The 144,179-nt window shown below is 45.1% G+C and overlaps 2 protein-coding genes across 5 annotated transcripts in view; one reads left to right on the forward strand and one right to left on the reverse strand.

The window, feature by feature from the left end:
* The window catches only part of LOC121288808 (interferon-induced protein 44-like), an 18,220-nt gene extending 10,852 nt beyond the window's left edge, over nucleotides 1-7,368 (forward strand). For all 4 annotated transcript variants that reach the window (XM_041207548.1, XM_041207549.1, XM_041207544.1 and 1 more), the window contains 2 exons: nucleotides 2,842-2,942; nucleotides 6,347-7,368. In XM_041207548.1, coding sequence (XP_041063482.1) covers nucleotides 2,842-2,942; nucleotides 6,347-6,526 — 281 coding nt within the window. In that variant the 3' untranslated portion in view covers nucleotides 6,527-7,368. The remainder of the gene's footprint in view (nucleotides 1-2,841; nucleotides 2,943-6,346) is intronic.
* A 4,603-nt stretch (nucleotides 7,369-11,971) lies between these two features.
* On the reverse strand, nucleotides 11,972-114,780 carry LOC121288980 (vitellogenin-like). The gene is made up of 38 exons (XM_041207842.1): nucleotides 114,737-114,780; nucleotides 114,101-114,111; nucleotides 113,842-113,993; nucleotides 95,107-95,358; nucleotides 94,024-94,185; nucleotides 89,373-89,521; nucleotides 88,075-88,228; nucleotides 81,569-81,726; nucleotides 79,147-79,312; nucleotides 74,513-74,638; nucleotides 72,232-72,450; nucleotides 69,915-70,132; nucleotides 69,730-69,827; nucleotides 63,721-63,845; nucleotides 59,379-59,447; nucleotides 57,255-57,407; nucleotides 54,163-54,340; nucleotides 52,235-52,325; nucleotides 51,900-52,142; nucleotides 50,185-50,329; nucleotides 49,887-50,106; nucleotides 47,515-47,690; nucleotides 43,449-43,499; nucleotides 42,770-43,016; nucleotides 38,926-40,008; nucleotides 36,688-36,722; nucleotides 36,174-36,341; nucleotides 34,402-34,492; nucleotides 31,635-31,831; nucleotides 25,672-25,814; nucleotides 25,391-25,576; nucleotides 23,995-24,233; nucleotides 22,720-22,897; nucleotides 22,538-22,632; nucleotides 20,705-20,776; nucleotides 19,826-20,008; nucleotides 12,924-13,085; nucleotides 11,972-12,093 (listed from the first exon to the last, which is right to left on the reverse strand). Exons 1-38 carry the CDS (start codon nucleotides 114,778-114,780, stop codon nucleotides 11,972-11,974), a joined length of 6,561 nt encoding a protein of 2,186 aa, XP_041063776.1.
* Nucleotides 114,781-144,179: the final 29,399 nt, after the last annotated feature.

Here is a 144,179-nt window from a genome sequence, read left to right on the forward strand (position 1 = left end):
ATGTACACCTAGCAGCACCAGCTTTAGTCTCCAAGATCCAAAGTTGCTGAAGTCTGAAATTTCTGGCACCAGACAAGGTGGGTTTCCAGCTGGGGATGGATCCAGATGGAGCCTGCTTTCATCTGGATTTTGCCTAATTTTCAGGGGAGCTTCATATTTCAGTTGGGAGAGGGTTAAGGGCGAATTTTTCACTCATCACTCTTCATTCCAACGCCCCCCCCCACCCCGCCCCAACCCACTGACCACCCCAGCCCCCTGCCATCAGCAGGATATTTCTGAAGAAGTTCCTGGGAAAGTCTCTCTTGTAGATATCCTGAAGAGCCTAACTGGAATGGACAGAGTAAAGATTAGAGCAAAGTAATCAACCTCACAGGGGATCAATTAGGTTAGTCACAATTATGTGAAGTCACAGTGGTTCCTCTGGGAGCGACAGCTTTTTCATTCCAACACTTATCTTTAGCCGCAATGGGCCGAGGGGAATCTCAAGCAGAGAAGTTGAGTTAACTGATTTTCTATTGACTTCAACTGAAAAGAAAATCGGTTGGTGTGGTTACCAATTGTCCATTGCCCATTTTGCACTCCCGTCCTTTATGCTTCAACATACAGTATAACTTGTATTAGCTCAAGAATGATTATCTGCTTTCCTTATTATTCACTGGAATAATTCACTGCTCACTATGACTCTCTCGTCTCAGATAACAAAACAATAGAAACCTCACAGCCAATGAACCATATTTAGTGAAGTTTCCGTTAGGCTTTTTTGTTCTTTTAGGATAGTGTGTCACTGGCATTTATTGCCCATCCCTAATTGCCCTTGAAAAGCTGGTGGTGAGACCCTTCTTGAACCACTGCACTCTGCGTGGTGTAGAAACACCCACAGTGCTATTAGGAAGGGAGCTCCAGGATTTTGACTCAGTGACAGTGAAGGAATGGTGATATATTTCCAAGTCAGGATGGTGTGTGCCTTGGAGGGGAACTTGCAGATGGTGGTGTTCCCATGCATCTGCTGCCCTTGTCCTTCTGGGTGTTAGAGACCATGAGTTTGGAAAGTGCTGTGGAGGGAGCCTTGGTGAGTTGCTGTAGTGCATTCTGTTGATGGTACACACTGCTGCCTCTGAACGTTGGTGGTGGATGGAGCAGATGGTTAAGGTGATGGATGGCGTGCTGATCAAAAAGGCTGCTTTATCCTGGATGGTGTTGAGTTTCTTGAGTAATATTGGAGTTGCACTCATTCAGGCTACTGGAGAGTATTCTATCACATTCCTGAGTTGTGCCTTGTAGAAATAGGGTAGCCAATCTTTACACAGCAAGATCCCACAAACAACCATGAGATAATTGACAGGATAATGGATAATCTGTTTTAGTGATGTTGTTTGAGGTATAAATGTTGAGCAGAACACTGGGGAGAACCCCTCTGCCTTTCTTCAACCCACACAGTGGAAAACTAATCTTACAATCCAATGTAAATGGAATTTAATTTAAACCATTTGTATTGGAAATGTCTTCACTGTAATTTCCAAATTTTGATATTAATAATTATCTAACAATTTACATTTCATATATGGTGGAAGTCCCTCCATTTAGTCACATTTTTTAATGTTCCATGGGATGTGGGGTCACTGGCAAGGCCAGCACTTGTTGCCCTTGCAAAGGGCAGGGTAGTTAAGAGTCAACCATATTGCTGTGGGTCTGGAGTCACATGTAGGCTAGACCAGATAAGGATTTCAAATTTCCTTCCATGAAGGACAAAAATGAATCAGATGTGTTTTTACAACAATTGATGATAGTTACCATGACTGAGACTTGCTTTGTATTGAAGATTTATTAATTAATTATGGTGGGATTTGAACTCATGTCCCCAGAGTATTAGCTCTAGATTATTAGTTTAGTGGTATTACCGCTACACCACTATCTCCCCCATAAATGATTGTTGTACTGGACATAGAAAGAATTGAGAGCTTGCATACTTGTGGTGCTTTTCATATGAAAGACAATATATAGACTCTAAATTATGTAGAATTATTGAAAAGGTTTTTTCGTGAATTTTAAAATGCATTACAGTCTGTATATTGTCAAAGGTATCATGTTTTGGCTGATACATTTATCTGAGGCCCCATCTGTAAAAAAACCCCATAGCACCAAGTAAAGGGAAGGAGTTCTCCACTATCCTGGCCAATATTTTTCACACAACCCATGTGACAAACAACTTATGTGGTCATTATCCCGTTGCTATCTGTGGGAGCTTCCTGATTTTAAATAGGTTGCCACATTTGCCTACACAACAATAGGGACTGAACTTCAAAATTAATTCATTAACTGTCAGGCATTTTGGGATTTCCTAAGGAGATGTGAGATATTACATAAATGCAATTACTTTCTGCTTACTTTTAAACTAAGGACAATATCATAAGAGGTCTGTTTCACATCTTACATCCAGTGCGCATCTGACACCTTTCAGGCAGAGCAGTTTATCACACTTGCTTATCTCTCTGTCATAATTTAGAAAAAAAATTAAAAATCATAAGTAAGTCACTTATTTGCTGTTGGTTTCTTCTGACCCTGGGGAGGAGTTGTTTATGGATGAGCAGCTGCGAACCTTCAAAAGACATGTTCGACCAATAGCAGTGGGTCTCTACTTGACACGAAGATATGCTTATGAAGTGCAGTTATTCTCTTCCCATTGTGGAACTGTGCGTTATCAGATCCCATCTCTTTAATGCCACAAAATAGATTTCAATGTGCATTCCGTGATATAGTACTGCTGTCCTTATCCTCTGAGCTGTTGTGAGCAATCCCAATGGCAGATATACTAATAAAAAATTGATTTCTTTCATTACATAGACATACCGCAGATTGTTTTGTTAACCAAAGTGGATAAAGAGTGCTCCCTGGTTTGGAAGAATGTGGAAAATGTCTATGGGAGTGATCTCATTGAAAAACAGGTGCGTGTACCACGGTATAGCCAATTGTGGCGGCTTCATCACTCACAATGCGCGCTTGCTAATAAGGGGCAGAGAGCACAAATTTGTTCAAGGCATATCGCGTCTGACTAATCTAATTGTGTTCTTTAAAGAAGACAGTGTTGTTGATGTACATATGGACACAAGGCATTTGCTGAATTACCTCACAGTCGACTTATTCAGAAAATAGAAGCAGGTGGTATTAAAGAAATGGTGGGAGCTTGGGTACAAAATTAGCTAAGGGTTAGGTGGCAGAAAGTAGTGCTGAATGGCTGCTTTCCTGTCTGAAGAAAAGTGTGCAGTGGGGTCCCTCAGGCATTAGAATTAGGACTCGGCTATGAGGAGTACACTTTTGAAGTTTGCAGATGATACAAAACGTGGCAAAGTGCTAAATAGTGAGCAGGACAATAACAAACTTCAAGAGGGCAGAGACAGACTGGTGAATGGGCAGACGGGTGGCAGATTCAGTTTACTGCAGACGAATGTGAGGTGAGCACTTTGTGAGAAACAACATGGAGAGGCAGCATGATCTAAATAGTATTATTTTGAGGGGGTTGCAAGAACAGAGGGACCTGAAAATTGTTGAAGGTGGCAGGGGAAATAAGGTGGTTAAGAAAGCAAATGGGATATGTAGCTTTATAAATTGAATAGAAAAATCAGGAAACTGTGCTAAACTGTGGTTTTGAATATCTGTGAATTCTCCAGTAAGCTTTCTCTGTTCTAGGGAGAACAATCCCAGATTCTTCAAACTTTCCGCATAACTGATGTTCTTCATCCCTGATATTGTTGTAGGGTGGCTGAGCTAACTATTAATGATAGAGTTGATCAGCAGACACTTCTTGGGTGGAAACATTAAGTTTATTTACAATATACTCAGCAGCAACTACATGTGTGCTTTCAACTCCAACTCTATCTCTACACCGACGGCTGAGGTAGCCTGTGCTACTCTCCTATTGGTTACTGTGGATCATGTGATCTTCCTTAACCAGTATTATTCTTAAAGGTACATTACACACTAAATAAAACCATAATTGCTACATTCTGGGAAACCTCCTTTGTACTGTCCCCAAGGCCTTGACATCCTTCCTGTACAAATATACAAAACTCTGGTTGGGCCTCAGCTAGGGTCTTGTGTCCATCCTTGGGCACACCTTAGGAAGGATGTCAAGGCCTTGGAGACAGTACAGTACAGAGGAGGTTTCCCAGGATGATATCTGTAGTAATTATGGTTTTATTTAGTGTGTAATGTAACTTTAAGAATAATACTGGTTAAGCTGTAGTAACCAATAGGAGAGCAGCGCAGGCTACCTCAGCAGTCAGTGTAGAGATGGAGTTGGAGTTGAAAGCACACGTGTAGTTGCTGCTGAGTATATTGTAAATAAACCTACTGTTTCCACCCAAGAAGTGTCTGCAGATCAACTGTATCATTAATAGAGTATCAACTCAGCCACCCTACAACAATATCAGGGATGAAGAACATCAGTTATGCAGAATAGTTGGAGAATCTGGGATTGTCCTCCCTAAAACAGAGGAAGCTTACTGGAAACTTCCCAGATACTCAAAACCACAATGGGTTTTGATGGAGCAAATAGGGAGAAACCATTTCCTCTGGCAAACAGGTTCATAACCTGAGATCATAGATTTAAAATAATTGGCAAAATAACAAAGAAGGGAACTAAGGAGAAATTTCTTCATGTAAGGATTGCTAAGATCTGGAACACACCATCCGAAGGATGGTGAGATCAGATTCCAAGGGAGCTTGCAAAAGGCAGTTGGATATGTACTTGAAGGGGGCTAATTTGCAGGGTTGTTGGGAAAAAGCTGGGGTGTGTCTCAAAACAGATGAGGAGAAATTACTTCACTCAAAGGATTGTGAATACTTGGAATTCTCTACCCCAGAGGGTTGTGGATGCTCCATTGTTGAATATATTTAAAGCTGGGATAGACCGAATTTTGGTCTCCCAGGGAATTAAGGGATATGGGGAGCTGGTGGGAAAATGGAGTTGGAGCCCAAGATCAGCTATGATCATATTGAATAGCGGAGCACTCTCGAAGGGCCAAATGGCCTACTCCTGCTCCTATTTCTTGTGTTGTTGTGAACAGGTATGATGCACTGAATGACCTCTTTCTGTGCTGTAATATTCTCTAATTCTTTGATGGTTCAAGGTGTTCACGGCACTTTAACTAAAACTTGAGCCTTTATTTGTTGCAAGTGGCAGCATATGAGCCTTGAAGAAGGTCAATTAATGGCTAACATCTGGGATGAAGGCTTTGATAACAGTGAACAGATTTTGTATCTCTTGGAGATGAGCAGGCCAATGGGTGATCTGATTGAGCTGTTTAAAACAATGAAGGTAATTGAAAAGGACTATAAGGAACGGCTCTTCCCTGCGGTGAATGAACAAAAACAAGGATCCAGTAGTTTGGAATTAGAACTTGAGTGGTTAAGATATAATGCACACAGGGCTACATTATTCCAGGAAAGCATAGACGTGGAGCACAGGAGGAGTTTCTGGATTGCACTCTGCAGAATGTGGTTACTCAAGAAGCAGCTCTGGTTCAGGTCACATGAATAATAGGCTGGACTTAATGATGGTGGCAGGGATCCCACTGCTATGGCTGAAGGTTTCGATAGTGAACCTGATTCAGTGGATGCGGATCCCTGGCCGCATATTGTTAGTGCAGCAGCAGAGGCTGCCTTCCCAATTAAGGACCGTCAACTGACCCCAAGAGTTGCCGGCCAACCAGAGGGCTGACAGCTTAGTAGTGCCATTGGGAACAGTGACCATGTGTGGGGCCGCACCTGGAGGATGAGGGCGCTTTGGGCAAGCCCCGTCGTGGGGAGCGGGTGCGGGAAGCGCTGTTGGAAAGTCATGCCATTACTGCAAGGTGGGCATTGCCAATGTGGGCCAAATAAGTGTCTGGAAATTAGGGCTTCCCCCCCCAACCCTGGAGCCCATCAGGGACTGTCAGGGCTTACCTGGTGGGCTTCCGTATGGCAGAGGGCACACCGAGTGCTGGCAAAATGCCAGTGGTTGGGGTGGGTGGGGGGTGAGTCGAGGCCCTTAATTGGCTGCCGGCAAGATGGCTTGGTGGAGGAAAGATGATGGGCACACCACCTGTGGTGACCATGGAGGGAGAGCACGACAATGGAAGGATTGATCTAGCAAAGAGCCAACATGGATAAGGTCGGCTGAATGGCCTCCTCCTGTACTCTAAGGGAGATAGTTAAATGCTTGGGAAGTCTGGTAATTATGGGATGTGGAGAAAATGTGGATAATGTGATTAAATGGATATTGAACTGCCCTGGGTAAGGATGGGCTCGATGAGGCAAATGTCTTATTCCTTATAATATCTCCATAATAATTTAAATTTCTTTTTCCTAGGTGTTGGAAGTTGAGAAGCAACTCAGTATTCCAGTTACATGCATAATTCCAGTGAAAAATTATTGGTCAAGTCATGATCTAGATTGTGCTACAGATATTTTAATACTGTCTGCACTGCAGCAAATGTTACGATATGCAGATAGTTTTTTGGAGAACCTTGGTAATTCATCTCCAGCGTAGTAGATATGTTTCTAACTGCTCTGTCCCATTTTTCCTCTGATAGTAACTCAATAGTTTCCCCTCGAGTCGGAGTGAACTAAAAAACTTGTTAACAATCTTTTCCACTTGCATCTCTGCCTTCTCACAGTCTTCACTGAATCACAGAATTTTAATGGCACAGAAGGAAGTCATTCAGCCCATCGGGTTTGTACTGGTTCTCCAAATAATTATTATGACCTAGTGCCATTGTCCTGCTTTTCCCTGTACCCCTGCACATTGTTTCTATTCAAACAATCATCCAATACCCTCTTGAATGCCTCGATTGAACTTGCCTCCACCACACTTCCAGGCAGTGCATTCCAGACCCGAACATCCTGTTGTGTGCAGAATTATTTAATTAAATGTAAATTAGAGAGATACTATGGTTGATAGTGTAAGGAAAGAGTTCATCAGACTGCTGTAATGTCTGTTAATGTTGGACCCCTGCTGATTTCTCCCTACATTGTAGTAAGTTTAGCATTTGACAAAGATCAATAAGGAAGTATAGGCATTTTGATCCACTGAACTGTTGAATTAAGACTGACCTTAAAGCAATGGTCAGTTTAAGATCTAGTTAAAAGACACTGAGCGGAATCTTTTGTTCTGGAGGAGAAGTTTGGCGGTAGGAACAGAAGTGAGCAACACTCCCACTTGGGGGCAGGATGGCTTTTCTCATGTGATTAATTGGTGGTCAGTGCGTTAAATTTTCATGCAAGAGCAGCACAGCAAATTCTGCTGTGGGGTCAGGCAGGATGTCGACACTCATGCCACTTCCTGCTCTGCTGGACCTGTTTTGTCCATTTCTGTGACCACCTCACTGACCCCCCCCCCCCCCCCCCCCCCCCCCCCCCAACCACCATAAGGCCATCCGCTACCCAGCCATGACTCTTGTCCTGCCACACCCTATCGCAACCCCATCTCACTGTGACTGTTCCCTCCGCTGCCCAGTACCTTCAGTTCAATCCCCAGGACCCCAGCCTAGACAGCACCATCCCCGCCTTTTAGGATCATCTCTTTCCCACCATCCCTGCCCGGAAACCCTCCCCCCAACCCATTTGCAGGAACATATCCTCTATTAGCTACCCAGTCTCATCCTCCAAGGGACCAACATTCACTTTAGCTACTCTCTTTCCTTTTATATACTTGTAGAAGCTTTTGCTATCCATTTTTACATTTTGCACTAGTTTTCTTTCATAATTTACTTTTGCTCTTTTTATTATTTTTTTAGTGACCCTTTGTTGATCTTCAAAAGTTTCCCAATCCTCCAGCCTGCCACTGATCTTTGCAATTTGGTATGCCTTAGTTTTTGCCTTTATGTTATCTTTAACTTCCTTGCTTAACCATGGATGCTTTTGCCCCCTCTTACCAGCTTTCTTCCTCATTGGGATATATTTTACTTGGAAGAAATTGAATATCTCATAAAATTGCTTTTTATGTGGTATGTAACTGATAAATGTGTGGATTATTGTTTAGATATTATTTGTCTTTTAATAAATTCACTACATTCCTATCATCAATTTATTATGAAGATGTTTAGACCTTGGTGATTATACCTCAGAGAATTTAGGAGTGCCACCCATTTCACAAGTATATTCAGACCATCCAGGAGCTTATTAGTAGATTGGTTACCATGGCAGCCAGATACAAATATTTTTTAAGGAAGAAAATCTCCCATCTTTATCCATTCTGGTCTATATATGACTCCTTTTCCCATACCACCTCATAACTATCCTGTGAGTGGCGTAGCAAGCCACTCAGTTGTATCAAATCACTAGGGGTTCAGGAAGAAGGCTCACCACCACCTTTTCAGGGCAACTAAGGATGGGCAAGAAGTTATGGATACAGTGCCATAGGATTATGTCACTGGATAAATAATTCAGAGGCCCTGGAGACATGAGTTCAAATCTCATTGTGCCAGTTGGGATCTACAAATAAATCTGGAATAAAAAGCTAGTTTCAATAATAGTGACCATGAACCTAGAGAATTGTCATTAAAAACCCATCTGGTTCATGAATGTCTTTTAGGGAAGGAAATCTGTGACCCTTACCTGACCTGGTCTCCGTGAGATTTTTTTACTGCCATGTGGTTGATTTTTAACTTCCCTCCGGTGGCTGGGAACCCACTTAGTTATATCAAAACCGTTTTGAAGTCCACATGTGCTGAAAAAGGCAGCTCAACATCACCTTCTTGAGCAATCGGAATGCTGGTCTTCCCAGAGGTGCCTGTTAGGGGTTTGGAAATGCAAAGCTTTACTGACCAACTGGCTTGCCATAGACATGTGACTCTGCCTAGAGGCACTCTGCTTCTGGAGACAGACAATAAAGGCTCTCACTGAGTACACACTGAAAAAGTACAGCTGTCCTCACCAGGAAACATGGTGTACAGAAGTGAAGAAAAAATAGATTTTTGACCCCTACAAAAGGGGCAGAGGAGACACTGAGAACCCAGGAACACAGAAAGGTTCAAATCTGCAAAACAGTTGTTCAAAAGAACAAAGGAAAGCAGAGCAAGGCTGAAAGGCTGTGGGTGAGACAGCTCAGAAAGACACACAGAAAAGTACAAATCTGCAAAAGAGGCTAATGGAAAAAGGACCCCAGAGAGAGGGAGACAATACTCAAGTAAACTGCAAGATGGTTGCCAACCACATCACTGCAACTAAATGCATGAGCCAAAGGAAAATGTTCACATCAGATCTGAACTGGAAGAATTGAAGGGCAAGATTCCAGCTGAGTCTATACCTTTGAAAACGTGCGCCAAACTGAAATCTTCAATGAACCAAGCTGGGCAAGATCTGACCAAACAAATTTCAGGGCCAACACAAAGGTACCAGGAGGAAAGAGTGACCCAAAATTCCACAGTTGGCAACTCAAAGTGGGAGTTGGAAAAATCTCAACCAGACATGCAGGTGCAACCACAGACATGGGCGCCCAATGAGCAAAGCTGTTCCTTCACAGCAATCAGGCAGTCAAGAAGAAGGGAATCTCACCAGTTGTACTGAGTATAGAACTACCATCAATCCCAGAGGTCCACGGGTCCCCAACAACAGGAATGGAACACCAACAGTCACCAAGGCAACAAGTGCCAGGGAAATGACACTCCCCGGACAGGCGAACAGCCAATCTCAACACGCACATTTTCTATTCAGAGACCTGTGGCCAGAGCGGGCATACAGGACATCACAACAGACCTCCATGACATCCAAAAGGTGCTGGAGGGTTGCAGTCCTCCTACCTTTGGGGGCCATGTCTTCTTTGTTGCAGTCCTGGGCTGGAGGCACTGAGCACGGCTGGGCTTTAAATATGGTGCCTGTGGCAGGTTTAGGACGATACAGCGTGAAAACCCGCCATTGCAGCCAGCGGGTGAAACATCATTTTACCTTCCCGCTACTGCATTTAGGGCACAATTGTCCCAGATTTGCACTACTTGTGCAATGCATGTGCAGAGACTGAATAGTAGGCCAAACAATTGTCAGTGCATGAGAGCAGTGGATTTATAGTAGGTATCTTGGGCAACTCACAATCACACAAATTTGTGTATGCAAATGTATCTACTGTTCGATGGGAAAAAAAGGGGATGTTTTAGCTTTTTTTTTATATGAAGAGGGGATGTTTGGGTTTTGAAAATGCAATGCTGTACTGACTAAAGGGCTTGCCATAGTCATGTGACTCTGCCATGAGGCACTCTGTCTCTGGAGGCAGTCATCTTAAGATCAGTTCAATAAAGGCTCTACCTGAGAACACACTGAAGAAGCACAGCTGCCCTCATACATGAAACATTGCCCACATCCCATGAATGAATAAATAAAATGGTTGCTCTTATTTATTAGCATATTAGCAGCTAAAATGCATTTCCATGAAATAATAGAGTATGAGCACTCAGTGTGTCGTTCTGAAGTTCTTATCCCTGGTATTTTGGGGGAAATGTTAATCTGTTTCTAATAATGAGGAAATACAATTGCTGGTTCTGAGAACGGAACATCCATTTCCTGAGAGAAAGATCACCTCACAACAGCACACAGGTGGCGATGTTAGAGGTTTGTCATCCTCCCCATCTGAGTTCCTTCTGTGCACTGCAACCAGGAGGTTCTGAAAAAAGAGATTTGAAAAATTGCCCTCCTGACTCTTAGCTCATGTCAACCTACTCCCATCTGCTCTGGTTCAGGCTATGCGTCTTGCCTCTATTTAGGTTGTAAGTGCACACTTTATATTGGTAAACAGAAGCTCTAAGAGAGCAACTGAAACATTGTAGGCACTCAGCAGGTCAGACAGCACCTTGTGGGGAGAGAAACATGAGCCTGGACAATTCTGGCCCCAACTTGGCAGAGGGATGCGCGCAGAGCTCGCCCTCTCTGCAGCCGTTGCTGTATCTCCCTGTCGTGTTGCTGATCCAGAGGCAGTACCACTCCTACCCCACCCCCCCCCAGCCTCTGTGTTCACCTATTGCTTTGCCATCCATGTGAGGGTGTGGTAACAGTCTCTGGAAAATGTACCAAAACATCCCCAAAAACACTCCAGAGGTACCTTCTGACACTTTACAATAGAAAAGGTTCCATCATTTTTGTTTTTAACCTGCAGTGAGGGCACTCAGTCCTTTAAATAACGTGACTTCAGGGCCCATCATGTTGCTTCAAGCTTCCTTTTTGAGGAGTGGACAATGGAGGCATTGCCAGAACTTACATTGTCCAATTTTGGTATCTTGGCATCACATCAGCTGGCTAGGCTGTGCGATCCCAGGATAATGGCAATGCAAGGCATTCGGGCACACACAGGCACCGGAGCTCCATGCATCCATATCAACTCAGATGCTGCCCAGGCCCCACAGGAAGTGACCCATAGATGCTTGGGCCTGGGGAAGCCAGGTAACCCTGCAAAGTGTGGCTGGAATTGGTGCTATGTAAGTTAACTTATTGCCTATTAATTCCTCGGCATGTACAGGGGTGGGTAAGTTTCACCCTGGGTTCATTGAATATCCACACCCGTATACCAGAATGTCCCCTCATTAGCTCAGGAACACCCAGCACTGTCACCTCATCTAACAGCACAGACCAGACCCTTCTGATATGTATAACTAAGGCATAAGTATGGTCTCTTCCTACTGAGCTGTTAAGCAAACTGCGTGAAGCATGAATACTTCAGCATTTATCTAACTCAGCACTTCATTCTGCAAACAAAGCTATTTTTTTAATGATTACCGTTTATTTTGTGCAACGTACAAATTGTATGCTGAATGATAAGTTAATATGCCTGCTAAAAGCTGATTTATTGAGCACAATAAATGACAGTTCAGTGCATCTAAAACAAATTCATTTCAGAAGTTGTTGAATGTGGCATTATATCATTACGTCATTTTCGCTTTAATTGCAGCAGTACTCCAGGTATTTAGCCATAGGCCTTTGTCTCAAATAGACATGTATTCCAGTTATTTGCTTAATTGCATTCAGAAGGACATGAACAGGCAGTGTGGGCTTCAACAGTGCCTGTCAAGTCTTCACTCTTCTGACCAAAGTTGGCAGATATCAGCTGTTCATCGCTAGGATTCGCGTGAGAATCTGCAAAATATTAAACCACGTTTAGTTTGGCCTGGGGGAAAGCTACCCAGTGTGTTATAATGGACTGCTGTTAATAAGACAAGGAACATCTTGCACAGGTATAGCTTGTTGTCACGTCTCTCAGAAGTGTTCCAAAGCACTTCCCGTTTATTTAGTTATTAATGAGGAATGTTGGTCAGGATACATGGAGAACTCCCTGCTTTTTTTCAAGGAATGACAACACATCTGATTAAACCACATAGAATAGGTGGAAGGGACCTTGCATTACCATTCAGAGTACCTTCAACAATGCAGTAATTCACCAATGTTGCTCCAGAACATTGGCCTTGGTTAAAGATGCTCAAATCCTGGAAAGGGAATTGAACCTCGAACCCTCTGATTCAGAGGGAGGAGTACTACCAGCTGAGTCAGCTGACACAAAACTATTTACTTTTTTAGAAGATGCAAATAAATTGCTCAATATTGCCCACGGACACATGATGAATACAGCCTTATTTTGGTTTGGAGTGCTCTAGAACAGCTCTAGATAAGGTGCTTATATAAATGAAAACTTTTCCTCTGCTCCAGAAAATGGGGCTATGTTAACAAAGTGCATTAGAAGGGAATAGGAAGTACACTTGAAGAGAAATAATTTGCAAGGCTATGAAGAAAAATCAGGGGGTAGTGGGTCTAATTGGATGGCTCGAGTCAGCACAGGCACAATAGGCCAAACAGTTTCCTCCTGTGCCATCTGATTCTATTCTATAATGGCTACGATTTCATGTTGGTTCACCACAACAGAATAATGGAGTCTGGATAACAAAGCTATGTAAACAAACTGCGAACCATACCAGCTGGAAGACAGTGGAAGCCGTAGACAACTGGGGCTGTTTTCACCGGTGAACATATAGCTTGACAGCGTAAAACCGGGTCAACAGTGTAGCATTTAGATTCCTGTCCATGTATGTTAACTGTGTTGTCTAGTCTCAAGGTTGTTTTCATCAGTTTACAAGCTGAAAATAGGGTAAAACAAGAGTTAGGTATATACCACAGTTATTATAGTCAATATACGAACATACAAAATAGGAGCAGAAGTAGGCTATTCGGCCCCTCGAGCCTGCTCCACCATTCAATAAAATCATGGCTGATGTGTTTATGTTTCGACTTCCACATTCCCATCTACCCCCAATAACCTTTAATTCCCTTGCCTAACAAGAATCTATCTACCTCTGCCTTAAAAATATTCAATGACTCTGTCTCCACCACCTTCTGAGGCAGAGAATTCCAAAGTCGCATAACTGCCTGAGAGAAAAAAATTCTCCTCATCTCTGTCCTCTAAGGGCAACCCCTAATTTTAAAACAGTGCCCCTTAGTTCTGGGCTCACCCACAAGAGGAAACATCCTTTCCATGTCCGCCTTGTCAAAGCCGTTCAGGATCTTGTACACTTCAATCAAGTTGCCCCTCATTCTTCTAAACTCCAGTGGAAACAAGTCCAGCCTGTCTAACCTTTCCACATAAGAAACCCATTCATTCCAGGTATCCACAGGCTGTTTCTGTTGTCTGTGAGGCCTAAGTTTTCTATTTAACTGATCTTGGTTGGCAGGACCAGGAATTTGGGCTGGAGATATTTTGCTAGCTGCCCAGGGCCTGTTGACACTTCCGGAACTTCCCATATTTGGATGAGATGTATTCAAATGAGATGTCAATGATGGTACATTAGCATGACATTGCTCTGCAATAAGAGGCAAGAGGGCAGCCAGAGCATTCTGGGTATTCTGCGTTGCTAAGGGAGTGGGGATGAGAGTTTAAATAGGGCAGTCTTGCCTCATGTGATCAGTTGCAGTCAACAAGATAAGAATTGCAGAATAATACTAAATCTTTTGGGCAGCTCCGGAAGGTGCTAACTGTGCCATTCTCTAACAGGTGTTTTCCTGCCCTCCCCTATCTACATTATCCAAGCAGCTTTAGATAGAGTTAGAAGACCCAGCCACAAGATTCAAATTAAGCCATCTCCTGGTTCACTGATACCAGGCCAAAGATCTCCAAGGCTTTGGGAAACATCAGCCTGGGAGGTGCTGCTGTAAATAGAATTTGGACAGACTGAATTCCTTGGGCAATGGACAGAACAGTGGAAAGCTCCTCTTAATTCAGCAGCAAACCTAGAAATGACTGACAGAAATATTAAAGGGGACTGCTTAATACTTTGCTTTGACACCACATTGTGCACTATTTTAGTGGAGGCATTTAAACCAAACAAATCAATGCTGGCATTAAAATTATAGACGACGATTAGATGGTTGTCCATTAATTTCTAGGCCTAACTCCCACACTGGATGCCAGAAGCCAACCTGTGAACCTGAAGTGGTTCAGCCTGCAACTCAGCATGTCGTACAGACCGGGAGGGCTCTAGTTCCAATTTCTTGCTTGCGCTGACTTCGTAACTAGGTGGGTGCTATCACTGAGCTCAACCTCACCCTCCCATCTCAGGTAAAGAGGTGGAATAGTCCGCTTTTCCTAATTCCTGATTGCAATCCAGTGACTCCAGTAGGGAGGGAGTCATTGCTCAAGGTCTGAATTGGGCTTTGCTCTGTTGTCCCTACGTCTCCGCCATCACTTCCAGCATGCACCATCAAGGATCACACATCCCAATAGGCATGACACCAGAGGGAGACTAACACCATAATAGTGTTGAACACAAACAGGAGCAAGAGTAGGCAATTCAGCCCAGCGAGGCTGCTCTGTCATTCAACAAGATCATGCCTGATCTGATTGTGGCCTTAACTGCACTTTCCTGTCTGTCCCCCATAAGCCTCAACTCCATTGTCGATCAAAAACCTGTTTAAATCAGCCTTGAATATGTTCAATGACACAGCCTTCACTGCTCTCTGGGGTAGAGAATTCTAAAGATTAATGATCCTCTGAGAGAAGAAATCCCTGCTCATCTCCATTTTAAATGGGTGACCCCTTATTTTGAAACAACGCCCTCTAGTTATAGATTCCTGCAAAGGAGGAAACATCCTCTCAGCATCTACCCTGACAAACCTCCTCAGAATCTTATACATTTCAATATCATCACCTCTTATTCTTCTAAATTCCAATGAGTATAAGTCCGACCTGCTCAACCTTTGCTCATAAGACAGCCCCTTCATTCCAGGAATCAGCCTAATGAACTTTCTCTATACTGCCTCCTTCCGTAAGGAAGGTACTGTATGGCAGTACCCTAGGTACAGTCTGAAATACTTAATCAGGATGGGGGCAAAAAAACTTTCAATGTCACAACAGGCATTGGTAGATCTGGAGACATTGCTCATTCTGCAGGACACTTCCTGCAATGGCCAGGACTATATCCTGCACACAAGAAGCAGGACAAATCCAACACAGCCAATTACCGCCCCATCAGTCTACTCTCGATCATCAGTAAAGTAATGGAAGAGGTCAACAACGGTGCTATCAAGCAGCACTTGCTTAGCAATAAACTGCTCACTGATGCCCAGTTTGAGTTACGCCAGGGCCTTTCAGCTCCTGACCTCATTTCAGCCTTGGTTCAAACATGGACAAAAGAGCTGAACTCCCAGGGTGAGGTGAGAATGACTGCCCTTGACATCAAGACAGCATTTGACAGAGTGTGGCTTCAAGGAGTCCTAGCAAAACTAGAGTTAATGGGAATTAGGGGGAAAACTCTCCGCTGGTTGGAGTCGTACCTAGCACAAAGGAAGATGGTTGTGGATGTTGGAAGTCAATCATCTTAGCTGCAGGACATCACTGCAGGAGTTCCTCAGGGTAGTGTCCTCAGCCCAACCATCTTCAGCTGCTTCATCAGTGACCTTCCGTCCATCATAAGGTCAAAAGTGGGGATGTTCGCGATTGCATAATGCTCAGCACCATTAATGACTCCTCAGATACTGAAGCAGTCCATGTCCAAATGCAGCAAGACCTGGACAATATCCAGGCTTGGGCTGACAAGTGGCAAGTAACATTCACACTACACAAGTGCCAGGCAATGACCATCTCCAACAAGAGAGAATCCACCTATCATTCCTTGATGTTCAATGGCATTAACATCACTGAAACCTCCACTATCAACATCCTGGGGTTACCATTTACCAGAAACTGAACTGAACTAGCCATATAAATACTGTGGTTACAAGAGAGGTCAGAGGCTTGGAATCATGTGATGAGTAACTCACTTCCTGACTCCCCAAAGCCTGTCCACCATCTACAAGGCACAAGGCAGGAGTGTGATGGAATACTCCCCACTTGCCTGGATGAGTGCAGCTCCCAAAACACTCAAGAAGCCTGACACCATCCAGGACAAAGCAGCCCACTTGATTGGCACCACATCCACAAACATTCACTCCCTCCACCACTGGCACATAGTAACAGCAGTGTGTACCATCTACAAGATGCACTGCAGTAATTCACCAAGGCTCCTTAGACAGTGGCCAGGATTTTCCCCTTGGCGATTTGGGGGCGGGTCCCGCTTGCCAAGGGGAAAATGACACGGGATGATATCAGGAGGAACCCCCGACGTCATCCCGTCCATTTACATGTTCAGGAAGGCGGGCAGATAGCGAAATCAGCTCTCCGTCCGCTGACCTGTCAACAGCCAATTAAAGCCATTGACAGGCTAATTAACCTTGTTAAAGACCCTGCCCGTCCAAGCTTAAGGCTGGCGGGCAGGCCAGGAGCTCCAGCGGGCTCCAGATTATTCATGAAACTTAATCCACTGGCGGGATGAAGTTTCATGTCCGTTTTTTAAAAAATTTAATAAACTTTACGTGTTTCTTATTAACATGTCCCATCTCGTGTGATATTGTCACATGAGGGGGACATTTTAATAATTTTAATATTTTTCTATTTTTTCACCTGTCAGTTAACTCCCTGAGGCAGGACCTTGCCTGAGGGAGCAGTGTGCGCATGCGTGAAAGAGCGCAGTTTGACAGATGGGGAATCCCTCCACCCCCCACACAGGGAGCGCATAGCATTTCCTGTCGGGAAGGCCGGCCCCGTTTCGGTGGCTGCCCACCTGCCACCGAGCCAGTGGGGCCCACCCACCATCCGCGGGCAAAATTCTGCCCAGCATCTTCCAAACCCAGAACCATTATCATCTAGAAGGACAAGGGCAGCAGGTAGATGGGAACACCACCACCTGGAAGTTCCTCTCCAAGTCACTCACCATCCTGACTTGGAAATATATCACCGTTCCTTCACTTTCGCTGGGTCAAAATCCTGGAAGTCCCTCCCTAACAGCACGGTGGGTGTACCTACACCACATGGGCTGCAGCGGTTCAAGAAGGCAGCTCACCACGAGCTTCTCGAGGGCAGCTAGGGATGGGCAATAAATCCTGGCCCAGTCAGCGAAGCCCACATCCCATGAATGAATTTTTAAAAAAATAAATGGAGAAAGACTGCAGAAGGGCTGCAGCACAGAGGGATTTGGGAGTCTTGTGCATGAGTTCCAAAAAGCTAACATACAAGTTCAGCAGGTAATAGGGAAGGCAAATGGAATGTTGTCCATTATTGCAAAGGGAATGGAGTATAAAAATAGGCAAAACAAAAACAGAATTACCTGGAAAAACTCAGCAGGTCTGGCAGCATCGGCGGAGAAGAAAAGAGTTGACGTTTCGAGTCCTCATGACTCTTCAACAGAATTTTGATATATTTCACCCCTTTCTTGGACTCACTCAAGTTCTGTCGAAGGGTCATGAGGACTCGAAACGTCAACTCTTTTCTTCTCTGCCGATGCTGCCAGACCTGCTGAGTTTTTCCAGGTAATTCTGATTTTGTTTTGTTCTTTTGTTCTGTTGTTTGTGACATCTTTTGATGATCTGCTTCTATTACTGCTTGTTTGTCCCTACAACCACACCAACCCCCTCCACTTCTCTCTCTCTCCCCCCACCCAAACCACCCCCCCGCCACACACACCTTAAACCAGCTTATATTTCACCCCTTTCTTGGACTCACTCAAGTTCTGTCGAAGGGTCATGAGGACTCGAAATGTCAACTCTTTTCTTCTCCGCCGATGCTGCCAGACCTGCTGAGTTTTTCCAGGTAATTCTGTTTTTGTTTTGGATTTCCAGCATCCGCAGTTTTTTTTGTTTTTATAAAAATAGGCAAGACTTGCTAAAACTGTACAGGGCACTAGTTAGACCACACCTAGAATATTGTGAACAGCTTTGGTCCCCTTATCTAAGGAAAGATATACTGGCATTGAATGTAGTCCAGAGAAGGTTCACTAGGTTGATCGCAGGGATGGAGGGATTTTCTTATTAGGAGAGGTTCAGTAGGTTGGGCCTGTACTCATTGGAGTTAAGAATGAGAGGTGAACTTATTGAAATATATAAGATTTTTAGGGGTCTTGACAGGGTAGATGCTGCGAGGTTGTTTCCCCTTGTGGGAGAGTCTAGGACCAGAGGGCATAATCTCAGAGTAAGGGGTTTAAAACAGAGATGAGGAAGAATTTCTTCTCTCAGAGGGTAGTAAATCTGTGGAATTCTTTAGAGGCTGGGTTGTTAAGTATATTCGAGGCCAAGATAGACAGACTTTTAATCAGTAAGGGAATCTAGGGTTATGGGGAAAGGCAGGAAAGTGCAGTTGAGGATGATCAGATTAACCATGATCTCATTGAATGGCGGAGCAGACTTGATGGGCTGAATGGTCTACATCTGCTCCTACATCTTATGGTTTTATGGTCAATTCTTCCCAACCAAAGTGAACAACTCACATTTTTCCACACTTTACTCCATCTGCCTATCCACCTAGCTACATCCCTCTGCAGACTCTGGCTGGGATTTTCTGGCTCTGCTGGGGCAAGTTTCCTCTTGGTAGATGTGGCAAGCCATTCAAATCCCCGTCACCTTCAGTGGGACTGGAAGATCCCGCAGGCAGGAGGGGCCAGAAAATCCCGCCCTCTGTGTCTTCCTCACAACTTGCTTTCCCATCTATATCTTTGTGTCATCAGCAAATTTGGCTACAATACACTCTGTTCCTTCATCCAAGCCATTAATATAGATCATCAATAGCTGAGGCCCCAGCATTGATCCCTGCAGCACCCCACTAGTTACAGCTTTCCTCATTTGTCCTGACTCTCTGTTTCCTGCCAGTTAGCCAATCCTTTATCCATGCTAATGTATCAACCCCAACACCATGAACTCTTGCGTAGTAACCTTTTATGTGGCAATCTATCGAATGACTTCTATAAATCCAAATACACTGCATCTACTGATTCCCCTCTATCCATCCTACTTGTTACATCTTCAAAGTACTTCAGTAAATTCATCAAACATGGTTCCTCTTTCATGAAACCATGTTGACTCTGCTCATTGTATTTTTATTTTTAAATGTCCTGCTACCACTTCCTTACGAATGGATTTTGGCATTTTCCCAATGACAGATGTTGGGCTAACTCATCCATAGTTTTCTTCTTTCTGTGTCCCTCCTTTCTTGGATAATGGTGCTATATTTGCAGTTTTCCAATTGCTGGGACCTTTCCAGGATCTAGGGAATTTTGAAAGCTTACAGCTAATGCATCCGCTATCTGTGCAGCCACTTTGGGTGAAAGCTTCGAGGAAAATTATAAAGTCAAAAGGTGAAAGCCTTTTTAAAGAAGGAAATCACATGCAGGCATGTTGGTCCGAATTATTCAAAAAGGGTCTGCTAGTAAGTATTTGGGAAACTTCTACCAGGTTGGCATCTGAAAGATCTCAGAATGCTTGAATTCCTACTTGAAGACTCTGGAATGTATTCCTTTACCATCTGTACAGTTTTCCCCTGGCAGTAACCACGAGTGTGCAAATTTGAGAATTTCATTGGTGCTGCGTTTATTTGGTTGTGGATACTCAGTGCTCCTCTGGGAATCACTTCGCCCGCATAATCCGCAAGTAGTCTCAGCCATCCATGGTAGCACGGTAACCTGGATTAGGGAGACAGAGAAAAGTTCAGCTCAATGCAATGACAATATGATCCTCCATTCAAGGCCACTCAAGTTGCTATGAAAAGGGTGATTTTAATTCTCCCTGCCCAGTAGGAGTTAAGGTCACTCTGTTCTATTTACTGCTCCATTTCTGCTCTGGAGCAGCTAATCTGCCTGACCCGACTCAGGCAGGAGTCTATGATGGAATGTAAGGACAAAAAGACAAAAGGAAAGACTTTAATTTAACCTCAGGACATTCCAAACCACTTTACAACTAATGAAGAACTTCTGAAGTATAGTCATTGTTGTGTTGCATGGAATGCGGTCACCAATTTGTGCACGGCATGTTCCCACAAAAAACAACCATGTTAAGCATCTGCAAAGGAACATAGATCGTAATGTTGGTTGAGGGATGAATGTTGGTCAGTGGGGAACTAACTGCCCCGCTGTTCTTCAAATAGTGCATGGAACCTTACATCTGAGATGTCAGGTGGGCCCTCAGTTTCCTGAGTTATCCAAAAGGCAGCACCTTTGACAGTGTAGTGCTTCCTTCGTATTGCACTGAAGTGTCAACCCAGATTAGGCACTCTCTGGTGTTTTGTAATAAGATTCCTGTGGAGCTCAGGAATTTTTAATTTTTAAAACTAAGGTTTTTCTTTATCTGAAAAGAAGATAACAGCAGGGAATGTTAAGCACCTTGATCTCTTTGCCATCGAAGCAGAGCTTTTCAAGGCCGAGTCCTGGTGCTTTTATCCTCACCCCATTTTCACTTCTCTCGATGACCAAGGATTCTGTAACAGTCAAGGTCAGCGTTAGACAAAGTCAGACACAAGTCGGTCAGAGTGCGATGTGAGTTTCAGTAGCTGCTTCCAGTTAGAGACAAATCAGCATGAGCCCTGAATTTGCGAAAGAGAATTTAATTCAAAATTAAGTTTGACATGTGGACACTGAACATGAACATACGAACGCGCAAATTGGAAGCAGGATTAGGCCACTCGGCCCCTCAAGCCTTTGCCGCCATTCAATAAGATCATGGCTGATTTAAGTAATGCAATTACTGGAAGTCACAACGAGCACATTGCAAAACTGAAAGCCAATTCAGAAGCAGTTAGACAAAAACATTTAATTATTCAAATATTGGGTCATACTTCTGTGGTTTACTGTAAAACTAGCTTAAGGTATATTCTACCATTGCAGAACTTTAAGTGATGGGACAGTGGTTGGCGAGTTGAAGAAAGTGAGCTCCCTGTAGGGATGAAGCCTTGCCTGGGGACGTTGTCAAAGGCAGGCTTTTTTTTGCCCCCGCCTTTTCTGAAACCAGGGAAAGATTCCTCGGAATGCAGGTGCCCTGATGTGCCTTGGCCAAGTGCAAATTCCTCACATTCGAATGCAGATGAGGGAACTTCACTGTCAACATGGACGAGGCAGTCATTGCCTAAACCAATGGAGCCATCAGGGGAACCCTCAGCCCACACGTTTAACCTAAATTCCACTTAAAGTCAAACAGCAACCATTATAACGGCTTGTGGGAATGGTATAGGTGGCTCTAATCACAATCTTACTATTCAAACAGGCACTTTCCTGTGATTGCCATTGTCTATGTTAGATTAGCTGGATGCAGGTGATGTAGAAGGATCTGGCCTATTAGGAAGCAGCCCATCTTGATTCCAACCCATTCAATTAAACAGACTGTAAATCGGGAGTCCTCCCTAACACAGGACACAATCCATCCTGTCTGATTTCCCTTTCCAACACATCCTAGGGAGGATCTGCCCATTGAGTTTTAGTTGAAGGCCCTTCTGAATTGCTCTTCAGCAGTTTATACCTGTCTCGTCTTGTCTTGCAATCATCAGCCATTGAAATAATGCTCACCAATGACAACTCCACTTGCTATCTTTTAAGGGTTACCACTCACACAGCCAGACAGTGAAGGATTGAACTGAAGCCTAGTCTTCATACACTTACAACTGTTATTTACAGAGACAAATATTACATATCATGCACCTTCAGACCAACACCAACCTCTCTTTCACCCTGTTCCTTTATACATAGATATGAACACAATGAGCGCCCGCCACCAGAATACAATTAATCCCAAAGCGATATATAATTAACACTAATCTTTCCTCAGAACTCAGTCCTTACAGTCAGTTGGTAGTACAGAACTTGAGTATTGCTGAAAAAAAGAGAAGCTTTTTGTCTTGCACTTATCAGGAGCGATGCAAGAATGCCAAATTTCAAAGGGAGCAACAATTTATACTGCATGAGAAAAGGGCGCTGATTGTTAACTGTGATTGGTCGAGATGTTACCATAGAGAATGCGCCAGGGAATTATTATCCCCCATGCCTTTATTTAATTCAAAAAAGGCTCAATGCCTGGACATGTTCCTCTGGCCGACAGAGGAGCGTGGGGGTACAAATATGGGGGACAATAGCTCCTTGCTGTATTCTTCCACACAGGGATCAACCTTACGTCCCTTTTCTGCAACACTTTGAAAGCTTGTGCGAGACCAAGATTTCAACGTTTATCTCGAAGAAGCAAAGTTACGTACTTGGACCTGTAAATGGAAGGCTTGTGATTGATATCTTGGTCCCGTTGACGAACAATTGGATTTCTCCTGTTTTTGTCGATTGCATTTCTATTGCACTTTTCAAAAAGAAAAAGATAGCGCATTATCAAAAGTGTGACCTTGCTGAATGCTTCTTATCTGCTGAACACGTTAGTGTCCCTTACCTAGAAGGACAATTCAGCTGTACAAACAGTGATTCTGCACTGTGTCTTATTAGTAAGATGAACTTCAGTTCAGGAGTACAATCTTGGACCAATACATGAGCACAGCCTTCAGGCATTTGGTACTCAAAACTGTCCTTGGTAAATGGGGTGAAATGGTTTTGCATAACTGTGCATTCAGCTGTAAAACAAAAATCATAATAATCAGTGCTTGGGAAAATCTCTGTAATGAGTTACCGACCAATTAATGAACTGGTGTGATGGTGGGGTCCTAGCAATTACCAAGCTAATCATTTCAGAAAATGTAGGCCTGAATTTTTCAGTCGGTGGGAGTGGGCAGGGGTGGTCGCAGAGCTGACTGCTGCCTGCGATCGGCTCCATGCCGCCATTTTACGCGGGCAGGCCTTGTAAAACGTGAGCTGTGGCTCAACGCTACCTGTGCGGGTAGGGGGAGGGGGGAGGAGGGAGAGTTGAGGCCAGCGCTCTTTCGTGCATGTGTATGAAAGAGCGCTCCAATCTCCCTGAGGCACGGAGCTCCCTCAGGGAGATTGAATTGTTATTGAAATAATTAAATAAATGGAAAAAAATCGAATTAAACATGTCCGCTCATGCGACTGTGTCAATGAGATGGGTCATGCTTTTATATTTCACGAAACATGTTTATTTGATTCACAAAAGCTTTAGGAAACCTCATCCCGCTGGTGGATGCCTGTCTGCCAGCTTTCAGGTTGGACGGGAAACGTTAACAATGACACCGATTAATTCGTGAATGGCCTTAATAGGCCTATCAGTTTTTGGCAGGTGCGCAGCCGACGCTGGCGCACGCCCGCCGAACGAAACGTCGCGATGATGTCAGGACGCACACCTGGTGTCATCAGCCGTCACTTTATGCGCCGGTGTGTCGGACCCGACCCAGCACGCCGACTGAAAAATTCAGGCCTTTGAATCATAGAACCTTACAGCACAGAAGGAGGCCAATCAGCCTGGAATGCCCTTGTCAGCTCTTTGTGAAAGGATTATCCAATTAATCCCAATCCTCTCTTTTTTCCCCAGAGTCCGGAGAATATTTCTTTTCAAAGTATGAAAGCATTTCCCTTTCAAAATTAACCATCGAGTTTGATTCCACCTTTCACTCAGTTCAGTTCATTTCAGAACAACCTGCTGTATTAAAAAATCTCTTCCCCTCCTCTCTGATTCTTTTGGCACCTGTTGTAAATCTGAGTCCTCTGGTTAACAACTGTCCCGCTAGTGAAAACAGGTTCTTCTTATTTACTCTACCAAAACCCCTTATAATTTTGAACATGTCTATTAAGTCATCCCTTAACCTCTGCTCTAAGGAGAACAGCTCCAGCTTCTCTAACCTCTTCAGAGAACTGAAGTCTATCGTTCCCAGTACGATTCTAGTGAGTCTTCTCTGAATCGTCTCCAAGGCCTTGACATCCTCCCTTAAGCGGTGCCCAGAGTTGGACACAGAGCTGAGAGGTCCATGACTCACTTCATTTGGCATACTCAGCTGTCTAATGATGTCGGATGTAAAAGTAGAGAAAACAAGAAGATGTACCTGTGGACGTTGGTAAAACCATGGCAGGTAAATCCGCAAAGGCAAGTAATCCTCTTTTCTGCACTGAGGGAGCGTTTAAATTAAAAGGTAACGGTGCTGGAATGCGGAGACCTTGGCGACTGAATACATGCTAAATAGGAAAGAAGCAGTGTCGTGATAGATTTAGAGTATTGAGACTGGAAACCTCTTCTATGCAATGATGCACTGAAATCCTAAACCCGCTCATAATAAAGTGCATTTAAGGTTTCTCAAAAATCAATTTCACAGGGGGAATCTTATCACTAAAACATGTGGATGCAGGCCTGCCTTGCTCAGTGAGTTTATCCATTAGGAGCTTATGCCGTACAGATCAGAGCACAGAATCCCTGGTTTAATGAGGGGCAAACAGCCAGGGTTCCAGCTCCTGATTATCATCCAGCGATTGCCTGTGTTGATCTGATCAGGTAAGAAACGAAATACTTGCCTTTCTTTACCTCCTTTCACAACCTCAGGACATCTCAAAGTGGCCAATGAAATGTACTGGTGGCAGCTACTTATTGCGTAGCAAAATCCCAAAGCCAGCAACGCTAAAATAACCAGATACTCTGATTTTTTGTGATGTTGGTTGAGGGGTAGGACACAAGGGAAAATTCTCCCATTCTTCTTCGAATATTTCCATGGGATCTTTTACAGCCACCTGAGAAGGCAGCTGGTGCCTCACTTTAATCCAAAAGACAACACCTCCGGCAAGCTGTGCACTGGGGGTGCCATTTGACTTTTGCACTAAACTCTCATGAATGGACGTTGACCTTATCACCTTCTGCCTCAGAGGTGAAAGTGCTACCCACTGAGCCACAGTAGATGCCTAAGCTTTACAGATTACATTTAAGGTTTTTTTTTCCAGGTTTGTGTACAGGACTCCAGCTGCCATTTGGGCACTACAGTTGGTTTCAGCAACCCTGTTTCAAGGAGGGATCAAGATTGGCTCCCAATGGAGTTGTGATCATCCAATCAGACGAGGGCCAGATTGCATTCTGTCAACCCCCTTGTAGGCGTTACACCTTCCAACAATAAGTCTCATATCATGAGTGGCTGCTTGGAGAAGGCTTTTGGATAGTGCCCAGCGACAGATACCGAGGGGAGAAAATTTGCAGAGGAAATGTTAGTGAAATGAGAAATACCTTTGGAGTTTTCACTACAACATTGAGTGTTTGTTGAGAGGTTGCAGCAGTAACCACTGAAATCTGATGAGCAGGACTCTTCCTATGCCTCTCCGAGAACCCTAACGTGAAGGCAATCCCGGCCAGCTTATCAGCCACACTGTAATGGAAGTGAGGGGGAGTTAGTCTTCTGCACAGCACTCTGAATGCACAGTAATACAGTGAAAGATGTTTATAAATTAGAACAGTTCCTACATTCCTGCAGTTTCTTTTAGGGTTTGAGGTAGCTTGCCCCATTTTGCTTTGACCAGTACAGCAGGATAATGCTCAAAGTGGCCAGTAGATGCCTTTGCTGCAATCTTGTAGTCTTGGCAATTTTTGCCCCATTTCAACGATGCCTGAAATTTTAACATTAATAAATGTTATTTCCGTTCCTTAGACAGAGCAAAATTATTAAAAGAAACATCTAATTGGTGTTTCTTGAGCAATAAATTACTTTGAAGCATGGCTTGGTACATCACAGATTTAAAATCCAACAGACATTCATTTGGTGAATGTATGGTTGATTGGTCTGCGATGCTAGCAGTTCAGGAAATCTCTCAACTCTTCTTCAGATACTGCCTTGGGATCTTCAATGTCAATCTGAGTGGGCTGATGTGTACTCAGCTCAAAGAAAGAAAGACTTGCATTTTTATAGCACCTTTGATGACCACAGGGCATATTGAAGCACACTAAACCTAATGAGGTACTTTTGAAGTGTTGGCACTGTTGTAATGTAGGGAACATGGCTACCATTAGTGCCCAGCCAGCTTCCAAAACAGTAATGTGATAATGACCATCGAATCATTACATCACTAAGGAGGCTAGTTGGCCTATCGAGTCCATGCTAGCTTTCTGTAGAGCAAACCAGCCAGTTCCATTCCCTGCTCTAACCCTGTAGCCCTGCAAGTTTATTTCCAAGTGTCTATTCAATTTCCTTTTGGAATCAACATGCTAATAAGGGTCCAAGAGTAGAACAATCAAATGATGTCAGGGGTCATGAGGCACTGACCTGGCCTGGATGGTGAATGGGTATACTATAACTCCGCCAACTGAGCAGCTGAAATCCTAACAATGTTGGTTAACCTGGTCTCCACAGGCTTTGCTCTATAAAGGAAGTATAGGAAAGGCAGATTATCTGTTTTTGTGATGTTAATTGAGGAATAAATGTTGGTCGGGGCACCAGGGACAAGCCCCCTGGTCTTTTTCAAAATAGTGTCATGAGATCTTTTACATTTGGTTTAATGTCTCATCCAAAAGATGGTGCCTCCGACAGAGCAGTAGTCCTTCTGTACTGCACAGGAGTGTCAGCCTTGATATTTGTGCTCAAGTCCTGGAGTGGTGCTTGAACGCACAACCTTCTGATTCAGAGGCAAGAATGTCAAAACCTCACCTGAAGGCCAGCAATTCCAAAATTGCAACACTCCCTCTACACTCTACTGGACTATTGGCTTACATAAGTTAGTCAACTCCTACCTCAGGGGCTTAAACTCATGACCCTCTGACATTAAAGGAGCAAGAGTGATTTCAACTGAGCCAAGCTGACAAATCCAAGCTAATTCTTCTGATGAAAAGGGTTTTTGTTGCTGTTTTCAAGAAACCATAAAGAAGTTATTACTGTTTCATACTGACTATACAATCATTGTCTATAAGTTTGTGTAAGACGACTGTATGGCAATAAGACTTTCCTGTGAATAATGAGTTCTTTCTAATGCATCTACGTCCCTTTTTGAGGTGCAATTTTGGTTATTCCCTGGCCTTAGAGGACTAAGATATGTTAATAGGCTCAAGGGTCAATTAATTTTCAGTGGACCAAGGGGAGATGTGGTCACAGAATTAGAGATTATAACACTGAGTAGCCTAGTTGATTTATTTCCGCTGGAGCTTCCTAATCTAAATCCTTTCCTATTCCCACATTCTATATTTCTCCTTCACAAGTACAAGTCTTCAAAATGGTGGAAGATATTGATAGGAAAGCTATTTCGATACTGAGTGCAGGACTGAACACAAAACTCAGCAGCAGTGAGCAAAGATAGTGATTAGAAATGTTTCTCAGACCAGATAGAGGAACAGATTGCATTCGAAGGATTCACTGACCTGTCCTGAAATAGGCTTCTGTAGATTTGTTAATATTTAACCTTCAATTAGCTTTTTTAAACATATTTAATTCCAGTTCCCTTTTACAAGTTCTAATTGATCCTGGATCAACTATACCCCTCCTGTGTCCCCTGCTGCTACATATACACACACGCACACACACACACATGCACGCAAATACACACACGGACGCACACACACACACACACCCACACATACACACACACAGACATACATACACATGCTGTTCCACATCCATCATCCCATTTGTCCCTAGTCTACGGAAGCATTTAAGACCAAAAAAAAATGCAGCTATGAACAAGAGTGATAGGTCCAATCCACACTGAGTGTGGCAAACACAGAGCTATGTTTTTGACAACTAGGGCCACTGTGTTTGTACCAGCTCTCTGCAACAGCAACCCAGCTAGTCCCAAATTCCCCGCTTTGCCCACTGCAAATTTTCTCTCTTCGGGTAATTATCTAGTTCCATTTGGAAATCCACGGTGGAATCTGCCTCCACCCCTCTCTCAGGAGGTACTTCAGAAAAACCGTGCTTGATTTCAATGGGAAAGTGGACAGAAATGTTTTTTTTAATTCTCAGTATATCAACATCACTGGAAAGGTGAGCAGTTATTGCCCATCCCTAATTGATCTGTAAAACTGAGTTTGCTGGGTCGCTTCAGTGGGCAGTTAAGAGTTAACTATGCTGTTATGAAACTGGATTAACCGCAAGAGCATATGGTAGATTTCCTTCCCGTTTGTGAACCAATTGGTTTTCTTACGACGATCTAACAGCTTCATAGAATCACAGAATGGTTACAGAATGAGGCCATTTAGTCCTTCATGTCTGCGTAGGTTCTCTACAAAACAACTCAACTTTTTCCACTTTCCCCCTAGCCTTGAAAATTTTTGCTCTTCAGATAATTATTCAATTCTCTTTTGACAGCCATGATTGAATTTGCCTCCACCACACTCTCAGGCCGTGCATTCCAGACCCTAACCACAGCTGCAAAGAAAAGAACCTTGGGCAGGATTCTCCCCCTGTCGAGGGGGAAGTTGAATTGTGGGCGTACACAAGAGCCACGCCTCCGACTGGCACCCCAGATTGGGGGCGCACTGCCATTTTATGTGGGCAGGCCAATTAAGGTCCGCCCAGCGTGACGTCCACACAGAAGCGCTGTGCGGTCCCTGTGTGGGTGGGGTGGGGGGGGTGGGGAATCCTTAAACCTGAGAGTGCGCTCTTTTGCCCATGCGCACGAAAGAGCTCACTCATCTCCCTGAGGCTAAGTGCTGCCTCAGGGAGATTGCCTCTACTATCAAAAATATTAAAAATAGAAAAAAAAAATCCCCTGACATGTCCCCTCATCTGACACTGTCACATGAGTTGGGACATGTCCACAACTTTTTAAAAAACTTTAATTAAATTTTTAAGAACCTACATGAAACCTCATCCCATCTGTGGATGAGGTTTTATGCTTTTTCTGAGTGTGGCGAACGTAGAGCTATGTTTTTGATGACAAAGGCCAGGGCTCCTGGCCTGCCTGCCAACCTTAAGGTTGGACGGGCAGGTCCATTAATTACTTCAATGACTCTGTCAATGGCTTCAATTGGCCATTGACAGGTTGGCGGGCGGGCAGCTGATTTTGCTGTGCCCCGCCTTCCTGAAAATTTAAACGGGGCGGGGTGACATCAGGAGTTCCGCCCAATGTCACCACGTGTCATTTCACGCGTCAGTGAGTGGGCCCCGCCCCTTGCTCGCCAACGGGAAACTCCTGCCCCTTGTTGCCTTTGGTCTTTTTGCCAATCACCTTAAATTCCTACTCAACCTTTCCACCAATGAAAACAGTTACTCCCTACATACTCTGTTCAGACCCACATAATTTTGAATCTCTCTATCAAATCACCTCACGATCTTCTTTGCCGTAAGGAGACAGCCCAGCTTTTCCAAATCTATCCATGTAACTGAAGTCCCTCATCCCCGGAACCATGCTTGTAAATCTTTTCTGCGCCCTCTCTAATGCCTTCACAACCTTCCTAAAATGTGATGTCCAGGATTGGACATAATACTCCAGTTGAGGCCGAACCAGTGTTTCATGAAGATTCACGATAACTTTCTTGCTTTTGCACTCTATGTCTCTACTTATAAATCTCAGGATTCCCCAACCATTTTCTCAATCTGCGCAGCCACCTTCAACAATTTGTACACACGCACCTCTGCTTCTGAACACCCTTTTGAATTGCATCCTTTATCGGATATTACTGCTCCTTATTCTTCCTACCAAAATGAAACACTTCATACTTCTCACCATTAAATTGCATTTGCCGCATGTCTGCCTATTCCACCAACCTATGTCCTCTTGGAGTCTATCACTAACCTGCACACAGCTCACAATACTTCCGGGGTTTTGCGTCATCACAAATTTTGAAATTTTGCCCTGTACACCCAAATCGATGTGATTAATATCTATCATGAGAAACACTGGCTCTAGTACCCTGGGGAACACCACTATATATCCTTCCTCCAGTTTGAGGAACAACTGTTCACCATTGCTCTCTGTTTCCTCTCACTCAGCCAACTTGTTTTCATTGTCCCTTTGATTCATGAGCTTTGACTTTGCTGACAAGCTTGGGTAATGACACTTTATCAAACGCCTCTTGGAAGTCACATGAGCTGCATTATCTTCATCAACCCTCTCTGCTACCTCATCAAAGAATCAATCAAGTTGGTTAAGCATGACTTTCCCTTAAAGGAAATGTTGTGCTGGCTTTCCTAAATCAATTCTCATTTGTTCAAGTGGTTCGGATTATCACCTCTAAAAGCTTTCCCATCACCAAGATTAAACTGACTAGCCTGTAATTGCTATACTTATCCTTACACTTTCCTTTGAACAAGGGTGTAATATCTGTAATTCCCCAGTCCTATGGCAACCACCCTGTATCTAAGGAGGATTGGAAGATTATGGCCAGTGCCTCTGGGATTTCCACCCTTCCTTTCCTCAGTATCTTCAGATGCATCTGATCTGGTCCTGGTAATGTTTTAACTTTAAGTGGAGCCAGCCTTTCTAATACCTCTTCTTTATCAATTTTTTGGTCATTCAGTGTCCCAACACATCTTCCATACTAACCTTTTTTTTTTGCTGACACTAATTTTTTATTTCTGGGTTTTATTTTAACTAAACACAAATTCTGAACGTACCATTTGAGATTTGAACTGACGTTCTAAGAGTATTATTAAAATAGTTGTCCTCATCCGGTAACAGAAGTTTGACACTGCAGTCCTCAGTGGGTGAAGAAAAGAATGTGCGGTACACAAGGAAAACTTGAATAAAGGACGACCTTTATTTGGGTAACTTTGTGAAGTTCTGATTGAGGTGTGGAGCCTGGCCAGGTGTGAGTGTGGACCAGATATACGGAAATGGTGTTGTGGGCCCAATTCTCTACTTCACACCCATTACCAATGAGGCTCCATGGCAGCAACCTGTCCTTGGGAAATGGGCCCTGTTTTGCCCTGGCCATTGGAGGTTGCCCCCGGCCTTGTATATTTAATGCAATGCTCCAAGGACTGGCAAAGGAACATAGGAAAAGATTTATACTCTTATAGGAATGCGAGAAGGCCATCCAGCCCCTTGGGCCTGCTCTTCCTTTCAAGTAGACCACGGCTAATCTGCACCTCAATTCCATCTATCTGGCTTTTCTTTGTATTCCTTGTACCCAACACAAATCCGTTTAGTCTTGAAAATTACAATTGTCCCCTATCAACATTTGGAAGAGAGTGTTCTAGATTTCTACTACTTCATGTGGAAAATATGTTTCCTGATTTCTATTCTAAATGGCTGGCTCTAATTTTTAAAATGATGCCTCCTAGTTCTTGATTCTCCCACCAGAGGAAATAACCTATTCGATTCCCCAGCAAATCCTTTTGACATGTTAAAAACCCCTTTAACAGTTTTAACACTGAAGATCCTGGAGTCCTTTAGAATAAAAATGGATTGTGACTTAGTTAGCCGCCAGTCACTGGGTGCCCTGTTGAAATATAATACAGACTTTTACGAGATCTGTGTGCATTCACTGTTGTACATTACCACTGCTCTGTGCACATCGGGCATCTCAGCAGCAATACAGGCTCTCCAGCTGCCTCCTTCTTGCAGTTCATCCACAAATACTTGTAATGCTCGCTGCTCCATTGAACTGTCCATGTATGCCTTTGTCAGGTAACCTTTCTCTTTGTTATCAGTCAAGATTGCTCGGGTTAGCAATACGAATTTTGGTGGCACTGAGTCTTCAAGGGACAAGGACTGGAGGCAGAAAAATTAAATAGGAGCACATGGAATGTTATTCAGAAATATCAATGCAGAATGGTTAATGCTATTGCAAAATATTGCAATGCTATGTTATTGAAATTGTAACAAAAGTTATATTGCACCTTTAACACAATGGGCTGGGTTTTCAGCTTTGCGTTGGGCACGTGAAATAGTGTGAAATTGCGTCTCTAGGTGTTTCAGACAAAATTTAATGCTGAGTCACATAAAGAGCTCTGATTTCACAACTTGAAATGTTAACTCTGTTTCTCTCTCCACAGGCGCTACCTGATCTGCTGAATATTTCTAGAGTTTTCGGTTTTTATTTCACATCAAAGAGATATTAGGACAGGTGTCCAAGAGCTTAGTCAAAGAGGTAAATTTGAAGGAGTATCTTAGTGGAAGAGAGGAAGGTAAAGAGGTGGAGGGACTGAGGAAGGGAATTCTAAAGTTTAGGGACTAGACAACTGAAGGCACCAATGGTGAAGTCATGAAAATTGGGGATGCACGAGAATTGAAGGAGCGTATAGATCTTAGAAAGTGTGGGACTGGAGGAGATTACAGAGATAGCAAGGGATGAGGCCAGGGAGGGACTTGAACACAAGGTTGAGAATTTTTAAATCTAGCCATTGCTGAGCCAAGAGCTAATGTAGGCTAGTGAGCATAAGAGTGATTCAATAAGATCATGGCTGTTCTGATTGTAACCTCCCACCTACTCTTCCCGCCTGCTCCTGATAATCTATCACCCCTTGTTTATCAAGAATCTATCTACCTCCCCCTTAACAATATTCAAAGTCTCTGCTTCCACCGCCTTTTGAGGAAGAGAGTTCCAAAGACTCATGATCTTCTGAGAGAAAAAAATTCTCCTCATCTCTGTCTTAAGGGGTGACCCCTTATTTTTTAACTAGTGTCCCTGGTTTTAGATTCTCCCACAAGAGGAAACATCCACCCTGATGGTGATGGTGAATGGTACTTGTTGCAAGTTAGGGCTTGGACAGCCAAGTTTTGGTTGACCTCAAGTTTACAGAGGCTGCAAGGTGGGAAGATGGCCGGGACAGCATTGTAAACATATTTTTCTGAAGGGGCAATGAGCTATGCATCTCTAAAAATGCCTATTGTGTCCCCCTTTGATGAATGCCCAACAGTATACAGGAGCTGCAGGGTATCTGTAAGAGAAATGGAGAACTCATTTTCCTATCCCGGGATGCTTGACTGGAATGGGCCCACTCCTGGCATAGTTCCACCTTCAGACAGGACTTATACTGGGATTCGGGTGCAGAAATGGGCTTGGGGGTCTTAAATTGTCTTGCAGTGTGGTATATTAGTACAATCCTTACTATTTGTCACAGGTACATTCATTCAAATGTGATTTGCCCTAATGGCTGATATCATAGGGTTATGTTATGACAGTTCTCTAATATATATTGGGGATCACTGTTGATGACAGTGGTTTTATTATCTACTGGAGAGAAGTTGTTTAGCACAAATTGTTTATAAGGAACTAGAAAGGTTTAAGCACACAAAAGGTAACTGAGCTTTAAAGGAGTGTGATTTGCTTCTGATTGCACCTTCATGAGTTACAATTCACTTATGTTGGAATAGCCTGGGCACATTCAAGGGGAAGCTGGGTAAGTGTACAAGGGGGAAAGGAATAGAATGATGTGTTGATAGGGTTAGGCGCAGTAAGATGGGAGGAGGCTGGTGTAGAGTACACTCCTTTTGGGCCAAATGGTCTTTCTGCACAGCAAACTTCTATGCAATTCTGTGTTTGTTCTTGCAGTCAGCGCATCTTAATGAGTTGCAAATTGGTGAGCAATCACAGCTACTTCTCCCCAAAATAAAAGGAGTGATGAAGGCACTATAACTGGCAGCTTTGAAATTGGTGTTGATGCTAATGGATATTGGTGTTTTTGGCTGGTATATATGACTGCTCGCTGTAGCTGAACCTCCTGGTGACAGCCTCATCAAGGCTCCCACGTCATGAACGATCATTTGATTGAAGCACTAGATGGTGTCCATCATTTGTGAAGTTACCCTCTGGGTGGCCTGAAGCCTCAGTAGAGATAAGAATGGGCCAGAGTATCTGTACCATTGCACTGTGATTCATTTAAAACAAAGTTCTGCATTGGCAATGGAGTTTCACCAAATGAAATATTCCAGGACAAATCTTATTTTGTTCCCAGTGTTTGCTGAGGGTGCCTGTATTTCCTAAGGCTCACTATTATAGGAGTTGTCAACCATCTGGCAACTTTCCCATGTGGTCTCACTGTGTACACCTGGATGGGCAACACAACCGAGCTCAATCTTGTCCTCAAGCAACATCCATGTACATACATTTTCTGCAGGGGTGACTGCACATGGGCAGGAGGAGAGACTTCACCCTGGTTTCTCTCTCCTCTTCAGCACTGTGCCATTGAGGCTAGCTGCTACCTGGCAGAGATCATTTAAGCAGAGACCAGAGATGTGTACAACCCTGTGCTACGTTGAATGCTTAAATTCCCCCTGGCCAGAACTCCACAAAATCTAAGGTTGACCTTTTTATTCATTTAGCTGTGATGTACCTGCTGTGATGAAGATGAAGGTGAATATGAAGATGAGCTAGAGGAACTCATTCTGGACCTCGAACTGGATTTAGATGATGACTCAAAGCTTAATCGGTCTTTGTTTTGTGACTGGAATTAAAGATCACCTGCATTAACAAAATCTAGAAACTTCACAGAGCAATTTGCATATATTTTCAGTTCCCAGTCAGAGAAGTATAATTTTAGAAGTGTTGTGATTGGTGTCATACAGGCAAATGCAACAGTTGATTTCTGACCAGGAAGGACCCACAAACAGGAAATGAGATAAATGACCAGCTAAACTATCTTGGTGGCGCTGTTGAGGGATAAATATTGTTAGGATGCTGGTAGAACTTCTTGCTTTAAATGGTCATGGGATCTTTACATTCACCTCAATAAGCATTTCTGTATGGTTTGACATCTCAGCTGAAAGATAGCACCTCTGACTCCCTGGATACTGCAATGTCAGCTTATAGATAGCTACCAGGAAATCCCTAATTACAGCCGCTAAGTCTCTCACTATCTTGTCGATAGTGCAGTGGAAAACTCATTTACTGAGTTTCAGATGACTGGATATCGATGTAGGGTGCAAGATAGCTATGTTTGGATCAATAAAGGCGAAATCAAGTGAGGGCAGTCCCACTGAGCTGGAGAATGGAGGTAGGCCACCGAGGAGGTGATGTGGTTGAACATGTTAAAGACAACTGAAGAGGTCAAGGTGGACAAGCTCTTAGTAGCATCATGTGTTCTATTACATCCATCTGAACAGATAGATGGGTCTTTGTTAAAACATGTCTTAAATATTTTAACATTTCAGCAACGCAACACTGCCTGACTGCTGCTCTGAAGTGTCAATTGAGATAATGTGCTCAAGTCCTAGAATTGGGCTTGTATTCAACAGCCCACTGATTCAGATGTGAGGATGCTACCAGGCAGGCAAGCTAAGAAAATAAATTGGGAACTGTTCAATTATTAGCTTCAAACAGGGAAAACAGCATAATGAATTAAACATCCCAACATATTAAACCACATATGTTACACATGCAGTTGTGGACCCAAGGTACTTGTTGGTGCTCAAATATATCATACCAGGTTAAAATGAGATGGTTTGAAACGAAACTGGAAGATGTTTGCATTGGCTCCTTCCTATAACAATACACAAAAAAGAGTATTGTTAAAAATACTTTGTTTCAACCAAAGCATTGTGGTTAAAGGAAAGTGCTAGTGAAATGGCACTGAAAGATTTTACCTTTTCTTCAGATTTTGAGCCAAAGATCCAGGTCCTCCAGTCCTCATTTATACGCACAGTGCTTGTACGTGATTTGGTATATTCATGGATACATTTACCATTTTCACATATTTTGGTGGGGGTGTGATGCTTTGTGGATGGCTCTGTGGTGTAGTGCCATGACGTGGAACTACTGGAAGTGTTAACTCTTGATGAAGAGCTAGATCGATGCCCATGGTGTTTGTGGTGCTGATGTTTTGACTGATCTGAGTGACTGGAGCTTGATTCACTTGAAGATGATGTGATTGATGATACCCGCTCAGAATCTCCACCGTACATTGCATCCGACTGAGCTGAGGTTGAAATGGTGCTGGATCGGCTAAAGAAGGTGGTTGAAGACAAGGAGCTATTTCTGATTTTGGGCTTGTAAGGATTTTTGAGCTGTTTTTTCTCACAGCTTCTATCCTTACACTTTTTGGTGCTGGTGGGGCGATGTGATGACTGTGTGATTCCTTTCTTGCAGCTTGTCTGAACTGAAGATGATCTGCTGGAGGATTGAAGGTCACTCGATTTCCTTGATGATCCCTTGCAAGGACGTGCACCATCTTCTTCCTCTGACTTTGATGATGATGAACTAGAGGTGATTGAATGATGAGTCAGTGAGCTTGACGATCCATGCTGCAGGTGTGTAGAATGCTCATTCTGGGAGAGAGAGGCAGGAATACATTAATGGCATTAACAGCTGTTACCCTGAAGAAATTGTCAGATATTACTCTCCTGGCTACTTGGATGCATTGCTGGAAAGAGGAGAAAACTATCAACCAGCTCTTTGAGAAGCATTATGGATATTATTTCAACCTAATCATACTCTTGGGTCGTCCCACTACTGAAACCTTGAAGTATCTATTAATTTTGCTAAGATTTTCTAAGATAGTTTACAGGAAATAGTAAATTATGCCCTAAGGCCCTCTATAATTCTTCTCATCTTGAAAACAAATTCATCTAAAATCGAGTAACCATTTGAATAAATACAAGGAGTATCCCTTACGAACACATTTTGAAATGTACACATGTACAACTTGACTGAGTCGAAGATAACAATCTTGATGACTCAGGTTGCTCATGTCTGTTGTGCTCATCGTGTTTATGGTGTTTATAGCGTTCGTGCTGAGTCCCATGCCTGGTCTCTCTGGTCCGTAGCGGATTTCTGCGCTGCTTCACCGCCCGCTCTTTCATATCTCCATTTGCTTTTCAGGTGATACCTGTTGGCTTTCTGCTTGATGTCTGGGAACTTGATGCTGAACTGCTCATGCTATATTTGTGTTCTTGCCTATTCTGATTACAAAGTAACTCATTTGTGAAAATTATTTCTGGTAGTAAAATAAAAAATAATATCCTCAATGACAAAACCAAAAATCTCTTTATGGCTCCATAAGCATGAGCTCATTCAGAACTCTGCTGCTCGTATCCTAACTCACACCAAGTTCTGTTCAGCCACATCTATTTTCTCCCTGGTCCAAATTGGCTCCCAGTCCATCAAAACCTCCATTTTAAAATTCTGATCCTCATATTCAAATCCCTCCTTGACCTCACCCCCTCCCTGTGTCTGTAGCCTCTTCCAGCCCCACAGCACCTGTGAGATCTCTGTACTCTTCTAATCTGGACTCTTGTGCACATCCCACTTCTCGGCCAGGAATTTCCCCTCGGCGATTTGGGTGGGGGGGGGGCGCTCGCTGTGGGGAAAATGATGTGGGATGACATCGGGAAGAATCCCCGAAGTCATCCCAGGCCATTTAAATCTTAAGGAAGGCGGGTGGACAGTGAAATCAGCTGTCCGCCCACTGACCTGTCAATGGCCAATTAAGGCCCTTGACAGGCTCATTAAGATAGTTAAACACCCTGCCCGGCCAACCTTAAGGCTGGCAGGCAGGCCAGGAGCCCCAGTGGCCTGTGGATTATTAATGAAACTTCATCCGCTGGCGGGATGAAAGTTCATTACTGTTTTGTAAAAATTTAATAAATTTTATGAGTTTGTTATCAACATGTCCCATCTCGTGTGATATTGTCACATGAGGGGGACAAGTTAATAATTTTCAAATGTCTCTATTTTTTTACTTTACTTACCCTTCACTAAACTCCCTGAGACAGGACTTTGCCTCAAGGAGCAGTGCGCACTTTGACAGCTGGGGATTCCCTCGCCCCCCCCCCCCCCCGGAACAGGAAGCGCATAGCACTTCCTGTCGGGCAGCATACTAGGCCCGCCAACTCAAAATGGCGGTGGGCCTAGTTTCAGAGGCAGGGTTCGGCTGCCTACCCACCACCGAGCCGGTGGGGCCCGCCCACCAGCCAAGGGCTAAATTTAGGCCCTTATGTCCCACCTTTGGTGGCTGGGCCTTCAGGGTTCTCAACCTTCAGCTCTGGAACTTCCTCCACAAAGTGTTTTGCCCCTTCGCCTTTCTCTCCTCGTTTAAGACGTTGCCTAAAACTTACCTGTTTGCTTGAGTGTTTAGTCACCTATCTTAATGTTTGCTTCCATGGCTCAGTGTCACTTTTTAGTCCGGTAATGCTCCAGTGAAGCAGTACAGGGTGTTTCACTATATTAAATGTAATTGTAAGTTGTTTTGTTATCTGATATTAAGCGGCGTAAGAAAATGACACAGCAAAGAGATCTGCTCGTCCACAGATTTCAGAGCTGAAAATTGTCGGGTATATAAAAAGACCTGGAGGGGGAATCATACTCAGGATTAACTATAGGGAAGCAAATGTTCAAGTAATTCTGGTTCACCATGTCCTGATGGTTTGAAACATTAACACTATTGCTCTCTCCACAGATGCTCAGCAGCCTGTTAAATGTTTCTAGCATTTCTGTTTATATTAGGTGTTAGCTAATGTTTTTTAAGAATCTGTTCATGGGATGTGGGCTTTGCTGGCTGGGCCAGCATTTATTGCCTATCCCTAACTGCCCCTGTTCAGAGGGCATTTGAGAGTCAACCACATTGCTGTAGGTCTGGAGTTGCATTTAGGCCTGACCAGGTAGGGATGGTAGATTGACCTGGGCCAGGTGGGTTTTTATGACAATTGGCAATGGTTTCATGGTCATCAGACTTTTAATTCTAGATTTTTTTTCCTTATTGAATTCAAATTCTACCATCTGCTATGGTGGGATTCAAACTCAGGTCCCCAGAGCATTACCCTGGGGTCTCTGGTTTACCAGTCCAGTGACAATACCACTACACCACCACCTCCCCCCCTCATGCCTCTAAACCTCAGCACATCAAGTGCTTACAGTCTAGGTGATAGCACATCAAGTGCTTACAGTCTAGGTGATAGCACATCAAGTGCTTACAGTCTAAGTGATAGCACATCAAGTGCTTACAGTCTAAGTGATAGCACATCAAGTGCTTACAGTCTAAGTGATAGCACATCAAGTGCTTACAGTCTAAGTGATAGCACATCAAGTGCTTACAGTCTAGGTGATAGCACATCAAGTGCTTACAGTCTAAGTAATAGCACATCAAGTGCTTACAGTCTAGGTGATAGCACATCAAGTGCTTACAGTCTAGGTGATAGCACATCAAGTGCTTACAGTCTAAGTGATAGCACATCAAGTGCTTACAGTCTAAGTGATAGCACATCAAGTGCTTACAGTCTAAGTGATAGCACATCAAGTGCTTACAGTCTAAGTGATAGCACATCAAGTGCTTACAGTCTAGGTGATAACACATCAAGTGCTTACAGTCTAAGTGATAGCACATCAAGTGCTTACAGTCTAGATGATAGCACATCAAGTGCTTACAGTCTAAGTGATAGCACATCAAGTGCTTACAGTCTAGGTGATAGCACATCAAGTGCTTACAGTCTAAGTGATAGCACATCAAGTGCTTACAGTCTAAGTGATAGCACATCAAGTGCTTACAGTCTAAGTGATAGCACATCAAGTGCTTACAGTCTAGGTGATAGCACATCAAGGGCTTACAGTCTAAGTGATAGCACATCAAGTGCTTACAGTCTAAGTGATAGCACATCAAGTGCTTACAGTCCAAGTGATAGCACATCAAGTGCTTACAGTCTAAGTGATAGCACATCAAGTGCTTACAGTCTAAGTGATAGCACATCAAGTGCTTACAGTCTAAGTGATAGCACATCAAGTGCTTACAGTCTAAGTGATAGCACATCAAGTGCTTACAGTCTAGGTGATAGCACATCAAGTGCTTACAGTCTAAGTGATAGCACATCAAGTGCTTACAGTCTAAGTAATAGCACATCAAGTGCTTACAGTCTAAGTGATAGCACATCAAGTGCTTACAGTCTAGGTGATAGCACATCAAGTGCTTACAGTCTAGGTGATAGCACATCAAGTGCTTACAATCTAAGTGATAGCACATCAAGTGCTTACAGTCTAGGTGATAGCACTTCCTGGTAGACAGTTCCACCTGAGGGAGAGCTAGTCAGTGGGACTTTGCCTTGAGGATTATGTGTTGACACTTTGAATGGGTACAGTATGCTGAGCTTGTGCAGGGGTGATATTACAGACCTAGGAACACAAAGGTCTGAATAATGACCTGGAGACAGGAGCTCAAATCCCATCATGGCAGCTGGGGGAATTTCAATTTAATTAATTAAAAATCTGGAATAAAAAATAATCTCAGCATAGATGATCAAGAAGCTACCAGGGGTTGTTGTAAAAACCCTACTGGTTCACCGAAGCCCTTCAGCAGCTGAAATCTGCTTTTCCTACCTGGCCTGGCCTACATGTGATTTCAGACCCTCAGAGATGTGGTTGATTCTTAACTGCCCTCTGAAATGGGCTGGCATCCAATCAGTTGTATCGAATGGTGACAGAACAGTCAAATAAGAATGAAATCAGTTAGACCACCTGGCATTGACCTTGGCACACCCAACCTTGTCAACTCTGCAAAATCCTCTTCACTAAGAACTGGAGACTGGTGTCGAAATTGGGAGAGCTGTCTCACAGACGAGTCAAGCAACAGAATGACATAGTCACGCTCACTGAATCGTATTTTACAGCCAATGTCCCAGACACCACCATCACCGTCCCTGGGTATGTCCTGTCTCACTGGTAGCTCAAACCCACCACAGCTGACAGCATTGTGTAATACAGTCAGGGGGCAGTTACCCTGGGAGTCCTCAACATTGTCCTAAAGCCTTTGAAATAGATCTCATGACAGCAGGTCAAACGTGGACAAGAAAACCTGTTGATGCAGGTTGATGCATTGGCTTTAATTTTCCAAAACTTAGATTCAGGGAAGGTTCTATTAGATTGCAAAATACCAACGGTAACTCTTTTATTCAAAACGGGATGGAGACAGAAAGCCAGACACTACAGGGGGGCTAGCTTAACATCTGTCATAGGGAAAATGTTAGAAGCTATTATTAAAGAGGCTATAGCAGGACACCTGGATAAGCTCAAGGTCATCAGGTAGAGTCAACATGGTTTTGTGAAAGGGAAATCGTGCTTAACCAACTTATTGGAGTTCTCTGAGGAAGTAACATGTGCTGTGGATATAGGGGAACCTGTGGATGTACAGTACTTAGATTTCCAGAAGGCATTTGATAAAGTGCCACATCAAAGGTTATTGTGGAAAATAAAAGCTCATGTTTTAGGGCATGGACAGAAGATTGGCTGACTAACAGGATGCAGAGAGTAGGCATAAAGGGTCTTTTCCAGGTTGGCAAGATGTAACGGGTGGTGTGCCACAGGGATCAGTGCTGGGGCATCAACTGTTTACAGTTTACATAAATGACTTGGATGAAGGGATGGATGGGATGGTTGTCAAATTTGCTGATGACACAAAGATGGGTAGGAAAGTAAATTGTGAAGTGGACATAAGGAGATTACAAATAGATATAGATAGGTCAAGTGAGTGAGCAAAGATCTGGCAAATGGAGTATAACGTGGGAAAATGTGAAATTGTCCATTTTGGCAGGAAGAATAAATGAGAAGCATATTATTTAAATGGTGAGTGATTGCAGAGCTCTGAGGTGCAGAGGGATCTGGGTGTCCAAGTCCATGAATGACAAAAGGCTAGTACGCAATTACGGCAGGTAATTAGGAAAGCTAATAGAATGCTTTCGTTTATTGCGAGGGGAATTGATTACAAAAGTAGGGAGGTTATACTTCGGTTGTACAGGGCACTGGTGAGACCACATTTGGAGTATTGTGTACAGTATTGGTCACCTTATTTAAGGATGGATGTAAATGCTTTGGAAGCAGTTCAGAGAAGGTTTACCACATTAATACCTGGAATGGATGGGTTGCCCAATGACGAAAGGATGGACAGACTAGGCTTGTATCTGTTGGAGTTTAGAAGAGTAAGAAGCGACATGATTGAAACATAGAAGATGCTGAAGGATCTTGATAGGCGGATGTGGAGAGGTTGTTTCCTTGTGTGGAAAAATCCAGAACGAGGGGTCACTGTTTAAAAATAAGAGGTCGTCCATTTAAAACAGAATTTTTTTCACTCAGAGGATCATGAGTCTTTGGAACTCTCTTCCTGAAAAGGCGGTGGGAGCAGAGTATTTGAATATTTTTAAGGCAGAGGTGGATAAGTTCTTGGTAAGCAAGGGGGTGATAGGTTATCGGGGGTAGGTGGGATACAGATTTCAGGTTACTATCAGATCAGCCATGATCTTTTTAAATGGCGGAGTAGTCCTGAGGGGCTAAATGGCTTACTCCTGCTCTTTGTTCGTATGTTTGTTATGTTCTGATTGCTGCCAAATGTCTCCCCTCCCTAACAGCGCTGTGGGCGTACCTACATTGCAGGGATTGCAGCGGTTCAAGCAGACAGCTCATCAACACCTTCTCAAGGGCAATTAGGGATGGGCAATAAATGCTGGCCTAGCTAGTAATGCCCACATCCCATAAATGAATTTTTTAAAAAAGCTGATGAATTGGTACTCCTCCATGTTGAACACCACTTGGAAGAAGCATTGAAGGTAGCAAGGGCGCTCACTGTACTGTGCATGGGGACAAGAATATCCATCAACCAGGAATAACTTTTAGCACCATTATTGACCAAGCTGGCCAAGTCCTAAAGGATATATCTGCTAAACTGGCTCTCCGGCAGGTGATAAGAGAAACATGCTTGCCCTCATTCTCACCAATCTACCTGTCGCAGATGGATCTGTCCACGATAGGAAGGCCCGGGAGAGGGGAGGGCACAAGGTGCAAAAACCTGGGGCCTGTGGTCTTGGGTGGCCGGGGATTCCATGTTCAACACACAGCTTTGGCTTTAGCAGCAGCACCACCCCTTTGCACAGGCAGTTGCAGTCGATGGCCAGAACCACAGGTGGCACTAAAGGCACGTCCTGTCTCAGGGGGTTCAGCTGATGTCGGAATGGGTGAAAGTTTGATTGCTGGTTAACAAAGCTCGACTCATCGTTAAGACTAGAGCTGGCAATCTTGCACTCGGGCTCCAGGTATAAGCACTGCTACCTTGGGAACAAGCTAAATAGAAGCAAAACATATCCCCACAGGGGAGAATAATTAGACAATGACTATTTTTAATACTTTGTATTTTCATTCCTTTTCCTTTTCCTAATTCCACAAAGAGCGACACATGGTGACCAGGCCTTGGGCCTAGTCTGTGTCTCTCTAGCTTTGCTTCTTAACTGAAAAGCCAAAAAAGGTTATAATAGTTAGCTCTGCTGCTTGGCACTTTTTGATATTCATTTTTATTAATTATTCATTTTTGAAAATGATCAATTTATTGCTTTGATATAATTTGTTTTTTTGCTCTGAAACTTGTTTATGTTTTCTTCATACCTTAGCTTTTTTTTGAAGTTCACCTGTAATGTTGTCCCAAACCAAATCTCGGGCAGCTGCTGCTGGGTTTCTTGCTGAAGGCAAATGAGAGCTTCACAAGAAATCTGATTTTTTTTTTATTTGGAAGGCTGGTGAAAGGGGCTCTTTGTGTTCCAATAGAAACCGGAAGTGTTTGAAATGCTCAGCGCATCTGGCGACATCTGTGCAGAGAGAACCAGAGGTCAGTGACCCTTCGTCAGAACTAGTGCATATCATGGTCCTGAAGCATTAACTCTGTTCCGCTCTCCACAGATGCTGCCTGCCCTGCTGAGTTTTTCCAGCATTTTCTGTTCCTATTTCAGATTTCCTGCATCTGCCACACTTTGCTCTCCTATTATGTGCTCCATGCTGGGCATTTGTAAGTGTGGTTGGTTGAAATTTAAAATGAGAAAATATTTATCACTCAATGCAACATGTAATTTTTTTGTTAACAAATCCCATTTGTGTGGGTAGAAGTAGCACATTATTGTAGTTGAATTAGGTGGTGCTAATTCACTGGAAGGTTTTGCCATTTTGAAATTTGGAAGTGAAACCAGGAATCATGTGCCAAATGAATATGTCAAGATATCATCATTTGTACATGGGATTGTTGTTTGTGGTGCTTGTGGGGTTCAAATCTTTTGAATATTGCTGTTGGGATAGTGCATAGGGCCAGGTTCAAAGAATAGGAGTTGGTTGCATATTATGAATGACTAAGTTGTCTGTAATTGGCTGACAATGCTGTTGTTTTAAGGTGTATCATACTGAAACCTGAGCTTTATAAATAGAGGTATAGGGTACAAAAGCCCACAGGTTTTTCTGATCCTACATAAACAGTTCAACCCCACTATGACTATGGTCCTCAATTCTTGGCCTCTAGAGGATGTGGCGCCTTAGTAGAAGGTTCAGAAGAGAGTTATTTGAATGGCTCCAGGGATGAGGGATTACAGAGAAACTGGGTCTGCTCTCCTCAGAGCCAAGAAGCCTGAGGGGATTTGATGGAGGTATATAAAAATTATTAAGGGTTTAGATAGAATAAATAGAAACTGTTTCCAATGGCGATAATAGAAACCAGTTAATCATAGGAAGGTGTGAATGGCCTTCCTGTGCAGCAATGGCTTCAAATTTCAAATCATTCTGAGTGGACAATAGAAGTATTGATCATGCAGTCCCCTGACTGAAACTGATTTCAGATAATGTTTTTTTTACCCCAAGAACCAGGGAGAAACCAATCAGTCTGTAAATCATATAACAAGAAACAGCAGCAGAAAAGGCAGAAACATGTATACACAAGAACACAAAGCTTTAAAATTGGAGACAGCAACATTGTTAGGTCTTCCAGCCTGTACCTTTTGAAATCCACTGGTACAGAAACTTGACCTCCTGGTAAGAAGACTATCACCAGGATTTTCCCCTTGGTGATTTGGGGGTGGGGCCCGCTCGCTGAGGGGAAAATGACGCAGGATGATGTCAGGAGGAACTCCCGACGTCATCCCGGTCCATTTAAATGTTCAGGAAGGCAGGCGGACAGCGAAATCAGCTGTCCACCCGCTGACCTGCCAATGGCCAATTAAGGCCATTAACAGGTTTAATTAACCTTGTTAAAGACCCTTCCCGTCCAAGCTTAAGGCTGGCGGGCAGGCCAGGAGCTCCAGCGGGCTCCAGATTATTCATGAAACTTCATCCACTGGCGGGATGAAGTTTCATGTCCGTTTTTTAAGAAATTAATAAACTTTATGTATTTCTTATTAACATTTCCCATCTCGTGTGACATTGTCACATGAAGGGGACATTTTAATAATTTTAATATTTCTCTATTTTTTGACTTTTCTTACCTGTCAGTAAACTCCCTGAGACAGGACTTTGCCTCAAGGAGCAGTGCGCACTTTGACAGCTGGGGATTCCCTCCCCCCCAGAACAGGGAGGTGCATAGCGCTTCCCGTTGGCCAGGCTGCTGGACGGGCCTTAATTGGCCCGCCCACTCAAAATGGCGGCTGGCCCCGTTTCGGCGGCGGGGGTCGGCTGTCCGCCCACCACTGAGCCAATGAGGCCCGCACGCCCACCCAGGGCAAAATTAAGTAACTAATATTGTGACCTGCTGAAGATCCATTTCTACAATAATCCTGATCTGCCACTCCAGCTACTGAATCTGCCTAGACTATTCTTCAGGAGTGAAAGTGCCTTCTTCTCCGTACCTTCAATGTATGCTTTTCCTAAGTCAAGCTAAACACGTGAATTATGAACTATTCTTTTGTTTACGACTTGTAAAAGTGCACTATTCTGTTTAACTGTATTTTTTTTTCTGTGTGTGTGTGCGTTTGTGTGTGTGTGTGAGTTTGTGTGTGTGTTTGTGTGTGTGTGTGTGTGCGTTTGTGTGTGCGTGTGTTTGTGTGTGTGCGTTTGTGTGTGTGTGTGTTTGTGTGTGTGCGTGTGTGTGTGTGTGTTTGTGTGTGTGTGTGTGTGTGTGCGTTTGTGTGTGAGTTTTTGTGTGTGTGCGTGTGTGTGTGTGTCTGTGTTTGTGTGTGTCTGTGTGTGTGTGTGTGCGTGCGTTTGTGTGTGTGTGTGTGCTTTTGTGTGTGTGTTTGTGCGTGTGTGTGTATGAGTTCTGAGTGAGTGATGTAGCATTAGAGTTTTGGAGTGAATGTGTGAATAAATAATCCTTTGTTTGGATCCACAAAATCTTGCTACAAGTTATTCAGATTGACCACACATTCAGATGTTTGGAAACATACACATCTTCATTTTCAAATACACACTGATTACGGACAGTAAGGGAAGGGAATTGGTGTTTAAGTTCACTCTCATCCCTGTCCAGAACATCTGATTACTTGTAACTAAAGGCAGCTTGCCGCCCTTATGGCCAAGGGGCTTGCATTATCATCCTACTCTCTTGACTAGAACGATGGATTAAATTTCAGTCAGGATATTTTTACTTCATCACAATGCTATGAATTGCCAACATGTCTGAAGCCCATTGTACAAGTTACATCTAATTTGGGTAACAAATGCTTAGGAGTAGAAAGGTTTGGTTTGATGTTAAAAGAGGAACGACTGAATGTTATTGCTTCAGCATCTGAACAGTTTATAACACAACAACCCTTCATTGGTTATATATTACTGTGACCTCACAGAACAGCAGACTGCCTCCCAATAAATTAATCTCAACAGTGTGAGCTTATAACTGTTGCCTTCATGCAAGGACCACCAAGGTCCTAATGATTAAGTTATAGGATCACAGTCTCAGCAAACAGTTCAGCTGGTTAAGTCAGACAGCAGCTGAAACACACAGAATTGGAGAATCTCAGTTTGGATCTCCACTTTGCGCTGTGCTAGTTAGACGAGCTGTAAAACACTACACCACGCTTCAGGATGGAACCTGAGTTACGGAGAGAAAGCCTTCCAGTGTTACCACACCTGATGACTGTTTGATGAGTTCTGCTGCAGTGTGTGGGCCTCAAGACTGAATCAGACTCGGCGGGGGGGGGGCAGAATTTTACGGCCCTGTTTCAGTGGGGACGAGGCTGTAAAATGCAGCGAGACATTCTAAACCCCACTGACTTTAGCAGGAACGTAAAATCCTGCAGCCGTAAGATTCTGCCCAGTGTTGCTCTTTCTCTTTGGAGTTTGGGGGTGTGGGGTTTCAAATTACCTTCAGATCCTCACAAGATAAGGCCAGATGTTAAGGATGTGAGGTAACAGAGGGCAATGCTACCACTGCAAGGCATTAATACTTTCAATGGAGCAGGGAAGAGAATGGGGAAGAAGGACAAACAGCAGAAACTCCTGCAAAGCAGAGCTCCCCCTATACTGCACTGGAGCATCTGCCTAGGTCATGAATTCAAGTCTTGGGCATTACTTTTGACTTTGGGCAAGAGTGTAAAGTGCGTGATATTGACTCAGCAGCCTTTAAATACTTCTTCTGATTGTTGTTGCAATGAGTTCAAAATTACTCCTTTGGAATGAGAATTAACCCATGACCTTGAAAGGCAAGAGTGCAAAAATAGGGCAATAGTTTTTAGGCACAGAAGGGCAGAAGAAGGGGCTTTGCCCCCAACATAAAAGAATATTTACCCAACGCCGACCATTGAAGATTTTCTTAAATTTCAGAAGGGTTAATTTGCCTTCGGGCAGTGTCAATTCACTCCTGTTACTTTTCCTCATCAAGTCACTAACTCTCGCACTGAGCTGGTCCTCTTCATTCAAACACAATTCGAGTTGTAACTTTTTGATAGCAATTGGTGTGTTAACTACAAATACACAAAGAAAAATCTGTTGATATGCTAAATATGTGCATCCTGATCTGAAAGTGAAAAAAATACAGAACGTTCACGTCCAGCATTTCTGCACTTACACTGTTACTTTTGTGTTACGTGTCTCTGCCTCACAGTCATGTAAATGTGATAGTATAATACTGGAGGTGGTTCCCAATCTGATTCGTAGGAACAGGAGCAGGCCATTCAGCCCCTCAGGCCTGCTCTATCATTCAGTTAGTTCATTTTTGGACCTCTCCCTCAAATCCGTTTTCCTGCCTTTACTCCATATCCATTCGTACCCTTACCTCACACAACCTTTGCCCTGAGAGTTTCAATTGTCCCAACGTTATTGTCAATAATCCAAATACATAGGGGTGTATTTTATGGGGTGTTGGTGGGGGGTGGTGGTTCGTGAGGAGAGAGTTGGGAGGAATGGATTAGCCGTCTCTCCCCTCAACCCTCACCCTGAGCTTGTTTGGCACCTTGTCAGCCAGAAATCCGGTTACCCTACAGCGATAATAAGCAGCAGCAGCCTTCATAGGGCGAAAGTGGGGCTCTGCAGGAAATCCAGCCCTAGAGAGCTGTCAACCAACAGATTTGCCAGCAGCTCTGTAGCCCCAGCAGTGCCAGAAGAGAGTAATGGCCACAGCTGGGATTACAGGCAGTCCCTGAGAAGAAGAGAGGATGGATTCCGGACTTAGGGATGTCACTGGATTTTGAGCGGGCGTGACAGGGAAAGCCCAGTGAGGTTGGGGGCGGGAAGTGGGGGGTGCGGGGGGGGGGGGTGGTGGTGGGGTTGACTTGGGGGTTGGGTTAGAGAGCTTTGCGGGGGGAGGGACAAAAGATAGGTATCATCTTGGGGGTGGTGCCCCCAGTGGGTACAGGGGACACCCCCCCTAAGGAGATAGCGCTCCCTCCACTCCTGCCTACCAGCATTCCAAGCAGCGAAAGCTGCCGGGCTGGTTGCCTTGCCTCCGCCTACCCTCGCAGACTGGAAAATTGCAGCAGAAGTGGGATGAGGCCCTTAAATGGTAGTTAGTTGCACACTTAAGAGCCTCAATATGCCTCCGGATGGGCTAGCTGCCTGACGCCTTACCTGCCCCCTGTATAATGGGGGGCAGCTCAGGGGTGAGCAGGAAGGTGGCAGGCTGGCAACCCACTTTATTTTCTGTGGCCCACCCCCCCACCTTCCAATGTGCCGGTGCAGGGGTGGGAGGCGTTAGTGGATGGGGGTCAAAATCACCCCATTCAAAAAAAATTGCCAACCTCCCAACCCCAGGAAGACTGGGATTCCCCTGGATGGGCAAAAGTACAGATTTGGCATTTACGCTCAGTGTATGAATGTTAAGCTCAGTTTCTGTTGTGGAACGTATACTGGGCCTTCCCTAATGTACCAGGAAGTCTATCCAGTGAGAAGCTAAGCCGGGTAGGCTGGAAAATCCCGGGAACCATTTTCAACTGCGTTGGAATATCAATAACCATTGGGGTTATTTGGGGGAAATCAGCTATAGTTCCAGCCCCTCTGTTATTATTTAAGGACACTTGTGTTGGGAAGGACCCACATTGGGCAAAATGAGAATAATTTAGAAAAAGGAAGTAATTTGATTTTCAAATTGGCCAGGGCAGACGCAGGAGCTGGAACCCAGGGTAGGTTGGGAAACGTTATTGTTCTTAAAATTTCATTGCTGTGCACATAGGTTTGCCACTTTAAAAAAAAAAGTCACGTAAACCATTTTCAACGCTGCTGACCCTATCCTGCCAGAAGGAGCTGTTCAGCTTGACACAGCCCCCAGAGTCCGCCTGCCCCTGTGAAAAGCTCAGGACGTTAGAAGGCGAGCTCTTAGCGAGTTCCTTAATTACATCAGTGCACCTCATGAATGGTGCAGGCAACATCACTTTCCTGACCTTTGCCAAACACAGCAGGGTCAAGGATGGTGGTGGCAGACTGGCATGGAGCCACTGGCACCAATTTTTTTTTGGTCGCCCACCTCCTTGCCAACCTGACTTGGCGCCCAAACATACGCCCCCTAGTGTCCACGTTTACTCAACATGTTTCGTTATGAGCCAGAGAAGGAAGGAGATTCATTCCTAAAACTACACTCATTCTGTTTGCCAGGGGCTTTCGGGCAACCTGAATAAGTGAAAGGCGCTTTTTAAGTGCAAGTTATTTCCTTTTATCATTGCCTTTACCTGGTCTGATTGTGACTTCAACTGATTTATCTCCTACTAGTTTGTATAGCAGAGAATCGGTAGCAGAGACAGCATTTTCTGTACTGGTCTTATAACAAATTTCGACTCCAAAAGTGCTGGACTTCACACAAGTCTGGCGGACTGTTGGGCTTGGTACATCTGGTGTATCTTCAGCAGAGCACAAAGATTCCCGTGGTACAGCAAGAGGCAACACTTTCTCCTGTAACACAACCATCATTTAAACCAATAGCAGACCACAATCGACCCAAGCAGAAAGCAACTAAGGGTTTTTTTTTACCAGAACTCCTTCGCGATCCACTGTTGAATTCTTTGCTAAACTCAATTCTCTGCTCATTATTCCAAACCCTCCTCTCGATACGAGTGGAGTGACTTTCTCTGCAGCCAAATCTTCAATATTTCTTGTGAAAGCAAAAGCCCATAACCTATATGGACATAAAAACAGAAGTAAAGGCCAGTGGCGTCATCAAGCTCACTCCATCTCGAGTCCATGTGATAATCTCCTATGTGTAAGCAGTGGTTTAGTGGAAGCTTTGGTAATCTTGCCTCTGAATCAGAAGGTTGCATGTACATAATCCCGCTACAGAGGCTTGAGCACAAAAGCCAGGGCTGACGCTCCCTGTGCAGTACTGTGGGAGTACTGCAGTGTTGGAGGTGTGTCTTCCAAATGGAAAATTAAACCAAGCCCTCTCAGGTGCACATGAACGTCGCTGGTGTTCTGGCCCCAATTTGTCCCTCAACTTACATCACTAAAATTGCATTGCTGTTTGTGAGAGCTTGCTGTGTGCAAACTGACTGCCACAATTCCTAAGTTACAATGATTAAATGTTGAAGAAGAAACTTAACAGGCTGGAAAGTGCTTTGTGACATCCTAAGGTCATGTCTTTCTATGGCCAAGAGTTTTAAAGGTTGTATTTTCATTAGATAAATGTCTATATACAAATCTATGAACTAAGAGCAGGAGTAGGCCACTCAGCCCTTCAAGTCCACCTAGCCATTCAATAAAGTCATAATCTTTCACCCCTTTGTTAATCAAGAATCTATCTAGCTCTGACTTAAAAATATTCAAAGACTCTGCTTCCGCTGCCTTTTGAGGAAGAGAGTTTCAAAGACTCACAAACCTCTGAAAGAAAAAAACCCTCCTCTTTTCCAACTTAAATGAATGACACCTTATTTTTAAACTGTGACCTCTGGTTCTAGATTTTCCCACAAGAATGGGATTTCCATCCCTTAGTGAACCAGATGAGTTTTACAACATTCAACAATGGCTTCATAGTTATCATTAGACTTTTAGTTCCAGATGTTATATTGAATTTAAATTTCACTATCTGCCATGTTGGGATTTGAATCCAGGTGCCCAGAGTATTACCCTGGGCCTCTAGATTACTAGTCCAGTGACAATACCACTACATCCCACCTCCCACCCTTAGTAAACCTGAACTCATCTAAAATGTGCAGCCCATAACCTAAATGTCCCATTCAATCACTGCCAGTGTGCTTGCTGACCTACATTGGCTCCTTATTCACCACACCACCTCAGTTTTAAGATTCTCATCCTTATCTTCCAATCTCGCCAAAGCCTTCTGCCTCTGTAACCTTCTCCAGCCTGACAACCCTTCCAAAGTTCTGCTTTCCCCCAGCTCAGGCCTCTTGTGTGTTCTCAGCTTTCTTCGTCCCACCATTGACATCCCTGCTTCAACCAACCAGGCCATAAATGTTGGAATTCCCTTCCCAAACCTCTCCACCTTCCTCCCCTACTTTAAGACACTGCCTTAAAACATACCACTTTGATCAAGCATTTGGTCAACTTTTCCCACTATGCCCTTTGGATCATTGTCAAACTCTGTCTAATGATGCTTCTGTGAAGTGCCTTGGGGACATTTAAGTATGTTAATGGCACCAAATAAATGCAAGTTGCTGTTAATGTTGTAGGTTAGAAAAAGAAACAGTAAAATAAAAATGGCCTTGAGTGCAAATAGGTAGAGTTTCTGTTACCTAGCAAAGAACAGCTGGTCTTCCTGTTTCCATGCGTGTGTTTCAATTTTGATGTTACCCTTATCAATGTTTACTTCTGCGGCGAAGTTCACAGAGGCAACTGTGTTTGTTTTCAACTGCGCTGCTACCCCTGCTTGAACCAGAGGTGTGCTTATTCCCATAATAGCAATAACATCTTTGACCGAGCTGAAGGGAAAGGCAATAAAATGCAAATACTGAGAGGCAATAATGTAGGACGCAAAGCTGAAAATAAATTAGGTCAACGATATCAATCGATGAAAAATGTTTATCCGCTTTGCCCAGGCAGTTTAATTATGTTTGTGTGAAATAAATACCTTGCGGTGAACTGAACATCAGCCTGAATGCTGGTATTCAGGAGCTGAGCCATTGTAAGATTAGAAGGGCTTAGAGTAATCTTCACTTTGGCTGTAAGTAGAATTCATTGAAGAAATAAAATGGTAGTTTAAATTAACTGGCTTTGTTCCAATAAAGGATAAAACATACTGAAAATGCTGGAATTCTGAAATAAACGCGGAAAATGCACAGCAAGCCAGCCAGCGTTGGAACTAGAAAAAGACTGGCTAATGTTTTGGGTCGAAGGCCTTTTGACAGGATTCACCAAATCAAAGATGGCCAGGAGAGTAAATGTCACAAACCAAATACTCCACATTTGCCTGGTTCACATCTAATAGCACCTCTGGTCAAAACCTAGATCTTAGCAGCTTTCAAAAACAAGAAGGGGATTTTCCATGGCCTAAAATCCTCGCTTAACAATATAACCAAAAGCAGAGCCGCTGGTCTTTCATCAGATTGCTATGTGATCTTTTTATGCACAAAATAATTGCTCCAGCCTACATAGCAACAGTCGCTCAAAACAGCCTATTAAGCGTGAAGCATTTTGAAAATGAACATACGAACATATAAATTAGGAGCAGGAGTAGGCCACTCAGCCCCTCAAGTCTGTTCCGCCATTCAGTAAGATCATGGCTGATCTGATTGTAACCTGAACTCCACATAAAAGATCAATAGGGTAGATACAGGGAAGCTATTTCCTCTCGGGGCTGATTCAAGAATGAATGGTCCGATTCTCGAAATTAAAATGTAATTGTTTTGGACAGAAACCAGGCAGTTTTTTTAAATCACAGAATCGCAGAATTGTTCCAGCATAGAGAAGGGCCATTCGGCCCATCTGCACTGGCTTTATCACACAAAAGGTAGGAAGAATAGAATTCTCTCTCCCAAAGGGATGTGGATGCTGGGGAACAATTTGAGCTTTCGAGACTCAGATGGCCAGATGATTGTTCGGCAAGGGTGTAAGGGGCTGGAAACAAAGGCAAGTGAATAGAATTGAGGTGTAAATCAGCAATGATCTGACTGAATGATGGATTGTTCGTAAAGGGCTGAAATGCATCCTCCTATTCCGATCTTTCTAAAGATGCGGAGAAGCTCGACATAAATGCAAGCCCGCTTCTTTTTAAAATTCCTCTCTTTCTCTGCTGTGCATTTGCAGCATTCATTTCAGACACCCTGGGGTGAATTTTACCAGCCCCCGAGAGAGGGATGGTGGTGGTGGTGTGGGGGGCAGTGCGGAACAGAGATGGGGGTGGGTGGAGTTTCCCCAAGTGGCTGATCCTCTGGGCTGATTGGCTGCCTGCTCCGTGGAGACCCAATTAAAGCTCCAGTTACAGGTCATTTTACAAGGGTACTGACATTTTGATGAAGGCGAGGAGGGCCCACCACATGGGGGAGGCCGCCAGCTTCTTAGAGACGGCCTCCCTGAGGCAACACGGGGCTTATTGTCCAAAGAGGTTGTGGCAGGCAGTAGCAGCAGCTCCTGTGTCACCAACGATCCACCCACAGGAGATCCCCCTTCCGTCCTGAGGAGCCTTCAGCCTCCCACCTCCCCCTCACCCCCGCCCCCCCACCACCAACGGAATTTTAATTTTTGCATACCTGTCAGAGGGTGCCTCCATTTTGTGGTTTGCGGCCTTGCCTCAGCAGCGTCCACCTCTTCCAGTGGGGCTGCTTAGGCTTCAGAACGGTCGGCCCTCTGATTGGGCCGACAGCCATTAGGAGGCCACCCCCCCCCCCCACTACATCCTCCTTTGGGCTGCAGGTCCGGAAGCAGCCGGTGGGAAAATTGCGGAGCCTGTCCATCAGTTGGCGAGGGCAGGCTCAGGACTCGCTTTGTGGCCTGATATCGGGGTCCCGGGGCCGGCGGTCAAATTCAGTCCCCTGTCGCAACCGTCTATCAAACCATTACCGTGCACTACTGTAACGACGGTGTAATAAAACGCTATTTCCAACGGCAGGCCAAGCAATGTTGGCACGATGTGCCGAATCTCGGATGCCAGCCACGGTTTGGTCCAGTGTACGGTCAGTCCACTCTGAAGCATCTCTATGAATTCCTTCAGTAATCTCTCTATTTTTCCCTTCTTCAGCTATGCAAGACAAAAATGTTAAAAATGCGAAGAAGTTAGAGTGCATGACCCTGACACCATTTGGGAATCCCACCAATCTTCCATTTTAACTGATGTTAGCCTGGCAAAGCCCACAGAACCAATAAGAGCACAGGAGCAGGAGTAGGCCATTCGGTCCCTCAAGCCTGTTCTTTCATTCAGTATGATCAAACCTAATCTTCTACATCCACTCCACTTTCCTGCCTTAGAGGTCCAGCGGCATTAACCCCCTTCCGACTCTGGGAATTCCCACTTGGCCTTGTGCGGAATGGATCCTCCATCCTCTCCATAAGTGCCAGCTGGTGGGATCTCACGACCCTAGGAATTCTAGGTTCCTGGAAACCAATTGATTAAGTGAGATTAAAGTGTATTTACCTCTTGATGGTTCCAAGTTCGTCCTTGAATGTAGTGGTTGGGGATATGGGGGGGGGGGGTGCGGTGCGCGGGGGGAAGTGGGGCGCAGGGCTGGTGGTTCGGCATGGGCATGGGGGTGCGAGGGAAGAGGCTCTAGTTTGGGCAAGCAACAAGAAGAAGAGGTAAGTAATTTTTCTATCAGCCTGCTCACAGAGCAGTGGAGTGGGTCACTATGTAGCTTTGGGGATGGGTTATGGCCTGGGCAATGCCCATGATGGGAAGTTGGAAAAATTTTGCAGACAATTAGGCTACGGTGGCATTGGAGATGAACCCATAGTGACATGGGTGTCCAGTGACCCTGCGTAAAGATGGTGCTCACTTACTGACTCCACCAAGTTCAATCTTGAGCTTATAGCCATCCAGAGACAACTAAGAGGTTTACAACACTTGATCCACTAATAGTGCACGGTGGCAGCAGTGTCTACGATCTACAAGGTGCACTGCAACAGCTAACCATGGCTTCTTCAACAGAAACTTACAAAACTCCTGACTTCTACTGCCTAGGTGGACAAGGGCAGCAGAGGCATGGCAACACTCTCCAAACCATATCCTGACTTGGAAATATATCGCTGTTCCTTCACTGTTGCTGGATCAAAATCCTAGAACTCCCTTCCTAACAGCACTGTGGGTGCACCTACACCACATGGACTGCAGCGGTTCAAGATGGCAGCTCACCACCACCTTCTCAAGGGCAACTAGGGATGGACAACAAATGCTGGCCCAGCCAGCGATGCCCACATCCCATGGATGGATGAAGAAAAGGCCATTCAGTCCAACATGCTTGTAATGACTCTGAGCAATTCAGAACTGTTTTGACTTTGATTACCTTCTGCTCATAGACTTGTAAGTGTTTCTGCTTCAAATATGTATCTACATTTTCCTTAAAATATTCAATGAGCTCTGACTCAATCCTGTACTCCAAGAGCCCTTGAAATAAATTTCTCAAAATCTCTCTCCTCACTCTCAGTGATAATTATAAATTAATGATCCACTCATCACCGAATCCCAAATCAAAGGAAATAGCCTTTCTCTATTCACAATATTTTAAAAACTTTGAACAAATTCTTGGGTTCTGTCTACATGGAAATGAAACCCGTCATTGTATATATTTAACTACTTTATCCTTATTGCTGTATTTTAATTTTAAAAAGTAATTTTCTTTGTTCAACAGAAAATGGTTGACCCTCTCCTGGGAGTTATCCCCAGCAGTCTCTGGGAAAAAAGGATTCTCTTCTCAGTTTCTGGAATGTCTCACCTTGTTATGCCTAGGGAGCAACTAACAGACAATCTGGGACTATGCAGACCAATTTCAAAGGGGCCCACAGAAATGTCACTTACTTTTGATAAGCTAACCTTGCAAGTGGAGTTAATGGGTCTGCCCAGAAAATATCTTCCCTAATGTCTTTTCAACATAAATGGAATCCCTTTCAATGACTAATGGCTGAGACGTTATCAGTCCTGAAAACAAAGCCAATTCCAGATGCTGGATAAACATCCCTCTGAAGTCATTGTGGAGGAGGAAGGTCACATGACCTAAGACATGATCTGGCCTTTTGGACAGGTTAATATTAGAAATTGGAGGTTTCGCAGCCAGTCTGCTGCTTTAACATACAACTGGCAAGCCGCAAAGAAGCAGACTCCATCCAGGCAGGACAACTGGCCCATCTGCTGGAAGATTTTGTACCATCGCATACAGAACCAACTCAATCCCTGCATGCCTCCTTCACCTTGCAACATCGACACCGCTTGAAAAGCATATCTTACAACTCCGGTCTCCAGCCAGCTAAGCTTGAACGCCCATATGAAAGAATTCCTCATTGGACCCTGACTTTGGACTCCTTGAACGCCCAGGTGAATCAATATAGATTTTTTTCTGTGATACTTGTACTGTAAAACCTCTTTTCTCTATCCCTCCCTTTACCATGTGAATGCAGAGTGTGGTGTGTGAGCATTCCTTTCATGGTTTTTGAATTGGCAAGATAAACTAACCTTCTGAGTTATTCCTAATTTGAGTTTGCTGTAGATTATTGAAAGAATGAAAGTTGCTGGAGTTCTAGAGGACTATTGGTGCTCTCTCATTAAAGAGAGACGATTGGTGGTGAGTTTAGCCTGAGGGTCACCACACCTCAGGCAAGGGATGAGGTTGAGAAGGCAGGGCCTTTGTGGCATCAGCCGGTACTGGACTTGAACCCATGCTGTTGGCATCACTCCCCAGCCATCCAGCTGTCCAAGCTCACCAACCCCAGACAGAGGGTCAACATTGATTAGTAAAATTGGACCACACAAAAACCGAGGGGTTGGGAAAGTATGACATTGCCTATTCTTTAGAAAGAAAACTAATTCAAAACACCTTATGTTGACAGACGAGTGATAAGAAGAAAACAGCACTGTTTGAACTGACCTCTTCCTGTCCATAACAAATTTTCTCTTAACATTCTGTGCTCCAATGAAAATAATCCCAGTATCCAAAGTCCCTCATTACTGGCAGAATCCAATTAAATGGCATTGTCCATGCCTTACTAACCTCTTGTAAATCTTTCTGGCGAAATTCAGCAAAAGCAAGTTCTTGACCAAACAACCTGATGTAGGCGACTGCCTGGGGCTTAATTATGGGTATTGATTTCCATTCAAGCACCTAGAGGGCAACAAATATCAGAAGAAAAAAACTATGAATAAATGCTGTAAATCTGAAACAAAATTGGAGAATGGCAGAGATCTGCAGCCAGTAAAGAGAAATGAAAGGTTAATGTTTCGGGCAGAGCTTTGAGGAAGAGTTTACACCTGAGCTATTGATTGGCCTATTCCTTGCACTGTGAACTATCCACAACATTGCCTCACAGGCAACTTACCAATGGCTTCTTGGACAGCACCTTTTAAATGTGAACAAGGGTAGCAAGTGCATATGGGAATACCGCCACCATCAATTCCCCTCTGTATTAATTATGGTTTTATTTAGTGTGTAATGTACCTTTAAGAATAATATGTGTTAAGCATGATCTCATAATCTGTAGCAACCAATAGGAGAGTAGTGTGGGCTACCTCAGCAGGCAATTTAAAGTTAGAGTTGGAGTTGAAAACACATGTACAGCTGCTGCTGAGTAAATTGCAAATAAACTTAAAGTTTCCACCCAAGAAGTGTCTGTTGATCAACTCTGTTATTAACAGAACAATTTGGCCACCCTACAACAAACTGGCAATGAGGATAAAACAGGACTGAACAGAAGAAATCAAGTTAGAAAGAAATTGGAATTGTTCTTCACCCAGTGATTGTAAGTAGCAAACTCTGTTAGAATTGAAGGAGTTATCCTATCTCAAAATGCCACAGTTTGGGAGAATTGATCTTCTTGAACCAGCCACAGATGATTGGTCTCAATACATAGAATGACTCATGTTCTTTTTTCAAGTGAATGAGATGACGGGGGAAGAAAAGAGATCCTCTTGAGTACTTGTAGGAGCAAAATTTACAGCTTGATTTGAAGTTTGATGGCACCCAGTGCTCCAGTTTTGAAGAATTTTGATGAATTGGTGGAGCGTGTGAAGGGACACTTTCAACCCAAGCCCTCAGCCCAAGCGATGCAGAGGTTCAGGTTTATTTGGCGAAATAGAGCCCCGGGTGAGACAACAGCATGCTACATGGCAAATTTGAAGCAGTCAATGGAAAACTTTGAGCTCGGTACAAATCTGAATGACATGCTCAGCGATCGTTTAGTGTGTGGTGTGAAAAAGGACACTATTCAGAGAAGATTATTGTCTGAAGTGGATTTCAAGAAGGCGCTAAATATGGCGCTGACCCTAGAAAGCACTGTAAGAGATTCAAAAGCAATACTGGGTATGCAAAACGGCAATGTCCTCCACATCAGGTGAGAAACCCCAGCCGAAAAGGGTGTGAAAAAGCGAGATTCCGCCGAGGAGCAGAAAACAGCTCTCGCTAGCCGAAGAATAAAGAAAAATAACTTAGCGGTGAAATCGAAGAATAATTTTAATAGAGGTGGAAACAATCAGTCTTTTAGTGATTGGCAGTTTTAAAAAATTGAATGCTACTAATGTCACAGAAATGGACCTATGATGAGGCAGTGCAAGGAAAGATTTAATCAGACTTGCAAACAAAAGAAGAAGCCCAATGAAATTTACAATGTAGAAGACTCTGAAGCAACAAATTCAGAATTTGTTGTTTAATCTGAAAGTTGGAAAGACAGAACCAATATTTGTCACAGTGAAAGTAAATGGCAAACCTGTTAGACTGGAAGTGGACACGAGAGCTTCCACTACAGTAATTGGGGAACATACCTTCAGGTATTTGAATAATGGTGAACATCAATTACATTTAGAAGAAACAGCTGCAAAGCTAAAAACATATACGGGTGAAGACATTCATATAAAAGGAATGAGCAGAGTATCTGTCCATTATGGAAGCCAATTGGCAAAGTTACCAGTGTTAGTATTGAGAGGCAGAGGACCAAACCTTCTGGGGTGAAATTGGCTAAGGGAAATCCACCTTGATTGGCCACTGAGATTCCAAAAGGAAGCTGGAAGAGTTCCTGTTTTGAAAAAGGAGTGTGCAAGGACTCAACAACCTGAAGAAAAACAGGCTGTCTTAAGCCAAAACCTGGAAGGACAGCAGGAGAAACTTGAAGAGACCCTGCTCGATGACAGAGTTCGAGACAAAGTTAGCAACCTTCGAAAGGAGAAAGAAAACCTGTTGAAAGATCTTCACACATGACAAGATTCCCTCAGGTCAAAGTTTGTACCTCTGGAAAAGTACGAAGAGAAACAAAACAAACCGAAGAATGAGATGGCAGAGAAGACACAACAATTTTCAATTTTTCCAGGAGGCAGCAAACAAATACAAAAAAGAGATGAAAGACCTGAAGAATCAGCTAAATGAAGCCAAAGAGGCTTTGGAAGCAAAAATTGCAGAATTTTCCAAGAAGCAGACAGATAATGAAATTTTGGGAGACTCAACCACTGAGCTCAGACAAGTTGAGCTTGCATCTGAGAGAAGCCTGACCAACAGTGAAGTCAAAAAGAAGCTGCGATTAAAGTCTGAACTGGAAAGAAAAGTGCACGTTCCAAGCGAGGGAGGTAATCCATTTGGGTCACCGGGTAGATTCACAGGCCCTCCACCCGGTTGAGGAGAAAGTGAGAGCCATAAGAGAGACATCTGTGCCAAGGAACGCCTCAGAGCTCAAATCTTTCCTAGGGATGATCAACTATTATGGGTGGTTCTTGCCCAATTTGTGTCTAGTGTTGACCCCCCTACATTCTCAACTCAAAAAGAACTAATGTTGGTCTTGGGACGTGCCTCAGAAAGAAGCTTTCATAAAGGAGGAACAATTGTTACACTCATCTATCTATTTGTGAATTATGACCAAACAAAGGAATTTGTGCTGACCTGTGATGCAACTCCCTACGGAGTGGGAACAGTGCTCTCTCATCAGATGAATGATGGCATGGAATGGCCAATAGGTTACGTATCAAGAACGCTCACCTCACCGGAAAAGGGATACTCCCAGATAGAAAAAGAGAGGCCTGTCCATCATCTTTTCTGTCAAGAAATTTCACCAGTATGTACACGGATGCCATTTTACAATCATTTCAGACCACAAACCATTGTTAGGTTGATTAGTGAGGACAAGGCTACACCACCCATAGCCTCAGCAAGAATACAACAATAGGCTTTAATTCTGGCAGCATACAAATAAATACACTTTCGTACATAGGCCTGGCAATCAAATCACAAGCGCCGATGCCCTTAGTCGTTTGCCTTTACAAGAAAATTATGAGCGTGTCCCAGTTCCACAGGAACTTGTTTTACTGTTAAATTTCTTAGATTCCTCGCTGGTATGTGCTTGACAGATGAGAGACTGGACAAGTTGGGATCCAGTCCTATCTCAAGCACGAGAACAAGTGCTACACGCTCGATCACAGAAGCTCATATCTGATGAAATGAAACCGCACTTCAACAGAAGATATAAAATAACCAGCCAGGATGGCAGCTTATTGTGGGGCGCACCGTACCACCCTTCGTCAATCAGACTGGCCAAAAGGGTGGTTCAAACGTTCAAGGCAGGCATGGGAAAGCTAACTGGCCATTCCTTGGCAACCAAGCCAGTACTCTTTCTTTTTCATTACAGGACTGCTCCTCACACTGATGAGTTGTTGTTGAAACGCTGTCTCAGGACGAGATTGAACTTAATAATACCGAGTTTAGAGGGGAAGGTGGAAAGGAATCAGGGAAGCCAGAAAACTAGATATGACTGGCATAGTTGCAAGAGGAAATTTTCTGTGGGAGAGCTGGTATACGTGAAAAAATTCAAGGAAGGACCAAAGTGGTTACTGGGTGAAATAAGTGCATTGACTGGACCTCTATTTTAATACATGGAGGTGGAAGGCAGGATCATCTGTAAACATGTGGACCATTTAAGGAAGAGAGGGACAAATCATCAAGATTTGGTTCCACCAGTGACCGTGACCGGGTCTGCGTTTCCTGTTGAGGCTACTCAACCCAGGACTGACATGTCTGATGTTTCTTTAAGAGTTGAGGACACAGAACTACAAGTGCCCACCGAAGCAGCTGATGTTCAGGCAACTCCAGAAAACGAGGTTCCTGACAAAGAATATGAAGTTGTGGAGCTGCAACATTCCACACGTACCAGGAAACCACCTGAAAGACTAAACTTGTAAATTCCTTACCCAGAGTAAACATTATGCTGTCTTGAAAAATATGTACTTGTAAATATCATATATATATAGCCCGAGCAAAAGGGGGAGGAATGTAATAATTATGGTTTTATTTAATGTGTAATGTACCTTTAAGAATAGTACTTGTTAGGCAAGATCACATGATCTGCAGTAAGCAATAGGAGAGTAGTGTGGGCTACCTCAGCAATCAGTGTAAAGATAGAGTTGGAGTTGAAAGCACATGTGTAGTTGCTGCTGAGTATATTGTAAATAAACTTAAAGTTTCCACCCAAGAAGTGTCTGCAGATCAACTCTATCATTAATAGCACAACTCGGCCACCCTGCAACACCCTCCAAGTCACATACCATCCTAACTCGGACATAAAGCCCCTCGTTGTCACTGGGTCAAGATCCTGGAATGGCCCCTACCTAAAGGCATTGGGAATATCTGCACCACGTGGACTGCAGCAGTTGAAGAATGATCACCATGACCCTCTCAGGGCAATTAGGATGGGTCTTATTGGGGATGCCCAAATCTGAAAATCAATTAACAAATTATACTGTGGGAGAAGAGAGCATTTGATGTTATAATTTCAAAAGGGCATGGGTTTGAGAATCACATTATAGCAGCGCTGTGAATGTGGTAGCTGCTCAAGTTGAATAAGTCTATGCTGGGAGCTCAGGCTTGGTGAATTTACTTTCCAACCTATAATGAAATCCACAGCTGTTATCGGACAATCAGCTATTCTTTATTTTGATCTGGTGCGTGACTCTGATTTTCAGTTTATTTTCCTTTCATGCGATGTGTGCATCGCTGGCTGGGCCAGCATTTATTGCCCATTTCCATTTGCCCTTGAGAAGGTGGTGGTGAGCTGTCTTCTTGAACCGCTGCAGTCCATGTGGTTTAGGTACACCACTGAGCTATAAGGGAGGGAGTTCCAGTGACAGTGAATGGTGATATAGTCCCAAGTCAGGATGGTGTGTGGTTTAGAGGGGAACTTGCAGGTGGTGGAGTTCCTGCATACACCTGCTGCCCTTGTCATTCTGGACGGCAGAGGTCATGGGTTTGGAAGATGCTTTGATGGACCCTTGTAAATGGTACATGCTACTGTCACCATATGCCAGTGAATACTGAAGTTGGTAGACGGGGTGCCAATCAAGCAGGCTGCTTTTCCCTGGATGGTGTCGGGCTTCTTAAATGTTGTTGGAGCTGCACTTATCCAGGCAAGTGGAGAGTATTCCATCACACTCTTGACTTGGAGATGATGGATAGGCTGTTTGGAGGCAGAAGGTGAATGATCTGCTGCAGGATTCCTAGCCTCTGACCTGCTCTTGTAGCCATGGTATTTATATGGCTAGTCCAGTTCAATGATAGCCCCCATGATTTTGATAGTGGGGGATTCAGCGATGGTAATGCCAATGCTGGCGCAGACTATGGACAGTTTGGTCATCATGAAGAATAAGGAAGACTTGCATTTATGCAGCATCTTTCATGATCTTAGGACCTCCCAAAGCAACAAGTTAAATGCTCTTTGACGTGCCATCTCTGTTGCAATCTAGGAAAATCAGCAGTTGATTTGCGCACAGCCATCTCCCACAAATAGGAACAATGTTATAATGATCAGTTAATCTGTTTTTTGTGATATTGGATGAGGGATAAATATTGGCTGGGACAATGGGATCTTTTACACCTACCTGAAAGGACACGTAGGACCTTGGTTTAATGTCTCATCTCATCAGAAAACAGATTGCAGTACATTAAAACATTGCTGTGTAATCCCCACATCCCTTGGTGTTTAAGTGCAGCTTGAACAACACAAATGAGAATCCCTGTCATTGATCATCAAGTACTGTCCCTTCACAGAAATTGTATAAGTGTGGACATTGCATTATTGCAGGATTGTGTATGATTGCAATGGCCCTTTTAGTTGAAAAGCCTCAGAACCCAATGTCATAGAAGCCACACCCAAACAATGGACAGACGCTTGACTGAGGTACCAGATGCTGAGCAGAGGAAGATATGTTATCAATAGCCTTCAGGGTAAGAGGGGAAGGAAATGGAGATGAAAGGAATGGTCCTAACCTTCCTCATTATACGTTCATTCCTTGATGCCCTCTGGAGGGGTTGACTTTTTCTCCATTGTCCCTCTGAATGGATACCGATCTTTACAAAACAAGCACAGGGTTATTATGTTTAGAAACTGTAACATTTAGTGAGATAGAAGCAGGCAGTACTCTCTTTTATAGGTATTTCATGGTCAAGTTACCTCCAGAAAATCCGAGGAGACTCCAAGGCCATAAACTTTGAAGTTGGCTATGGCTGTAGTTGGCAGAATACCCTCTGACTTCTTTATTAAGTAAACGTTGGCATCGACTCCAGCCAAAAGCTTATCTACAGGAACAGTTTTAACACTCATTGTTCTGTTAACAACACCTCAATAAACAAGTATTCGAAATCTTATTAAAATGCAAATGTTGGAAATCTGAAATGGAATCACAGGATGCTCCTAAGCCCAGAGAACACTTGAGGTGTTCACCTGTCTTATCTCATAATTAATGAAGATCGACCTGCTGTGTATTTCCAACATTTCCTGTCAGCTCTGCTTTGCTGCAGTGGGAGAGGGTTTTAAAAAAATATTCTTTCACAGGATGTGAGTGTCTTTGGCTAGATCAGCATTTGCTGCCCATCCTTAATTGCCGTTGAGTAGATGGTGACGAGATGCCTTCTTGAACTGCTGCAGTCCATGTGGTGTAAATGCCCCACAGCGCTGTTAGGAAGGGAGTTCCAGGATTTTGACCCAGCAACAGTGAAGAAACGATGATATATTTCCAAGTCAGGATGGTGTGTAACTTGGAGGGGAGCTTGCAGGTGGTGATGTTCCCCTATGTCTGTTGCCCTTGTCCTTCTAGGTGGTAAAGGTGGTGGTTTGGAAGGTGCCAAGGTGAGCTGCTGCAGTGCACCTTGTAGATGGTACACACTGCTTTTATTGTGCCTCGGTGGTGGAGGGAGTAAATGTTTGTGGATGTGGTGCCAAGTAAGCGGGCTGCTTTTTCCTGGGTGGCATCAAGTTTCTTGTGTGTTGATGGAGCTGCACTCACCCAGGCAAGTGGGGAGTGCTCCATCACACTCCTGACTTGTGCCTTGCAGAGGGTGGACAGGCTTTGGGGAGTCAGAAGTGAGTTACTCATGGCAAAATATGAGCCTGCTCTTGCAGTCACATTGTTTATATGGCTTGGTGCAGTTAAGTCTCTGGTCTCTGGTCACTGATGATCCCCAAGATATTGATGGTGGAGGATCCACTGATAGTAACACAGTTGAATGTCAAGGGCAGATGGTTAGGTTTTCTCTAGTTGTCTGGCATTTGTGTGCTGGGAATGTTACTTGCTGCTTACCACACCCTAGCCTGAATAGTGTCCAGGTCTTGCTGCATTTGGACATGGACTGCTTCAGTGTCTGAGGAGTTACGAATGGTGCTGAACATTGTGCAATCATCAGTGAACATCCCCAGTTCTGACCTCATGATGGAGAGAAGGTCATTGATGAAGCAGCTGAAAATAGTTGGGCCTAGGACACTATCCTGAGGAACTCCTGCGGTGATGCTCTGGAACTGAGATGATTGGCCCCCAACGACCACAACTACCTTCCTTTGTGCTAGGTTTGGATCCAACCAGTGGAGAGTTTTACTCCTATTCCAACATATTTCAGTTTTGCTTGGGTTCCTTGATGCCACGCTCAGTCAAATGCTGCCTTGATTTCAAGTCATGTTCACTTTATCTCTTGATGTCATCTCTTCCATCAATGTTTGAACAAAGGCTGTAATGAGATTGGTAGTTGAGTGGCCCTTGCAGAACCCAAAATAAGTATTGGTGAATGGGTCATTGCTGTGTAAGTGCCACTTGATAGCATTGTTGAGGCACCTTCCATCACTTTGCTGATTATTGAGGGTGGACTGATGGAGCAGTATTTAGCATGATCCTAACAGCACTGTGGGTGTATCTACACCACATGGACTGCAGCGGTTTAAGAAGGCAGCTCACCACCACCTTCTCAAGGGCAACTAGGGATGCGCAACAAATGCTGGCCTAGCCAGTGAAGCCCACATCCCGAGTATGAATTTTAAAAAAAAATTATCCTGCTTTTGGTGTGTAGCATACCTGGGCAATTCGCCACATCTGCCAGTGTCGTAGCTGTACTGGAACAGCTTAGCTAGGGGTGCAGCAAGTCCAGAAGCACAAATCCTCAGTGCTATTGCTGCAATATTGTCAGGGTCCATAGCCTTTGAATTATCCAGTGCTTTTAGCCATTTCTTGATAGCACATTGAGTGAATTGAATCGACTGAAGACTGGCATATATGGCTTCGGGACCTCAGGAGGACGGGGTTATTTGTGGAACCTCCTTTACCTGTTATTTAGTTGTCCACTACCCTTCACCACTAGGTGTGGCAGGACTGCAGAGCTTAGATCTGATCATTTGGTTGTGGGATCACTTAGTGCTGTCTATCACATGCTGCTTCCGTTGTTTGGCAAGTAGTTCTGTGCTGTAGCTTCACCAGAAATTTTAGGTGTGCCTGGTGCTGCTCCTGGCATGCTCTCCTGCAATCTTCATTGAACCAGGATTAGTCCCTTAGTTAGATGGTAATGGTGGATTGAGTGATATGCCAGACCATGAGGTTACAATTCCAATATTGTGGAATACAATTCCACTGCTGCTGATGGCCCACATCACCTCATGGATGCTGGATTTGTTCTGAATAAATCCCATTTAGCATGGTGGTTGGTGTTGCTGGGAGAGAACATAGCCAGGGATGGTGATGGGGGTATATGTCTGTAAAGTATGATTCTGTGAACATTGTTAATGGTTCATTGATAATATTGTTAAAGATACACAAGTGATAGGCATTGTTGGATTAAGTACTGGGGTCATATATAAAGAGAATCAGCTGGGACACTGAGTTAGTAATTAGGAGGCAGAGATCTATTAGGCTGTGAATAAACCTACTATCAAGGAAAATAATTGTCGTGTTTTGTACTTCAGCATCTGGCTTGGTATCATTTGACATGGTAGCAGAGAATGGTTGCCTAAAAGTGAAGATTAGAAACTAAGAATATTTTTTTCTGATAAAAGACTGTAACTGGAATTACTTTTGAGAAGAATAGCTAAAACCAAGTGTAAAGTGCCAGGGTATATTTTTCCACTGATATTCTCTGAATCTGAACCTAATGGGCCAATGGAAAAATGAAGCCAATATATGGACACGGGTTACATCCTTAACAAAGAGGAAACTCAGTATGGCTTTGGCACTGTCACTTCTTAACAAAAGCAGGACAAGGCGCAAAGTGTTTTTGGAGCTAGAGGCTCATCTGTTGGACACTGAGGAAGGTTTGGATAATCTAATAAACTCTATAAATAATATTTATAAGAAAGATGATCTGTTAGATGCATGCAAGGCATGGTCAGCCTTTGGTACATTTAGAAGGATGGATAGTTATTCCATGGAATTTAACAGACTATGGCTGGGATTTTCTGGCTGTGGTGTGGCTGGTACCATCTTGGTGGATGTGGCAAGCCAGCCAAAGGCCCATTGACTTTGGTGGCACTGGAAAATCCCGCTGATGGGCAGGACCAGAAAATTCCGCTACATATCCCAGTTTGCAGAAATCCTATTTGGAAATTTCTGGATCAGTGCTTGCTTTCAAATAGTTGGATTGTGCTGAAGTGCCACATGTGGATAGACTCCTGGTCTTAACTGGAGTTGGATTCTTGGAAAGAGACACGCTTTGGATCAGGTGTCCGAGGCTTTAAAGAAGTTCCTGGGAAAGCAGGCATTTCCATGAGCTTTCATGGCACAAGTGGGACATTCGGCAGTGTGAGAAAGTACGGAGGATTCAATGGTCACGGCATTTCAAAACCGTTCTGACGTGAGGATACAATAACATCCCAGAAATAGCTGTAAATCAGAAATTGGATGGGAAGGAGGAATTCAAGAAAATTACAATCGCCAAGGAAGTGGTACTGAGCAAATTATTGGAGTTGCGGGCTGACTAGTCCCTGGGTCTTGATGCTCTTCATCCTAGGCTTTTAAAGAAGTGGCTAGTGAGATAGTTGATGCGTTGGTTTTAATTTTCCAAAATTCCCTAGATTCGGGAAAGGCTCCATTAGGTTGCAAAATAGCAAAGATAACTCCTTTATTCAAAAAGGGAGGGAGACAGAAAGCAGGAAACTACAGGCCAGATAGCTTAACATCCGTCATAGGGAAAATGTCGGAAGCCATTAATAAAGATGTTATAGCAGGGCACTTAGAAAAAAGTCAAGGTAATCAGGCAGATCCAACATGATTTTGTGGAAGGGAGATCATGTCTCTAACCAATTTATTGGAGTTCTTTGAGGGAGTCGCATGTGCTGTGGATGGAGGGAAACTGGTGGATGCATTGTACTTAGATCTTCAGAAGATATTTGATAAGGTGCCACATTAAAGGTTATTGCAGAAAATAAGTCCCAACACTGATCCCTATGACACACCACTTATTACATCTTGCCAACCGGAAAATGACCCATTTATGCCTACTCTCTGTTTCCTGTTAGCTAATTGATCTTCTATCCATGCCAATACGTTATCCCCACACCATGAGCTTTTAAGACAGAGATGAGGAATTTTATTTTTCTCAGAGGGTCCTGAGTCTTTGGAGTTCTCTTCCTCAAAAGGCAGTGGAGGCAGAGTCTTTGAATATTTTTAAGACAGCGCTAGGTAGATTATCGATATGCATGGGGGGGGGGGTGAAAGGTTACCGCGGGTAGGCAGGAATGTGGAGTAGAGTTAAAATCAGATCAGCCACACTGTTATTGAATGACCGAGAAAGCTCAAGGGACCCAGTGGCCCACTCCTGCTCCTAACTGGTATGTTCAAGAGCTTGGGGCAGGATTTTCAGGTCAGCCTGCAGGCGCAATGGGCGAGGCCGAGAGCGGCCGGGAACAGACGGCCTCCTGTAATCGGCCCCCGACTGCAATTTCATGCTGGCTGGTCAACTAACTGACCAGCATGAAGCACAGGCTGAAATGCTCAGCGCTGTTGGGATGGGGTGGTGGGGGGGGGGGGGGGTGGTGGGGAGGGGGGAGGCGATGGTGGTGGTGGGGGGTGGGCGGGAGGAGTGTGGGCATTGACGAAAGTGTGGGCACGGTGGGGAGCACTGAATGAAAGCTCTCTGTAGGCTGAAGACTTCAAAACAATTAAATAAAGATTTTAAAATCTGGAAAAATAGGTCCATACATCAGAATCAGTCACTTGAACATATACACGATGAAAATTCTGCCCATATATTTTTTTTTATTTGATAAAGGAAACCTCGTCCCGCCCTTGGATGAGGTTTCATCAAAAATGCAAAGCCCGCCTGGCAGGTTTGCCCGTCCGCCAACCGTAAGGTCGGATGGACCACAAAAAATCAGGGACAATTGGAACCTCAACAAATCTAATTGTCTTCTTAATTGTCGGCGGGCGCGCTTGTGACACTGGTGCGCGCCCACCGGCCGAAATGTGGCGTGAGCGCAAGGTGGCATTGGGATGCTCACCTGACATCATTTTGTGCCCGATGGGGGTTGGGTGTGTGTGCCCGCACCTCGACTTCAAAATTCTGTCCAGGGAGTGCTTGGTGGACACTAAGGGTGGGATTTTCCGGCCTCACCCACCACCGAGATCGTCTGATACCCCCCCCACCTCCCACCCACTGAACGTCAATGGACTTTCGGCCAGGCCCCTGGAATCTCCTTCGGCAGGTGCCACCATGACAGGGCCGGAAAATCCCGGCCCAGGAATAATATTGTAACAGCGGAAAAAAGACATACATTTTTTATAAGCACCTTTCACGGCCGCAGGACAGTGCCAAAGCACTTTACGCATAATGCGGAACCTTTTTGAAATGCTGTAATGTAAGAGACTGTTGTAGAAATCGTGGCAGTCAATTTGAACACAGCAAGCTACCACAAAGAGCTATTTGAAAATAACCAGATCATCAGCTTTTGTGATATTGATTCAGGGATAAATATTGACCAGGAGATTGGGAGAACCCCCTGCCTCTTATTTGAAGTAGTGACCTGAGAGGGCAAACGGGACCTTGGTTTAGTGCCTTATCCGAAAGGCAGTACCTCTGACAGTACAGCATTCCCTCAGTTGTGTCGCTGGATGTGTTGGCTTGAATTATAACTTATTTCCCATTTCTTTCCCTATTCCATCATTTGCAAGAAAAGGAAAAAGATACGAAACAATAGATTTTAGCTTCTTACCTTTAAATGCTCCAAAATGCAAACCTTTGCTGTACCGATAACTGAGTGTGCTGCACTTTTGGTTCAAACGTTTGACGGCGAGGTTGCAACTAGCGGCCCTGTGAAAAGCAGTTTTGTTAGCAGGAAAGCTCTTGCTTTAATGGGTCAAGTTACAGTGCAATGGTCCATGGCTTCTTTATACTCACAGCGACTGGAGTTCGGGTGCCGAGGATTCTGCTAGAGATTTCATGTAGGAATAACCAAAACTGGTCACTTGCAAGTTGGTCTCTCTGACCAGTGAGTCAGTAACTGATGCAATTAAAGCCAAGGATGGCTTGGTTTCCATCAAGACAATGAAAGCCCTCATTCGTAATTCAGCATGGATCCGTTTGTTCATGAATAACTGAAGAGTGATGGCTTGTACCTGTCCAAGAGATCGCAGCTCAGTTGGGTCTGATGTATGGACATGCAACCTTGATCATACAGGTGGAACGAAATGGAACGACCTGAATTTACATAGTGCCTTCCTCTCAGCAGGATGTCCCAAAGAACTTCACAGCTAATTTAGTACGTCTTAAAGTGCATTCATTGCTGTCATGCAATAAATGCGGCAGCCAAATTTACACACAGCAAGATCCCACAAGCAGCAATGAACCAGTTTTTATTCAGTGATGCTGGTTGAGGGATAAATATTGGCTAGGGCACCAGGGAAACCACCCCCCCCCCCGCCTCTGTTCTTCTTTGAAGTTGTGTCATGATGACTTTTATGTACATCTGAGAGAACAGGGGGCTCTGTTTAATGTCGTATCCAAAGCTCTGACAATGAGCACACTCTCAGCACAAAGAAGGCCATAAGCATGAGCTCTGACAACAGAGGACATGGTTCATTGAAGAAAGGTTTGCAAAACTTGGGGCCTTGCACTCTTTAGGATGGAGGCTGCAGTCTGGACCTGTTTTCAGGCTGAGACTCGATGCCCCAAGGGCAGTGTACTCCTGAAGCAGGAGGCCTGAGGATTGATAGAAATTGGAAACTCGGGCCTAAAGTGTATTCTCAGGACCAGCTGCCGTCTCTACTAACTTGACTGATGTGAGGAACTGGTTTTGAGCAGCTTCCCTCAGCAGGAGGCTTTGGGTAAGTCACGGAATGGTTTGGTGATGGGAGAATGATGGGGCAGTTAGTGTTGCTGCCATTGCTGCACCTGGATTCAGAGGAAGCTGTTTTTCCAGTTGATGGCTGCTGAAGGATCCTACGAGTGGTAGGCCTAGTGCCAGCCTAGTGCATTATAAGTCCAATTTGTCAGGAGGGTCCTTTAGAAGTTTTTAAGGGGAGTCAACTGGTATTGTTGCTGGACCAGTGATCTAGAGACCCAGGGAAATGCTCTGAGGATCTGGGTTCAAATCCTGCCACAGCAGATGGTGGAATTTGAATTTGAATCCAATAAAAATATGGAATTAAAAGTCTAGTGATGACCATAAAACCATTGTTGATTGTTGTAAAAACCCATCTGATTCACTAATGTCCCTTTAGGGAAGGAAATCTGTTGTCCTAACCTGGTCTGGCCTACATGTGACTCCAGACCCACAGCAATGTGGTTGACTCTTAAATGCCCTCTGAAATGGCTTAGTGAGCTCAGCTCACCACTTTCTCAAGGGCAACTAGGGATGAGCAATAAATGCTGGCCCAGCCAGCGAAGACCACATCCCATGAGGCTGGAAAATGGTGATGTTTCCTTCCTCGGTACAAATAAAGGGCCACATGGATGAGCCCTGCAGACTTGATCTATTGGTAGCAAGTTTAGTCTAACATGGGCCTTGCAGTCTTTGTGACAAGGATTAGTCTGGGCTCTCTATCAGGCTCGAAATCGGCCCCGGGGGGGCAATACTCACTCCTGATATGGGCGAGGGCTGGGGGGTGGGGGGTGCTCTGAGGATTGATAGAATGTTCCATATCTCTGTGGTTGCTCTAAACAACAACAAGTTGCATTTATATGGTGCCTTCAAAGCATCCCAAGGTGCTTCATAGGAGTGATATCAAACAAAATTTGATGACAAGCCATTTGAGGAAATATTAGGGTCAATGATCTGAATATATACATGATGAAAAGTTTTAAGGAGCATCTTAAAGGAGGAAAAAGGGGTAGGGAGGAGGAGAAATGAAGAGATTTAAGCAGGAAGTTCCAAAGCTTTGGGCCTTAGCAGCTGAATACATAGTCGCTAATGGCGGAGTGATGAAAACTGAGGAGGTTCAAGAGGCTAAAATCAGAGGAGCTCAGTTATTTTGGAGGGTTGTAGGGCTGTTACATTGGCAACATTTTCCAGTTCTGATGAAAAGTCACCGATCTGAAATGTTAACTCTGCTTCTTTCACCATAGACGCTGCCTGACTTGTTGAGTATTTCCAGTATTTTCCATTTATATAGCTGATCACAACTTCCTGGTTTGCCCTACTTTATGGTTTACCCTAGTCGGCTTTTCCAATCGCATTCAAAATGCACCCAGGGGCAGATTCGCCATTTTGCCTCACCTTGCGCGGCTCCTTCTTGGCGATGTTGCGTAATGCCATCACGGCCTCCCCGTGGATTCTGTTTGAGACGCTGCTGGCAACGTTCCCAAATCCCGGCAGGAGTTTCTGGATGCGCTTCAGACTTGCCACCTGCCCTGCATTGCCAATGGCTTTGAGGCCGAGGATTGTTTGCTCTTCATTGTCTCCGCTGCCAGCCTCAACAACGAGCTTGTGGAGTGGCTGCAAAGGACAGAACGTCAATGTAGAGAATAGAGAATGGCACCTATGATGCTTAGGACAAATTGCGTAGACTCACCTGGCTTCCCCTCCTCCAAAGGGGTGATCAAGTTGAGGAGTTCGAGATGACTAAAGAAGGTGATAGGATAGTTAGAGAAGAAAGTATCTCCTCTGGCGGGGAACATAAACTTAAAGTTAGAGCTGGGATGTTCAGAGGTGATGTCAAGGAGCATTTCAACACAGAAAGAGTAGTTGAACTCTGGAACTCTGTCTCTCAAAAAGCTGTTGAGGCCCTGGGGTCAATGGAAAAATTTAAAAACCAGGTTCTTCTGGTCAGTTGAGAAAGCAAGACATGATTGAATGACAGAATCGGCTCGAGGGGCTGAATGGCCTCCCCCTATATTCCTATGTTCTTAGTTTCTAATATTACAGTCCTCACCTTTTATGATGCTTACATTCATATGAATGTTATCTGAGTGTTTTGCATGATGGCCATTAGAATGGAATAACACTATTACAGTAACAAGTATGTGGCTGATCACAATTGAATAAACTAAAGAGCGCTGCGTGCAATGCAACCAGTTTCACTAAACTGCAGTCAGTGTTCAGTACACATCATAATCCCAAACCTCTAAGGGGGAGCTGGCATATTTAAGGGATCTGGTTAGCTCAGCTGGCTAAATGGCTAGTGTTGAACATAGGAACACAGGACTTGGGAGCAGGAGTATGTCATTGGGCCCTTCGAGCCTGCTCTGCCATTATGGCTGATATGGTTGTGGTCTCAGCTCCACTTTCCTGTATGCCCCCTCCCCCACCATAACCCTTGTATAAAAACAAATGTTTCTAACTCAGCCTGGAACTTAAAGAGCCAGCCTTCGCTACCTTCTGGGGAAGAGAATTCCACACTCTGATGACTCCCTGAGAGACAGAAATGTCTCCTCATCTCTGTCTTAAAAGGGAGGTCTCTTATTCTTAAACTATGTCCCCGAGTGGGGTTGATTACTGGTCAGGCTGAGGTAGATTGGGACTGGCTCCTCATCCTGCCCTTGGGAGTGGAAGACAATGGCAAACCACCCCTGGGAGGAACAACAGCCAAGGAAACAGCTCAGGATGAAGCATCAGGAGACAGTAAGTCAAAGGGCTGTCTTCTGGCAGAGCATACGTGAATGAATGAGAAGGATTTAAATATCCAAAAGGAAACTGAACAATAATGAGGTGCAATTTACGGATTGCTCTTGCATTTAGCGTATCTCACTAAGACGTGTAAGTGCAGCTGTTTCTGCCTCAAATAAATCTTTAATTGGTAACTTTGAAATTGCCACTAATGCAAGTGGCCAATGGCTGTCTTTTTCTGCTTGATATAAGTGACTGCATGTTTAAGACATGTTGGAGACTACAGTTAGATCCGAAAGGTATTATAATGTGGACTGTTGCCCGCCTGTTATGGAACCCTCCCGATGTCTGGTCGCCTCATTACCAGAAGGATATGGAGGCATTGGAGAGGGTGCAGAGGAGGTTTACCAGGATGCTGCCTGGTCTGGAGGTTATGAGCTATGAGGAGAGGTTGGAGAAACACAGATTGTTCTCACTAGAGCAATGGAGATTGAGGGGCGACTTGATAGAAGTTTACAAAATTATGAGTGGCATGGACAGAGTAGATAGTCAGAAGCTTTTTCCCAGGGTGGAAGAGTCAATTACTAGGGGACATAGATTTAAGGTGAGAGGAGAAAACTTTAGAGGAGATGTGCGGGGCAGGTTTTTTACGCAGAGGTTAGTGAGTGTCTGGAATTCGCTGCCAGAGGAGGTGGTGGAAGCAAGTACGATAGTGGTGTTTAAGAGGCAGCTTGACAAATACATGAATAGGATGGGAATAGAGGGATACGGACCCCGGAAATGCAAAATGTTTTAGTTTGACGGGCAATATGATCAGCGCAGGCTTGGAGGGCTGAAGGGTCTGTTCCTGTGCTGTACTTTTCTTTGTTCTTTGTTGTCTATTCTATCGATCTGCTCCCTTGAGTCATCGTCCAGGTGAAAATCCACCACTACTTTTCTGATACTCACGTACCTGGAGAGCTTCATCAGGGCAAACCCGGAGAGCTGCGCAATATTTGTGGACCAACGTTCCATAAGCAAGCAACGTGACTCTGCGAAGGAAGGGGTCTCTCTGCATGTAAGGGCTGGACAGCAGAACCTTGGGGGGAAGCAGAAACATTTTGCTGTCACTTTATGAGAAACCAGAAATCACAAGGGGCTGTATTCATTCGAAGGGTTGGTGGGGACCACATCCCTGCTGACTCCCACAGACCCAATGCCATGTTACGCTCTAACAAGCATTGATTGCTGCTCACTCTGGAGGAAGCCCTGTCCTGGAGAGTTGCCGGCCAATCTGATTGGTCGGCAGATCACCAGTCCCTCCAGGCACAGCGCTGCAGTGGCTGGAAGAGGCACGGCAGGGAGCTGCCTGGCACTAAGTCCCAAGAACCGGAGGACAGTTAGTGGCAGGTGTCCCAGGACAAGGAGGGTAGGGAAGGCCTGGAGGGTCACCAAGAGGGCGATCGGAGCATTTTAGGGGCTTAATAGGAGCAAAGGTGGGCTTCCCCTTTGAGGCCCTGCCTGCCCCTGCGTAAGATCACTACCAGATCGGGGGGCCAGGAACCCGGAGGGAATCCTGTCCATGCAATTTCAAGCTCTACCCCCCAACTCAGAACACGCCGGGTGGGGGGTGGATGTTGGGGAGAGGGAGTGTAAAATTTTGGCCAATGTGTATTGAAGTACATGCAGACTTGAGATAAGAGGAAGGTTTCCTCAGCACAAGGCTGTGAGGAGTGGAGGAGTAAGTGCGGACAATGAACCATTTGGGTTTAGAATCCCCATTGACAACAGGGCCTGCGAGCTGGGGTGTACAATTTGTGGTCTGTACAAGGGCACCACAAGCGGAGGTAGGACTCCCTCCCTACCCTGCAAATTCCTGTGTCCTCAACCTCATAGGGACCTGATGTAATTTTGGAGGGAGCTGGCATTTTGAAGGGCAGAATTAGACCCCATTTAAAGTGGGGTGGGGGCATGGTGATGTCGAGTGAGGGCAAGGGATGTGGGATGGAAGCTGGAAGGTGATATTCCTTTTTGATTTGTTTTAACCGAGGCCCTCCTTACAGAAGGGGCTACAACACCCCTGAAGCCAACCTGTTACATATTAGGTGTTCTGGTCCTATTTACTCCAGCTGGCTGGAAGACATTGGTCGGTACAATTCCATCTTACCCACAGCATCTTAGTTCAAGATTAATTTGTCAAGACCCAATGCTCTTCAAAATTTAAAAATAAATTGCTATAATACTTGGCGATAGAATCTTTCATCACTGCAGTGTGTCAGAAAACAAGCCAAACGTAATGTTAAAATGAGACATTCTCTAAAAGGAAAGAAAAAAAGAAAGACTTGCATTTATATAGCACCTTTCACAACCACCGGACCTCTCAAAGCATGTTAAAGCCAGTGAGGTACCTTTGAAGCGTAAGCACTGTTGTAAATGTAGGAACCACAATAGCCAATTTGAGCACTCCAATAACCAGCAAAGTGCTGATGAACAGATAACTGTTCTTAGTCATGTTGGGTGAGGGATAAATATTGGCCCCAGGACACCAGGGAAATGTCCCCTGTTCTTATTTGAATAGGACCATGGGATCTTTTACATCCACCTGAGAGAGTAGATGGGGACATGAATTTAAAGTTGCATCCAAAAGACAGCATTTCTGCCATTGCAGCACTCCTTCAGCATGGCCTTGGAGATGTCAGCCTAGGTTTGTGCTCAAGTATCTACAGTGGGATGTTAACTACTTCTAACTCAGAGGTGACATTGGCGCTAACCTAACATTTATTTAGTATATTGTATATATTTTTGTATATATGTATATTTTCCAAAGTATATATTTGTGTAAGACGTATCACAACTACCAAAAAGGAAACTTCAACAAACAATTTTGAATCTTGTAGGTAGAAGTATAATGGATTAAAATGTGGGCAAATGTGAAATTGTCTATTTTGGCAGGAAGAATAAAAAAGTGTATTATCTAAATGGTGAGAGATTGCAGAGACCGCTAGCTTTGCCTGTTTCTCAAAATTTTGAGATACCTTGCCCTTCCACCTGCTGCTCACCATGCAAGCTTGATGCGGAAATAAGGCATATCAAAGAAATCCTGCGGGATAATGGCCACCCTGGTCAGATCATTTCACGCTGTATATCACACAAACTTATGAACGGGTCTAAGGCTGTCACTTTCGGCCCTGAAAAGTGCCCAGTCTACCTCAGATTACCCTGGATAGGCAAGGTATCTCAAAAATTTGAGCAACCGGTGAAGCTAGCTGTTTCACGCTGCCACTATGTAGTAGCAACATGAGTGGTATTCACCACTAACAGTGTGTTGCCGTCAAGCTAAAAAGACGTTCTGCCTATCACACAAATGAGTAATGTGGTAAATGAATTTGAGAGCCAGTGTGATGCTGGGTATGTAGGCCGTTCATCCCAAAGACTGGTAGATCGTATCAACCAGCATGTCTCAGCCGCTGTCCACAACAGGCAAGGTACAGACCGTACCCAACCAGCCTATGCTTGGAAAACTCAAAACACAGTGTCCAACATTAGATGTGATTCCGCGATTGGATTATGTTTAATGAATTATCCTCAGTGTGCTAAGAATTGTGCTGACAATCAATTTAAGTTAGTCAGACGGGCTCGCAATTTGGTGCATTTGTGCGTACTGGAAGCTACATATATTAATACACAGACCCTGTTCTTTGCAGACAGAAAGAACATGTACACACATTACGCCTGTTTCAGCCAAACAAAATAAGTGATAGCCATTTGCTGGGGCAGTCCATCCCCCAGGGCAATGTCTTGACCAATCAGAGTCAAATTGCCTAGTTTAAATTTCAAATAATTCTTGGCAGTTAACTGTTAGTCACCATCAACTGGTGCAGTCTCCATGGCAATGCCTCTACCAGTCAGAGTTCACTTGCCAATCAATCAACACTCTCTTCTCATACAGTAGAAATAAGTTGTTTCCCCTGACATTGTTATTTTCTGGTCAATTGTCCTGATGGAGTGCAAGACAAAAAGCTTTGACAAAATATGTCTCTTTTTTCAACAAAAAGAACTTTCTGGCATTCAGAGAAGCTGACTACCCTACTATCTCTGAAGAGGCATTAATGACCTAGTGAGCTGCAGAAGACCAACACACAAGGGGATTATGCAAAGGCCATTTACATTTATTAAGCTAGGCCTGGCCAACGAAGACTGCCAGTCTGTTGATTGAAACATTAACACTTTCAAGAATATACATCCTTTATCCAAACCAAAGTGGAGAAGTGGGAGCCTAGCTGGGAGAACCAGTTTCCTGTTTGGCTGCACCACCAGTCAGTCTGACATCTCCCATCCACCAAGCAGCAGCTCAGAAAAGGGCTCTGACCGGGTTTGAATGCCTGGTCCCCGTTTATGCTGCTTCTGCTGGAACTTCTGTATCATTGCCTACAACACTAATTCACCTCTGCATGCCCACCCATGTCATTGTGGAAGTCATCTCTTCTGGAAAAGTAGATTATCCAGCATCAGTTTCAGCTTGCTGACCTCTGTGAAGAATACACCATTGGACTTTTGATTCTGGACTCTGAATTCACGTAAAACAATAGTTCTTATTTTCTCTGTGGTCTTTGTCTGTACCTCTTTCTTTTCTTTATCCCTCTGTTACGGCTTGGATTCAAAAAGGGGGTGGGGATTGGCGGACATTGCGGGCCTTCCTCTCGCCTTTTGAGTGTGCGTAAAATAAACTAACCCTCCAAGTACATCCTATCTCGTATTTGCTGTGGGGTTATTAATGGAAAATTAGGTCACACCAAAACCGAGGGGTTAGGAAATACACCACTGCTTATAAAGGGAGAAATCAAAATTCAAAAGCACCTTTCTGTTTATGGATGGGTGGTGAGGAGAGAAATCAGGGCTGTTTAAATTACTTCCCCCTCCCCCCCACCGCCACCCGCCCGTCTGTAACAGAGTAATGACGAGTGTTCCATTATCAAATGTTTCTTGATAGAAGCCAAGGCGCTATATTCATGTGGACGTAATAAATTGTATGGCTCCGTCTGAAGAACGTCAGGTAATTCTCTCAGTGACCTGGTCAATATTTCTCCACTAACTGACGCCACCAGCAACAAATTATCTGGTCATTCATCCCATTTACAACAGCTTGTGTTTACCTACTGCCTTTATAATGATAAGATGTCCTAGAGCACTTCACAAGATTGTAAACCAGGTTAAAAAACATTGACAAGTATCTAAAGAAGGAGACATGAGGACAGGTGGCCAAATACTTGATAAAGAGATACATTTTAAGGCGTGTCCCAAAGGAGGTCAAGAGCTGGAGATTTCCAAAGCTTAGGGCCTAGATGCCTGACATCATGGTTGCTTTTGGGGTCTTGCTGTGCATGAATTGGCTGCTGCATGTGTCCACGTAACCGGAGTGAGTGCCCTTCAAAAACTGGTCAGTTTGTTGAGAAGCACACTGGGACTTGAAAAGGGGCTATACAAAGAGCTAACAGAGAGTTTTACACAAATGTGTTAACCGTTGCGGATGCTAAACTGCATGCATATCTCTTTAACATCTTATTCTACTACGCACATCATTACATGATCGGGGAGGTCAGGACATACCGTCGCATTGTCTACACCATGGCAGTCAGCTTTGATGGAATGTAGCACAAAAATCAGAGCCTTGGCTGCTTCCTCGCGCTGGAGTTCTCCCTGCTCAATTTTTGTTTGGATGAACTGAATTGCTTCAGGGGTTGCTGCAGTTGGTAAGGTATCCCAAATCCAGCATCTAGTTTCAGATAAAAAAAAAAACATTGAGAACATAGGAACAGGAGAAGAACATTCAGCCCCTTGAACCTGTTCCACCATTCACATGACTAACCTATACCTTAATTCCATTTGCCCGCCTTGGTTCCATATGCCCTAGTACCCTTGTCTAACAAAATCTATCAATCTCAGTTTTGAAATTTCCAATTGACCCTCAGCCTCAATAGCTTTATCGTGGGGAGGGAGTTTCAGATTGTCGTTACTCTTTGTGTCAATGAATGGCTACTGAGCTCACCCCTAAATTAGCTCCTCTGTGTGGTAATTTTTCTATGTTTTTATGCTGCTTATTTTAAGGAAATGCCCACTTATTCTAAACTCTCCCTACCAGAGGAAATAGTTTCTCTTGATCTATCCTATCAACCTTGAACATTTCAATAGGATCACCACTTAATCTTCTACACTTCAATACATTTTCCTTTATTCGTTCATGGGATGTGGGCATCACTGGCAGGGCCAGCATTTGTTGCCCATCCCTAATTGCCCTTGAACTGAGTGTCTTGCCACACCATTTAAGAGGGCAGTTAAGAGTCAACCACATTGCAGTGGGTCTGGAGTCACATGTAGGCCAGACCAGGTAAGGATGGCAGATTTCCTTCCCACAAGGACATTAGTGAACCAGTTGGAGTTTTTTTCACAACAATTGACAATGTTTTCATGCTCATTATTACTGAGACTAGCTTTTCAATTCCAGATTATTACTTGAATTCAAATTCCACCAGCTGCCACGATGATATTTGAATCCTTGTCCCCAGAATATTAGCCTGGGACTTCGAGGTGACTAGTCTAGTGACATTACCACTACACCACCGTCATGCCTCATCTATGCAACCTGTCCTCATAACCTGACCATCTGTTATCCGGTGTAGTTCTGGTGATTCTGTGCTGCACTCCCTCCCAGTTCAAATATCCATTTCCTTTCTGCGGTGCCCAAAGTCTATTTTCTTTGGCCTGGAACTAAATGGCACAAGCCTCTAAAGTTGTCACTAAGAGAGTGAGCGGAAGATTAGGAGAAATTTATTTAGTGTTGTTGGAGTATGAGATGCTCCACCTTGGAATAATTGAATTAGGGATCTTTGAAAAGAAATGCAAATAAGTATTTGGAGCAGAGGAAGCTACAAAGCTATGAGGAGAGAGCCAGCTCATGGATTTCAATCTGGATTATTCTAGCAAAGAGCTATCACAACATGATGGGGTGAATGGCCTTGAAGTGAGCCATAATGATCATTGTACATTTTGGATGGGTATAAACACAAAATGGACTTTACAGATTCAGAGGAAGACTGCCTCATTTACAGAGTACCCATGGACAGCTTACCCCATGAGAGGGAGAGTAGAACCAGAGGACACAGTTTAAAAATGAGGGATCTCCCATTTAAGACTGAGATGAAGAGAATTTCTTTCTCTCAGAGGGTCGTTAATCTGTGGAATTCTCTTCCCCAGGGAGCAGTGGGTGCTGGATCTTTGAATATCGTCAAGTCTGCGTGAGATAGATTTTTGATCTTCAAGGGTGTCAAGGATTATGGGGGGCAGACATGAAAGTGGAGTTGAGGCCATAATCAGATCAGCCAAGATTTTATTGAATGGCAGAGCAGGCTCGAGGGGCTGAATGGCCTACTCCTGCTCCCGATTCTTGTGCTCTTGTGACAGCCACATCACTATGAATTAATCTCAGAGCCCAGCTTTCCTCTTGGAGCTGCAAAATCTGCGAACGTCCAATCATAGGAACTTGTCCAGATTCTAAATTTGTCCCCAAGGCTCCATAATCCAACACCACCCACCACCACCCCCCCCCACCCCCCACCCCCGCCCGCCACCCCACCCCCACCACCTGACACCGTAACACCACCCCTCTCCCCTCACGTGAGGGGCCTGATCTCAAAATTTCTTACCTGTTCTTCAGGGACTAGAGCTGCTTCCAATCCCTCCACAACCCCCCACTATCACCCTTCCACACACCCACTGCCCAGCGTGAGCTAAGTTGCACCCATCTGGAGGTGAATGCACCTGAGCTCACACTGCTTCCCAGTCAAGGTTGAGCCAGGAAGCAGGAATTCTCAGAATAAGGAGACCCCTCACCAACTTACAAGGTCAAATGCACAACTGCAGCAATCATGAGAAAACACCTGCAAGGATGTAGTGTTGAAGCCAAGCTGCATTAAGGTGCTTAATCTACCTCCAGTGCCCCAATCCCCCCACTATTCCCTGCCCCCTTATTCACCTGTGGTGTGAACTGCCTGCACCTTTTTCCCAAATGCTTTGAAGGTTTTCCAAAGTTGCCGAACGCAGGAGCTGAATGAGCTGCAGGAACTTCATTGGAGCATCAGGATGAGCTCTCTCTCGGTTCATTTGAACCAAATTTTCCAATGTTGTGATAATCTGTTAAAACAAACCAAGGGAAAATGAGAAAAAAAGTAGAAAATGCTGGAAAAATTCAGCATCTGCGGAGAGAGGAACAGAGTTAACGTTTCAAGTCCGTTTAACTTTTCTTCGAGGAGGTGTGAGTTCCCATGCTGTCACTGTGCAGGTAGTGTAAGAATAATCATAAAGATCTGGTTGAACTTGATGCAAAGGTGCATTGGGATTGTGCTGAAAATTCTCAAAACACATTGTGGCTTGCCAAACTGTCCTTTCTGAAGGACCACTGCAGTTATGTCTGATACAGACAGTAACTCAAGACTCGGAAGTGGTTGCACAACCACCTGGGAGACAACTGAAGCTTGAACAAAGCAAAAGGCAGGTGCATCTGCTGGTTAAGCAAGTATGTGCAGGAAAGTCGTGTAGGGATAAACCAGCTATACATGATACCGTGGACAAAGCTCAGCTTAATGTGGACTAATCAGAGACAGATCATGCACTCCTTAAACCAATCAAGGGGTACAGGAGGATTGGGCATGAGGGCAGCTATGGTGCAGCCAAAGGATTACAAGAGGCGCAGAATCCTCATCAGCACAGTACCATCAAGAGTCAGAGCATCCACAGGAGAATTCCCTCTGGAAGCAGATTATTCCCAGTCAGATCTGATCCAACTGATGTGATCTAATCGTCGTTCCTTCACTGTCGCTGGGTCAAAATTCTGGAACTCCCTTCCTAACAGCACTCTGGGTGCGCCTACACCACATGGACTGCAGCGGTTCAAGTAGGCAGCTCACCATCTCCTTCTCAAGGGCAACTAGGGATGGGCAATAAATTCTGGCCCGTGAATGAATTAAAAAAAAGAAATCAACCTTGACTGACTACCTAGGGGCTAACTGTGTGGTTTCTAAATTACTGTCAATTATTTACAATCTAGATCAATGACTTGGATGAAGGGACTGAATGATAAATTTGTCGATGACACCAAGATAGGTAGGAAAGTAAGTTGTCAAGAGGAGGCAGAGAGTGCAAATGGGTATAGATAGGTTAAGTGAATGGGCAACAATTTGGCCGATGGAGTATAATGTGAGAAAATGTGAACTTGCCCACATTGGCAGGAAGAATAAAGAAACAGTATACTACTTAATTGGAGAGAGATTGCAGAACTTGGTGGTACAGAGGGTGTCCTGGTACATGGATCACAAAAAGTTAGTATGCAGGTAGAGCAAGTGATTCGAAAGGTACAAAAACAGAAAATGCTGGAAAAACTCAGCAGGCCTGTCAGCATCTGTGGAGAGAGAAACAGAGTTAGTGTTTCGGGTCCGTATGATCCTTCCTTCTCTCCAGCGACGCTGTCAGACCTGCTGAGTTTCTCCGGCACTTTCTGTTTTTGGCTCAGATTTCCAGCATTTTGCTTTTATGCTTTGATTAGAAAGGTAACTGGGAATGTTGGTGTTTATTGCAAGGGGAATGCAATCTAAAAGTAGAGAGATTTTACTGCAGTTGTCCAGGGCCTTTGTGAGACCACACCTGGAGCACCGTGCACAGTTTTGGTCTCCTTATTTGAAAAAGGATATAATTGCACTAGAAGCAGTTCAGAGAAGGTTCGCTTGACTCATTCCTGGGATGAAGGGTTATCTTATGAGGAAGGTTTGAACAGGTTGGGCCTGTATCCATTGGAGTTTAGAAGAATGAGAGGTGATCTTATTGAAACATATAAGATCCTGAGGACACTTGATAGGAGGATGTTTCCTCTTGTGGTTTTAGTAGGGGTGGTGTCATTTGTCAAATATTGGAAATTGCCCCCACTGTGTTTAATTGTTAAGTCCTAACAAATCATTTCCCCATATCAATACTCTTTTCAAAACTAATTTTAGACACAATATTTGTCGTTTTCTGTCCTTTTTTAGGTATTGATGACTCTGCAAGTAATAAATATACAGGAATTCCATTTTGAAAACAAACTTATTCATCATCCCATAGAGCACATCCTTTAATCTGGCCTTACTATTATCTTTACATGTCAAATTCATGCTAGGCTTTTGGGGCTTTGGATCTTACTGTGCTTTTCTGTTCATGACCTTGGGCAGATTTTGAGGCAGGTATCCGTGGACTTCATTGCTGTTTAAGCTCCTAGCTGTCCCCTTGGATGACAAGATTAACTGGACTGCACGTTGCCAGAAAGTTTCAGAACAGAAGCCTTGTTCATAGAGTTGCCGAGTTAGGAGTCAGATCTATCAATTTCCTTTTCTGAAGTTAAAAGGACTTCGGTCGCAAGCAGATCATCATGGGCAGGATTTTTCGGATGGTAGGGTTTCCTGGCCTACCACCCAAGGAGTCAATGGGGAATACATCCCCTTAATTGGCTGGAGGTGGGATTTCTGCTTCTCGCTTGGGAGGAGGCCCGAGCTGCCAGCCCACCTATGGCCCCAGCAGCACCACCTTGAGACGTGCCCACTTCTGGGGGTGAGCAGGCCCACCTGTCTGAGTGCCGGAGCCCCCAGGACCAGGGACAGAATTTTACAGATGGCGGGTGTTCCCTGCTGTTACCGGCTGCCCCGCATCCATTTAAGTTGGCTGCAGGCAGGATTTACACCCCTCATTCGGGGAGAAGACCCGCCTCAGAGAGTTGCCGACTTGATCGCATCAAAGAGCGACAATGAGTTACCGTCCAGAGTGCAGTGGTTCCAAATAGATACTCACTACCAGCATCTCAGCAGAGCTGAGGATGGGCGCTTTCCCGGAAAGCGATGCCTTTGTGCAAGGAACAAAACAAAATTGTGGAGACAACTAGGACGGTAGAATGATTTGGATAGACTGTGTGACCCTCCTTGAACGCGTGTTGCCAAAAGCCCAGTAAGAATTACTGACTACCGAGCTTGCCATTGTGGTGAAAAGTCAACACAGGGCACAGGTAAATCATAAGGCTGGTAGTCAGGCAAATGAGTTTCTGCAATGTACCAGCGCTAAGCTTGCGGAGAGTTAAAAGACCACAGGGATAGAGTGGGCCAATGGGGCTGACAGGCTTGCTCTAAAGAGAACCAGTGTGGGCCCAATGGGCTGAATGGCCTCCTTCTGTGCCGAAATGCGTCTATGGCTCTGGGTCAGGAATTCTCTTGGAGTTGCTCCCATTTCACCAGATGTGTAGGGGGAATTCCTGTTGTATAACACGTACCTTAAATTTCTGCCACATTTCTGGTGAAATAGTCAATCTCTGATGAAATTTCTAGCCAAAGTTGCTTAATTCCAATGATCTGATAATCTATGTTCTCTGAACACTAGATTTCTGAATGTGATGTGCTGTTTACGGTGCTACATACAAGATCTTAGATAATTCGATTTTGTTGAGTACATGAGATGATTAGCAGGAGCTTACCAAACCTCCCTGGAAGAAAAGTCAGTTCCAAATCAACCAACATTAAAGGAGGCCGCTCTGCAGCAACAACACCCTCCAGGTGGCCGAAACAAGCTGAGGGTTGGACTTCTGCCTCTCAGTGGGAGGAACTCCTGCCCTTGAGATCAGGCGGCTAATCAGATTGACTGGCGGCTCTAGCAGGCCCCGCAATGCCAGAACTCAGTAGTGGGTATTGCTGGGACTGCAAACAGATCCATGGATAAAGAAGACATGGCCACTTGAAAGAGTTAAGTCTGGAGTTTTGAACAGAGAAGAATTATGGAGCTTGTGAGGGTGTGTGTGTGTTGGGGGGGGTGCTATTGGGGGGTGCGGGGCTAGCAATGGGGGAGACGAGGTGGGGATTGGAGGCCAATTTGTTGTAAAAGCAGATTTTCCAGTCTTGCTGGCCTGCCACTGTCCAATGTATTAAGGCAGTGGAGGTGGATTGAGGGCCTCAAGTGGGCAATAACTGGCCACTTAGGGACCACAACATAGGCCTAAGGATGGATGGGAGAGTGGGTGACTTACCCAACCCCTGAATGTCTGCATTGGGGACCAGGTTGGGGGTGGACAATAAAATCCAGCCCAGGTATCAGACTGTAGTGTGAACAGGTCCACTCTGATTCCAGAGTAAAGTAGATGAGGTTTCTCCTCCAGGAAGCTTCACACCAATGCTAGATTTGGCCCCGAATCCAGATTGAGAGCACTAAATACCAGCACTACAGTAGGAGTGTAAATATGCCTGAAAAGTCTTGTCATTTAAGAAGTAAATTTATTGGCCAGTCTGTACACTCAAGTTAATCTTCCTTATGCCTACGGGACATAGGAACATAGGACTTAGGAGCAGGAGTAGGCCATTCAGCCCTCTCAGTCTGCTCCATTATTCAATAAGATCATGGCTGATCTAATTGTGGTCTCAGTTCTACTTTCCTGTCTGCCCTCCTCATAATCCTTGATTCCCTTGTCTATTGAAAATCTAACTCAGCCTCAAGTAAGTTCAATGACCCAGACTCCACTGCTCTCTGGGAAAGAGAATTCCATGTACTAACTGAGAGAGAAAAATTTCTCCTCAATTCCATCTGCAAAGGGTGATTTCTTATTCTTAAACTGTGTGCCTTACTTCTCGTCTCTCCCACAGGAGGAAACATCTTTCCAGTATCCATCCTACAAGGTTCCCTCAATATATTTAACAAGATCACCTCTCATTCTTCTAAACTCCAGTGGGTATAGGCCAAACCTGTTCAACTTTTCTTCATAAGATAGGCCCTTCATCCCAGGAATGAGTCGAGTGAACTTTCCCTGAACTGCTTCTAACACAATTATATCCTTTATCAAATAAGGAGACCAAAACTGTATGCAGTATTCCAGATGTGGTCTCACCAAGGCTCTGTGCAGCTGCAGTAAAACTTCCTTTCTTCATCTGCCCAATTTTTGCCCACTCACTTAAGCTATTTATATCCCTTCGTAGACTCTTTACATGAGACATTAACAAACAGATGTACAGACCGATAGCTAGAATAACACCAGCTGCTCCATCAAGCCTGCCCCACATTCATAGGCCTGAATTATCAATTTCCAGTCACATAACCCACACCATTCCCACAGCCATGTAATCTCCTCGAACAGACAAAAAAAAACAGGGTCGATAGGGCAGAAACTGATATGGAAAATTCCTCTATCTGCCCCCTCAAACTGTCAAAAGCAGTCCAGGAGATTAAATAGACGATGTATCATCTGTAAACCTTTGTTATGATCACAGGCCCAGTCAGGAACCATTCAGCTCCCTCTTAAAGGAGTTCAATGAACCTGAACCCAAAACATCAGCTGGCAATACGTTCCAGAGGTGCACTACTCTCCACTTGTACTTAGCATAACACACATGACCCCTCCCAATCTATAAAACTGGAATAATCCAACAATAGGCAAAGGCAAAATATAAATGCAAGCTGTTGTCATTGTCTATATAAAGGAGACACTGGCTACTTCAAATCTTTTTTCTCATCTATTATGATATGATTTGGTAGCAGAGAACTTGAATATTGCTGAAGAGAGAAACATGTTACTGAATCTTTTCATCTTAAACTCACCAGGACAAATGCAAGATTGCTAAATTTCAAACAATCAGAATAGTTTATATTATAGGAGACTGTACTCAATCAGTCTATGCTTGCAAATCCAAAACAAAATGTCCACTGTTAGGTGTGATTCCATGACTGAGCAGCACTTGCTGGACAATCCTGAGTGTGCTAATAGCTATACTAACAACCAATTTAAGATAATCAGTTAAGTTCATAACATGGCTCATTTACACTTGCTAGAAGTGACAAACATTCAGAAACAGGGACCCGGTCTCTGAAACAAAAGGAATATATTCAAGCCTTGCACTTATTTGAATTACTATTGTTCCCTGTGCTTCCTCCATGTAAACTCCTTGGTCAATCAGAGTCAACTTGCCAACCAATTGGCACCCTGTTCTCCTGTAGTATAAACTGTTGTGATCATTTGAAATTTGGCATTCTGCCATTTGTCCTAATGAGTGCAAGGCTAAAAGCTGCATTAACATGCCTGTTTTCAATGATCTTCACTGCCCACATACTCCTTGCTGGGGCGGGAAAAGTGAAGATGCACAAGAGACCGGAATTGGAAGAGTACAGAGACCTTAAACATTGTGGGGCTGGAGAAGATTACAGAGATAGGGAGGGGGCAAGTCCAATAAGGGATTTAAATACAAAGATAAGAATTTTAGACTCAAGACGTTGTTGGACTAGGACCCATTGCAGTTCTGTGATCACAGCAGTGAATGGAACTTGGTGCGAGTTAGGATACAGACAGCAGAGTTTCAGATGAAATAGAGTTTCATTAAAATAACTCAAATAGAACATGCATGGAGTGAAAATATGTTCGGATTCTGAGGTCGTCTCACTGGTGATAAAAGTACCAATGCCCTATATTTATACAAGAGTCACGGTCAGATGTACCTTATTAGTATCATTATACGAGGGTTTGACCAACAGCAATGGTATCTGCAGCAGTTCATTGGAAAACTGATATCTCAGGGTTCCTCGCTTTTCCAGGTGCTCAGTTGGCACGGGTGGTGACTGATTTTTGTATTCCAAGAAGACAAGATGCTGCCTATTTCCAAAACCAAAGGTAGGTTATCATACAGAATGTTAAACATTTAGAGAAGCATTGAATTACTATTTGGGCAGCTGGCCGCTGAGCAAGGCAAATTCCCATCATTCACCACGTTGGATGGGACCTCATCGCTAAACCAGGCAAACTTACTGGATTATCCGTATAACCCAAGCCAGGAAAGAGCAGTGCGGAATGCATTGTGGTGTTAATGGCAGGGAAAAAGCCTGCTGTCAAAGCACTATTAAAGCATTCTAAAACACGAAACATTCCAATCAATCTTCTCTGCATTCTTTACATGGCTTCGCCTTCCTTCCTAAAGTGCGGTGCCCAGAATTGGACACAATACTCCAACCAAGGCCAACTAGTGATTTGTAAAGGCTTAGCATAACTCTGAGCTGATCGCAGAAGCTGCTAAAACTGAGCTTGGTGCATGCAGGTTAGGGAGAGTTAGACCATAAGACCATAAGACATAGGAGCAGAAATTAAGCCATTCAGCCCATCGAGTCTGCTCCGCCATTCAATCATGGCTGATAAGTTTCTCAACCCCATTCTCCTGCCTTCCCCCCGTAACCTTTGATCCTCTTACCAATCAAGAACCTATCTATCTCGGTCTTAAATACACTCAATCACCCGGCCTCCACAGCCTTCTGTGGCAAAGAATTCCATAGATTCACCACTCTCTGGCTAAAGAAGTTTCTTCTCATCTCTGTTCTAAAAGGTCTTCCCTTTACTCTGAGGCTGTGCTCTCGGGTCCTAGTCTCTCCTACTAGTGGAAACATCTTCCCCACGTCCACTCTATCCAGGATGGGAGGGGCTGGGGTTTTTGCATCTGAGTCTTCTTTCCTAACAGCCTTCCAACAGAATGACCCGCAAGGTTTACGCACCCTGTTGAGACTGGGTGGAGGTCGGGACAGTTTTAGTTGTGAGCACAAAGAGTCTTGCAAAATTCATTGTCGAGACCCAAGAATGAAGAATAGCTGCTTTGTTGGGATACCTAATGCAGCCTGGAAAGAATGTCTTCAGGAAACAAAGTGGGGGAGAACACAGCCAGTGGATAAATAACCTGCAGGGAAGGTCGATTAGACACATACAAGATTTGGAACTTTATGTAAATACTCGCACATTCAAGAAGAAGAATTACCTGGACTCTGTGCTGGCAGCACCATCACGTTCATTAAACGGTGTGAACTGATGTGTCTCTTTACTTACGACTTCGACAATCACTGCCACGTCTTTGGTATTTTTTATAGCGTACGAGTAGGTGGCTACACTCCGCAGGCTCTTGCCTTTCTACGTCAGAAGAGAACAGAAACTGTCTGATTATTGTTGCCTGTTCTTAAGTTTCTTTCAATATGCATAAGGCTGTCTGGGAAGAAGAAGAATTCATATTGGAAACCCTTACGTGTGGCAACCATTTGCCTCCACAGTGTTGTCAACCACCACAGCGACACGAGGTTAACCTGAAGAGCATAGGGGAACCTTTGAAAAAGCAAACTACTATAGTAGCAGTGACTAATTTCTGACTTTGTGTGATTCTGTAAAATGTATTTACATCGACTTCAACGTAAGTATAAAAACAAATTAGGAGAGAAACATGAGCTGTTGCTTCCCTATCACCCATTTTACACTATTGAACAAAATCAAGAGGACCTACATGCAGGACTATATAAGAAAGAATTAATTCCACTTTATTCTAAAGGATGATGGGAAAAATAAAGTGACAACACAAGGGAAAGGTACAGTTTATTAAAAATGTTTAGCTATGGAGGAAAAATATTATGCGGTGGTGTGGAATACTTCGCAGGTTATTTGCTACTGGTAGACCGAAGGGAAGAGGGATCAATGCTTATAACACACGAGGCCATTATTGTTTGAGAGAGAAGGCACATTGAATCAAGATGTATGATTAGATGATGCTAAACTTGGGTTTAAAGGCTGGTGATTGTGGAAGAAAAACAAGGCTAAGGACCATGAAGAATTTGGGAAAAACGGGTTTTCAGATTCTGCTTCAAGGAAAACGTTGCATTTTTATTGCACTTCTCAACATTTTAGGACCTCCCATTGTGCCTTTAACATCAAAGAATTCCTTACCCGAAGGTATAATGTAGAGAAACAGCAGGTACCAATTCTTGTATAGCAAGGTCTCACAAAAGGCAACAAACTGAATGATAAAAACAAAAAACTGCGGATGCTGGAAATCCAAAACAAAAACAGAATTTAACATACACATGTATACAGTTACCGATGATTAAAGGTCTAGCCTCTGAGGTGCTCTCCTTAGATGGCTAGGGTGGTGTAGCTCTACCACTTGAGGTTCCTCAACAGGATCTGGAACTGTAGCATGAGACACATCATTACAAAGTAGCAGTTCTGGGTTTGGCAACTCTACAGAGACATTGAGCATGTCTATTCCAGGTCGATCTGTCACCTCAGGAATTGATGGTTTGATGTTAATCACACGCGGAATAGCAGGTTGTTGTCATATCTCTCTAACACAAAAATGATCGATATGCTTATGAACAATACTATCTTCCATTTGTACTTGGAAAGATAAGGGGCCAGCCTCTGAGACAATGGTTCCAGGAACCCAACAAGGTCCGCTTCTGAGATTTTGCATGAATACCGTGTCACCTACACGGAATATGTGAGTTTTGCTGTGTATATCGTGATTCAATTTTTGATAACTCTGATTCTGCTCCATTTCCCCTCTAAGTTTGGAAACACCAGACTTAACCTTGTACGTAGGCTGCGTTTCATCAACAATTCAGGCGGTGTTGAACGCGTAGCTGAATGAGGTGCTATACAATAACTGAGAAGAAAACGGGAAAGTCGAGATCCTAGAGAACATTCTGAAAACCTTTTCATTCCAGATTTGAAAGCTTTTTCAGCTCTCTCAGCTAAACCATTCGATGAGAGATGGTATGGGGCTGTTTTAATATGTCTGATTCCATTCAGATTCATGAATCTCTGAAACTCTGTACTGGTAAAGGCTGTACCATTATCAGAAACAATGATTTCTGGTAGGCCATGTATACTAAAACAATGATGCAGCTTCTCGATAGTTGTGCTCAATGTTGGTGATCTGACTTCATGCACATCTATCCATTTAGAATGGGCATTTACAATCAACAATGGTGGGATTCAAACCCGGGTCCCCAAAGCATTACCCTGGGTCTCTGGATTACTGGTCCACTGACAATATCAATACATCATCCTATTTTGTATAGGGCTTGCCTCCAACCAGCTTTGCATATAAGTCATCTATCCTTGGAAAGGGGGTACTTATGGGTTTTGCTGCCTTATTTATGGTCAATTTACAGTCCCCACAGATGCGTATGATTTGGTCAGGCTTAACCACTGGAACTATGGGTGTTTCCCATTCCGAGAACTGGACAGGTTGGATGATGCCCAGCTTTTCTAACCGGCACAGTCTGCGTCCACCTTCTCCTTCAATGCATAAGACACAGGCCTGGCCTTTAAAGAAACATGGTGTCACCTGAAGATGCTTTTTATCTTCCTAGTTCACCTCAAATTACCACATTGTATTTCCTTAACAGTTCAGGAACTCCTGTTTTCAGGTGAAATGTTTCAGACCAGCCAAGATTGATCTTCTGTAACCAGTCTCGGCCCAGAAGACTGGGTCCTTCTCCTGTTACTATTATCACAGGCAGCTGGGCTGTCTGTTGCTTATAAGACACTAGTACTGTGTCCTTTACCTGAAAAGATTCTCCAGTGTATGTCTTTAATTTAGCGGTTGTCCGCTCCAGGTTTATTGGCTTTCTATCTTAATTAAGGTTTTTAAAAGTGTGCTCTCCCACCACAGTAGTTGAGGCACCTGTATCCACTTCCATTATTAGTGGCTTTTCATTCACTTGGCCTGTGACAGTGATGGGTTTGATTTTTACAGTGGTGATGTTATACAGGGAATAAATGTCGGTGTCGGCAGCTTCAGGTTCTGCTGTATTCTTTAATTCAGTCATGTTGGTTTGCTGCTCTATGGGCTGTTTTGACTTCGCCCTGCATTGCCTTACTACGTGACCTTTCTTATGGCAGTAATGGCATTCTGCCTCCTTAAATCTGCAGGTGTCCAGTCTATTGTCACCCCCACATCCATAACAAATTAATCTTGGAGTCGCTGCTGAAGTGTTTCTACTTGGCTTTTTCATGTTTCTAACAGTGAACATTGCCACTGGCTTCGATGCTGTGGGTCTGGTTTTCGCGCCACGCCTGGTGGTAGGTTCCTGCCCCACATGAAGGACGGTGCCATGTTGTATGTGTTGTAAAGCCTGAGTCTCTCGCAGCACTCTCCATGGTGAGAGAGGTTTCTAGGACAGGCTTAAAGTCGATGTCGACCTCAGCGAGTAAACAGCGCTGCACGGCGTCGTCCTGAACTTCACAAACTAATCGGTCCCGCAGCATATCATTTAGTGTGTCCCCAAAGTCACAGCGTTCTATCAACTGCTTCAGCTTCGCTACATAGGTTGCGATGGACTTTCCCGGGTCCCGAACTCTGGAATTAAACTTAAACTGCTGCATTATTGTGGTTGGCTTCGGCTGGGATAGCATTTTCATGAGGTTCACCAATTCGTTATAGGACTTAGCATTGGGTGCGACTGAGGCCATCAGTTGTGAATGAAATTGTATGTCTTAATTCCACATGCACTCAAAAGGATTGCTTTCCACTTTTCCTCTGTGGTCATTCCGTTCGCTACAAAATGAAAACCAAGGTGCTCTCCACACTGGCTCCAGTCTTCCACAGTCGCATCATAAGGATCGATTCTGCTAAAGAGCGGCATGACTGGTGAGCAGTCTTTTCTTTTTCTTAAGATTCGATGTACTCACCTTTATCAGGCGAGGTGCAGCGTCGGAACTACTTTACCCTCGTCGCCAAATGTAATGACTTGACAGAGCGGACAGGTTTCAACAGATAAACTTTATTACAGAAAACCTTTCACGTTCTACATGCTCGATCAGGACTCTCGTCAGGAAGCTCCACCCCCTGGATTGCCCACACTTATGGGTCATTGGCCGGAGCCTCCCAGAACATCATGTGACCCCTTATAGACATCAGCAGAGGCTACACCCACAGTTATTACAGAATATGCCCAAGAGTTTGAAATAGATGTTAATGAAGCCTTTTCACTCTTTTCAATCCTTACACATTCATTTCAGCACAGAGATAACTTTTTAAATGATTTTAATATGCAAATGCTTAGCATGCTTGTTTGATCTTCCTAAGCTCACTATTTTATTGGGAGACCATTGTGGCTGAAATGGGAAAGGAAGAACTGACATTTATATAGCGCCTTTCACCATTTCAGGAGGCCTCAAAACACCTGACCCTGTGGGAAATGCAACTTCCAATTTGTGCAAAAGATCCCACAAACAGCAATGAGACAATGTCCAGATAATCCGTTTTTGTGATGGCGATTGAGGGATCAGTATTGGCCAGGACACCAAGGCTAACTCCCCTGGTCTTCTTCGAAACAATGCCATGGGATCTCTTATGTCTGCCTGAGAGGGCAGACTGAGCCTCAATTTAACGTCTCAACTGAAAGGTGGCACCTCTGATAGTGTAGCACTCTCTCAGCACTACACTAAATTGTCAGCCTGGATTATGTGCTTGAACCTTTGGATTGAGACTTGAACCCACAGCCACCTAACTCAGGAGGCGAGGGTGCTAACCATCAAGCTATAACAGGTGAGAGAGCTCATTTAAATGTCTTCTGTATTTATCCAATTTCTCAGCTTATTCCGTTTTTTACCACAAGAAATATAATTTGTGCATTTACCAGCTGGCAGGTTTCACATGGCTGACTATAAGCAGCACCCTTGGTCTCCGAGATTTTCTCCTGGCACTTGTTCAGATCCTTGGATTTTGTGACAGTGATAAATCCGCTTTTCTTGTTTTCCTGAATTACATAGTTTGCCTGGCAGATGCCTTCCACACCATTCTAGACATAAAAGTAGACTTTATCAGTGTATGTACAATACAACATGGAAAAAAATATCGCTAACACTCTATTACGTTACGGATTCCATAATCAGCAAACTCCACCAAGTGGAAGGACAAAATCAGCAGCGAACACCATCACCTCCAACTTCCGCTTCAAGACCCACACCAATCCCAACTTGGAACCATATCGCCATTCCTCCACTGTCGCTGGGTCAAAATCCTGGAACTCCTTAGTCTAATGACAGTATGGGAGTGCCTGCAGGAGGGCAAGAAGGCAGGTCACCACTATCTTCTCAGTGGTGACTAGGGAAGCTCTGAGGCTAGCAACTAACTCACCCCTTGACTCCCCAAAGCCTCTGCTTATAAGGCACAAGTCAGGAGTGTGACGGAATTTTCTCCACTTGCCTAGCTGATGGCAAGTGCAGCCATGCTCAAGCAGCTTGGCACCATCTCGGACAAAGCACTCTGCTTATTTTGCAGCCCAACACTACCTCATACATTCACTCCCTCCACCACTGGCGCACTGTGGCTACAGTGTGCACTAACCACTGGATGAATAACAGCAACTTGTCAAGGCTTCATTGACAGCACCTTCTAACCCTGCAAACTCCTTGATCCAGAAATTCAATGGCAGAAGATACCTGCCAACACTGTCACCTTCAGCCAGCTCTCCAGGTCCCACCCTAATCCCCGTTTGGACACTTATAGCCGTTCCTTCATCGTTACTGGGTCAAAATCCCAAACAAGTCTCTACCAAATGACATTGTGAAAGCAAACTCACCACATGGACTGCAGTGGTTCAAGAAGGCAGCTCATCACCAACTTTTTCAAGGGTGACCAAGGATGGGCAGTAAATACAAGCTCTGCAAGTGATATCCACATCTCAAGAATGAAGGCCATTTTCAAAAAATCAACATACCTCTTGCAACTCATAAATGTTCTGTGACTTTTTAATACTGATCTGCAGCATGTTCAGAATGCCTCTGTGGATGTTGAGGATATTTTCGGGTAGGTCTGGATGGGTGTATATATTTCCGACTCGACCATGGCTGTATTCAAACTCTATCGGCTTGCTCAGTTGTGCGCTTAGCTTCCGAGTTAGCTTCCGAGCTGGGATAAATTGAGCTTTTGGCCAAGTCCCGCTGTACTCTTGAATTTGAGGTGAGATAATCTTGAGGATGGAACAGCAAAAGATTATTATTTCAAAGAAACGTTATTGCCTTTTGGAGACCATCAACCTACATTTTTAGGAGTTATTATGTTTGATAATTATAAATTAGGCACCATGGTATGTGAAGAATCTACTGTATGTAATACTGAGAGCATTGCTCATGGATCCACACTTTTAGGCAGCAGTTGAATTATACAAATTGCAGCCATCAAGGCCTCTGTTATAGTAGTCGGATAACAAATTGCTGCCAAGAGAGAGTTTAGCATCAAGCATTAAAGATTCAGCAGGCAAGAACTTGGTCCTTAGTATGTTTACTTACCAGCTTAAAAGTTAAAGGGGCAGCGGGGAGGGTGAAAAAAGGATTAATTTTGGCAGGCTATGTCTCGTGCCCCAAGGAGGCCTGTAATATGTCCGTTGTTATATTGGCCTTGGGCAACATTCAGATGCCTCATGGGCTTGCCAACCGTCCAGCATTGGCTTGGAGTGTCCAGGAACTGGACACTGCTGTGCATAATCCTGGAGAAAAGTCATCGGGACATTAAAAAAGATTGTTTTATTTTTGTCTTTTTCTTTGAACATTTCCAGTTACTAGATATAAAGGTATTGAGAAGAGAAAAAAAAGGTTCTTTGGCTGACAGTCTAGCATCATCCAATTGGGCAATGAGTCTTTTTGATTTTCAATTAGCATAGGAAGGCAGTGTGTCATAAGGATGGAAGTGTTGGCCGACTAATGGCTGGAGCGTTTGGGCAAGTCACATGACGAAACCTCCAGGAACACATTTAATCACAGTTGGCAACCCTAGTGACCAAGGAGGCAGCCTTAAAGCGGCATTTAAACCATTTGCATATGTTAATGTTAGACCACACACGTGTTAAAGGACCCTGTCAAGAAACTGGACACTGAGCCTGCTCTGTTTGCTGTGGCCTAACCAACAGGTAGGTTCTGTTTAAAAACTTACTTCAATTGGAGCCGGAAGAGTGGGAGGGCTTTTCCTTGATCTAATGTATTTTTACAAGCTGCAGGTACGGAAGTGCAAAAATGATCGATGTTAATAAAAGCATGCAAGATTCATTGTCTTGATAGAGGCAGGAAAGCAGCAAAGTTACATGAAACCTCTACAAATCACTGCTTTGGCTTCAGTCAAGCAACTCTGGGCACTGAGCTTTAGCTAGGGTATTGTAATAAACTTGAGGTACTGGACAGGTTTCTTACTCGAAACGGATAACTTTATTATAGAGCTCTTTTGGAAGCTATATGCTTGAACCAGGGTCCACGGCTAGAAAGCTTTGCCCCTAAGATTGCCCGCACTTAGGAGTCATTCGCCATTATAACCACGTGACCCCTAAAGGCAGTAGGAAAGGTTATACCTATAATCACTATCGGCAGGATTTTCCACACCTGCCTGTTGCTGTGATCTTCCGGTTCCACCACAAGACAATGGACTTCTGGCTGCGATGGGGCCGGAAAATCCCGGCCTATATTTCCTCCTCCTTTAGTTATTTTACATTTCCTATTTACAAAAAACATTTTAACCCACAACATATACATATATACACAGGTCATGTGATTGATGGTTAAGTCTTTGTGGTGGTTTTCTAACTTAGACCGGTGTAGCCCCACCACTTGAGATTCTCCCACTGGATCGACACGATCAGGAACTGAAGCATCAGGGACATCCTTAGACAATGGCTGCTCAGTATTAGGCAATTCAACAGAGACATCAGGTATGTCTATTCTAGATCAACCTCTCACCTCAGGGATTAAAGGTTCGACATCAACTACAGGCGGAGCAGCTGTTTGCTGGAGTGTCTCTCTACTCCTTAGATGACCCATATGTTTTCAAACAATTTGGTCTGCCACTTCCATTTGGAATGACAAAGGTCCAGTTTCGGAGACAATTATACCAGGAACCCATCTAGGGCCGTTTCTAAAATTCCGCAGGAAAACAGTATCTCCCACAGTAAATCTTCGAGCTTTGCTAATAATATTATGATTCACTTCCTGACTACTCTGGTTTTTTTTACCTTCCCCTCTAAGTTTGGAAACACCAGATTTAACCTTGTACGAAAGTGGTGTTTCATCATTAATTCAGAGGGCGTTGAACCTGTAGTTGCATGAGGAGTCGTCGGATAATTGAGAAGAAAACGTGAAAGTTGAGTTTCTAAAGCACCTTCGAACAACCTCTTGTTGTGGGGAATTTTCAGCTAGGAAACATGGCTCCTTGGCTAAAAGCAAAAAACTGCGGATGCTGGAAATCCAAAATAAAAAGAAAAATAAAAAATACCTGGAAAAACTCAGCAGGTCTGACAGCATCTGCGGAGAGGAACACAGTTGACGTTTCAAGTCCAAATGCTGGAGTCATACAAACTCGAAACGTTAACTGTGTTCCTCTCCGCAGATGCTGTCAGACCTGCTGAGTTTTTCCATGGTTCCTTGGCTGTGTGGTGGTCCACACACCCCACCCCGACTTATCTAGACGAAAAGGTACGTAGGGACAACTCCTTGGTGCTGGTGCTGGGACCCCTGCTGCTCGTGAGCCAACCTGGGTCAGTTGGGAACAAAGGTATTAGGCTGAGCTAGTTAATAATGTAAATCTGTGTAAGATGGGGACAGAGGTTGCCGTGGGTTGTATATGTATTTTGTGTGTTTAAAATAATCGGCATCATCTGGGCATTGTGAACATTGTGTAATCTTGTTACGGGAGGGCAGTTAAAGAGAGATGGATGTCTGTAAGTAGACAACAGTAGACTATCGTTCATCGGAGTTCACCTCCGATCGTTAACAGTCTATCAATACTTATCAGAGTTTACCTCCAGCTGCATTGTAACATGAACTTGACTGTGTACAATCGTTAATATGAAATGGTAAGCAATCTCCGTGTATCGTTTACTATCTGTACTGTATTGTTAGCCACAGCAATGAATGAAACTCTCTTACTATAAAAACTGAATACATGCTTGTATTCATTAGATGTGACTCTGGCGTAGTCCACATCTTTCGTTGCAACGATAATAAAATTAACTTTGTCTTCGCCTCCAACTGGGGGTCTCGTGGCTTTCTCTTGTTTTCTCTAGGCCATACTAATTTGACAGGAAGCTCTCAGCAAATTAATAGACCTCAAGAAGTGTAATTGAGAAATCCCACAACACCTCTTCATGCCTGATTTGAAAGTATACACTGCTCTTTCAGCTAACCCATTGGATGTGGGATGACACGGTGCTGTTTTAATATGCTCAATTCCATTTCAATTCATGAACTTCTGAAATTCCATACTAGTGAAGGCAGTACCGTTATCCAAAACAATAACACCTAGTAGGCGAGGTACACTAAAACATCGGTGCAGCTTTTCCATAGTTGCCACGATGTCGGTGATCTAACTGTTGGGGAGGGTTTAAACTAGCCCAGCAGGGGGTGTGGGAACCAGGAAAGAATATTAGAAAGTGATACCAGGGTGCTCGGAATGCTGGGAGAGGCAGATAGCGCTAAAATAGTGAACAGTAGTTCATACATGCAGTCAGAGTAAGGGAGCAAGTCTAATTCAGGATTTCGCTGCATGTATGTTAACGCATTGAGTGCAGGTAATAAAATTGAGGAGTTACAGGCACAGATTGTCTTGTGGGGTTATGACATTGTGGCGATAATGGAGACCTGGCAGATCTGGATGTTAAATATTCCTGGTTACAAGGTGTTCAGAAAAAGGTAGGAAAAAGGAGGAAGGATGGCAGTTTTGGTTAAGGAGAGTGTTGACGTGCTGGAGAAAGAGGATATGTCAGAGGATTCAAGGACAAAATCGATTTGGCTAGAGCTAAGGAATAAGAAGGGTGCAATTACATTGTTCAGTGTAATATATAGACCACCAGCTAGTGGGAATGATATAGAGGAACAAAACTGCAAGGAAATTACAGAGAGGTGTAAACATCATAGAGTAGTTATAATGGGGGACTTTAATTACTCATATTTAGACTCAGATATTAGTAGTGTAAGGGGCAGTGAGAGACAAGCATTCCTAGGCTGTGTTCAGGAGAATTTCCTACAGCAGTATGTGTCCAGTCCAACAAGAAAGAAGGCACTGCTAGATCTAGTTCTTGGGAATGAGGTGGGCCAAGTAGATCAAGTGACAGTGGAGGAACATTTGGGGACAGTGATCATTGTATCATAAGTTTTAGGATGATGGTGGAAAATGGCGCTGGTCAATCCAGAGTAAGAATAATCAACTGGCAGGGAACGGACTTCAATGGGACAAGAACTGAGCTGGGCCAGAGAGACTGGAACCAAAGGTTGGTGGTTCCTTCAAAGAGGAGATGGTTTGGGCACAGTCAAGGTACGTTCCCTCAAAAGGGAAGGGTAGGACAAACACATCCAGAGCTCCCTGGATGACAAAGGAGATAGAAATTAAGTTAAAGAAGAAAAAGTGTTATTATGACAGACATCAGGTAGCAAATACAACTGAGAACCAAGCTGAATACAGAAGGGATGTGAAAAAGCAAATACGAGAAGCAAAGAGAGATTATGAAAAAAGACTGGCAGCTAACATAAAAGGAAATAAAAAATTATTCTGTAAGCACATGGATATTAAAAATGTGGTAAAAGAGGAGTAGAGCCGATTAGGGACCAAAAAGGGGATTTACACAGAGAGGCAAGAGGCATAGCTGAGGTGTTGAATGAAGACTTTGCATCTGCCTTTACCTACGAGGTAGATGCTGCCCAGGCCATGGTGACAGAGGAGAAAACTCAGTCACAAGAAGGGTTTAAACTTGATAAGGAGAAGATATTGGATAAGCTATTGGTACTTAAAGTTGATAAGGCATTGGGATTGGATGGGATGCATCCAATAATATTGAAGGAAGTGAGAGTGGAAATTGCAGAGGCACTGGCAAAAATCTTCCAAGGTTCCCTGGATTTGGGGGAGGTGCCGGAGGACTGGAGAATTGGAAATATTATGCCTTTGTTCAAAAAGGCTGTAAAGACCTGCCCTGCAATTACAGACCACTCAGTTTAACTTCGGTGGAGGGGAAACTTCTAGAAACAATTATTCGGGATAGAATTAATAGCCACATGGAAAAATGTGGATGGATTCGGAAGAGTCAGCATAGATTTGTTAAAGGAAAATCATGTCTAACTAACTTGGTGGAGATTTTGAAGAAGTAACAGAGATGATTGATGAGGGCAAGGCTGTTGATGTGGTGTGATATGGACTTCCAAAAGGCATTCAATACAGACTTATGAGGAAAGCTATAGGTCATGGAATAAAAGAGGCAGCAACAACGTGGATACAAAATTGACTGAGGGATAGGAATCAGGGAGTAATGGTTAATGGGTATTTTTCGGGCTGGAAGAAGGTTTGTAGGGGTCGGTATTAGAGTCATAGGGCGGAGTTTTGCCGTTGGCGAGCAGGGGGCGGGGCCTGCTTGCTGAGGCGTAAAACGATGTGGGATGAAGTTGGGCGGAACCCCCGACGTCATCCGGGCCCATTTAAGCTTTCAGAAAAGCTGAGGTGCAGCGAAATCAGCCGAAATGTTGGCGGGCAGGCCAGGGGCCCCGATGGGAACTAGAAAAAAACATGAAACCTCATCCGCGGGTGGGATGAGGTTTCATGTAGGGTTTTAAAATGTTTAATAACCTTACTATGTAAATTATGAACATGTCCCATCTCATGTGACATTGTCGCATGAGGGGGACATGTTAGGGAATTTTCTTTTTCTATTTTTCATACTTTTAAAAGTGTAAGTGATCTCCCTGAGGCTGCACTTAGCCGCAGGGAGATGTGCGCTCGATCGTGTGCATGCGCAAAAAAGCACACTATCACATTTGGGGAATCCCCCCGCCCGCACAGGGATCGCATAGCACTTCCCGCCGGACGTCACGCTGGGCGGGCCTTAATTGGCCCACCCACATAAAATGGCGGCGTGGCCCGCTTCTCTGGCGGGGATCGGCTCCCCGCCCGCCGGAGATTGGGTTGGGCCCGACTGCCCGGTAGGCAGAAAATTCTGCCCATAGAGTCATAGAGGTCTACAGCACAGAAAAAGGCCCTTCGGCCCATCGAATCTGCACAGGTCAAACAAGTATCTAACTATTCTAATCCCGTTTTCCAGCACTAGGCCCCTAGCCTTGTATGCCATTGCATCGCAAGTGCACATCCAAATACTTCTTCAATGTTATGAGGGTTTCTGCCTCTACCACCCTTTCAGGCAGTGAGTTCCAGATTCCCACCACCCTCTGGTTGAAAAAATTCTTCCTCACATCCCCTCTAAATCTCCCGCCCCTTACCTTAAATCTATGTCCCCTGGTTATTGATCCCTCCAACAAGGGGGAAAATTCCTTCCTGTCTACCCTATCTATACCCCTCATAATTTTATACACCTCAATCATGTACCCCATCAACCTCCTCTGCTCCAGGAAAAATAACCCCAGTCTATCCAATCTCTCATCATGACTAAAACTCTCCAGCCCAGGCAACATCCTGGTAAATCTCCTCTGGACTCTCTCTCATGCAATCACATCCTTCCTTTAATGCAGCTTCCAGAACTGTATGCTATACTCTAGCTGTGGCCTAATCAACATTTTATACAGTTCCAGCATAACCTCCTTGCTCTTATATTCTATGTCTCGGCTAATAAAGGTAAGTATCCCATATGCCATCCTAACCACCATATCTACCTGTCCCGCTACCTTAAGGGACCAGTGGACATGCACACCAAGGTCCTTCTGACCCTCGGTACTTCCCAGGGTCCTACCATTCATCGTGTATTCCCGTGCCTTGTTTGTCTTGCCCAAGTGCATCACCTCACACTTATCCAGATTAAATTCCATTTGCCACTGATCAGCCCATCTGACCAGACCATCTATATCCTCCTGTAATCTCTGGCTATTTTCCTCACTACTTACCACCCACCAATTTTTGTGTCATCTGCGAATTTACGGATCAACCCTCCTACATTCAAGTCTAAATAATTTATATATACCACAAACAGCAAGGGATCCAACACCAATCCCTGTGGAACCCCACTGGCCACAGACATCCAGTCACAAAAACACACCTTGACCATCATCCTCTGCTTCCTGCCACTCGGTAAATTCTGGATCCAATTTGCCAAATTGCCATGGATCTCATGGGCTCTTATCTTCATTATCAATCTCCCATGTGGGACCTTATCAAAATCCTTGCTGAAGTCCAAATAGACATGCGTCAAATGCATTGCCCTTATCTACACACCTGGTCACCTCTTCGAAAAATTCAATCAAATTGGTCAGACATGACCTCCCCTTAACAAAACCGTGCTGACTGTCCTTGATTAATCCCTGCTTCTCCAAGTGTCGATTAATTCTGTCCCTTAGACTTGCTTCCAATAGTTTCCCCACCACTGAGGTTAGACTGATTGTTCTGTAGTTCTTTGGTTTATCCCTCCCTCCCTTCTTGAATAACGGTACCACATTGGCTGTCCTTCAGTCCTCTGGCACCTCTACTGTGGCCAGAGAGGTATTGAAAATTATTGCCAGTGCCCCTGCTATCTCCTCCCTTGCCTCACTCAACAGCCTGGGATACATTTCATCTGGGCCTGGAGGTTTATCTACTTTTAAGCCTGCCAGACCACTTAGAACCTCCTTCCTTTCTATGCTAATTTCTTTAACTATATCACAGTCCTTCTGTCTGATTTCCGTACCCACGTTGTCCCTCTCACTTTTGAACACCGACACAAAGTATTCATTTAGAACCCTACCTATGTCTTCTGGCTCCACACACAAATTACCACTATGGTCCTTAATGGGCCTTACTCTTTCCCTAGTTATCCTGTAACTATTAGGGCAGAAATTTCCGATCGGCGAGTGGGGGCGGGGCCTGCTCGCCGGTGGGTAAAATGCCGCAGGGTGACTTCGGGCGTGCGTCCCAATGTCACACTGCGTCACTTAGATTCTCAATTCAGTGGGCACGCAGCCAAACTGTCTGTGGCCACTTAAGGCCTTTAAGATAGTAATTTACCTAATTAATGGGCCTGCCCTTAAGGTTGGCGGGCAGGCGAAGAGCCTTCCGAAAAAGCATGAAACCTCATCCACGGGTGGGATGAGGTTTCATGAGGGATTTAAAATGTTCGGAAAATTTTAAAATAAAAGTAATGGACTTGCCCCAGCTCATCATGACGGGAGAGGTCAGGAATAGTTTTTTCTGTCTTTAATAACTTTTTTACATTTGAGCCGATTTCCTTGAGGCAGCGCTCTGCCTCAGGGAGTTCTGTGCCCTCTTTCGTGTTCATGCGCGAAAAAGTACCATCCGGCTCAGGGAATCCCACCCCCCTCCTCCCCCCACCGCCCGCACAGGGAGCGCGCAGCACTTCCGGGCAGATGTCACGCTGGACGGGCCTTAATTGGCCTGCCCACATAAAATGGCGGCGCACCCGCACGTGCCCACTTCCGCATTGCTGCCCTTAATGTACTTGCAAAATAACTTTGGATTTTCCTTGCCAACGTTTTCTCATGCCCCCATTTTGCTCTCCTAATTTCCTTTTTAAGAGCCCCCCTACACATTCTATACTCCTCTGGGGCTTCAGCTGTTTTGAGCCCTCAGTACCTATCATAAGCCTCCCTTTTTCTCTTTATCCAATTCTGTACATCCCTCGACATTTGGGATTTGTTGGTCCCACCCTTTACTGGTATATGTTGGTCATATTCTAAGCGATATCATCACATGACCTCCCCAAAACTCCAGCCATTGGTCACCCGATATGTCAATTAACATGGAGTCCCACCTTCCTTCTGTCCCAGTTTTGACTTTTGAAAATCTGGGTACCCCAGCAATTTAGGAAGCAAAGCAGGTGACAGGCAACTTGCACACATCAAGCTCCCACACATCAAGGTCCCACGCACAGCAGCGTGAAAATAAGCAGATAATTTGGAGGGTGTTTTGTTGACAGATGCTTTTATCCCCTCCCCCCCATTTATTCTTTCATGGGATGTGGATGTCACTGGTAAGGCCATATAATTACCCTTGTACTTACCTTGCTCAGTCATTTCAGGGACAGTTAAGAGTCAGCCACGTTGCTGTGGGCCTGGAGTTGCAGGTAAGGATGGTCTTTGGGCATTAGTGAACCAGATGGGTTTTTACAACAATCAATCATAGTTGGCTTATATTCCAGATTTATTTACTGAATTCAAATTTCACCAGCTGCCATGGTGGGATTTAAATCCACGTCCCAGAGTCTCAGTCTAGGCCTCTAGATTACTAGTGCGGTGACATTATCACTACACCACCATCTCCCTGTATAGGAACCCTTGCTTTTCCTGATATATATAAATGATCTAGATCTTGGTGCGCAGGGGACAATTTCAAAGTTTGCAGATTACACAAAACTTGGGAGAATTGTAAACTGTGAAGAGGACAGTGTAGAACTTAAAAAGGACATTGACACATTGGTGGATTGGGCAGAGAGGTGGCAGATGAAGTTCAATGCAAAGAAGTGTGAGATGATTCACTTTGGCACAAAGAACATGGTGAGACATTATAAAATAAAGGATACTATTCTAAAGAGTGTGCAGGAGCAGCAGAGAGGCTTGGGTGTATATGTACATAAGTCATTAAAGGTGGCAGGACAGGTAGAGAGAGTTGTTTCTAAAGCTTACAGTATTCTAGGCTTCATTAATAGGGACATAGAGAACAAGAGCAGGAGGTTATGGTGAACTTATATAAGACACTGGTTAGACCTCAGCTGGAGTATTGTGTACAGTTCTGGGTGCCACACTGTAGGAAGGATGTGAACACATTGGAGAGAGTGCAGAAGAGGTTTACGAGAATGGTTTCAGGGATGAGACACTTCAGTTATGAGGAAAGATTGGAGAAGTTGGGACTGTTTTCACTGTAGAGGAGAAGGCTAACAGGAGTTGATAGAGTTTTGCAAAATAATGAGGGGTGTGGACAGAGTAGATAGGGGGAAACTATTCCCACTCGTAAATGGATCGAGAACCAGAGGGCACAGTTTTAAAGTGTTTTGCAAAAGAAGCAAATGCGAGGTGAGAAAAAAACTTTTTCACACAGTGAGTAGTTAGGGTTTGGAATGCACTGCTTGGAAGTGTGGTGGAGGCAGGTTCAATTGAGACAATCAAGAGGTTATTTAAATAAAAACAATGTGCAGGGTTATGGGGAAAAGGTGGGAGATTGGCACTAAGTTAAAATGTTCAGAGAGCCGGTGCAGACACGATGGGCTGAATGGCCTCCTTCTACACCCTAACAATTCTGTGATTCTGTTACACATCCATCCACTCAGAATGTGCATCGATGATCAATAAAAACATGGTACCCAAAAATGGACCTACATAGTCTATATGTAGTTTAACCCAGGGTCAACCAAGCCGCTCCCATGGAGCTGAAACAGGTATCTTCTGTTGCTGCTGACACTGGAGACAGTGCTTGACCATACTTTCAATGTCACTGTCTATGCATGGTCACCAGACACAGCTTCATGCAAACATCTTCACCTTCGGTATGCCTGAATGCACACTGTGAAACTCTGTCAAGAGCAGTTCTCTTCCTTGCGAAGGGACGATGACTCTTGATCCCCAGAACAAGATTCCATCTTGACAACTTAACTCTGTTTGATGGTCTCATCTCTTCAGACACTGGTGAATTCGACCATTCTTGCACTACTGGTCTCGGAGTTTTGACAAAATTGGATCCCTCTTTGTTCAATTTCTTATTTGCTTCCGGCAAAGAGTCCAAGAAATTCAGTACAAGCACAACTTCTTGTGACACTGGAGCACGTACAATGCTACCTGGTAATGAAAGATGACTGAGTGCTTCTGCATTTGCAACATGCACACCAGGACAGTGCATAAAGGATATATTCATATGGCAATAAAATCAAAGCCCAAAATTGAATTCTTGCTGAGGCTATTGGCGGAATGGCTTTATCCTAACTGAATAAGCCCATTAGTGGTTAATGGTCCGGCACTATGTTTAAATGTTGTCTGTGCAGATACTGATGGGATTTCTTCACTACAAATATTACTTCTTTTTTAAGTTATGAGTAACCCTTCTCAGCTGCAGAGAGGGTTCTGGAGACATAACCTTTTGCCCTTTCGGAACCATCTTCCATCCTGTGTGACAATACCGCTCCCACACCGTAGGGAGATGCATCACAGATTAATATTAATTAGTTTGATGGGCCATAATGTACCAGTAGACAGGATGACTGTAATAGCTTCTTGACTTATATGAAGGCTTTTCCTTGTTGTGTACTCCATGACAAACGATGGTTCTTTTTCAATAATAAGTGCAAAGGTTTTAACACTGTTGACAAGTTTGTCAAGAAGTGACAGTAATAATTTGTCATGCCCAGAAAAGACTTGAGTTCAGTGACACTGATAGGAGAGGGCACCTCCTTGATTGCCCTGACTTTCTCCTCTACTGGAGCATCCACTCAGTGACCCAAGTAAGTGACTTTTGTCGCTTGGAAGTATTAAAAAATAGAAATAGCTTAATTAATTTTTATTTTGGTACTTGTGGGTGTTAGGAATGAGTTTTAGCTTTAAAGTTTAGGTTTTATTTGTATTTCTGTATCTGTGTGTTAAGAAAAAGTCAAATTGACTTTCCCTTTAAAAGGTACCTGCATTTCTAATCAGAATTTACGACTGTAAGAGAAGTTAAGCAACTACAAGAGTGGAAAAACTGGGCTGTTGCCTAGCAACAGGGGTCCAGAGAGGCAGGTCCCTCCCACAGACACACAGAAGAAACTAGAAACAGCAGTTTGATTTGGAAGATAAAAAGATTACTACAGTGCGGCTTCATGCTCTCGTCGGGACTTGGAAAAATTTTATTAATTTTGCTTCCAATCTCCACCCCTCCATCATTTTCATGTGGTCCATCTCTGACACTTCCCTTCCCTTCCTTGACTTCTCTGTCTCAATTTCTGGTGATAGACTGTCCACCAATATCCATTACAAGCCCACCGACTCCCACAGCTACCTCGACTACAGCTCCCCACACCCCGCTTCCTGTAAGGACTCCATCCCATTCTCTCAGTTCCTTCGCCTCCGTCGCATCTGTTCCGATGATGCTACCTTAAAAACAGTTCCTCTGACATGTCCTCCTTCTTCCTCAACTGAGGCTTTCCACCCACGGTGGTTGACAGGGCCCTCAACCGTGTCCGGCCCATCTCCCGCGCATCCACCCTCACGCCTTCTCCTCCCTCCCAGAAACATGATAGGGTCTCCCTTGTCCTCACTTATCACCCCACCAGCCTCCGCATTCAAAGGATCATCCTCTGCCATTTCCGCCAACTCCAGCATGATGCCACCACCAAACATATCTTCCCTTCAACCCCCCTGTCAGCATTCCGTAGGGATCGTTCTCTCCAGGACACCCTGGTCCACTCCTCCAACACCCCCTACTCCTCAACCCCCACCTATGGCACCACCCCATGCCCACGCAAAAGATGTAAAACCTGCCCCTTCACTTCCTCTCTCCTCACCATCCAAGGGCCCAAACACTCCTTTCAAGTGAAGCAGCATTTCACTTGCATTTCCCCCAACTTAGTCTACTGTATTCGTTGCTCCCAATGTGGTCTCCTCTACATTGGAGAGACCAAACGTAAACTGGGCGACCGCTTTGCAGAACACCTGCGGTCTGTCCGCAAGAATGACCCAAACCTCCCTGTCCCTTGCCATTTTAACACTCCACCCTGCTCTCTTGCCCACATGTCTGTCCTTGGCTTGCTGCATTGTTCCAGTGAAGCCCAACGCAAACTGGAGGAACAACACCTCATCTTCCAACTAGGCACTTTACAGCCTTCCAGACTGAATATTGAATTCAACAACTTTAGGTCTTGAACTCCCTCCTCCATCCCCACCCCCTTTCTGTTTCTTCCCCCTTCCTTTTGTTTTTTCCAATAAATTATATAGATTTTTCTTTCTCCCACCTATTTCCATTATTTTTAAATATTTTTAAATCTTTTATGCTCCCCCCACCCCCACTAGAGCTATACCCTGAGTGCCCTACCATCCATTCTTAATTAGCACATTTGTTTAGATAATATCACCAACTTCAACACCTCTGTGTTCTTTTGTTCTGTTGTCTGTGACATCTTTTGATGATCTGCTTCTTTCACTGCTTGTTTGTCCCTACAACCACACCCCCCCTCCACTTCTCTCCCCCCACCCAACCCCCCTCGACCCCTCCCCCCACACACACCTTAAACCAGCTTATATTTCACCCCTCTCCTTGGATTCACCTAGTTCTGTTGAAGGGTCATGAGGACTCGAAACGTCAACTCTTTTCTTCTCCGCCGATGCTGCCAGACCTGCTGAGTTTTTCCAGGTAATTCTGTTTTTGTGTTTGATTTGGAAGCTGTTTGAGTTCAGTTGGTTTTGAAGACAGCTGCCTAGGAGGGACAGATAGCCAGTCCCAAGCTAAGGTTAGTTGAAAGTAGCTGCCAGGGAAAGACTGAGCAAAAGGGACAGATAGCAAGTCCGAAGCTAAATGAGAAAGTCCCCAAAATCCCAGGGCGTGGAACAGGAGAAAGTCCCAAGAGGCCATTCTAGTCAAAGGCAGGACAGGAACCTGGAAAAGATCCTGTTCTGTGAAAGTGAAAATAGGGAGCAGAAAGGAAGACTCCAAGCTTCGAGCTTAAAGAGATAAAGGCTTGTGAGAGGGCAGAAGGCCCAAAGAGACATCTGAAGGTCTATAACTCTTTGCTATGGGCATGTGAAGCAGCGGCGTACTGTTGACAGCTGAGTCAGTGAGAGAGAGTGCATGGAAGAAAGCTCAAGTGCATGTGCTGACCCGGGGAGAAGGACATTGAAAGGAAAGTTTGAAAACGTGGAGGAGAATCCTTGTGGAGGCGTCCGAGAGAAAGCATGGGTTTGGGAGGAGATTCCAAGGTGAGTTCTTGGAAAGTGGAGATTGGAATCTCTCATTTGAAAGATGAAGTGCAATGAGACCAGTTGGCTCACAGTGTGACAAGCATCTGGGGGAGTTGAGGGGAGATCCATGGCATCTGCCTGGGCGCACGGTCGATTGCCGCCTGCGATCGGCAGCTTGTTGCCATTTTACGTGGGCGGGCCAATTAAAGCCCGCCCAGCGTGACATGCACCTGGAAGCGCTGAGTGCGCCCTGTGGTTGGTGGGGAGGTGGGGGTGGGGGCACAGAGCTGCCTTAGGGAGATTGATTTCGTCATGACAAATGGAGAAAAAGAATTAAAAAAGTTACTCAGACAAGCCCCCTCATGCGACAGGGCCACACGAGCTGGGACATGTTTATGTATTTCAATAAAAATTTTTATTTAATTTATAAAGCCTTCACGAAATCTCATCCCGCCCGTGGATGAGGTTTCATGAGAAAAGCGAAGGCCGCTTGGGCTCTTCACTTTTCTGATAACCTTAAGGTTGGATGGGCAGCCCTGTTAATGATTTCGATTGGTTTTTAAATGACAGTTCAGCTGGTGTGCACCTGACTCTGCCCCCCTGCATGCCAACCAGAAGATTCAGGTCTTGGTTTCAGAGTGTGGTATGTCTGACCACAGGTTGCCAATTGATTTGCATGAACAGGACTTACTGTGAACATCAGAGTATGAGATAGCTTTTTAAATTTGTGGTTATTCTTACAGATATATATATATATATCTGTAAAGGGATTGTTGTGCGGAAGGAGTATTGTAAAATCATTAATCTTTTCTTGTTTAATAAACATTTTATGCTTTGGTTAACAGTTCCTTAGCTGACTCCAGTGACTCTGTTCAGTAGCCCCCTCTCCACGTACCTAAACAAACAAATAAAAGCTAGGATCTATCAAGCTGGGCTCAATCCTGGGATCTGGCTTGTCCAGGGTTAAGCTCGGCTGGGATCGTAACAGAAGGTACATTTCTCTTTCTTCAATTGTACAACAGCTTCCAAAAATCTTCTTAAAATGTTTTCTAGGTTGGCCAAATGTTTGGCTCCCTTTGACCCTGCGATCAGGATGTCATCCAGGTACACTACAACTTGGGAAGTCTTTGCAATAGGCTTTCCATGGTCCTTTGGAAGATTGCACAGGCAGGTGATAAACCAAAGGGTAGGCGTGTATACTGATACAGGCCCTTGTGCACATTGATGGTTATATGCCCTCTAGCTGTCCAGCTCTAGCTGTTGGTATGCATGGCTCATATCCAGTTTGGTGTAGGATTTTCCTCCAGCTAGCTTGGCGTACAGATCTTCAATCCTTGGGATACGATACTTATCTAGTTTAGCCGCCTTGTTCACAGTTAATTTCTGGTCTCTGGAAATGCAAATAGTTTGATCTGGTTTCATCACAGGGACTATGGGCGCTGTACATTCCAAAAATTGGGCTGGCTGGATGATGCCTAGCTTCTCCAGATTCAGTGGCTGGTTACCTTAATTTAGGTGTTTAAATGTGTGTTCTCCCACCACGGTGTTTGAGGCTCCGTGTCTACCTCCATGACTAAAGGCTTCCCATTCACTTGAAGGGCGATGGTTATTGGTTCAGTTTTTACTGCTTTGGCATTGTAGAGGGAATAGATATCAGTTTCAGCAGCTTCTGGTTCTGTTATATTGTGCACTTTAATCATCCTGGCCTGCTATCTGATGGGCTGTCTCGATTTTGCCCTGCATTGCTTTATTACATGTCCCTTTTTGTGGCAGTAATGGCATTCTGCTTCCTTAAATCTGCAGTTTCCGGTACATGGTCACCCCCACGTCAGTAACAGATTAATTCCTGAATCGCTGCTGAGACGCTTCCACTTTGCCTTTTCGTTTTCCGAGCAGCAGAGACTGTTTTCCTCTTCTTGGCCGTCTCTCTGGTTTTTGCACCATGCCTGAAAAACTGGCGTCGTGTTACACACTCTAAAGCCTGCGGGTCTCTCTCAGTACGCTCCATTGCTGGCGCTACTTCATGACGCGCTTCAAATCAATATTAATTTCTGCAAGTAAACAGTGCTGAATGGTGTCGTCATGAATGCCACAAACCAACCGATTCCGCAACAGGTCATTGAGTGTATCTCTGATGCCTCAGTGCTCAGTCAAAGGCTTCAAATTCGCTATATACATTGCGATGGACTCTCCTGGGACCCTTACTCCGGAGTTGGGCTTAAATCTTTGCACAATCACTGATGGCTTCTGCTGAAAATGTGTCTTCACGAGGTCTACCAGCTCGTTGAAAGATTTAGAATTGGGCGCGCTCGGATGAGTTTATATGTCTTGCTTTCACAGACACTTAAAAGAATTGCTTTCTTCTCCTCCGCTGTTATTTCACTCGTCACAAAATAAAAACCTAGGCACTCCATGTGCTGGCTCCAGTCTTCCATGGACAAGCCTTAAGGGTCGATGCTGCTGAAGAGTGTACTTTTCTTTCCTTCCTTAAGAATTGGTGTACTCGCACTCACGAGGCGACGTGCAGGGTCAGGGCCTTTTCTCCTCGTCGCCAAGCATGATGAACTTGAGGCATCGGACAGGTTTTTTTACTCGGAACAGATAACTTTATTTACAGAGCTCTTGAAGAAGCTACATGATTGAACCAGGTCCACGACTAGAAAGCTCCGCCCCTAAGTTTACCCGCGCTGAGGGCTGATTCGTCAGTACAATCACGTGACCCCCCTTAAAGGCAATAGGAAAGGTTAGACCTACAATCACTACAGATATCAAGACCTTAGAGGCACAGCAGTGATTTACTAATATGGTACCCAAGAATTATCTGGAGAGACTCGAGAAGCTGGCTTTGTTCTCCTTAGATCAGAGAAGGTTAAGGGGAAATTTCACAGAGGTATTCAAATACTCCAAACATAAATAAGTAAATAAGGAAAAACGTTTCCACTGGTAGAAAAGCTGGTAACCAGAGGGCACAGATTTAAGATAATTGGCACAAGAACTAGGGAAGAAATGAGGAGCATATTTTGACACAGCCAGCTACGGTGATCTGGAATACACCACCTGATAGGATGATGGAAGGGGATTCAATAGTAACTATCAAAAGGAAATTAGATATATACTTCAAAAGGAAAATAAAAGGATGCAGGACTGTGGGAAAGAGCAGGGGGAGTGAGATTTCTGTACTCTTCCCTGGGATGTGGGCAGCGCTGGCAAGGTCAGCATTCGCTGCCCATCCCTAATTGTCCTTGAATCGAGTGGGGGGCTAGGCTATTCTGGAGGGCAGTCAAGAGTCAATCACTTTGCTGTGGGTCTGAAGTCACATGTAGGCCAGGCCAGGTAAGAATGGCAGATTTCCTTCCCTAAAGGACATTAGTGAACCAGATGGGCTTTTACAACAATTGATGGTAGTTTCGCGGTCACCATTACTGAGACTGGCTTTCAATTCCAGGAGTTATTAATTGAATTTAAGTTCACCAGCTGCCATGGTGGGATTTAAACTCATGTCCCCAGACTATTAGCCTGGGCCTCTGGCTTACTACCACCACTACATCACATTCCTCAATTGGACTAAATGGATAGCTCTTTCAAAGATCTGGCACAGGCTTAATGGGCCGAATGCTGTCTTTCTGGTGTTGTAAGAATCTATAATCCGTTAAAAGCACATTTGTACTTTATTAAGGCAACGCACGAATCCAATGGCAAATGTAAAATAGTCATTCAGGGAAATGACAAGACCTGGCATTAGAGTGCAAGATTTGAAACATACCATTCGTGCCTGAAGCTACCTTTGCGAATCGTTATGGCAACCACCTCATCTTCATCTCCATTGTCATTGAATGGTTCGAGTTACTTGGCAGCGTGACGCTGGAGTGGCAAGTTGAAAATCCCAACCTCGCTTTGGCAAAAATTTGACAACCATTAGTGGTGGTCACAACTAAGTATTATTTAAATAATAGGGATAGAATAAATAAGGATCATTTAAAAAAAAATGCATGTGCTGGAAACCTGAAGGAAGAACAGAAAATTCTGAGTATGCACAGCTGGCCTGAAAAGGCCTGAAGTGAAAATAAAAATGGGCTAACTGTTCGAATTTCAGAATGGTAAAGGGGGAAAGGTAGATAGTACCTTCTTCTCCTGACTACCTAGTTATAGCATTGACTGAAGCAAAGTTACTAAATTAGAATTTTAGATTTGCGATCTTACCCGTTCTCCCCAATCTAATTCAATTTTTCAATTCAATTTATTGCTTTCGATCACATTTTCTGGACCAGGGCCACGTGGATTGCTGTGGCTCCAGAAGGTGGTTCACCATTACCTCCCCAGGGGCAATTAGGGATGGACAACAAAATGTGAGCCTTGCAAGTGACGCTCGCTTTCTGGAGAAATTTCGCTATCCAAGTGTTAACCTGTTTTTCTCACTTTTTTTCCCCCCAGAGGATCAGAGGCCTACTTTAAGTCTCTAGGATTTTCTGTGTTCAGTTGACCCACTCAAGATAGCCGGACCACATGGGAAACCCCGATATGCTGAGAGGCGTTTGAAACCCATGATTTCCAAAGGGAGTAGGAAAGCTACCCTTTGATTTTGGTACAGTTTAAATCAGGCTGGTTGATTATTCTTCAATTATTGAAAAGTTCCTTACCTTAAGGAGATGGTTCCTCTGATCTATTGAACTAATTTGCAATTTGCTGGTAATCTTGAGACCTCCCTTAGCCAAGCCATTTTCTGGCAAGCCAGTCAGAACAACCCCTTCGTACTGGTAAACATAGGTCTTGCTGTGACTGAAAGAAGGCCCTGTGAGTAAAGGTAATTAGTGGTAGTTTAAGAATGGACATGGTCAGTAATAACCCTCAAAATGACATTCTTCAGCCACTGGAAATCCAGAAGAGAAATGTCCTTACCATATTGTTGGCTCCCTGGGGGAAAATAAAAAGAGCAAATTCAGAAAGAGTAGGTGATTCATGAAATCGTTTTAAAATTTTGCTTTTCTCTTGCTTGAATAATTCACACAAGTAAATAAACTGAATATGATTATAGAATAATAGAAACTTACAACTGGAGACCATTCAGCCCATCATGCTCCTGCTGGCTCTTTGAGAGAGCTACCCACTACCCTGCTCCTTCTCCACAGCTCGGCAATTTTTATTCCTTTTCAAATTTTTATTTGATCTCTTTTTTGAAAGTTACTGTTGAATCTACTTCCACCACCAGTTCCAACTGCGCATTCCAGATCCTATCAACTCACTGTGTAAAAACATTTCTCCTCATCTCCTCTCTGGTTCTTTTTGTCAGTTATGTTAAATCAGTGCCTTGAACTTACCAACCCTCCCATCAGTGGAAACGGTTAATTCATAATTACTCTTACAAAAACCATGCATAATTTTGAACACCTCTGTTAAACCTTCCCTTAAATCTAAGGAGAACAATCCCAGCTTCTCTATCCTGTCCTTATAACTGAAATCCCTCATCCCTTGTATCATTCCAGCAAACCTTTCCTCCAACGTCTTGAGGGCCCTGATGCATGAGGCACTATAAACTTACCCACAAGAGCGAAAGCCAGTGCAAAAATGATCCCCCTCATCGTAATAAGTACCAAATGCTACTGGTCTCTCCCACTTTCCACCCTTTATAGCAAATGCTCAACACGTGAGACCACATGTGCCCTGCTCTGTGACCAATCACTTTCCTGTCAGATTGGTTTGACTCATGCTGTTGATGAAAATAGCGTTTAATTTTTGTTTGGAAGCGCCAAAACTCGGTCAGTAAACAAAATCCTCGATGAATGTCACTGCAGGAGATTTTGAGGTGAGATAGGTTTTTCTGCTTTAAAAGTTTATTTGCAATCTCTCTGTGCCACACTTGGCAATGGAATTTGGCACTGTCGCGCTGTATGGGTTATGGTGACCTGGATTCTCTACGTGTGTCCCCTTTGTCAAAGAATTGCTGTTGTCTTTTTGTTTTAGCATTCAAAGCATAAAACTAACTTCCTTTTTATTTCACTTGAGAATGCCCCATTGAGTACATTTTAAAAATGCTTTTGTGTCCCATCGACATGAAATGATAACCTTTTGGTATTACTCAGGATTACATATTATTCCAATGCTGCATTTTGCAGGGTTTTGGAAACCCAGGGTTTAAACTAATGATGGAATCAATACTATGGTCACAGAGAAGATTCGCTGAGCAGCTTATAGATAGAAGCCCACGAGCCTTTGATGTAAACTACAGGTGTCACAAGGAATGTTGGAGTTAGAATTGCTAACTCAACCACCCGGACGAGTCAGAGGGCTACTGAACAAGGGCTGCCAGAGGAAAGATTGAATGTGGTGGAGACACAACATAACTGAAACAACAATAAAAATAAAAATAGCTGGGAAAACTCAGCAGGTCTGACAGCATCTGGGGAGAGGAATACAGTTAACGTTTCGAGTCCGTATGACTCTTCATAAGAACTGAGGAAATACAGAAATGAGGTGAAATATAAGCTGTTTGAAGGGGGTGGGACAGGTAGAGCTCGATAGGGGGCCAGTGATAGGTGGAGGCAAAGAAGAGATTGCCAAAGATGTCATAGACAAAAGGACAAAGGGATGTTGACGGTGGTGATATTATCTAAGGAATGTGCTAATGGTTACTTTAAGGGTAGAAAGCAGGACCAGCAAGGTACAGATAGCCCTAGTGGGGGTGGGGTGGGGGGAAGGGATCGAAATAGGCTAAAAGGTGGAGATGAAACAATGGATGGGAATACATTTAAAAATAATGGAAATAGGTGGGAAAAGAAAAAATATATTTAAAAAATATAAATTATTGGAAAAAGGGGGATCAGAAAGGGGGTGGGGTGGAAGAGAGAGTTCATGATCTGAAGTTGTTGAACTCAATGTTAAGTCCGGAAGGCTGTAAAGTGCCTAGTCTGAAGATGAGGTGCTGTTCCTCCAGTTTGCGTTGAGCTTCACTGGAACAATGCAGCAAGCCGAGGACAGACATATGGGTGGTGGTGGTGGTGGATGCAGAGAAAGGCTCCAAGCTTCCAGTTTAAAGCTCCAAGCTGTAGCAAGCAGAGTCAAAGTGACATAAAGGCTTGTGAGAAGTCAAAAGGTCCAAAGAGGCAACTGAAGGTCTATAGCTCTTTGCTATGGGCATGTGAAGCAGTGGTGTAGTATTGACAGCTCATTCAGTGAGAGAGGTTGCATGGAAGAAAGCTTGAATGCATGTGGTGACCCAGGGGAGAGGAACATCAGAAGGAGAGTTTGAATCCCTGGAGGTGAGCCCTTGTGGAAGGCATCTGAGAGAAAGCGTTGGTTTGGGAGAAGGTTCCAAGGCGAGGTCTTGGAGGGTGGAGATTGGAAAACCTCATGTGAAAGATGAAGTTCAGTGAGACTGGTTGGCTCACGGTGTAACAAGCACCTGGAGGTAGTTGATGAGAGATCTATAGCATCTGGCTGAGGTGGCATCTGTAACTTGGTTTCACAGTGCGGTGTGTCTGACCACAGAGTGCCTATTGGTACCTGCACTGTGTACTTATTGTGAACATTAGAGTATAAGATAGCTTTTGTAACTTATATATACAAATCTGTATATATCTGTAAAGAGGTGAAGGAGTATTGTAATATAGTTCATCTTTTCTTTTTTAATAAATGCTTTATGTTTTTGTTAAAAGATCATTAGCAGACTCGGGTAGCCCCTCTCCACGTATCTAACAAACAATTATAAATGAGGATTTATCAAGTTGGTTTCCACCCTGAGATCAGGCTTGTTCAGGGGTAACCTCAGCTGGGATCATAACTGTACTGTATGTCTTGTTTAATGCTTTGTAACTGGGTTCTGTCCCAAGTAAAGCCACCATGTATCTTTGCTTCGCCCAAATCTACAGGAAAGTTTTGAACATACTTTGAGGACCAGTGAGTTTGTTAGCAGTGAAGATTAACCAAACAGGAAAGACGCAAGTTAACTTAAAATCTGCATTCATTTTGGATTTTTTTTTGGTCAGCGCTAGGAACCCATGTTCTCTGCAAAGGTCCACATATTTGATAATCGTAGGAAAGACTTGCTAAAATGATTCCTTGAAAAGCGATACGATTGGCAATAACTTTGATCAGGACACGGGGCTCAATTTTAACTCTACACGCCTGGCTGAAAGTAAATGGAAGTTAAATGAAGTAGAAAATAAAAGGAGCAGCTGATCCATTTAATCTGCTTGAAATTGAAGCTTTCTCCAGCTGGGATTTCACTTGCCAGAAAATGCACATCGTGCAACAATGGGCCAGAGATCTGACATCACTTTGACACCTCCTAAAACCATAGCCTTTACCATCTAGTCAGCCGTGGCTATGTGGGTAGCAATCTAGCCTCTCAGTTGGATTGTTGTGGGATCATGCTTCACTGCAGAGACTTAAGTGTAAAATCTAAGTTGACACTTTGGTGCAGCACTGAGGGAGTTAGTGTTGCCTTGTCAGAGGTGTCATCTTGTGGAAATAAGGTCCCATCAGTCCTGAGGTTGGCAAGAAAAGTCCCACTGGACTATTTGAAGGAGAACAGGGGCATTCTCCCTGGTCTGCTGGTTAACTTTTATCCGTCGACCAAAATCACTGGTCAGTAGCACACTGTTGTTTGTGGGATCTTGCTGTGCACAAATTGGCTGCTGTGGTTCCTACAGTGGCTGCTCTTCAAAAGCATTTAATTGGATGTAAAATGCTTGGGGACATACTGAGGGTGTGAAAGGCGCTATTAAAATGCGGGATTTTTTTTTTTCCTAACAAGTGAAGCAGATGCATTGGAACTCCGTCACTTCCAAGTTCCCCTCTAAGCCACAAATCCCAAACAGACTTGGACATATATCACTGTTACTTTATTGTCGTTGGCTCAAAACCTTGGAACTCCGCACAGTGCTACGTTCACCACAGGGACTGCAGCAGTTCACAAAGAAAGTGTATCTCCCCCCCCACACCGCCCTCTCAAGGGCCACAAGGGATGGACAATAAATGCCAGCGTTGGTAATGATACCGCTGAATGAAAAGGAACATTCTCTGCTCTGCAGCTCCCCAGGAATGGGTGGGCAGAGAAAAGCCAGCCCGATTGGTAAACGTGGGTTTGTTTATTTCAATCCACCAAGTAGAATTTCTCACCATTCCATCCACAGCATGCAATGAATTCTCACTTTGTTCATTATTTAATTAGCACATTATTATCACACAGAAATGTCTCAAAAGGATTTCACAGAATAAATGGCTTCCAATGTGTGGTCGCTGCTGTTGAATCGAAAGGAAGAAATAACTTGCAACCGAATAGCACCTTTCACAACCTCAAGGCTTCTCAAAGTGTTTCTCAGCCGACACCTTACTTTTGAAGTGTGGTCACTGTTAAAAAAAAAAACACGGAAATATGGCAGCCAATTTACCCACAGCAAACTCCCACAAACATCAATATGATAATCCAAACAGAAAAGGCTGGAAATACTCAGCAGGTCAGGCAGGATCTGTGGGGGAAGGAAACAGAGTTAACAAGTGGAATTTAATGCTTGTGACTGTGGCCCGTCCGCCAGCTGGAGAGACGGTGGCAACCCCGCCGTGGCCATTCTGAGATCCGCCCGCCTGATTTGACGCCGATCAGGCATTTAGCAGGTTGGTGTCAGGGTCCCCATCACGAGCAGGAGGAACTTCTCTCCTGCGAGACCTGCCTCTGATCGGGGGCCGGCGGCTCTCCAGCACCAGCAGCGACACTGGGGCCGGTGGCCACTGCTGGTACTGCAGCAGGCCCAGGCTGAACGTTGTTGCTGGGGCCTGGAGTGAAAGCAGGGCCGGTCAGGGGGGCCTCAGCATGGGGGAGGATGGAGAGAGAGGGTTTGGTTTTAAGGGCACGTGGATGTCTTCACACACGGACATCCCTTGCAGTTGGTGGATCTCTCTGCTGGGCATGGACTGATTACTTCATCTATACATGAATTTTTCAAAATAAGCTACACTGCAATTCAGCCTTCATGCTGAAAGTGTGTTTCTTGAATAAAACACCTTTACATAAAATGTCGCTCTAGTATGCATCTGCTGCTGCTGGTGCATGGGGCTTGAATCCATGATCTTTGATATAGGGACACAATTGCTATCAAATAAGCTTGACTAACAGGATCATGGAGTATCTCAGACTTCATCTTATGAAACTGCAGTCGTTGGTCATGGTGACTTTGTGTCAAGGTTCGTCAAGATTACAAATCATGGAGAGGTTTACTCAATAAAATAAATATTCGCAATGGACTTTGGCCTGAAGGGTGATCCTGGAAGTTTTGATAATTTTGCAGTGTTTGAGGTAGCTCGGCATGGAAAGTGGTAGCACTGTTCAACTTGTCTCAACTGTTCAAAAGTGATCTCAAGGGAAGGATTACATGCATAGTTCAACACTAAGTCATTTGTCATAACAGAAGTGTTTACCATATGATAAGGTTTAGACAAGTTGGTTCCAAGGAAACATTTCTGTCGTCTACATAGTTTAAGTATAAAAGGTCATGTTTCCAAATTAAAGGCAACAGAAGAGGAGCTTTTTTCCCTTAATAAAACGGTGGTCAGTATAAGAAGCAGATTACCTGAGGGAACACTGTTGCTGCGGCAATTATGGTTTTAGCTAATGTGTAATTTACCTTTAAGGAGAATGCTGTTAAGGAAGATCACATGATCTTGAGTAACCAATAGAAGAGTAGCACGGGCTACTTTTGTAATTAGTAGTCAGTTGTATGGAGAAAGGGTTTGAAGTGAAAACACACATGTAGTTGCTGCTGAGTACCTTTATAAGTAAACATATTGTTTTCCACCTAAGATGTGTCTGCTGATTAACTCTATCTATAGTACCAACTCGACCACCACTTACAACAAATGTGCGACTAGGATCCACAACATCCAGCAGCCACTAAGTGAGATGGATGGATTGATGGTCTCCTTCTGCCTGAAAGTGCCTCTATGTGGCAGTTATGTAATGCAGCCGGTCTGTACTGGTGTTAAACCTCCACACGAGCAGTGGTCCTAATTCCACATGCCCCTTCCTGTTCCCACAGCCCTTTATTCATCTTTTCTTCAACCACCTGTCTAATCCATTCCTGCTATTAACTTAGTCCATGCTTCAAACTCTGAGTTGTCAGTGCTTTCCACTAACCTGTGTGCGAGGTTAAGGAGTTCTGCTTTTCTTGCTCTTTCCCTCCCCCTTGCTCCAAGTCACAGAACTCTTCATTATTCTGAGATATTGCCTCTCGAAGTCTGAATGGGAACACTTAACGCCTCAGAGTGTATGAGAACACATGCTGCGATCATACATAGATACGCGCAACACTGTAGCAGCAGTCTATCCATTCTCTGCAACAAAAACAGAAACAGAAATACCTGGAAAATCTCAGCAGGTCTGGTAGCATCAGCGGAGAAGAGCACAGTTGACATTTTGAATCCTCATGACCCTTCAACAGAACTAAGCAAAAATAGGAAAGGGGTGAAATATAGGCTGGTCTGGGGGCGGGGTGGGGGTGCAGGGGGGCGTTGTTGGGACAAGCAGCCAGTAATAGGTGGAGATAACCAAAAGATATCACAGACAAAAAGACAAAGAGGTGTTGAAGGTGCTGATATTATCCAAAGGAATGTGCTAATTAAGAGTAGAAAGCAGGACAAACAAGGTACAGATAGCTCTAGTGGGGGTGGGGTGGGGTGAAGGAATCTAAAAGGGCTAAAAGGTAGAGATAAAACAATGGGTGGAAATACATTTAAAAATAATGAAAATAGGTGGGAAAAGATAAATCTATATAAATTATTGGAAAAAACAAAAAGGAGGGGGAAGAAAGGGAAAGGGGGTGGGGATGGAGGAGAGAGTTGAAGATCTAAAACTGTTGAACTTAATATTCAGTCCAGAAGGCTGTAAAGTGCCTAGTCGGAAGATGAGGTGCTGTTCCTCCAGTTTGCGTTGAGTTTCACTGGAACAATGCAGCAAGCCAAGGACAGACATGTGGGCATGAGAGCAGGGTGGAGTGTTGAAATGGCAAGCGACAGGGAGGTCTGGGTATTGCTTGCGAAGGTGTTCGACAAAGCGGACACCCAGTCTGCATTTGGTCTCTCCAATGTAGAGGAAACCGCATTGGGAGAAACGAATGCAGTAGACTAAGTTGAGGGAAGTGCAAGTGAAATGCTGTTTCACTTGAAAGGAGTGTTTGGGCCCTTGGACGGTGAGGAGAGAGGAAGTGAAGGGGCAAGTGTTGCATCTGCTGCGGTTGCATGGGAAGGTGCTGTGGGAGGGGGTTGAGAAGTAGGGGGTGAAGGAGGAGTGGACCAGGGTGTCACAGAGGGAACGATCCCTATGGAATGCCGCTGGGAGTTGTTGGGGGGGGGGGGGGGGGGGGTTGTGGTGGTGGGGGGGTGTGAAGGGCAGATGTGTTTGGTGGTGGCATCATTGCTGGAGTTGGTGGAAATGGCGGAGGATGATCCTTTGAATGCGAGGCTGGTGGGGTGATAAGTGAGGACAAGGGGTCACTATCATGTTTCTGGGAGGGAGGAGAAGGCGCGAGGGTAGATGCGCGGGAGATGGGCCGGACACGGTTGAGGGCCCTGTCAACCACCATGGGTGGAAAACCTCGGTTAAAGAAGAAGCAGGACATGTCAGAGGAACTGTTTTTGAAAGTGGCATCATCAGAACAGATGCGACGGAGGCGAAGGAACTGAGAGAATGGGATGGAGTCCTTACAGGAAGCGGGGTGTGAGGAGCTGTAGTCAAGGTAGCTGTGGGAGTCGGTAGGCTTGTAATGGATATTGGTGGACAGTCTATCACCAGAGATTGAGACAGGGAGGTCAAGGAAGGGAAGGGAAGTGTCAGAGATGGACCATGTGAAAATGATGGAGGGGTGGAGATTGGAAGCAAAATTAATAAATTTTTCCAAGTCCCGACGAGAGCATGAAGCAGCACCGAAGTAATCATCGATGTACCGGAGAAAGAGTTGTGGAAGGGGGCCGGAGTAGGGTTGGAACAAGGAATGTTCCACATACCCCATAAAGAGACAGGCATAGCTGGGGCCCATGCGGGTACCCATAGCCACATCTATTATTTGGAGGAAGTGAGAGGAGTTAAAGGAGAAATGGTTCAGTGTGAGAACAAGTTCAGCCAGACGGAGGAGAGTAGTGGTGGATGGGGATTGTTCAGGCCTCTGTTCGAGGAAGAAGCGGAGAGCCATCAGACCATCCTGGTGGGGGATGGAGGTGTAGAGGGATTGGACGACCAATTTCCCACCTATTTCCATTATTTTTAAATGTATTTCCACCCATTTTTTTATCTCTACCTTTTTGCCTTTTTAGATTCCTTCACCCCACCCCACACCTACTAGGGCTATCTGTACCTTGTTTGTCCTGCTTTCTACCCTTAATTAGCACATTCCTTTAGATAATATCAGCACCTTCAACACCTCTTTGTCCTTTTGTCTGTGACATCTTTTGGTTATCTCCTCCTATCACCGGCTGCTTGTCATGAGGACTCGAAACGTCAACTGTGCTCTTCTCCGCTGATGCTGCCAGACCTGCTGAGTTTTTCCAGGTATTCCTGTTTCTGTTTTTGTGCTGGATTTCCAGCATCCGCAGTTGTTTGCTTTTATCCATTCTCTGCATTTGTCAGCCAACAGAGGTGAGGAGGTTTCCCTCTGTGTGCTAGACCATGGGCCTGAACTTCCTTGTGCTCCTATTATTTTTACCTTGGATCTTTTCAATCCTGTCTAGCCTGATGGTCCGTCTCAGGTCGGCAGGGAACTCCTGAGGCCTTCAGTCGAGCGCTGGTGAATCAGAGGCAAAGGTTTCAGGCTCCCCCTTTCTCTGCAGCACTGGCTGCTGTAAATCAGGTAGATTTAAAGGACCAGCCAGAGAAATGGTAGGTTTGTCAGGTAAGTGGTTGGAATTTGGGGTGTGGGGTCAGGCATTCAGGGCGTCTGTGGGAGTGGGGGGGGGGGGGGTGTGGATTTTCGGGCAGCTGGTGGCTTGGTCAGAGAGCCAGGTGGGGGTGGGTGGGTTGGATGACCGGGCAGGGCCTGGGTGATAACCGGGGGGGTGGGGACAATCCCGTGGGGGAGTAGTCCGGGGTGAGGTGTAGTGATGGGGGGAGTCTCCTGGGAGGGGGTGGGGGGTGATTTCCATGGAGTGTGTAATAAGGTGATGGGTGGACTCTCCTGTGGGTTCAGGGGTTGGGGGAGTCCCATGGATGCGGGGGTGATGTACACAGGGGTGGGGGCAGCCGCTTGCGGGCTCGGGGTTTGGGGGAGTCCCTTGGGTGGCAGAGGTCTTGTATGGGAGACGTAGTTGGTGGAGGGGGGAATGGTGGGGATGTCACTTGGGCTGTTGGTGTGGGTCAGTGCAATAGTTACCCAGAAGTTAGAAGTGATCTTAATTCTTCTAACTTTTTCTGGGTAACTATTGATGTAACACAGCCGGAACCATCCAAAGTTTGCGACTTAAACCTCATTTTCGGATGGTTCCCAGAGCAGCGCAATTGCTCATGGGAGGTTTGCACTCTCTGGGCAATTGCAGTGCAAACCTTACCTGGGAACCTCCAGGTTTTGGTGAGGGGGGTGGGGGGAAAGGTTTCCCCATGCATCATTATGGTGCTGCCTAGTTACACTGGCCTGGAGCTCAGCCCCTGTGTTGTGTTCCCTCACTGACCTCTTCTTCTTAGTGCCAGCCTTGATTCAGTGACAGGAGTGTAGAAACAGCAGGAGGCCATTTAACCTTATGAGACTGTTCTACCATTCATTAAGATCATGGCAAAACTGCAATCCATCTCCAAATACCTGCTGACTTTACACTGACTATGGCTGTGTTCCTGGGTGGTGTGCAGTTGGGGATGTGATAGCAGGAGAGCGAGAAACTCTGAGAGTGAGGGGGGCCTGGGTGGATCTGTGAATGCAGATGGAGGGGTATAGTTGTGAGAGCAGGGAGGTATAGCTGTGGGATCGAGGAGGAGTATGGCTGTGAGAGAGAGGTGGGTATAACCGTGACAGTGAGGGTATATAGCTGTGAGAGAGAAGTGGGTATAGCTGTGAGAGTGAGGGGGTATAGCTGTGAGAGAGAAGTGGGTATAGCTGTGAGAGTGAGGTGGGTATAGCTGTGAGAGTGAGGTGGGTATAGCTGTGAGAGAGTAGTGGGTATAGCTGTGAGAGTGAGGTGGGTATAGCTGTGAGAGTGAGGTGGGTATAGCTGTGACAATGAGGGGATATAGCTGTGAGAGTGAGGGGGTATAGCTGTGAGAGTGAGGTGGGTATAGCTGTGACAATGAGGGGATATAGATTTGAGAGTGAGGGGGTATAGCTGTGAGAGAGAAGTGGGTATAGCTGTGAGACTGAGGTGGGTATAGCTGTGGGAGAGTGAGGTGGGTATAACTGTGAGAGTGAGGGGATATGGCTGTGAAAGTGAGGGGTATCGCTGTGAGAGTGAGGGGGTTATAGCTGTGAGAGTGAGGGGTTTATAGCTGTGAAAGTGAGGGGTATTGCTGTGAAAGTGAGGGGTATTGCTGTTAGAGTGAGGGGGTTATAGCTGTGAGAGTGAGGGGGCTGTAGCTGTAAATGTGAATGGTATCGCTGTGAGAGGAGGCTGTATAGCTGTGAGTGTGAGATGGGTATGGCTGCGAGAGTGGTGGTATATAGCTGTGAGAGTAAGGTGGTATAGCTGAGAGAGTGAGGGGCAAATGGCTGTGAGAGTGAGGCGGCATAGCTATGAGAATGAGGGTTTATAGCTCTGAGAATGAGATAGGTATGGTTGCGAGAGTGTTGGGATATAGCTGTGATAGAAAGGGGCATATAGCTGTGAGAGTGAGGGGATATAGCTGTGTGAGTGAGGTGGGTATAGCTGTGAGAGTGAAGGGGTATAGCTGTGAGAGTGAGGTGGATATAGCTGTGAGAGTGAGGGGATATAGCTGTGAGAGTGAGGTGGGTATAGCTGAGAGAGTGAGGGGATATAGCTGTGAGAGTGAGGGGGATATAGCTGTGAGAGTGAGGTGGGTATAGCTGTGAGAATGAGGGGATAAAGCTGTGAGAGTGAAGGGATATAGATGTGAGAGTGAGGGGGATATAGCTGTGAGTGTGAGGGGATATAGATGTGAGAGAGAGGGGGTAAAGCTGTGAGATTGAGGTGGGTATAGCTGTGAGAGTGAGGGGGTAAAGCTGTGATAGTGAGATGGGTAAAGCTGTGAGAGTGAGGGGGTAAAGCTGTGAGTGTGAGGTGGGTAAAGCTGTGAGAGTGAGGGGGTAAAGCTGTGAGAGTGAGGTGGGTATAGCTGTGAGAGTGAGGTGGGTAAAGCTGTGAGACTGAGGTGGGTATAGCTGTAAGAGTGAGGTGGGTATAGCTGTGAGAGTGAGGTGGGTATAGCTGTGAGAGTGAGGTGTGTATAGCTGTGAAAAGGTAGATATAACTGTGAGAGTGAGGGGGTATAGCTGTGAGAGTGAGGTGGGTAAAGCTGTGAGAGTGAGGTGGGTATAGCTGTGAGAGTGAGGTGGGTATAGCTGTAAGAGTGAGGTGGGTATAGCTGTGAGAGTGAGTTGGGTATAGCTGTGAGAGTGAGGTGGGTATAGCTGTGAGAGTGAGGTGGGTATAGCTGTGAAAAGGTAGATATAACTGTGAGAGTGAGGGGGTATAGCTGTGAGAGTGAGGTGGGTAAAGCTGTGAGAGTGAATGGGTATAGCTGTGAGAGTGAGGTAGGTAAAGCTGTGAGAGTGAATGGGTATAGCTGTGAGAATGAGGGGATATAGCTGTGAGAGCGAGGGGGATATAGCTGTGAGAATGAGTGGGTATAGCTGTGAGAGTGAGGTGCGTACAGCTGTGAGAGTGAGGGGGTATAGCTGTGAGAGAGAGGGGGATATAGCTGTGAGAGTGAGGGGGTATAGCTTTGAGAGTGAGTGGGATATAGCTGTGAGAGTGAGTGGGTGTAGATGTAAGAATGAGGGGATATAACTGTGATAGTGAGGGGGATATAGCTGTGAGAGTGAGGGGATATAGCTGTGAATTGAGGTGGGTATAGCTGTGAATTGAGGTGGGTATAGCTGTGAGAGTGAGGGGGATATAGCTGTGAGAGTGAGGGGGGTATAGCTGTGAGAGTGAGGTGGGTATAGCTGTGAAAGTGAGGGGGATATAGCTGTGAGAGTGAGGGGTTATAACTGTGAGAGTGAGGGGATATAGCTGTGAGACTGAGGGGGATATAGCTGTGAGAGGGAGGTGGGTATAGCTGTGAGAATGAGGGGATAAATATGTGAGAGTGAGGGGATATAGATGTGAGAGTGAGGGGGATATAGCTGTGAGTGTGAGGGGATATAGCTGTGAGAGAGGGGGGGTAAAGCTGTGAGATTGAGGTGGGTATAGCTGTGGGAGTGAAGGGGTAAAGCTGTGAGAGTGAGGTGGGTAAAACTGTGAGAGTGAGGGGGTAAAGCTGTGAAAGTGAGGTGTGTAAAGCTGTGAGAGTGAGGGGGTAAAGCTGTGAGAGTGAGGGGGATATATCTGTGACAGTGAGGGGGTATAGCTGTGAGAGTGAGGGGATAAAGCTGTGTGAGTGAGGGGATATAACTGTGATAGTGAGGGGGATATAGCTGCGAGAGTGCGGGGGGTCTAGCTGTGAGAGTGAGGGGATATAGCTGTGAGAGTGAGGGGGATATAGCTGTGAGAGTGAGGGGATATAGATGTGAGAGAGAGGGGGTAAAGCTGTGAGATTGAGGTGGGTATAGTTGTGAGAGTGAGGGGGTAAAGCTGTGATAGTGAGGTGGGTAAAGTTGTGAGAGTGAGGGGGTAAAGCTGTGAGTGTGAGGTGGGTAAAGCTGTGAGAGTGAGGGGGTAAAGCTGTGAGAGTGAGGTGGGTATAGCTGTGAGAATGAGGTGGGTAAAGCTGTGAGACTGAGGTGGGTATAGCTGTAAGAGTGAGGTGGGTATAGCTGTGAGAGTGAGGTGGGTATAGATGTGAGAGTGAGGTGTGTATAGCTGTGAAAAGGTAGATATAACTGAGAGTGAGGGGGTATAGCTGTGAGAGTGAGGTGGGTATAGCTGTGAGAGTGAGTTGGGTATAGCTGTGAGAGTGAGGTGGGTATAGCTGTGAGAGTGAGGTGGGTATAGCTGTGAAAAGGTAGATATAACTGTGAGAGTGAGGGGGTATAGCTGTGAGAGTGAGGGGGATATAGCTGTGAGAGTGAGGGGGATATAGCTGTGAGAGTGAGTGGGTATAGCTGTGAGAACGAGGGGGATATAGCTGTGAGAGTGAGGGGATATAGCTGTGAGAGTGAGTGGGTATAGCTGTAAGAATGGGGGGATATAACTGTGATAGTGAGGGGGATATAGCTGTGAGAGTGAGGGGATATAGCTGTGAATTGAGGTGGGTATAGCTGTGAATTGAGGTGGGTATAGCTGTGAGAGTGAGGGGGATATAGCTGTGAGAGTGAGGGGGGTATAGCTATGAGAGTGAGGGGGATATAGCTGTGCGAGTGAGGGGTTATAGCTGTGAGAGTGAGGGGATATAGCTGTGAGACTGAGGGGGATATAGCTGTGAGAGGGAGGTGGGTATAGCTGTGAGAATGAGGGGATAAATATGTGAGAGTGAGGGGATATAGATGTGAGAGTGAGGGGGATATAGCTGTGAGTGTGAGGGGATATAGCTGTGAGAGAGAGGGGATAAAGCTGTGAGATTGAGGTGGGTATAGCTGTGAGAGTGAGGGGGTAAAGCTGTGAGAGTGAGGTGGGTAAAGCTGTGAGAGTGAGGGGGTAAAGCTGTGAGAGTGAGGTGGGTAAAGCTGTGACAGTGAGGGGTTATAGCTGTGAGAGTGAGGGGGATATAGCTGTGGCAGTGAGGGGGTATAGCTGTGAGAGTGAGGGGATAAAGCTGTGTGAGTGGGGATATAACTGTGATAGTGAGGGGGATATAGCTGTGAGAGTGAGGGGGGTATAGCTATGAGAGTGAGGGGGATATAGCTGTGAGAGTGAGGGGTTATAGCTGTGAGAGTGAGGGGATATAGATGTGAGACTGAGGGGGATATAGCTGTGAGAGGGAGGTGGGTATAGCTGTGAGAATGAGGGGATAAATATGTGATAGTGAGGGGATATAGATGTGAGAGTGAGGGGGATATAGCTGTGAGTGTGAGGGGATATAGCTGTGAGAGAGAGGGGGTAAAGCTGTGAGATTGAGGTGGGTAAAGCTGTGAGAGTGAGGGGGTAAAGCTGTGAGAGTGAGGGGGATATAGCTGTGAGAGTGAGGTGGGTATAGCTGTGAGAGTGAGGGGATAAAGCTGTGACAGTGAGGGGGTATAGCTGTGAGAGTGAGGGGGATATAGCTGTGACAGTGAGGGGGTATAGCTGTGAGAGTGAGGGGATAAAGCTGTGTGAGTGAGGGGATATAACTGGGATAGTGAGGGGGATATAGCTGTGAGAGTGCGGGGGGTCTAGCTGTGAGAGTGAGGGGATATAGCTGTGAGAGTGAGGTGGGTATAGCTGTGAGAGTGAGGGGATAAAGCTTTGAGAGTGAAGGGATATAGATGTGAGAGTGAGGGGGATATAGCTGTGAGTGTGAGGGGATATAGATGTGAGAGAGAGGGGGTAAAGCTGTGAGATTGAGGTGGGTATAGTTGTGAGAATGAGGGGGTAAAGCTGTGATAGTGAGATGGGTAAAGCTGTGAGAGTGAGGGGGTAAAGCTGTGAGTGTGAGGTGGGTAAAGCTGTGAGAGTGAGGGGGTAAAGCTGTGAGAGTGAGGTGGGTATAGCTGTGAGAATGAGGTGGGTAAAGCTGTGAGACTGAGGTGGGTATAGCTGTAAGAGTGAGGTGGGTATAGCTGTGAGAGTGAGGTGGGTATAGATGTGAGAGTGAGGTGTGTATAGCTGTGAAAAGGTAGATATAACTGAGAGTGAGGGGGTATAGCTGTGAGAGTGAGGTGGGTATAGCTGTAAGAGTGAGGTGGGTATAGCTGTGAGAGTGAGTTGGGTATAGCTGTGAGAGTGAGGTGGGTATAGCTGTGAGAGTGAGGTGGGTATAGCTGTGAAAAGGTAGATATAACTGTGAGAGTGAGGGGGTATAGCTGTGAGAGTGAGGGGGATATAGCTGTGAGAGTGAGGGGGATATAGCTGTGAGAGTGAGTGGGTATAGCTGTGAGAACGAGGGGGATATAGCTGTGAGAGTGAGGGGATATAGCTGTGAGAGTGAGTGGGTATAGCTGTAAGAATGGGGGGATATAACTGTGATAGTGAGGGGGATATAGCTGTGAGAGTGAGGGGATATAGCTGTGAATTGAGGTGGGTATAGCTGTGAATTGAGGTGGGTATAGCTGTGAGAGTGAGGGGGATATAGCTGTGAGAGTGAGGGGGGTATAGCTATGAGAGTGAGGGGGATATAGCTGTGCGAGTGAGGGGTTATAGCTGTGAGAGTGAGGGGATATAGCTGTGAGACTGAGGGGGATATAGCTGTGAGAGGGAGGTGGGTATAGCTGTGAGAATGAGGGGATAAATATGTGAGAGTGAGGGGATATAGATGTGAGAGTGAGGGGGATATAGCTGTGAGTGTGAGGGGATATAGCTGTGAGAGAGAGGGGATAAAGCTGTGAGATTGAGGTGGGTATAGCTGTGAGAGTGAGGGGGTAAAGCTGTGAGAGTGAGGTGGGTAAAGCTGTGAGAGTGAGGGGGTAAAGCTGTGAGAGTGAGGTGGGTAAAGCTGTGACAGTGAGGGGGTATAGCTGTGAGAGTGAGGGGGATATAGCTGTGGCAGTGAGGGGGGTATAGCTGTGAGAGTGAGGGGATAAAGCTGTGTGAGTGGGGATATAACTGTGATAGTGAGGGGGATATAGCTGTGAGAGTGAGGGGGGTATAGCTATGAGAGTGAGGGGGATATAGCTGTGAGAGTGAGGGGGGTATAGCTATGAGAGTGAGGGGGGATATAGCTGTGAGAGTGAGGGGTTATAGCTGTGAGAGTGAGGGGATATAGATGTGAGACTGACGGGGATATAGCTGTGAGAGGGAGGTGGGTATAGCTGTGAGAATGAGGGGATAAATATGTGATAGTGAGGGGATATAGATGTGAGAGTGAGGGGGATATAGCTGTGAGTGTGAGGGGATATAGCTGTGAGAGAGAGGGGGTAAAGCTGTGAGATTGAGGTGGGTAAAGCTGTGAGAGTGAGGGGGTAAAGCTGTGAGAGTGAGGGGGATATAGCTGTGAGAGTGAGGTGGGTATAGCTGTGAGAGTGAGGGGATAAAGCTGTGACAGTGAGGGGGTATAGCTGTGAGAGTGAGGGGGATATAGCTGTGACAGTGAGGGGGTATAGCTGTGAGAGTGAGGGGATAAAGCTGTGTGAGTGAGGGGATATAACTGTGATAGTGAGGGGGATATAGCTGTGAGAGTGCGGGGGGTCTAGCTGTGAGAGTGAGGGGATATAGCTGTGAGAGTGAGGTGGGTATAGCTGTGAGAGTGAGGGGATAAAGCTTTGAGAGTGAAGGGATATAGATGTGAGAGTGAGGGGGATATAGCTGTGAGTGTGAGGGGATATAGATGTGAGAGAGAGGGGGTAAAGCTGTGAGATTGAGGTGGGTATAGCTGTGAGAGTGAGGGGGTAAAGCTGTGATAGTGAGGTGGGTAAAGCTGTGAGAGTGAGGGGGTAAAGCTGTGAGTGTGAGGTGGGTAAAGCTGTGAGAGTGAGGGGGTAAAGCTGTGAGAGTGAGGTGGGTATAGCTGTGAGAGTGAGGTGGGTAAAGCTGTGAGACTGAGGTGGGTATAGCTGTAAGATTGAGGTGGGTATAGCTGTGAGAGTGAGGTGGGTATAGCTGTGAGAGTGAGGTGTGTATAGCTGTGAAAAGGTAGATATAACTGTGAGAGTGAGGGGGTATAGCTGTGAGAGTGAGGGGGATATAGCTGTGAGAGTGAGGTGGGTATAGCTGTGAGAGTGAGGTGGGTAAAGCTGTGAGGGTGAGGTGGGTAAAGCTGTGAGAGTGAGGTGGGTATAGCTGTGAGAGTGAGGTGGGTATAGCTGTAAGAGTGAGGTGGGTAAAGCTGTGAGAGTGAATGGGTATAGCTGTGAGAGTGAGGGGTATAGCTGTGAGAGTGAGGTGGGTATAGCTGTGAATAGGTAGATATAACTGTGAGAGTGAGGGGGTATAGCTACGAGAGTGAGGTGGGTAAAGCTGTGAGAGTGAATGGGTATAGCTGTGAGAGTGTGGGGGGTCTAACTGTGAATTGAGGTGGGTATAGCTGTGAATTGAGGTGGGTATAGCTGTGAGAGTGAGGGGAATATAGCTGTGAGAGTGAGGTGGGTATAGCTGTGAGAGTGAGGGGGATATAGCTGTGAGAGTGAGGGGGGTATAGCTGTGAGAGTGAGGGGGGTATAGCTGTGAGAGTGAGGGGATAAAGCTGTGAGAGTGAAGGGATATAGCTGTGAGAGTGAGGGGATATAGCTGTGAGTGTGAGGGGATATAGCTGTGAGAATGAGGGGATATAGCTATGAGAGTGAGGGGATATAGCTGTGAGAGTGAGGGGATATAGCTGTGAGAGTGAGGGGATATAGCTGTGAGAGTGAGGGGATATAGCTGTGAGAGTGAGGGGATAAAGCTGTGAGAGTGAGGGGATAAAGCTGTGAGAGTGAGGGGGCAATAGCTGTGAGAGTGAGGGGCTATAGCAGTGAGAGTGAGGAGGATATAGTTGTGAGAGTGAGGTGGGTATAGCTGCGAGAATGAGGGGATAAATCTGTGAGAGTGAGGGGCATATAGCTGTGAGAGTGAGGGGGTATAGCTGTAAGTGTGAGGGGATAAATCTGTGAATTGCGGTGGGTAAAGCTGTGAGAGTGAGGGGGTATAGCTGTGAGAGTGAGGGGATATAGCTGTGAGAGTGAGGGGGTATAGCTGTGAGAATGAGGTGGGTAAAGCTGTGAGACTGAGGTGGGTATAGCTGTAAGATTGAGGTGGGTATAGCTGTGAGAGTGAGGTGGGTATAGCTGTGAGAGTGAGGTGTGTATAGCTGTGAAAAGGTAGATATAACTGTGAGAGTGAGGGGGTATAGCTGTGAGAGTGAGGGGGATATAGCTGTGAGAGTGAGGTGGGTATAGCTGTGAGAGTGAGGTGGGTAAAGCTGTGAGGGTGAGGTGGGTAAAGCTGTGAGTGTGAGGTGGGTATAGCTGTGAGAGTGAGGTGGGTATAGCTGTAAGAGTGAGGTGGGTAAAGCTGTGAGAGTGAATGGGTATAGCTGTGAGAGTGAGGGGGTATAGCTGTGAGAGTGAGGTGGGTATAGCTGTGAATAGGTAGATATAACTGTGAGAGTGAGGGGGTATAGCTACGAGAGTGAGGTGGGTAAAGCTGTGAGAGTGAATGGGTATAGCTGTGAGAGTGTGGGGGGTCTAACTGTGAATTGAGGTGGGTATAGCAGTGAATTGAGGTGGGTATAGCTGTGAGAGTGAGGGGAATATAGCTGTGAGAGTGAGGTGGGTATAGCTGTGAGAGTGAGGGGGATATAGCTGTGAGAGTGAGGGGATAAAGCTGTGAGAGTGAGGGGATATAGCTGTGAGAGTGAGGGGATATAGCTATGAGAGTGAAGGGATATAGCTGTGAGAGTGAGGGGATATAGCTGTGAGAGTGAGGGGATAAAGCTGTGAGAGTGAGGGGATAAAGCTGTGAGAGTGAGGGGGCAATAGCTGTGAGAGTGAGGGGCTATAGCAGTGAGAGTAAGGAGGATATAGTTGTGAGAGTGAGGGGATATAGCTGTGAGAGTGAGGGGATAAAGCTGTGAGAGTGAGGGGATAAAGCTGTGAGAGTGAGGGGACAATAGCTGTGAGAGTGAGGGGCTATAGCAGTGAGAGTGAGGAGGATATAGTTGTGAGAGTGAGGTGGGTATAGGTGCGAGAATGAGGGGATAAATCTGTGAGAGTGAGGGGCATATAGCTGTGAGAGTGAGGGGGTCTAGCTGTAAGTGTGAGGGGATAAATCTGTGAATTGCGGTGGGTAAAGCTGTGAGAGTGAGGGGGTATAGCTGTGAGAGTGAGGGGATATAGCTGTGAGAGTGAGGGGGTATAGCTGTGAGAATGAGGGGTTTATAGCTGTGAGAGTGAGGGCGTATAGCTCTGAGAGTGAGGGGTTTATAGTTGTGAGAGTGAGTGGATATAGCTGTGAGATGAGGGGGTATAGCTGTAAGAGTGGGGGGATATAGCTGTGAAAGTGAGGGGGATATAGCTGTGAGAGTGAGGGGGTATAGCTGTGAGAGTGAGGGGGATTTAGTTGTGAGAGTGAAGTGGATATAGCTATGAGAGTGAGGTGGATATAGCTGTGAGAGTGAAGGGGTATAGCTGTGAGAATGATGGGGATATAGCTGTGAGAGTGAGGGGGTATAGCTGTGAGAGTGAGGGGGATTTAGTTGTGAGAGTGAAGTGGATATAGCTGTGAGAATGAGGGGATAAAGCTGTGAGAGTGAGAGGATATAGCTGTGAGAGTGAGGGGGATATAGCTGTGAGAGTGAGGGGATATGGCTGTGAGAGAGAGGGGGATATAGCTGTGAGAGTGATGGGTTTATAGCTGTGAGTGTAATGGGGTATAGCTGTGAGAGTGAGGGGGATATAGCTGTGAGAGTGAGGGGATATAGCTGTGAGAGTGAGGGGATATGGCTGTGAGAGAGAGGGGGATATAGCTGTGAGAGTGATGGGTTTATAGCTGTGAGTGTAATGGGGTATAGCTGTGAGAGTGAGGGGGATATAGCTGTGAGAGTGAGTGGGTATAGCTGTGAGAGTGAGGGGATATAGCTATGAGAGTGAGGTGGGTATAGCTATGAGAGTGAGGTGGATATAGCTGTGAGAGTGAGGTGGGTATAGCTGTGAGAGTGAGGGAGATATAGCTGTGAGAGTGAGGGGGTATAGCTGTGAGAATGAGGGGTTTATAGCTGTGAGAGTGAGGGGGTATAGCTGTGAGAGTGAGGTGGGTATAGATGTGAGAGTGAGGGGGTATAGCTGTGAGAGTGAGTGGGTATAGCTGTAAGAATGGGGGGATATAACTGTGATAGTGAGGGGGATATAGCTGTGAGAGTGAGGGGATATAGCTGTGAATTGAGGTGGGTATAGCTGTGAATTGAGGTGGGTATAGCTGTGAGAGTGAGGGGGATATAGCTGTGAGAGTGAGGGGGGTATAGCTATGAGAGTGAGGGGATATAGCTGTGCGAGTGAGGGGTTATAGCTGTGAGAGTGAGGGGATATAGCTGTGAGACTGAGGGGGATATAGCTGTGAGAGGGAGGTGGGTATAGCTGTGAGAATGAGGGGATAAATATGTGAGAGTGAGGGGATATAGATGTGAGAGTGAGGGGGATATAGCTGTGAGTGTGAGGGGATATAGCTGTGAGAGAGAGGGGATAAAGCTGTGAGATTGAGGTGGGTATAGCTGTGAGAGTGAGGGGGTAAAGCTGTGAGAGTGAGGTGGGTAAAGCTGTGAGAGTGAGGGGGTAAAGCTGTGAGAGTGAGGTGGGTAAAGCTGTGACAGTGAGGGGGTATAGCTGTGAGAGTGAGGGGGATATAGCTGTGGCAGTGAGGGGGTATAGCTGTGAGAGTGAGGGGATAAAGCTGTGTGAGTGAGGGGATATAACTGTGATAGTGAGGGGGATATGGCTGTGAGAGTGAGGGGGGTATAGCTATGAGAGTGAGGGGGATATAGCTGTGAGAGTGAGGGGTTATAGCTGTGAGAGTGAGGGGATATAGATGTGAGACTGAGGGGGATATAGCTGTGAGAGGGAGGTGGGTATAGCTGTGAGAATGAGGGGATAAATATGTGATAGTGAGGGGATATAGATGTGAGAGTGAGGGGGATATAGCTGTGAGTGTGAGGGGATATAGCTGTGAGAGAGAGGGGGTAAAGCTGTGAGATTGAGGTGGGTAAAGCTGTGAGAGTGAGGGGGTAAAGCTGTGAGAGTGAGGGGGATATAGCTGTGAGAGTGAGGTGGGTATAGCTGTGAGAGTGAGGGGATAAAGCTGTGACAGTGAGGGGGTATAGCTGTGAGAGTGAGGGGGATATAGCTGTGACAGTGAGGGGGTATAGCTGTGAGAGTGAGGGGATAAAGCTGTGTGAGTGAGGGGATATAACTGTGATAGTGAGGGGGATATAGCTGTGAGAGTGCGGGGGGTCTAGCTGTGAGAGTGAGGGGATATAGCTGTGAGAGTGAGGTGGGTATAGCTGTGAGAGTGAGGGGATAAAGCTTTGAGAGTGAAGGGATATAGATGTGAGAGTGAGGGGGATATAGCTGTGAGTGTGAGGGGATATAGATGTGAGAGAGAGGGGGTAAAGCTGTGAGATTGAGGTGGGTATAGCTGTGAGAGTGAGGGGGTAAAGCTGTGATAGTGAGGTGGGTAAAGCTGTGAGAGTGAGGGGGTAAAGCTGTGAGTGTGAGGTGGGTAAAGCTGTGAGAGTGAGGGGGTAAAGCTGTGAGAGTGAGGTGGGTATAGCTGTGAGAGTGAGGTGGGTAAAGCTGTGAGACTGAGGTGGGTATAGCTGTAAGATTGAGGTGGGTATAGCTGTGAGAGTGAGGTGGGTATAGCTGTGAGAGTGAGGTGTGTATAGCTGTGAAAAGGTAGATATAACTGTGAGAGTGAGGGGGTATAGCTGTGAGAGTGAGGGGGATATAGCTGTGAGAGTGAGGTGGGTATAGCTGTGAGAGTGAGGTGGGTAAAGCTGTGAGGGTGAGGTGGGTAAAGCTGTGAGAGTGAGGTGGGTATAGCTTTGAGAGTGAGGTGGGTATAGCTGTAAGAGTGAGGTGGGTAAAGCTGTGAGAGTGAATGGGTATAGCTGTGAGAGTGAGGGGGTATAGCTGTGAGAGTGAGGTGGGTATAGCTGTGAATAGGTAGATATAACTGTGAGAGTGAGGGGGTATAGCTACGAGAGTGAGGTGGGTAAAGCTGTGAGAGTGAATGGGTATAGCTGTGAGAGTGTGGGGGGTCTAACTGTGAATTGAGGTGGGTATAGCTGTGAATTGAGGTGGGTATAGCTGTGAGAGTGAGGGGAATATAGCTGTGAGAGTGAGGTGGGTATAGCTGTGAGAGTGAGGGGGATATAGCTGTGAGAGTGAGGGGGGTATAGCTGTGAGAGTGAGGGGGATATAGCTGTGAGAGTGAGGGGATAAAGCTGTGAGAGTGAGGGGATATAGCTGTGAGAGTGAGGGGATATAGCTGTGAGTGTGAGGGGATATAGCTGTGAGAATGAGGGGATATAGCTATGAGAGTGAGGGGATATAGCTGTGAGAGTGAGGGGATATAGCAGTGAGAGTAAGGAGGATATAGTTGTGAGAGTGAGGGGATATAGCTGTGAGAGTGAGGGGATAAAGCTGTGAGAGTGAGGGGATAAAGCTGTGAGAGTGAGGCGGCAATAGCTGTGAGAGTGAGGGGCTATAGCAGTGAGAGTGAGGAGGATATAGTTGTGAGAGTGAGGTGGGTATAGGTGCGAGAATGAGGGGATAAATCTGTGAGAGTGAGGGGCATATAGCTGTGAGAGTGAGGGTGTCTAGCTGTAAGTGTGAGGGGATAAATCTGTGAATTGCGGTGGGTAAAGCTGTGAGAGTGAGGGGGTATAGCTGTGAGAGTGAGGGGATATAGCTGTGAGAGTGAGGGGGTATAGCTGTGAGAATGAGGGGTTTATAGCTGTGAGAGTGAGGGCGTATAGCTCTGAGAGTGAGGGGTTTATAGTTGTGAGAGTGAGTGGATATAGCTGTGAGATGAGGGGGTATAGCTGTAAGAGTGGGGGGATATAGCTGTGAAAGTGAGGGGGATATAGCTGTGAGAGTGAGGGGGTATAGCTGTGAGAGTGAGGGGGATTTAGTTGTGAGAGTGAAGTGGATATAGCTATGAGAGTGAGGTGGATATAGCTGTGAGAGTGAAGGGGTATAGCTGTGAGAATGATGGGGATATAGCTGTGAGAGTGAGGGGGTATAGCTGTGAGAGTGAGGGGGATTTAGTTGTGAGAGTGAAGTGGATATAGCTGTGAGAATGAGGGGATAAAGCTGTGAGAATGAGAGGATATAGCTGTGAGAGTGAGGGGGATATAGCTGTGAGAGTGAGGGGATATGGCTGTGAGAGAGAGGGGGATATAGCTGTGAGAGTGATGGGTTTATATCTGTGAGTGTAATGGGGTATAGCTGTGAGAGTGAGGGGGATATAGCTGTGAGAGTGAGGGGATATGGCTGTGAGAGAGAGGGGGATATAGCTGTGAGAGTGATGGGTTTATAGCTGTGAGTGTAATGGGGTATAGCTGTGAGAGTGAGGGGGATATAGCTGTGAGAGTGAGCGGGTATAGCTGTGAGAGTGAGGGGATATAGCTGTGAGAGTGAGGTGGGTATAGCTGTGAGAGTGAGGGAGATATAGCTGTGAGAGTGAGGGGGTATAGCTGTGAGAGTGTGGGGGATATAGCTGTGAGAGAGAAGTGGGTATAGCTGTGAGAGTGAGGGGATAAAACTGTGAGAGTGAGGGGATAAAGCTGTGAGAGTGAGGGTGTATAGCTGTGAGTGTGATGTGGGTATAGCTGTGAGAGTGAGGGGATAAAGCTGTGAGAGTGAGATGGGTATAGCTGTGAGAGTGACATGGGTATAGCTGTGAGAGTGAGTGGGTATAGCTGTGAGAGTAGGTGGGTTTAACTGTGAGAGTGAGGTGGGTATAGCTGTGAGAGTGAGGTGGGTATAGCTGTGATTATGAGATGGGTATGGCTGTGAGAGTGAGAGGGATATAGCTGTGAGAGTGAGGGGGTAAAGCTGTGAGAGTGGGGGGGTATAGCTGTGAGAGTGAGGTGGGTATAGCTGTGAGAGTGAGGGGGTATAGCTGTGAGAATGAGGGGTTTATAGCTGTGAGAGTGAGGGGGTATAGCTGTGAGAGTGAGGGGGATATAGCTGTGAGAGTGAGGGGGTATAGCTGTGAGAGTGAGGGGGATTTAGTTGTGAGAGTGAAGTGGGTATAGCTGTAACAATGAGGGGATAAAGCTGTGAGAGCGAGGGGATATAGCTGTGAGAGTGAAGTGGGTATAGCTGTGAGAGCGAGGTGGGTATAGCTGTGAGAGTGAAGGGGTATAGCTGTGAGAGTGAGGGGTATAGCTGTGAGTGTGATGTGGGTATAGCTGTGGGAGTGAGGGGATAAAGCTGTGAGAGTGAGATGGGTATAGCTGTGAGAGTGACATGGGTATAGCTGTGAGAGTGAGGGGGTATAGCTGTGAGAGTAGGTGGGTTTAACTGTGAGAGTGAGGTGGGTATAGCTGTGAGAGTGAGGTGGGTATAGCTGTGATTATGAGATGGGTATGGCTGTGAGAGTGAGGGGGATATAGCTGTGAGAGTGAGGGGGTAAAGCTGTGAGAGTGAGGGGGTATAGCTGTGAGAGTGAGGGGGTAAAGCTCTGATAGTGAGGTGGGTATTGCTGTGAGAGTGAGGTGGGTATAGCTGTGAGAGTGAGGGGGTTTGGCTATGAGAATGAGGGGTTTATAGCTGTGAGAGTGAGGGGGTATAGCTGTGAGATTGAGGGGGATATAGCTGTGAGAGTGAGGGGGTATAGCTGTGAGAGTGAGGGGGATATAGCTGTGAGAGTGAGGGGGTATAGCTGTGAGAGTGAGGGGGATTTAGTTGTGAGAGTGAAGTGGTTATAGCTGTAAGAATGAGGGGATAAAGCTGTGAGAGCGAGGGGATATAGCTGTGAGAGTGAGGTGGGTATAGCTGTGAGAGTGAGGTGGGTATAGCTGTGAGAGTGAGGGGGATATAGCTGTGAGAGTGAGGGGGTATAGCTGTGAGAGTGAGGGGTTATAGCTGTGAAAGTGACGTGGGTATAGCTGTGAGAGTGAGGGGATAAAGCTGTGAGAGCTAGGGGATATAGCTGTGAGAGTGAGGTGGGTATAGCTGTGAGAGTGAGGGGATATAGCTGTGAGAGTGAGGTGGGTATAGCTGTGAGAGTGAGGTGGGTATAGCTGTGAGAGTGAGGGGGATATAGCTGTGAGAGTGAGGTGGGTATAGCTGTGAGAGTGAGGGGATATAGCTGTGAGAGTGAGGTGGGTATAGCTGTGAGAGAGGGGGGGATATAGCTGTGAGAGTGAGGGGTTTATAGCTGTGAGAGTGAGGGGGGTATAGCTGTGAGAGTGAGGGGGGTATAGCTGTGAGAGTGAGTGGGATTAGCTGTGAGAGTGAGGGGGTATAGCTGTGAGAGTGAGGGGGCATAGCTGTGAGAGTGAGGGGGATATAGCTGTGAGAGTGAGTGGGTATAGCTGTGAGAGTGAGGGGGTATAGCTGTGAATGTGAGGTGGGTATAGCTGTGAGAGTGAGGGGGTATATCTGCGAGAGTGAGGTGGGTATGGCTGTGAGAGTGAGGGGGTATGGCTGTTAGACTGAATGGATATAGCTGTGAATGTAAGGTAGATATAGCTGTGAGAGTGAGGTGGGTTTAGCTGTGAGAGTGAGTGGTTATAGCTGTGAGAGTGAGGGGGATATAGTTGTGAGAGTGAGGTGGGTATAGCTGTGAGAATGAGGGGATATAGCTGTGAGAGTGAGGGGATAAAGCTGTGAGAGTGAGGGGATATAGCTGTGAGAGTGAGGGGGGTCTAGCTGTGAGAGTGAGGTGGGTATAGCTGTGAGAATGAGGGGATAAAGCTGTTAGAATGAGGGGATAAAGCTGTGAGAGTGAGGGGATATAGCGGTGAGAGTGAGGGGATATAGCTGTGAGAGTGAGGGGATATAGCTGTGAGAGTGAGTGGGTATAGCTGTGAGAGTGAGGGGGCAATAGCTGTGAGAGTGAGGGGTTATAGCAGTGAGAGTGAGGAGGATATAGTTGTGAGAGTGAGGTGGGTATAGCTGCGAGAATGAGGGGATAAATCTGTGAGAGTGAGGGGGATATAGCTGTGAGAGTGAGGGGGTCTAGCTGTAAGTGTGAGGGGATATAGCTGTGAATTGCGGTGGGTAAAGCTGTGAGAATGAGGGGATAAAGCTGTGAGAGTGAGGGGATATAGCTGTGAGAGTGAGTGGGTATAGCTGTGAGAGTGAGGGGGCAATAGCTGTGAGAGTGAGGGGTTATAGCAGTGAGAGTGAGGAGGTATAGTTGTGAGAGTGAGGTGGGTATAGCTCCGAGAGTGAGAGGTTATAACTGTGAGAGTGAGTGGGTTTATAGCTTTGGGAGTGAGTGGGTATAGTTGTGAGAGTGAGAGGATATAACTGTGAGAGGAGGGGGTATAGCTGTGAGAGTGAGGTGGGTATGGCTGTGAGAGCGAGGGAGTATAGCTGTGAGAGTGAGGGGGATATAGCTGTGAGAGTGAGGGGGATATAGCTGTGAGAATGAGGGGGTATAGCTGTGAGAGTGAGGGGGTAAAGCTGTGAGAGTGAGGTGGGTATAGCTCTGCGAGTGAGGGGTTAAAGCTGTGAGAGTGAGGTGGGTATAGCTGTGAGAATGAATGGGTATAGCTATGAGAGTGAGGTGGTTATAGCTATGAGAGTGAGGTGCGTATAGCTGTGAGATTGAGCTAGTGTAGCTGTGAGATTGAGGGGGATATTGCTGTGAAAGTGACGGGATATATCTGTCAGAGTGAGGTGGTTATAGCTGTGAGAATGAGGGGATATGGCTGTGAGAGTGAGGGGCGTATAGCTGTGAGAGTGAGGAGTATATAGCTCTGAGAGTGAGGGGGTATGGCTGTGAGAGTGAGGGGGATATAGCTGTGAGAGTGAGGGGGTATAGCTGTGAGAATGATGGGGTATAGCTGTGAATGTGAGGTGGGTATAGCTGTGGCGTGAGGGAGTATAGCTGTGAGAGTGAGGTGGGCACGGCTGTGAGAGTGAGTGCGTATAGCTGTGACAGTGAGGGGGTATAGCTGTGAGAGTGAGGGGGTATATCTGCGAGAGTGAGGTGGGTATGGCTGTGATAGTGAGGTGGGTATAGCAGTGAGAGTGAGGGGGTATGGCTGTTAGACTGAATGGATATAGCTGTGAAAGTAAGGTATATATAGCTGTGGAGTGAGGGAGTATAGCTGTGAGAGTGAGTGGTTATAGCTGTGAGAGTGAGGGGGTATATCTGTGAGAGTGAGGGGGATATAGTTGTGAGAGTGAGGTGGGTATAGCTGTGAGAATGAGGGGATATAGCTGTGAGAGTGAGTGGTTATAGCTGTGAGAGTGAGGGGGATATAGTTGTGAGAGTGAGGTGGGTATAGCTGTGAGAATGAGGGGATATAGCTGTGAGAGTGAGGGGATAAAGCTGTGAGAGTGAGGGGATATAGCTGTGAGAGTGAGGGGGGTCTAGCTGTGAGAGTGAGGGGGGTCTAGCTGTGAGAGTGAGGGGGGTCTAGCTGTGAGAATGAGGGGATATAGCTGTGAGAGTGAGGGGGGTCTAGCTGTGAGAGTGAGGTGGGTATAGCTGTGAGAATGAGGGGATAAAGCTGTTAGAATGAGGGGATAAAGCTGTGAGAGTGAGGGGATATAGCGGTGAGAGTGAGGGGATATAGCTGTGAGAGTGAGTGGGTATAGCTGTGAGAGTGAGGGGGCAATAGCTGTGAGAGTGAGGGGTTATAGCAGTGAGAGTGAGGAGGATATAGCTGTGAGAGTGAGGTGGGTATAGCTGCGAGAATGAGGGGATAAATCTGTGAGAGTGAGGGGGATATAGCTGTGAGAGTGAGGGGGTCTAGCTGTAAGTGTGAGGGGATATAGCTGTGAATTGCGGTGGGTAAAGCTGTGAGAATGAGGGGATAAAGCTGGTGAGAGTGAGGGGATATAGCTGTGAGTGGGTATAGTGAGAGTGAGGGGCTATAGCTGTGAGAGAGAGGGGGTAAAGCTGTGAGATTGAGGTGGGTATAGCTGTGAGAGTGAGGGGGTAAAGCTGTGATAGTGAGATGGGTAAAGCTGTGAGAGTGAGGGGGTAAAGCTGTGAGTGTGAGGTGGGTAAAGCTGTGAGAGTGAGGGGGTAAAGCTGTGAGACTGAGGTGGGTATAGCTGTAAGAGTGAGGTGGGTATAGCTGTGAGAGTGAGGTGGGTATAGCTGTGAGAGTGAGGTGTTTATAGCTGTGAGAGTGAGGTGGTATAGCTGTGAGAGTGAGGTGTGTATAGCTGTGAAAAGGTAGATATAACTGTGAGAGTGAGGGGGTATAGCTGTGAGAGTGAGGTGGGTAAAGCTGTGAGAGTGAGGTGGTATAGCTGTGAGAGTGAGGTGGGTATAGCTGTAAGAGTGAGGTGGGTATAGCTGTGAGAGTGAGTTGGGTATAGCTGTGAGAGTGAGGTGGGTATAGCTGTGAGAGTGAGGGGGTATAGCTGTGAAAAGGTAGATATAACTGTGAGAGTGAGGGGGTTATAGCTGTGAGAGTGAGGTGGGTAAAGCTGTGAGAGTGAATGGGTATAGCTGTGAGAGTGAGGTAGGTAAAGCTGTGAGAGTGAATGGGTATAGCTGTGAGAATGAGGGGATATAGCTGTGAGAGTGAGGGGGATATAGCTGTGAGAATGAGTGGGTATAGCTGTGAGAGTGAGGTGCGTACAGCTGTGAGAGTGAGGGGGTATAGCTGTGAGAGAGAGGGGGATATAGCTGTGAGAGTGAGGGGGTATAGCTTTGAGAGTGAGTGGGATATAGCTGTGAGAGTGAGTGGGTGTAGCTGTAAGAATGAGGGGATATAACTGTGATAGTGAGGGGGATATAGCTGTGAGAGTGAGGGGATATAGCTGTGAATTGAGGTGGGTATAGCTGTGAATTGAGGTGGGTATAGCTGTGAGAGTGAGGGGGATATAGCTGTGAGAGTGAGGGGGGTATAGCTGTGAGAGTGAGGTGGGTATAGCTGTGAAAGTGAGGGGGATATAGCTGTGAGAGTGAGGGGTTATAACTGTGAGAGTGAGGGGATATAGCTGTGAGACTGAGGGGGATATAGCTGTGAGAGGGAGTTGGGTATAGCTGTGAGAATGAGGGGATAAATATGTGAGAGTGAGGGGATATAGATGTGAGAGTGAGGGGGATATAGCTGTGAGTGTGAGGGGATATAGCTGTGAGAGAGGGGGGGTAAAGCTGTGAGATTGAGGTGGGTATAGCTGTGGGAGTGAAGGGGTAAAGCTGTGAGAGTGAGGTGGGTAAAACTGTGAGAGTGAGGGGGTAAAGCTGTGAAAGTGAGGTGTGTAAAGCTGTGAGAGTGAGGGGGTAAAGCTGTGAGAGTGAGGGGGATATATCTGTGACAGTGAGGGGGTATAGCTGTGAGAGTGAGGGGATAAAGCTGTGTGAGTGAGGGGATATAACTGTGATAGTGAGGGGGATATAGCTGTGAGATTGAGGTGGGTATAGCTGTGGGAGTGAAGGGGTCTAGCTGTGAGAGTGAGGGGATATAGCTGTGAGAGTGAGGGGGATATAGCTGTGAGAGTGAGGGGATATAGATGTGAGAGAGAGGGGGTAAAGCTGTGAGATTGAGGTGGGTATAGTTGTGAGAGTGAGGGGGTAAAGCTGTGATAGTGAGGTGGGTAAAGTTGTGAGAGTGAGGGGGTAAAGCTGTGAGTGTGAGGTGGGTAAAGCTGTGAGAGTGAGGGGGTAAAGCTGTGAGAGTGAGGTGGGTATAGCTGTGAGAATGAGGTGGGTAAAGCTGTGAGACTGAGGTGGGTATAGCTGTAAGAGTGAGGTGGGTATAGCTGTGAGAGTGAGGTGGGTATAGATGTGAGAGTGAGGTGTGTATAGCTGTGAAAAGGTAGATATAACTGAGAGTGAGGGGGTATAGCTGTGAGAGTGAGGTGGGTATAGCTGTGAGAGTGAGTTGGGTATAGCTGTGAGAGTGAGGTGGGTATAGCTGTGAGAGTGAGGTGGGTATAGCTGTGAAAAGGTAGATATAACTGTGAGAGTGAGGGGGTATAGCTGTGAGAGTGAGGGGGATATAGCTGTGAGAGTGAGGGGGATATAGCTGTGAGAGTGAGTGGGTATAGCTGTGAGAACGAGGGGGATATAGCTGTGAGAGTGAGGGGATATAGCTGTGAGAGTGAGTGGGTATAGCTGTAAGAATGGGGGGATATAACTGTGATAGTGAGGGGGATATAGCTGTGAGAGTGAGGGGATATAGCTGTGAATTGAGGTGGGTATAGCT

Source organism: Carcharodon carcharias, chromosome 16, assembly GCF_017639515.1.
Source record: "Carcharodon carcharias isolate sCarCar2 chromosome 16, sCarCar2.pri, whole genome shotgun sequence".
NCBI classification, from domain to species: Eukaryota; Metazoa; Chordata; class Chondrichthyes; order Lamniformes; family Lamnidae; genus Carcharodon; species Carcharodon carcharias.

Coding starts and splice junctions, on each gene's coding strand:
- LOC121288980 (XM_041207842.1), bottom strand. CDS start 114,780: ATGAGGGGGATCATTTTTGCACTGGCTTTCGCTCTTGTGGGTAA. Junction 94,186..95,106: donor ACATTTATGAGTTGCAAGAG/GTATGTTGATTT, acceptor TTTTATGTCTAG/AATGGTGTGGAAGGCATCTG. Junction 52,143..52,234: donor GATGTTCAGTTCACCGCAAG/GTATTTATTTCA, acceptor ATTTATTTTCAG/CTTTGCGTCCTACATTATTG.